At 39.5% G+C, this 144,179-nt stretch overlaps 3 protein-coding genes and 2 long non-coding RNA genes across 7 annotated transcripts; 1 reads left to right on the forward strand and 4 right to left on the reverse strand.

Annotated features, from left to right (window-relative positions):
- Positions 1–17,358: 17,358 nt before the first annotated feature.
- Positions 17,359–22,723, forward strand: LOC110878331 (cysteine-rich receptor-like protein kinase 42). Of its 2 annotated transcripts, XM_022126616.2 has the most exons (6): positions 17,371–18,294; positions 20,139–20,252; positions 20,331–20,681; positions 21,547–21,781; positions 21,871–22,015; positions 22,099–22,723. In XM_022126616.2, exons 1-6 carry the CDS (start codon positions 17,496–17,498, stop codon positions 22,477–22,479), a joined length of 2,025 nt encoding a protein of 674 aa, XP_021982308.1. In that variant the 5' UTR covers positions 17,371–17,495; the 3' UTR covers positions 22,480–22,723. The 2 variants fall into 2 exon arrangements, with proteins under 2 accessions (XP_021982309.1, XP_021982308.1); XM_022126617.2 differs by lacking the exons at positions 21,871–22,015; positions 22,099–22,723 and having other exon boundaries at positions 17,359–18,294; positions 21,547–21,785.
- Positions 22,724–55,548: 32,825 nt separating this feature from the next.
- On the reverse strand, positions 55,549–66,660 carry LOC110878330 (DExH-box ATP-dependent RNA helicase DExH17). 2 transcript variants are annotated; one of them, XM_022126614.2, is made up of 27 exons: positions 66,445–66,660; positions 66,076–66,166; positions 65,422–65,605; positions 64,903–65,064; positions 64,587–64,824; positions 64,455–64,491; positions 64,334–64,380; positions 64,113–64,150; positions 63,940–63,961; positions 63,643–63,855; positions 63,379–63,535; positions 63,229–63,280; positions 62,504–62,575; positions 62,262–62,311; positions 62,032–62,149; positions 61,890–61,953; positions 61,722–61,805; positions 61,519–61,644; positions 61,249–61,445; positions 60,167–60,355; positions 59,804–60,052; positions 59,352–59,401; positions 57,377–57,394; positions 57,148–57,230; positions 56,867–57,068; positions 56,477–56,514; positions 55,549–56,355 (listed from the first exon to the last, which is right to left on the reverse strand). In XM_022126614.2, exons 2-27 carry the CDS (start codon positions 66,141–66,143, stop codon positions 55,733–55,735), a joined length of 3,381 nt encoding a protein of 1,126 aa, XP_021982306.1. In that variant the 5' UTR covers positions 66,144–66,166; positions 66,445–66,660; the 3' UTR covers positions 55,549–55,732. The 2 variants fall into 2 exon arrangements, with proteins under 2 accessions (XP_021982306.1, XP_021982305.1); XM_022126613.2 differs by having other exon boundaries at positions 66,076–66,169.
- Positions 66,661–69,894: 3,234 nt separating this feature from the next.
- LOC110878329 lies at positions 69,895–72,710 on the reverse strand. Its single transcript, XM_022126612.2, has 6 exons — positions 72,544–72,710; positions 72,293–72,430; positions 71,630–71,719; positions 70,953–71,182; positions 70,615–70,662; positions 69,895–70,231 (listed from the first exon to the last, which is right to left on the reverse strand). The coding sequence occupies exons 1-6, from the start codon at positions 72,632–72,634 to the stop codon at positions 70,028–70,030; spliced, it is 801 nt and encodes a 266-aa protein (XP_021982304.1). The 5' UTR covers positions 72,635–72,710; the 3' UTR covers positions 69,895–70,027.
- Positions 72,711–101,128: 28,418 nt separating this feature from the next.
- LOC110874575 lies at positions 101,129–102,873 on the reverse strand. Its single transcript, XR_002556062.2, has 3 exons — positions 102,722–102,873; positions 102,142–102,208; positions 101,129–101,348 (listed from the first exon to the last, which is right to left on the reverse strand). It is a non-coding gene; the product is annotated as an uncharacterized LOC110874575 (long non-coding RNA).
- Positions 102,874–107,893: 5,020 nt separating this feature from the next.
- On the reverse strand, positions 107,894–109,609 carry LOC110874574. The gene is made up of 3 exons (XR_002556061.2): positions 109,467–109,609; positions 108,887–108,953; positions 107,894–108,093 (listed from the first exon to the last, which is right to left on the reverse strand). It is a non-coding gene; the product is annotated as an uncharacterized LOC110874574 (long non-coding RNA).
- Positions 109,610–144,179: the final 34,570 nt, after the last annotated feature.

Genomic DNA, 144,179 nt, shown 5'->3' on the forward strand with positions numbered 1-144,179 from the left:
GTGACACCCTGCTAAGAACTTATCTTGCTAGAAGTACCTGACCGATCGAACGACCGTCCGATCGACCGACCTGAAAGGTAAAGATACTTCAATGTTTTCAAATGCTACAACGAAAACTTCAAAAGTCAAACCATCATACACAAACACATCCTTCTCAAAGGAAGAAACAATCCACTCGAACAGACATCCGATCGGCCTACCGACCGACCGGACAGCTATCCGAACGGACTGTCAGCCGAACGGTCAGCCGTCTGATCGGACTACCGTCCGATCGACCAGCTGTCCGACCCTCCAACACTTGTTTTCCGTTTTACGCATTGCTTATCGTTATACTATCGAACTATTCAGGCTAACCCTACTCTCAAGTGCTCCCTTCAATCCATCAATCGTTGTGAGTATACTCGAACCCTTTTTGCTTTAGCACTTTTGGGTGTTACATACGTTACTTATTCTAAATCACAATCGACACACTACTCAATTACTTTAAACGCTAACCGTTACCGCATGTATTATGTGACTAAATGAATGCTTGTTGTTATGTTTACACGTGGAATGCTGTCTACCTGCCTTAACGACGATAGTACTATAGTTTGGACTCAGCACCCGTTCACACGGGGGTTGTTAAGGACAATTACTTGCATGGATTACGGTGCTAATCATGTATTGCGAACTGCCTCGGGCAGTCAACCCGCAGTCATTGGTATCGATAGATCCATGTCGATAATTAACATGCTTCGTTTTCCTCTGTGTACGTGCTGGTAATGCGTAAACTATTTCGAACTCTATTATGCTATTATCAAACTTGTATGCTCACCTTTACATTTTATGTATTGACATTATTTTAACGTATGTGACAGGTGTTTAAGATGCTTATCTGCTAGGAAAGCGAGGCTAGAATAAAACTCTAGAGCCCAACAAATAGTTGTCTGTAGTGGTCAAATTATGGGTCTCTAGAAGCAGATAAACAATTGCTGTATTTATATTTAAATCTGAGTTGTCGGAACAGAATATTTGACTAGATTTTATCTGTAATAATTTGTTTGCTATTTGAGGTACGGTATGGGACGTATTATATAAATTGAATAGTAATGATAGTTGTTATGGAAACTTCTGGACAATCTGTTTCGCTCAGTGCCATGCCCCGATGATTCCGCCATCGGTTGGGGTGTGACAGATTGGTATCAGAGCCATAACTATAGGGAATTAGGCAAGACTCGACCTAGTCCAGGTCGATGTCTTAGAGACCTAGACTATAGTTAGGAACCAACAGACCAAGCTTAAGTGCCATATATCCTGCTATTTCTCGCCTACACTACACCATCACCGCACTTGAATTTTCAATAATGAGAAGGCGATTTAGTCAGATTAGGTGTGGAAACCGCAAACTCTCGACTAAATTGCTGGATCAATGCTATTTTTATCAACTTATCAATGATTTCTTCATTCTTTTCAATAACGAACGCTTGTTCAACGGGAGAATTATACCAAATCAGGAGTGAAATCCATATTTTGATGAATAATCTCCTCAATTTTACTAAGAACAAGGAAGAAGTTGCTAAGCTAGGGGTGAAACCCTAACCTTGACAATTTATTCCGACTTTTGCTTATCTCACCAAGGCCTCGACGGACTCCAACGACCTGAACTCACGAGTATGACCTAGGTGTGCTGAATGCCCAAGAATCGAGGCAGAAACACGATCCCGAAAGTCGAAATGTGACGACAAGTCTATTGAGAATAGTCGAATCGCTTTGGGTAGTCGATGTCTAATAGCCGCAGACAATCTATTTCTCGATTTTTATGTGTTTCGATTCTGAGCCCGCAACTGCTGACTCTGATAATTCGTCGATTTTATGTGTGTTATGTGTATTTATCTGTTTACATGTTTAAATTTTTGGAAAATTATTCGATTTTGCTATCACTTCGATCGACACACACACGACCCGCATTGCTCTCCTATCTCAAAACGCTAACAAGTCGCTACAATCTAAACGACATTATGCTGTACGCTATACTATACTATTCGATATTTATACACAATCGACTCGCGAGCTTTGAATGATAGGTTTCTGTATTCTGACGGCCTCTGTGTTTCTGTGCTTCTGTGCCCTACGTGCTTACATGCTTATGTGCTTCTGTGATTACGTGAAACTGTGGTTATGTATCTATGTGTTTATGTGATACATGTTTCGACGTGTTCCTAAGCTTTAGTAAGTAGTAGACGTGTGAGGTGAGATTCGATTTTGATGTGTCTGAGACCTACGACGATGTCTGTTGGAGACCATGTCGTCATCCGGACACCGAACCCCACTTACTCGCCAAGAAAAGAGAGACAGACGTCTTGCTGCTATCATCGCCAAACAAGTAGCAAAAGCTGTGAGCGATGTCTACGAAAATGTCAGCAATCATCTGAGGAGTCGAGAACTAAAGCTCCGAAAGATGCTACCAAGACTGTTTTTAGCTTCAAACAGTTAAAGGCATGCGGACCAAAGGAATTCACCGGAGAAGATGGCCCAACAGCTATGTTTCAATGGTTTAATTCCATCGAAGTAACTCTGCGCCAAAGCGGCTGTACGGAAAATCTCCGTACCCTAAACGCAACCGGCGTCTTCCAGTCCCGAGCTCTAGACTGGTGGACGGCCGAGCGAAACAAACACGGAAATGATGCAGCTTATGAGCTGACTTGGAAAGAGATGAAAGCCATAATGATGGACGAATTCTGCCCTCCCCATGAACGCCAAAAGCTGGAGGACGAGTTTTGGAACATCAAGCAGAAGGATGGAGATAACGCAGCCTTGACTGCTCGCTTTAAACAGCTCAGCATCAGCTGTCCCGATCAAGTCAAGACGTCAGACATAGCCATCAAGAAGTACATTCGAGCTCTACCCGATTGTGTTGCCGATTTTGTTCATGCCGCAAAGACATCATCAATCGAAGAGACTTACTTGCTTGCCGCCGAGATTAACAACAAGCGAGTAAAAGCTGGTTTCTGGGATAAGCCCTCACGGTCTCTGCATCAAGCCACCATTGCATCGACCGCCGAAACCGCCACTTCTCAACCATCCAAGTCATCACGCCACAAGAAGAAGCACAACAACAACAGCAACTCCAGCAACAAAAACTGTGCTGTCACTACCACTGCTGCTCCCCTGCAAGCCGTACCGGCTCAGCAGCAGCCTCACCATCGACCAGCACCAGTTACTTAAGCGCCGCCAGCGAAGCGTGCTTACACAGGTCCCCACCCGCTCTGCCCGACATGCTCATATCATCATCCGGTGGGTCTTGCCTGTCGTTTCTGCGCTCATTGCAACTTATACGGTCACTTCACTGCCAACTGTCACTATGGTCCCCGTAACACCGCAGCTCCTGCCACTGCTCATCAAGCTCTACTCCCAGCCCCGCAAGGCCAACAAGCGGCTCAGGCACCCGCAATCAATGCTCGAGTCTGCTTTGCATGTGGTGATCCCAACCATTTTGCAAACATGTGCCCGAACAGGGTTGTGAAGCAAGAGCCCCAGCAGTAGCAGCAGCAGCAACAAGCAGCACGCGCCAGAACCTTCAACATCAATGCTCGTCAAGCCCAGGCTGACAACAACATGGTTAATGGTACGTTCCTTGTGAATGGTATTTTTGCATCGTGTTTGTTTGATACTGGAGCCGATAACTGCTTTGTGTCGTTTGAATTCGAGAAGCTCCTTAGTCGTAAACGCTCTTATCTCCCCTCGTCATTCGAAGTTGAAGTCGCTACTGGAAGAACTGTCGCTGTTAATTCTGTTCTTCGTGATTGTACTCTCGAGCTCAACAATCACATCTTCCCAATCGACCTCATTCCGATGCAGCTCGAAAGTTTTGACGTCATAGTAGGCATGGACTTTCTTCGCGAAAACCATGCTGAAGTTATGTGCTTCGACAAGATGATTCGATTCTCCCTTGTAAATGGTGATTTACTATGTGTCTATGGCGAAACTGCTTCGAAAGGTCTCAAGCTCATGTCGTGTGTCCAAGCTAGCAAGTATCTCCTCAAGGAATACAGAGCTTTCTTAGCCAACATTGTAGTAGCGGAGAAGGAAAAGAAGAGGGAGGCAGAAGTTAAAGACGTTCCCATGGTCCGTGAATTTCCTCAGGTGTTCCCTGATGATCTTCCTGGACTACCGCCAAGTCGTGATATTGACTTCCGTATCGACCTCATTCCTGGAGCTAACCCCGTAGCCAAAGCCCCTTATCGACTCGCGCCATCCAAAATGCGGGAACTCTCGAACCAACTCCAGGAATTACTTGAGAAAGGTTTTATTCGCCCGAGCACCTCTCCTTGGGGCGCACCAGTCCTCTTCGTTAAAAAGAAGGATGGGTCATTCAGGATGTGTATCGACCACCGGGAATTGAATAAGTTAACCATCAAGAACCGTTACCCCTACCTCGGATCGATGATTTATTTGATCAACTGCAAGGTGCCACGTGTTTCTCGAAGATCGATCTACGCTCAGGCTATCATCAGTTACACATTCAGGAAGAAGATATACCTAAAACCGCTTTTCGCACTCGTTACGGCCACTATGAGTTCGTTGTTATGCCTTTTGGTTTAACCAACGCACCCGCGGTTTTCATGGATCTAATGAATCGCGTGTGTAAGCCGTATCTTGACCATTTCGTCATCGTGTTCATCGACGATGTCTTGATCTATTCCAAATCGAAAGCCGAACACGCGCAACATCTACGTTTGGTTCTCGAGTTACTCTAGGGGAACCAGCTCTATGCCAAGTTCTCCAAGTGCGAATTCTGGTTAGAAGATGTTCAGTTTCTGGGTCACATTGTGAATAGTCAAGGTATCCATGTCGATCCTGCGAAGATTGAAGCAGTTAAGAGCTGGGTTACGCCAAAGAACCCGTCTGAAGTCCGTTCTTTTCTCGGATTGGCGGGCTATTATCGACGATTTATCGAAGGATTATCAAAGATCGCTGTGTCGCTTACCGCCCTTACTCATAAAGACAGGTCTTTTGTTTGGGGGACTGAACAAGAGTCTGCTTTCCAAACCCTCAAGCATAAGCTCTGCAATGCTCCTGTTCTCACACTGCCCAATGGGAACGGTGGTTTCATTGTCTATTGTGATGCTTCCAACCTTGGTCTTGGTTGTGTTCTCATGCAACGGGACAAGGTTATAGCTTACGCTTCTCGACAGCTCAAAATCCATGAGAAGAACTATACAACCCATGATCTCGAGCTAGGCGCGGTTGTTTTTGCATTAAAGATTTGGCGACACTACCTGTATGGTACCAAGTGTACGATCTTCACTAATCACAGGAGTTTACAACACATCTTTGATCAGAAAGAACTCAATATGCGTCAACGCCGATGGGTAGAACTCCTCAACGATTACGACTGAGAGATTCGTTATCACCCAGGCAAGTCAAATGTCGTTGGCGACGCGCTCAGCAGACGGAGTTATTTGCTCAGCATTCGTAATACCCAAGCCCTACACGATCTTGAAACCCTCATCCGCGAAGCTCAACATGCTTGCTTTAATGAACACACCTTGAAGAAGGAGAGAATCTATTACGATGGAGCCCAGCTTGTCAGTAAATCGAATGGGATCTTCTATTTTCTGGACCGAATTTGGATCCCTAAGCGGACCGAATTGCGAAAGATTTTAATGGACGAAGCCCACAAATCCCGGTATTCTATTCATCCCGGTGCCGATAAAATGTACCAAGATCTTCGCTACAAGTACTGGTGGCCGGGCATGAAAAGGGATATCGTTCTCTATGTCGGAAGATGTCTGACTTGTGCAAGGGTCAAGGCTGAACATCAAAGGCCCTCTGGCTTACTCGAACAACCCCCAATTCCTATATGGAAGTGGGAGAGTATAGCTATGGATTTCATAACCAAGCTTCCACCCACGTCATCAGGTCATGACAACATTCGGGTTGTCGTTGATCGTTTGACCAAATCAGCCCACTTTTTGCCAATACGGGAAGATTACAAGGTAGAACGATTAGCCCGGATCTACACCGACGAGATAATTTGTAATCGTGGTACGCCTCTTGACATTATCTCTGACCGTGATGCTCGGTTTACCTCGCGATTGTGGGAAACGTTTCAAGCAGCTCTCGGTACGTCGCTTAACTTAAGTACCGCATTCCATCCTCAAACCGATGGACAGACTGAAAGAACGATCCGTACTCTTGAAGACATACTCCGTGCGTGTGTCATAGACTTCGGTGGCAATTGGAATAAATACCTGCCGCTAGTCGAATTCTCGTATAATAACAGTTATCATACCAGCATCCAGATGGCACCATTCGAGGCCCTATATGGAAGAAGATGTCGATCGCCTATTGTATGGCACGAGATCGGTCACTCGCAATTAACCGGTCCTGAGCTATTGCAAGAAACGACTGACAAAGTCTTCCAAATTCGAGACAACTTGTTGAAAGCTCGAAGGAGACAGAAAAGTTACGCCGATAGAAGACACAAGCCCCTGGAATTTGACGTTGGCGACTAGGTACTCCTAAAGGTATCACCTTGGAAGGGTGTGGTTAGATTCGGCAAGAAAGGGAAACTAGCGCCTCGATATGTTGGACCTTTTAAGATTCTGGAAAGGATCGGAAAAGTCACCTACAGACTCGAACTACCGGAGGAACTTAGTAACGTCCACCCGACTTTCCATGTGCCAAACCTCCGAAAATGCCTGGCGGAGCATGATCTGATTGTACCTCTCGACGACCTTCAAATAAACGAAACGCTACACTTCGTGGAGAAGCCTATCGAAATCATGGATCGCCAAACCAAGAAACTCAGACGCTCGCGCATTCCTATTGTGAAAGTCCTATGGGAAGGCAAACGAGGCGCAGAGTTCACTTGGGAACTCGAAAGCGACATGAAGGCGAAGTACCCGCAGTTGTTTAAGTGAAAGTCTAGAGAGAGAAAGTAGCAAAAGGTGATTCACGGTGTTGTGCAGCTTTCAGCCTAATTTCAGGACGAAATTCCCTAAAACAAGGGGAGGCTGTAACACCCCGTGTTTTCGAAAGTCAAAGCCAAAGTCAAGATTGACTTCTCAGACGGTAGTTAGTCTATTTTGTGTTTTCACGTTAGTTGTATTATATGGAGTAATTAATTATAATCGAATTAATCGAAGTTTATTTATCGATGCGAACCGCTTTACGACTGTGAATGATAGGAAGTAACAATGCGATAAAGTCAATTAATCAATAATCGAGCTAATCTAATCATCAACGAACTCGAGACTCGAATTACGCGAATTTTGCTGTTAATATACGTGTGTGTGTGTGCCTTATGTGTTACTTGTGCGTGTCTACTTTATGTTGTGTGTGGTAATCAATCGAAACTCGCCTCGAAATCGAAACTCGCCTCGAAATCGAAACTCAATCAAACTCAATCGAAATCGAAGCATGATAATTGGTGGAGAAGAGATAGCGTGAGATATAGATGATTGTATGTTAGATATAGTGGTTGGGATTAAAAGTAATTTGAATAGGAAACTCTATCGTACTCGCATCGTCCTCAATCGAAATAGAAATATCAAAAATCGTCGCACCGAACACCAGAATCAGGCGACTGATCGATCAGGCTACCAGCCGATCGAACAGCCAGCCGATCGGACTGTTGTCCGATCGGACAGGCTGTCCGATCAAGCTGCCTGGCCGATCGGCCAGCCCTTTCCTCTTATGGCATCCTATAAATACCCATTGTCACTCTCAAACTTTCTACTTTTGGAAACCTCTGTCCGACCAGCTCGTGCTCCCCTCTTTTTCTCAGATTCCTTCCGATTCCGGTAAGATTTCATCCTAAATCTTGTACTTTCTTGATCTACATGCACTCCTACACCTTTCTATCTTTCAAATCTTAACTTTTAACCGTGAAATCATCAAGATTCAAGTGTTCTAGGATGATGTCATCATGGTGTTCTTGAAGAACTTCATGTTTTGGCCTCAATCCACCAAGAATAACTTGGATCTAGCCGATTTCCACATAAACAAACAAAGATCTTTCATGGATCTAAACATTTGCACGGTGAAAAGGATTGAAAGATGGTTTTTCCAACTTTCTTTCAACTCTTTTACACTCAATGCCTTCAAAACCGATAGAAACGGAGCTTGTGCCGACTTACAAATCACTCCGGTGGTTGCATGACTCAAGATCTGGATTCTATCCACGAGGTTCACGGATTTCGGGTTAAACGTTAAACTCCGTTCCGAACAGTTCACCGGCCGGGTTTGGGTGATTCCTGTCCGATCAGGAGGAATAAGTAAGAACGAGGGTTCTATGGTTCGACTCGTTGTCAGAACACCTCGATATAACGATAAAGCAATCAGAACAGCCAAGTGTTGACGAACAGGCTGATCAGGTCAGGATGACTGACCGATCGGACTGCTGTCCGAACGAATTGCCAGCCGAACATACATACAGCCATCCGATCGACTGGCCAACCGATCGGCTAACACATGGCCCCACACTTAATTAATTATTTTGAAGACTAGTATTGAATGAACAACTGTTCGATCGGACTACCATCCGATCGGATTACTCTTCGGATCATGAGATACTATACTTCAACACTTAGTCGATTTTCAACGTGTTCAATGCACTTGGAGTGTCACCCGATTGAACAGCCGTCTGATCAGGTGACACCCTGCTAAGAACTTGTCTTGCTAGAAGTACCTAACCGATCGGGCTGCCGGCCGATCGAACGATCGTCCGATCGACCGACCTGAAGGGTAAAGATACTTCAATGTTTTCAAATGCTACAACGAAAACTTCAAAAGTCAAACCATCATACACAAACACATCCTTCTCAAAGGAAGAAACAATCCACTCGAACAGCCATCCGATCGGCCTACCGACTGACCGGACAGCTGTCCAAACGGACTGTCAGCCGAACGGTCAGCCGTCTGATCGGACTACCGTCCGATCGAACAGCTGTCCGACCCTCCAACACTTGTTTTCAGTTTAACGCGTTGCTTATCGTTATACTATTGAACTATTCAGGCTAACCCTACTCTCAAGTGCTCCCTTCAATCCATCAATCGCTGTGAGTATACTCGAACCCTTTTTGCTTTAGCACTTTTGGGTGTTACATACGTTACTTATTCTAAATCACAATCGACACACTACTCAATTACTTTAAACGCTTCGCGCTTTGTGAGCAGACATAGATATATAATAGGACTTTAAAGGAAATGGTTAATACCATGTTGTCCTATTCGGGCCTAAGTGAGGGCTTTTGGGGTGAGGATATGTTGACAACCTGCTATTTGCTAAATAGGGTTCCAAATAAAAGGAACAAGAACACCCCTTTTGAGCTTTGGTATAAAAAACCACCCGAGCTGCATAAGTTGAGAGTTTGGGGTTGTAGAGCCGTGGTGAGGCTCACTGATCCTAAAATAAGGAACATAGGGGAAAGAGGTATTGACTGCATTTTCATTGGGTATGCGGAGCATTCATTTGCTCACATGTTCTATGTTATAGAACCAAATGACTATGTGTCAGTGCATACGGTTATTAACTAAATGAATGCTTGTTGTTATGTTTACACGTGGAATGCTGTTTACCTGCCTTAACGACGATAGTACAATAGTTTGGACTCAGCACCCGTTCACACGGGGGTTGTTAAGGACAATTACTTGCATGGATTACGGTGGTAATCATGCATTGCGAACTGCCTCGGGCAGTCAACCCGTAGTCATTGGTATCGATAGATCCATGTCGATAATTAACATGCTTCGTTTTCCTCTGTGTACGTGCTGGTTATGCGTAAACTATTTCGAACTCTATTATGCTATTATCAAACTTGTATGCTCACCTTTACATTTTATGTATTGACATTATTTTAACGTATGTGATAGGTGTTTAAGATGCTTATCTGCTAGGAAAGCGAGGCTAGAATAAAGCTCTAGAGCCTAACAAATAGTTGTCTGTAGTAGTCAAATTATGGGTCTCTAGAAGCAGATAAACAATTGTTGTATTTATATAAATCTGAGTTGTCGGAACAGAATATTTGACTAGATTTTCTATAATAATTTGTTTGCTATTTGAGGTACGGTATGGGACGTATTATATAAATTGAATAGTAATGATAGTTGTTATGGAATCTTCTGGACAATCTGTTTTGCTCAGTGCCATGCCCCGATGATTCCGCCATCGGTTGGGGTGTGATATAACACATGACAACACGTGTTGAACCTATACCGTGACCCGGATCACCTATGGCCTAGACCCCCTACTAAGCGGGCCGCGTAGCCCCTTGCTACATCTTACGCGGGCCGCGTAAGACCCAAAATCAGCCCCTATAAAGCTGGAGCTCGGGCCTTCAGTCGAAACTCGTTCAAAACTCTCTCTCTCGAAATTTTCTTACAGTAGACATAATCTCTGGGCATAATACCCCCTAATTAACGAAGTTCTGCTCCGTTGTCTGTATCATAACCCCTGGATACGTATTAGATACGCTGTCCGATTGATCTAGGGTTCCGTAACGGCTGTCGTGGTTCTGCCCGACGTAGTCGTTGGAATGCCATCTCGGGGAGGGTATTACTAATGTTAAAATGGGTTATTATACTAACACGTGTGCATTTGTGTAAATTATAGATAATCTCCAGGAAACCCTTACAGAAAATCTAAGACAGCAATGTGAGTAATCTTCTTTTCGCAAATTGTTTTTTCAAAACCTCACACAATTAATTATATATTAAGTAGTTATTGAGTATTTGTAAGGATACAATTATCGTCGGTATGTTGGGGTTTTGTATACAAAATTTGTTACTGCCTTGCGAGGGGTAACAATTCCACAAGTCAGGTTGACAGTATCGTAGGTGGTAATTGATATGACTTGGAAACAAATGTAATTGCGAGACCGCCCTCAATACTGTACAATGGTTTTTATTTAAACTTGATTAAACTGGGATTCACTCACCAGTATTTACCACTGATAAAATGTTTTTAAACACGTTTCAGGTAACAATATGTGAAAGCCAAATAGAACCCAGTTGGACAACACTGAAGGCTTGGAAAAGTGGCAATAAAGTTACCTAAAATAAATAGATGTTTATATTAAAAAAAAATTATTCCTATGAAAATATGTGTACTTTAAACTTGGGTTTTATCCCATGTGTTTGATATTATAAAAGTGTGGTATTTTACTCTGATAACATATTTCCTAACTACGATCCTGATGTAATTTCCACTGCCAAAATGGACAAACACCAAATACCACCGAAACTAGCCGCGGCCGCCCGTACCCGGGTTTGTAAAGGGGATGGGGGTTGCGACAGAAGGTGGTATCAGAGCTAAGCCACTGATTCAGCCACACAAGTGTTCTACTGACACCAAAATTCAATCTGTTAGGAAATAAATCACGGAAATACGTGCATAATTGTATTTTATTGTTATGTGTTATTTGACTATTTGTTAGTTTACAGCATGAGCGACCAAGGACCATCTGACGCGTACCGTCAATTGTCTAGTTCGCCTAGAAGCGAAGGTGCCTCTTCTCAGCCTGCCCTCTCGGGGTACTCTGCTGATACTGAAGAAGGAATATTCGTGTTTAAGGCTCAGTCTGAAGAGCCATTCCCTCAGAAAAAGAGAGGATGGTTCAGTAGGGGAGCACATGAGCGTAGGAAGCGAATGAAAAGGTTACAAGAACAGAGAGCACTAGCAGCAGCCAAAAGAGAAACCGATGCCCATGCCCAGGACATGATTAATAGGGATTTAGCTAATTTCCATATCTTAGCAACCACTGCAGCCGACCCTAACCTGGAACAAATGATAGCACCCCAACCACAACCACCATTTCCCAACCAACCAATGGAAATAGAGAACCCTGAAAATCAAGTAGAAATGCATGATTTTAACCTAGAGTAGATACCTAGGGTACCAACACCTAATCCTTTAGACCCAAATTACGACCCATGGTGGGACGACAATAGGGACTATGTGCAACGTTACCCAATACATGAATACATTCCCATGCCGAACATAGGAGCCTACCCAGGTTTGGACCCTCTAAATCCCTATTACGATAACGATGTATACATTAGGGAGATTTTAGAGAATCCTTACCCGTTTCAGGCACCCACACCCCCATACCAGGAACCCGCACCCTAGATTCCAAACCCAGTCCTAGAACATGCACCACCAATGAGTGTAGAAAATGTATAAGAACTCAGGACATTTGGTGAGGAAATCTTAGAGAGTAGTGAAATGATGAGACAGGTGGGAGAGCGACTCGTCTGGAAGTACGACGAACGTAATATGGAATTCTGGATGAATCCATATCCATGAATGTGATGGTAGAAATGGTGATAATAATAGTAATAATAATAATAGTATAATAATAAAATATGTGTGTATGTGAATGAAAAAAAAAAACTACGGATGCCTACTATTAGTAGTGTAATTTTTATTTCGGTTGTATTGTAAATTTAATTTTCAGTTCTGGCTTGTACTAGATGCATATTATATAAAAATAGAGTAAGTCGCAATGATCGACGCTTTTGACCAAAATGTGTGTCATGTGATTCGCTATATTAAATATTATTTTGTGATATTAATATGTGGTAAATGTTTAAAAATTCAGATGGACAACGAAGTGAATCAAGAAAACCAGAATGACAATAACCCGAATAATGAGAATCCAAACAACAATAACAATGGCAACCAAGTGGATAATAGTGCCATCCAACACATTGTGGCACAAGTAATCATAGATGCAATGCCATTTATTATCCAAACTGTTAAAGAAGCAGATAATAAAAGTAAACATAGCAGTAAGCGACCAACTGAACCTGAACATAGCGTAAACAATGGACCTGTAGTTCAAGCGCCCATTCCCAAAAGAAGAAGAACCATGCCTTATTGTTGTTCTTATAAAGAATTCTGGTCCTGCAAACCAATAGAATTCTCGGGCAATGAAGGACCCATTGCAACTCTACGCTGGATAGAAAAGACTGAGCCTGTTCTGAAAATAAGCAAGTGTGCGGAGGAAGACAAGATAATGTTTGCTTTTAATCTGTTTAAAAACTCAGCGTTAGAGTGGTGGAACACTATCCTCCAGTCTAGAGAAAGTGACAGGGTTTACAACATGGAATGGGAGGAATTTAAGAATATAGTAGAAAGGAAATTCTGCCCTCCCAATGAAAAGGAACAGATAGCGAATAAGTTTCTGAACCTTAGGATAACCGGGGTGGATAGTAAGGGTTATACTACCACATTCTATGAATATGCTAGAATAGTACCAACCCTTGCATCACCTGAACCGATGTTAATCTCCCGTTACATCTGGGGATTAGTTGGGGAAATTAGGCATGTAGTCAAGGCAGCTAGACCTCAAACCATATAAGAAGCTGTAGAACTAGCAAACACCTTGACTGATGAATTAATTCGTACACGAGAAGAAGACCAGAGAAGGAACCTAGCCCAAAGGCTTACCCAAGAATTTCGTTATGGAATTTCCAACCGTAGGAATATAGGTTCTACTTCTGCACCATACTGCAAAACTTGCAAGAAGAAGCATTCGGGAAAATGCTCCACTTATTGCAATTTCTACAATCTACCAGGGCACAAGGAAGAAGATTGCAGGAGGAAATCTAGTAATGGACTGTGCTTCAACTATGGCGAAAAAGGTCACATCAAGCCCAACTGTCCGAAACTACTTCCAGCCATGGGCAACAAGAACACTAAAAATGCTAGAGTATTTGTTCTGACGGCAGATGAAGCCAAAATGATTCCGGACGTGATAGCCGGTACGTGTTTAGTTAATGACGTTTTTTGCTAAAGTATTATTTGACTCTAGTGCAAACCAAAGTTTTATTAATAATTCATTTTGCAAACTTCTAAATCAACCATTAACTAAACTCTCACAAGTTTTATTAATAATTCAACCATTAACTAAACTTCTAAATCAACCATTAACTAAACTTCTAAATCAACCATTAACTAAACTCTCACAAGTTTTATTAATAATTCATTTTGCAAACCAAAGTTTTATTAATAATTCATTTTGCTAAAGTATTATTTGACTCAGTGGCAACAAGTGTTGAACCTATATCGTAACCCGTGGCCTAGACCCCCTATTACGATAATTCATTTTGCTAAAGTATTATCTGACTCAGTGGCCTAGACCCCCTACTACGCGGGCCGCGTAGCCCATTGCTACATCTTACGCGGGCCGCGTAAGACCCAAAATCAGCCCCTATAAAGCTGGAGCTCGGGCCTTCAGTCGAAATTCGTTCAAAACTCTTTCTCTCTCGAAATTTTCTTATAGTAGGCATAATCTTCGGGCATAATACCCTCTAATTAACGAAGTTCTGCTACGTTGTAAGTATCAAAACCCCTGGATGCGTATTAGATACGCTGCCCGATTGATCTAGTGTTCCGTAACGGCTGTTATAGTTCTGCCCGACGTAGTCGTTGGAATGCCGTCTCGGGGAGGGTATTACTAATGTTAAAATGGGTTATTATAGTAACACGTGTGCATTTTGTAAATTATAGATAATCTCCTGGAAACCCCTACAGAAAATCTAAGACAGCAATGTGAGTAATCTCCTTTTTGCAAGTTGTTTTTACAAAACCTCACACAATTAATTATATATTAAGTAGTTATTGAGTATTTGTAAGGATACAATTATCGTCGGTATGTTGGGGTTTTGTATACAAAATTTGTTACTGCCTTGCAAGGGGTAACATTTCCACAAGTCGGGTTGACAGTAGTACCGTGGGTGGTAATTGATATGACTTGGAAACAAATGTAATTGCGAGACCGCCCTCAATACTGTACAATGATTTTTATTTAAACTTGATTAAACTGGGATTAACTCACCAGTATTTACCACTGACAAAATGTTTTGAAACGCGTTTCAGGTAACAATATATGAAAGCCAAATAGAAGCCAGCTGGACAGCACTGAAGGCTTGAAAAAGTGGCAATAAAGTTACCTAAAATAAATAGATGTTTATATTAAAAAAAAATTATTCCTATGAAAATGTGTGTACTTAAAACTTGGGTTTTATCCCATGTGTTTGATATTATAAAAGTGTGGTATTTTACTCTGATAACATTTTTCCTAACTACGATCCTGATGTAATTTCCGCTGCCAAAATGGACAAACACCTGATACCACCGAAACTGGCCGCGGCCGCCCATACCCGGGTTTGTAAAGGGGATGGGGGTTGCGACACCCCCCCCCCAAGCTAAAATGCTAAAAACTAAACCCCCAAAAATTACATAATTTTCTGGTTAGTTAGTTATCCTAATAAAATAATCCATTTTTAAATTTTTTTTTTTTGCTACTAAAAGTAGCGATTTTAACATAAAAAATATTAAAATTTTTTTTTTGAGGGTTTAGTTTTTAGCATTTCAGCATTTTAGCTTGGGGGTGGGGGAGGGGGGTTTAGGTTTTTTTTTTGGGGGGGGGGGGGGGTGGGGTGGGGGGGGGGTTAGGTTTTTTGGGGGTTTTAGTTTTTAGCATTTAGCTTGGGGGGGGTTAGGTTTTTTTTAGCTATTTTAGTTTGTGTTTACATTGGTTCTCGCATGAACCTTACCCTATATATATATATATATATATATATATATATATATATATATATATATATATATATATATATATATATATATATATATATATATATATATATATCACAAAACCCCCCAAAAAACCTAACCCACCCCCCCCCCTCCCCAAAAAAAAAAAAAAAAAAAAAACTAAACACCCACCACCACCCAAAAACCTAACCCCCTTCTCGGTAAAAAAAAAAAAAGAGTAAACTTCCGTTTTGCTCTATGTGATTTGATCACTTTAACGTTTTTGCTCCAAACCTTTAAAAATAGTCATTTTGCTCTCTGATGTTTCGGTTTTTTGCCTGTTTGCTCCCCGCCTCTAACTCCATCCAAATTGTTTGTGTTTCCATTTTGCTCCCCGCAGGGAGCAAACTGGCAACAAAACCAAAACATCAGGGAGTAAAATGGCTATTTTTAAAGGTTTGGGGCAAAACCGTTAAAGTGACCAAACCACAGGGAGCAAAACGGAAGTTTACTAAAAAAAAAATTGAGGGTTGAGGGGTTTAGGAGCCTTTGTATTTGATCATAAATCATACTTAGTGATTAATTGATTATAAGATTTTAGTGATTATGAAACATACAATCTAAAGAAGCCCTCAAATTTGTTTACAAGAATTTTATGCTATAATTCTCTGTGTGCAAAAGAACTCAATATTGTTTTGCTTATTGCAACAACCAAAAAAAATTAGTACAAAGTTTGAAGTCGTGTGGTTTCAATGAGGGGTAATAATACCCATTGCACCATATATATTTTGTTATTTGTATTAAGTAAATTATTTATATGGGTTATCATGCAAAAATTTACGAGGTCATTCGACTTTTGGTACCATAAATGACATAAATAAAATCTAGTGTTACCAGAACTCGATGTTCATATACACTGGACCCGCCTTGCCATCCAAATTAAATGTAAAAAACACATGCTTTTGGCTTATGCCATTTGTTGTAGTACTATCGTCCAGTCGATGTCATTACATTTAAGTGTGATGTTTACCTCAACTAAAATTTCCATAAATAGTATCATGAATTACCCATGTAAAACTCACTCTAAATTAACAAACTAAACAATCAAATTGTATTTGGATCGAACATGTCGATAACCAATCATGTTTGATCTCCCTCACTTAAAAAAAATATAACTTTTTTTTTCCTTCCTTAGAACACTTCTATCCACTTCAAAACTAGAAAGTTGGATTTCTTTATCAAATTGGAATAATGTCGTGTTAGGTGTATTTAAGTGCGTACTTGTTTTAATTCGATTTTCCATTCTCTCATGGTTTAGCGATCTCGGTCCGTCTTTAATTCAATTAAACATTTAAACCACATGTATTCCAATCTAACGAACACTAAGAAAGAGGGATATGGTCCCCTTTCCCTCACCTTCTCATCACCTCCACCTCACCACCTTCCTTTTTCCCTTCCTCTTCCCTATCAAGAAGAAATGATCACCCCATCCATCCCTTCCAATAATATTAATAGAGAGAGAGGGGGGTTGATCGGGACATACGGGGGCGAGTGGTGTTCCTCGACAGGAAAACCATCATTATCAGCTCCCCGATTACTCTCCCAATACCACACCCACTCGTCTAATCCATTTATTTGTTTCTTTCTTTTTCTTACAACTAAACAACATTCAATTAATCACTCAAAAACAATTTGAAAAAAAAGGCAACACAAGTTAACAAAGGTATGAAAACACACACAAAAAAAGCCGCCCATTTCAAAGGAGTAAACTTAAATCAATCTTCCCTATGCGTTGGCATCACTCATCACTCAGCAGTCATCAAGAGAGAGAAAACGAGCGTGAAACCCCCCACAAAAAAACCGTGTGAAACCGGCTCTTAACCTTTGACTCCACCTACACATTCTTCACTCCATTTAAACCCCCACCCCACCCACATAATCACATGATCACCACCCCCACAAACAAAACATGTTCACCGGAAAATCAAGATCCAACAATCTCTCAACAACATGGGTAAAAATCTCAATCTTATTCCTCCTAACTCTTTCAACCCCCACCGTTAACTCCGACTCACGTGCCACTCCCGCCGGCAACCTCACGTGCGGGACCGGTCGAGCAACAACCGTAGGATTCATCCCAACATTCGTACGAGCAATGGAACGACTCTCCAGCAACCTCAACAACTCCAACAACAACTTCGCCGTAACAAACGTAACCGAACCCAACTCACCCCCGTTTTTCGCCTTAATCCAATGCCACCGTGATCTTTCCCGCACCGACTGTCTCGTCTGCTACGCCGTCAGCCGTACCGCCGTCCCCGCCTGCCTTCCTCGTACCTCCGGCAGAATCTTCCTCGACGGATGCTTCGTTCGGTACGATAATTACAGTTTCTTTCAAGAAGCTGTGGACCCAGTTACAGATGCCAGAAATTGTAGTAGTTCCAGTTTGGTGGGTGATAATAATAACAATAATAATAATTGGGGTGATTTTAATAGGAGTGTGGGGGAATTGGTGGAGAATGTGACGAAATTAGCGGTGAATAATAGTGGGTTTGGGGTTTTAGGGGTGAATGGGGTGTATGGGTTGGCACAGTGTTGGGAGAGTTTGAGTAAGGAGGAGTGTAGGGAGTGTTTGGATAAGGGGAAAAGGGAGGTGGTGGGGTGTTTGCCAAGTAGAGAAGGGAGGAGTATGAATGCTGGGTGCTTTTTGAGGTATTCTACACATAAGTTTTACAATGATGGTGAAGATGCTGGTGGGGGTACTTCTGGTAATTCACTTGTTCCTTTTTTTTCTTCTTACAATCATCTGTTTTTTTTTAACCAAAAAAAGTGGTTTTGTTTATGGGTTTTGTTTTGTGAATCAAGATCATCTGGTTTTTCTGCAAAAAGTAGTTGTGGTTTTTGTTTTTTTGTTTTTCTTTTTAATCAAGGGTGGGTTTTTAGATTCTGTTTATGGGTTTCTATGTTTCTTGAATTTTGATGAGTTTTCTGTGTTTTTTTTTTTTTTTTTTAATTTTGTTGCAAATGGATTAGGTTTTTGGATCAGTTTGGCAACATTGTTATATCTTTTTTGAATTCAACTGTGATCCCAATGCCCAGAAGATTCTATTTTAGTTTAATATGATTGTGTTTTATGATCTCATGCTTGTTCATCATTTTGCACTTTTGACATCATAATAAATTAATAATATTGGATGTTAGGAAAAGCAGGTAAACGGACATGTTTATACTTTACTTGTAATTGGTGGCTGGCAAATGAGATCTCGGGTTTGAATCCAGTTTTCAATGGTTACATTATCGATTGATCTCATTTCCATTGGTTAACACTTAGGGGCTGTTTCTTTCAGCTTTTAGTGGTTCAGACCTGTTACTAGTTCAACACTTATTGGTTTAAAGTTTTTGTTTCACAAGTAGATGTCTGAATGGTTTAGACATTTGCCTCTGAATGGTTAAGCATTATACTGAGTCTGAATGGTTAAGACCTCTTATCTGAATATATCAGACATTTGCCTCTGAATGGTTAAGCATTATACTGGTTCTTAATGGTTCAGACCTTTTACTGGTTCAACACTTACCCATTCAGAATTTGCCAAACAACCCCTTAGCAGGATATCAGTGGGGCCGCATGAGTTTTTCGGTGACGGTTTCTCATGGTAACAAGAAAAAAATCTTTTAAAATTGATTTTGGAACAACAAAGGGCAAACTAGAAGTGAACATAAAATATTTTGCTGTTTGTGTGATTTGTTCTGGATTGTGATATGTTTTCGTTTGATTTCTTTTTAATATTTTATGAACATTTTGTATTTCAAGTCTTTTATTACCTTTTTTTTTTGTTTTCGTGGCAAGTTGTGCTCAAGATTCTCAAGATTGGCCAATTTTCAAATATAATTGCCTCTGTTTCTTTTTTGACTTTTTCCAAGTTCAAACTTCAAACATTGTAGATTTCAAACTCATAATCAATATGGGTATCTTCAATATTCAGTTCCAATATTTTTTTCATTATTATTATTATTGTAACATGTTATAGTTTTAACATGATAACCCTTTTTATAAATCTAAACTATAACATGTCCTTACAAATAATTGAACTCAAATGATTTGATACTCAAAAGTCAAAAGTCAAACGTTTTTTGGGCTTATGAACCTCCATGTGCGTGGTTGTTTGGTTTTGTTTAAATTATTAGACTCAGATCAATTGAAATATTGGTGTTTGTTCTAGTTAACCTACCTGGAGAATTTCCAAATTTATTTTGTTGACTTTTGGTCTTTGACCATATCTTTATTCTCTTTTTGTTAGGTTGTTTGATATTCCATAAAAATTTAAACAGGATTTTATTCTCAATCAATTATATTAACTGTATATTTTTTTTAATTTAAAAATCGTTTTCGATGGTTTAACCTTGAGAGTGATCAAAATAACATAATGTTTTTTTTACCATAAGACGAATCTTCTATATCATGGCTCCTCGTGTTTGAACGGGTCAGGAAGTCTTAGAACATCGTTTTTGTTAACTTTTTAAGAACGGTTTCGTGACCAGGAACATTGACTTTTTTGGTCTTTGGTTAGAGGGTATAATGGTAAATTTAACTCCTAATTATCCATGTTTTCAGGGCTTTCTAGTCCAGGAGCCAAAGTAGCTGTTGTATTGGCTGCGGTTGCTTTCCTCATGATCACATCTTTTGCTGGTTATGCAGCGTATATAAGAATATCAAAGATTAGAGAAGGTAAACTTCAATCTTATTTCTCAACCGAAATTAACAGAAAATCAACCGGATAATTAAAATCTTGACTTGCATTTACAGAGCGGAAAAACATGGGAATGCTATCGAATTCGTTTAACAAGTCCGGATTGAAGTACAAATACGAAACGCTCGAGAAAGCGACAAATTACTTTGATAATTCAAATAAGTTAGGTCAAGGGGGAGCGGGTTCAGTCTACAAAGGAACTCTTCCGAATGGAGATGTTGTCGCGGTGAAACGATTGTTTTTCAATACGCGACAATGGGTGGACGAGTTCTTTAATGAAGTCAATTTGATCAGTGCAATTGAACACAAGAATCTTGTCAAGCTTTTGGCGTGTAGTATCGAAGGCCCCGAGAGTCTTTTGGTTTATGAATATGTTCCAAATAAGAGCCTTGATCATTTCCTTTTCGGTAATTTCTTTATCTTTTAACTTTGTTAATTAGTTTTTTTACCAGCATTTTTATAACCGGACCGGTCATCGAGCCTGATGCCTTATCGGTCCACTTGCGGGACATGTTTCACAAATTGGATTACATTATAAATGATCTAAAGTTTAAAAAATATATGCATATATACACCTAGTTTAAAACAAAACATGAAATAATTTAGAGTAAACTGCCATTTTGGTCCCTGTGGTTTGGTCAATTTTGCCACTTTAGTCCCAAACTCAAACTTTTTGCATCTGGGTCCCTGTGGTTTCAGTTTTATTGCCATTTTGCTCCAAAAATGAAATCAGGTCATATTTGTCTTATAAGATCCTGTTATTTTGTCATTTTCCGCAGGGGCAAAATGATCATTTCTTAAATACCATATTTTATAAGACAAATATGACCTGATTTGCCCCTGAGGAAAATGACAAAATTGCAGGATTTTATAAGACAATTATGACCTGATTTCATTTTTTGACCAAAATGGCAATAAAACTGAAACCACAGGGACCCAGATGCAAAATGTTTGAGTTTTGGACTAAAATGGCAAAAGTAAGCAAACCACAGGGACCAAAATGGCAGTTTACTCAATAATTTATTTTGGTGTGGATTTGCAATGTTAACCGAAATAAACAAAATATGGTGCTACGATAGTAAATTAATCGGTAAATGAATCGGTTTTTAACCACCTTGAATGCCACATGTCCAGCGAAAGCTACGTTTTCCCTGATCCAATTGGTTAGCAGGGTATTGGTGGGGGTTCTGTGAGTTTTCCGGTAATGGGTTCTCACGGTTTACTGTAAAACATATGGGACGTCTTCAATATGATTGAATTCTTTCATTGCAGACAAGGATAAAGTACAGATTTTAAGCTGGAAGCAGAGGATGGCGGTGATTCTAGGAACAGCCGAAGGGTTAGTTTATCTTCATGGAGGGTGTCATGTAAGAATTATCCATCGGGACATTAAAAGCAGCAACATTCTTCTTGACAAAGATTTTTCTCCTAAGATCGCGGATTTTGGTCTCGTGAGAACTTTCGGGGCTGATAGGAGTCATCTTACCACCGGAATCGCTGGAACTTTGTAAGGAAACCTGTCTAAATTTTCTCATTAACATGTTTTTTTTTGCAGATTAATGACCTTTTTTTTCGTGAACATGTCAATAATTTCAGAGGTTATATGGCACCTGAATACATAGTCCGAGGACAACTTACCGAAAAAGCCGATGTTTTTAGTTTTGGAGTCGTGGTTCTTGAAATCGCGTGTGGTAAAAGAAACAATGCCTTTGTAGAAGATACCGGCTCGCTTTTGCAAACCGTACGTCTTAAAAACCGAAAAAGTTTTCAATCTTTTTAACTCATTGCATTGTTTTAATCTCGTTTCGACTGATCACCAAACAGGTTTGGAAGCTATACAAAGAAGGCGTTGTGTCGGAAGCCATCGATCCGTTACTAAAAGGTGAATTTCCCGAGCACGAAGCGTTGGAAGTGATGCAGATCGGGCTTCTGTGCACACAAGCGTCTGCGGCCTTACGGCCATCAATGCCCGAAGTGGTCGAGTTTTTGACGACAAAACCCGAAGACCGGCAGACCCCAATCCCGATCCCGCATCAACCGCCATTTTTAAATGCTCGGTCTCTCATGTCTCAAGGGCTAACCAACTCGACTTCTGGCCCGTTGACCAAGGTCGGTTTGTCGTTTACAAACACCAACACATCACGGTCGTCTACTACGCCAAGCTCAGAATGGCCGTTACGAATCGATGAATTGAGCTCGAGTTAGCTCTTTTTTTCGGCCCATAAGTTTATATTGAAAAAAAAAAGAGAGGATTTTTTTTTATTGGATTTGAGGGTAAATCTTGTGAGGGGTTTGGGGGGAACTTGTGCATATTCTATGACAAAGTCTAGGTTCACATTTTCTTGTTTTTTGATTATTTTTTCTTATGCAAATATTTAGCATATCTTTGTAAGGGAGTTTTGTGAATTTTATTAAGAAATTAATCTAATAAAAAGTTTGGTTATGTTTATATTTCTTTGGTTGTCTATATAAAATTTAAAGGAACATGTTTTTAGCCTCTAATCTCTTGACATCCAAAGCATTAATAAAGTCGTATATGTATTTTCCAATGATATTATTTTAGTTATGAAATTATTAATTTCTTTGACAAATGTTTTAGAAAAATTAAAACAAAAGTATACATCTACACATACTTCACATTTGCACTCTATGTAATACTTTTGACGTAAGTCAAAGGATCATCCAATTAATTCATTTATCCTTTTGTTCATATTTCCCTAATACTCTATGTCCGTCGCCCCATTACGGGTGAATATATGTTCGATTTTCTGGTCGGTTGTAAATGAGGCGATCGGCTTGGCTCGGTGAGAAAACGAGGCATGCATGAGCAAAGGTTCGCTCAAATCGGCTCAGTTAATGGACATCCCTAGTTTATCCTTGTTTGAAACAAAATTATAAATAAAGGAGACTAAAATCAAAATTATACATGAATTAATATTATTAAATGATCACCCCTTAAAAAAAGTATCCTTTTTGACTAAATAAAAATCTTTTTTGTAAAGTGGCTATGTGCATGTGTAATCATGCGCACGTTAACTTCTCTTTCAATCTTTTAAAGATATGGATTTAATGGGTCAAGTTATTCTACAAAGGCTTCTAATTGTAAGAAGTGTAAGAAGGATTTATAGAGTGACAAGTGTCCAATAACCTAAAACTAAACCCACTACATCACCACCAAAAACCTAAACACCCACCCCCACCCCACCCCACCACCACCCAAAAACCTAACCCCCCCCCCCCCCCACCAAAAAACCTAAACCCCCCACATCCCCCCCCCCCCCCCCCCCCGGCAAAAAAAAAAAACAAAAAAAAAAAAAACTATACCTCACCAAAAAACCCCCAAAAAACCTAAACCCCCCCCCACCCCCCAAAAACCTAAAAAAAACCTAACCCCCCCCCCCCACCCCCACCCAAAAACCTAAACCCCCACCCCCCACGTACCCCCTCGGCAAAAAAAAAAATATTTTTTTTAGGATAGGTGATGTGTGTGTGGGGGGGGGGGGGTGGGGGTTTAGGTTTTTGGTGGTGGTGGATGTTTAAGGTTTTTTTTTTTTTTTAGTAGGGTTTTTTTGTGTAGTGGGTGTTTTTAGGTTATTGGACACTTGTCACTCTATAAATCCTTCTTACACTTCTTACAATTAGAATCTTTTGTATTTGATCCTAATCCTGGATTTAGTTATTAGTTATATTTTAATTTAACCTTATCAATTGAGTAATGACTTATGGCCATAAGGTACCATGTTACTATTTGGGAAAATGTAGTTCTAGTATTTATGCAATGATTTTTTATTTAGAAGATGATCTTCTAAGTTTAAGTTAAGTATTAGGTTTATCTTTTAATAATATCAATAGTTCCTTTTTTTTTTCTGCGAATAAGATTTAGAAATCTGCCAATATTGAGAGGCAATATGTTCATATTGTTTTAGAACACTTTGAAGTTGATGAAAATTTCTGATTTATTTACTATGTGACTTTAGATGTGGTTCATGACTGTTTGCCATGTTTACACCTAAAATCACGATAACGAAGATAATATTACTTATATAAATAAAATATAAGGAAAAAACCCTTGTATCATATTATATAAACACCTATTGTTATAACACCCTTAGCATGTACTTCTATTCTCTAATCTTTACCTTTTTCAATTACTTCACTTGTTTTGTTTGGTCCATATTTTAACTGTTTGGTTTTTTAATGTTTAATTAATGTTGATGTTTTAGAATGCAAGACATGAACATACGAGTTTTTGTATTTAGTAACTGGAACAAATTTTTATACTTTATTGTTAATAAAAAAAGTGTGTAGTTTATAGTGTGTGACCAGATAGACAGATATGCATATTATATCATCTTCACCACCATCCTTACCATCAGAAACACCCACCTCACCTTCATTTTTTTTTTATTAAAATTGAATATTAATCCCCTAAATCATGATCAAAAAACAATACCAAGTTGTTCAAAACCACACAAAATCATAAATTTATAATCACAAATGGAACACTGATTGAGATGTAAAGCAAGAAACCTGCAAAGTGTGTTTTCATCGTTCAAAATTACAAGTTTGAAACGACTTCAGCAGTGAAAAGATTGTTTGGGAAATTTAGTGAAAAAGAGTTCTTTTCACAAAGTATGAAAGTGTATTTTCGCCGGACAAACATATTGATATTATACTTTATGTAAATATATATAAGTACTTTTTACTAGGTTTGTGTTCCATGCTGTGAGTTTTTCATAACGAACCAAACCACGTTCAAATCAGATCTAAGATGAACGAGATATTCATGTTTGAAGTTGAGACATGAAAGCCGTGAAAGCTGCAAAAAAAGAAAAGTTGGAAAGGAGTGAAAATTTAGAATCTTGTGCCTCATAGATGGAGATAATAACACGGAGTGGATTATATATGTGAGCCCTTCTTTCTTATTTTTTTTCCTAGAGCCATACACCAATTGGTTCGCGAAGGGTGCTACCCCTTAACTCGCAAACGCAAGCGTGCGCCTGGGCGAAATGTGGCGTACTTTGCACTCATTAGTTGTTCTAGCCATGAATGGTTCACTAATCAGTTTTTTCTGGTCAGTAGTTCCACGGATCAGGCGGTTCAGATTAGTTGTTTCTCGATCAGTTATTTTTGCACAGTCTAGTATTTTAAGCTGAAAAAGAATTCAATCTGTAATCAAACATTTAAACCGAGTAAAATACATTGAAGACGTTCAGTCACATTTAATTTTTGTTCAAATCTTGACAGAACTGTTTCAACTCAACTCACCTATGTTTTTGTCACATCCCTAATTTCCACGTGTCACCGGTGGGCCCGGTGGGGGATTAACGTGACGTAGTTGATATCATTATAGTCAAACAACACAAATTATAATGCACAGCGGAAGCAAAGATAGATTCATTTCAACTTAATTTATTGTAATATTCGAGTATCACAAAATGTCGAAATAGAATCCACAGGCAGAATCAAATAAAAAGGAAACTTCATTTCAACAGACTTCATGCATCCTAAGCTTGCGAGACTTCTATGGATGCTTAAGGAGTGACCAGCCTATTACGCGTAGTACCTGCACTTAGTCTTTTTGGAAAATACGTCAGTTTACACTGGTAAATACAATTCAACTGACTCATTTTGAAAATGTTTAAAATTGATTTAAATGCCCGTGGCATAAAACTTTTTATAACTTGGGATAATTATTTGCTTAATAATCTTGTAAAAGAATTACATGTTCGTTCTGCGTTCGGTAGCCTGGGTCATGTCGGGTTAAAGATTAATAGACACACCACTTAATATAATTCCGCCGCGAGACTTCTCTCGTACCGATGATTATACATGTTGTACAACACTACGGGTGTACGCCTACACCCGAGTGCTAAGGTCGTGGCCATTCTTTGAATGATGCCAAGGATATCCGGGACATGGTCATTAAGCCCCCAAAGGCGTTAAACAAACAAAACAGCATTTTCAAACGGGTTAATTTGACTGCACATAACCAAGTCCGGTTAAGGTCAATTCCCCGACCAAGCGGTATTTTATATACCGTACCCCAAGCCCGTATAGGGAAAATAAGTTAAACGTATTTACCTGAGCAAAGTATAAACCAAATATAACGAGTGCACGTAGCTTTTACTGGGCTCCTAGATCTGGAAATTAAGGTTTTAATAACCTATTAGAATCCTAACAGGTCTTAAGCTTAGACCGGTTAGTTTTATATAAAGATTACGGTTTTAAACGCACAATAAGGCGAAGACCGTTTTAGAATGTAGTTTAGGCTCAAAATAATTTATTTATCATAATAAATCAGTAGAAATTGGTTTGAGGTCAAAAGGATTTGTAAAACTCATTTTATGGCTAAAAAGGGCAAAACCGGCATAAACCGAATAAATCTTAGAACCCTAAGTTATGCTCAGCCTAAAAATAAATAAAAATCTCCAAAAATCCCAAAATATTATTTTATAACAGTGGGTAAAAAGTTTGGTATAAAAATTTGGGTTTTGATAGGCTATACGTAATTTACGCCATTTAATTAGTAAAGAAGCTCTTAATTACGCTATTGAGCATAACTTTTAATCTAGACCTCAAACTGACTTCAAATTTTGGGTGCAAGTTTATAATTCAGTAGCTAAAGTGCCTACCCTTTTACATTTTCAAAAACCACGTTTTAAGGTCAAATGGGCATAATGGTCAACATATAAGCGATTAACGGAAACATGCATGTGAAAAGGATATCTCATGAACCAAGTTGTATAATCTCAGAGAGTTATACTAACATGTAAATAGGTTCAAAAGAAGCTCTAAGGAAATCCTAATCTTGGCTTAAACGGGTCAGAACTGAAAGTCAAAGCAGAAGTCAAACTTTGCGACTTTCGGTTCCAAACCGAGCCTAAACTGAAAATTGTCGAGTTAAACATGTTGGAACATGTTCTTACATTAATTACCAAGTCATTTTAATGATTAAACAGGTTGCATGCATCCTACATTGCTAATTATGTATTAATTCGCAAATAACCTTTCTGTTGACTTTTTATAATAAGCTTTGACTCGACAATTAACATAGTTAGAGTGGGAATCTGGAAATACCCTTTTAAGGGTTTGTTACCCACATAATTACCTACTTAAAGGTACTTTTAATTCGTGATTTGACAGAGCACATTTTAATTAATCACGAAGTCAAACCTTAATTACGACGGTTTGACTTTTAGCTAATTAACTAAGCTAAAACGAATTAGGAAGGGTTAAGGACACTTACAAGAGTCCTAATTGAGATTAGAGAGCCTAAGGATGAGTGCTTGCTGACCAGAGAGCTCCAGAGAGTATATTTGTGAACTTTGCAAATGAATGCCCAAATGTTCACAACATTCATCTCTTTATATAGCATTCTTGATCTCATAAGATGATGCCACAAGAGCCTATGCATGCTCCTTGATCATCACAACTGTCCCTAGTGCATGAAAACCCATTTGTTCAGCCCCTGGTATCAGTTTACAGGCCACAAAGTCGGTTAACAGGTCTGACTGGCAGTTGTGCATGGAATTCTGTTACTGGGAGTCTGATGCGGCCCGCTTGGGGTTACCAGGGATTCTCACGCGGGCCGCCTGACCTGTCTGATCAGTCAACAAGTTTTCAAACTTTGCACTTTCAGTCCCTGGTCCTTTGTAACGTGGTTTTAAGTCCTTAAATTGCATTTTTGACCTCTTAACCTTATTTTTAAGGGCCTTGGGACTTTTACTAACTTGGTTAAGTCCTTGACCAACCTTGTAACCACTCATAAGGCCATAGAATTCAATGTTGACGCTTTTAACCCCTCGAACACGAATTTGATCATAACTTTCTCATACGATGACGAAACTTTATGAAATTTTAACCACATAATCTAGTGAGTATATTTTACCGTTACAAAGCTTCGGGTCTGCCAAAAGGTCACTCAGAGGTATACTTTGCACATGTTGACACTTTTAGCCCCTGTAGTTTGTAATTCCTCACTTTCTTTCATTTTTGCTTCGTATGATCCATGATTTATTCGTTGGGAGGTATAAACATTATGTAGGGCTATTTAGAATATATTTATCCATTGTTGACACTTTGGACCCTTATATTCACATAGTTTCCCCGTTTGTCAACTTTAGTCCCTCCAAAGTATTCTTTCTCACGTTTAGAGCTTATGACACGTGTTTATACTTTATTGGACACAAATTTTCAAGGTGTTACATCCTAACCCCCTTAAAAGAAATCTCGTCCTCGAGATTTAAGGAAACAGATGAGGGTATTTCTCTTTCATTGAGGATTCTAGCTCCCACGTGTATTCAGGACCTCTGCGGGCGTCCTACTTCACCTTGACAATAGGCACAAGCTTTCTCCGAAGCTTCTTTACCTGTCGATCCTCAATCGACACAGGTTTTTCCACAAATTTTAAGCTCTCGTCTATATGCACATCTGTGTGTGGTATGACTAGCGACTCATCGGCTAGACATTTCTTCAGATTGCAGACGTGAAATACATTATGAATACCATCGAGCTCTTCAGGTAAGTTTAACTTGTAAGCCACTGATCCTACACATTTGATGATTTCGAATGGTCCTATATACCTTGGGCTTAACTTACCTTTCTTGCCAAATCGCATCACCCCTTTCCAAGGTGATACTTTGAGCAAAACTTTATCGCCGACCTCAAACTTGAGAGGTTTTCGCCTTTCATCCGCATAGCTCTTCTGCCTGTCTCGAGCAGCTTTCAGGCGGTCGCGAATTTGGAAAATCTTGTCCGTTGTCTCGAAGACTAAGTCAGGACCTGATAATTGCGTATCTCCCACTTCTGCCTAGCAAATGGGCGTTCTGCACTTTCTACCATATAGTGCCTCAAAAGGCGCAGCCTTAATGCTAGTATGGTAGCTATTATTGTAGGAGAATTCGACCAACGGTAAATGCCTGTCCCAACTACCTCCTAGATCAATCACACATGCACGCAACATGTCTTCCAACGTTTGAATAGTACGCTCACTCTGCCCATCCGTCTGAGGATGGTAAGCCGTACTGAAATTCAATTGAGTGCCCAGAGACTGTTGGAAACTCTTCCAGAAATGAGATGTGTATCCAGTATCCCGATCTGAGATAATAGATACTGGCACGCCATGCAAGGCCACAATTTTATCCACGTACAGTTGGGCTAGCATGTCAGAGCTGAAGGTTTCTTTAATGGGCAGGAAGTGTGCTGACTTAGTCAGTCTATCAACTATGACCCATATAGTATCATTTCCCTTCGGCGTCTTAGGCAATTTGGTGATGAAATCCATCGTCACCATTTCCCATTTCCAAGTGGGAATTTCAGGCTGTTGCAGCAAACCTGACGGCTTCTGATGTTCAGCTTTGACTTTAGCACACGTCAAGCATTTAGCTACATAAGCAGCTATAGACTTTTTCAAGCCTATCCACCAATAATTTGCCTTTAAATCCTGGTACATCTTATCAGCTCCAGGATGGACGGAATACTTGGAACTGTGGGCTTCCTTGAGGATAATATCACGAAGTCCTCCATATACAGGAACCCATATTCGTCCATTTAGCCTCAACATTCCGTCTTTGTCGTAGGACAACTGTTCTTCAGTTACTCCTAATTTCTCCTCAGGATAGTTAGCTTCCAACACAGCTTCCTTCTGTGCAGCTAATAACCTTTCATTCAAACTGCTCTTAATTTCAATGCTCTTGGCATTGATCCTTATCGGCTTCACTCTTTCCTTCCTGCTCAAAGCATCTGCGACTACATTGGCCTTGCCTGGATGGTATCTTATTTCACAATCATAATCGTTCAAGGTTTCCATCCATCGTCGCTGCCTCATGTTCAAATCCTTCTGATTGAACAAGTGTTGAAGGCTCTTTTGGTCGGAATAGATCACACACTTCGTCCCATACAGGTAATGCCTCCAAAGCTTAAGTGCAAATACAACGGCACCCAATTCCAAGTCATGGGTGGTGTAATTCTTTTCGTGCACCTTTAATTGACGTGAAGCATAGGCTATGACCTTCCCTTTTTGCATTAACACACAACCCATTCCGGTGTGTGATGCATCACAATACACCACAAATTCTTCAATGCCTTCAGGTAGAGTCAGCACTGGTGCGTTACTTAACTTCTGCTTCAAGATATCAAAAGATTCTTGCTGCTTGGGCCCCCAATTAAACTTAATGTTCTTACGTGTTAACGACGTTAAGGGTGCAGCAATCCTTGAGAAGTTTTCAATAAAACGCCTATAGTACCCAGCCAAACCTAGGAAGCTACGAATCTCTGAAGGTGTCTTTGGCTTCTGCCAGTTCATAATAGCTTCTATCTTTGCGGGATCCACTTGAATTCCACGTTCACTCACAACATGTCCAAGGAACTGGACTTCGCGAAGCCAAAATTCACACTTTGAAAACTTGGCATAGAGCTTCTCTTGATGGAGCAGCTTAAGAATGCACCGAAGATGTTTCTCATGGTCAGCTTGGTTCTTTGAATAGATGAGGATGTCGTCGATGAAGACGATGACAAATTTATCCAGATAAGGCTTGCATACGCGATTCATGAGATCCATGAATGCGGCAGGTGCGTTAGTGAGCCCAAAAGGCATCACTAGGAACTCGTAATGACCATAACGAGTCCTAAACGCGATCTTATGTACGTCCTCCTCCTTGACTTTCAGTTGATGATAGCCTGACCTGAGATCTATCTTAGAAAAGTAACTCGCTCCCTGAAGCTGGTCGAATAGATCATCGATTCTAGGCAAAGGATATCTATTCTTGATAGTAACCTTGTTTAGCTCACGGTAATCAATGCATAGACGCATTGATCCATCCTTCTTCTTGACAAACAGAATTGGCGCTCCCCATGGAGATGAACTAGGTCTAATGAAACCTTTAGCTTGTAAATCATCTAGCTGTGTCCTTAATTCCTTCATCTCCGTTGGTGCTAATCTATATGGTGCTCTGGCCACTGGTGCAGCTCCGGGGATGATGTCAATCCTAAATTCCACCTGTCTATCTGGTGGCAAACCAGGTAGTTCCTCTGGAAAAACCTCGGGATAGTCAGAGATGACCGGTATGTCTTCGATCCTGGGCTTCTTCTCGTCAATGGTTACTTGTGCCATATAAATGACACAACCCTTACTCGTGCATCCGGATGCCTTAAGCATGGCCATATGCTCTGGTATTCCGTGTTGAGTATCTCCCTGAATAGTGAGTGGCTCACCAGATGGGGTCTTGATTAGGGATGAGCATATCGGTATCCGATACCGAACCGATACCGATACCGCCTAATACCGATCCCGAATTTCACCCAAACTAGGTACCGATACCGATACCGAAACATGTCGGTTAGGTATCGGATGGTACGGTATCGGTATTATACCGTATTTTGAGGGTCGGTATCGGTATAATACCGATACCGTACCGTACCGATACCGAAAACGCCAAAAAGTGGATACTGATCGGGATACCGATCGGGATCGGGATCGGTACAGGATCGGTATGGGATCGGTATTCGGTGGCATATGCTCATCCCTAGTCTTGATTACTACCTGCTTCTTGTTGCACATTATCTGGGCTTGGTTACGCGATAACTAATCCATTCCTATTACTACATCAAAGCCTGCTAGCTTAAAGGGTAACAAGGATAAAGGAAAAGAGTGGTTCCTAATGGATAGGACACATCCATCTAATACAGTCGAAACTGTTTCTATTGTTCCATCAGCTAATTCCACTTCATATTTCATACTTAAAACTTTAACAGGTAATTTCAACAGTTCACAGAACTTATTATCTACAAAGGATCTATCCGCCCCAGAGTCAAACAATACCCTTGCGTAGATATCATTAATGAGAAAAGTACCTGTTATGACATTATCATCCTGAATAGCTTCCTTTGCATCCATGCGGAAGACCCTTGCATTAGTCTTCTTTCCCTCTTCTGTTTTCTTGGCAAGCTTCGGGCAGTTGGGTCTAATATGTCCCTTCTCATTACAATTGTAGCAGGTGGCATCCTTAAGTTTCTTGCAATCTAATGCCTTATGATCCGGGGACTTGCAAATCCCACATAATTTCTGCTGAGATTGGGATCTATGCTCCTGCCTGCATTTCCCGAAATGGTGCTTCTTACAAACTTTGCACCTGGGTTTTTCACCTGACTGTTGATCCCCCTTCCTGGATCCCGACCCTTTCTTGTGGTCGTCATTGCCCTTACGCTTCTTATCTGAGCGTCGCGAACCATGCTCTTCGCGTTTTCGTTTTCCGGCATCTGCAGCTCTCAGGGATCTCTGTCTAACTGCGTCTTGCGTAAGGGACAGAGATATCTCAGCTACTGATCGAAACGTAGTGGGCCGAGAGGCCTTGACGCTCGCTTTAATTTCTGGGGCCAGACCCCCAATGAAACGGGCTATCCTCTTCGGTTCAGGTGTTACAAGATAGGGAACTAGCCTTGACAAGGTATTGAAGGTTGTGAGGTACGCCTGGCAGTCCATGTTCCTCATGACTAAGGACAGAAAATCAGATTCTATCCTTTCAACCTCGTGTTGGGGACAGTAATTCTCCTTGATCAGGGCAACAAATTGTTCCCAAGACATGTTGTATAGAGGTATCTTCCCGGTGGCTTGAATCAGCGACTTCCACCATTGTAGGGCATCACCTTTGAAAGATTGCGTCACAAACTTCACAATATCTCTTTCAGCACAGCCACTTATATCCACTACTGTCTCCATCTCATCAAGCCAAGTCATACAGTCCATTGCCCCCTTCTCCCCAGTGAAATCCCGGGGTTTACAAGACACAAAGTATTTGTATGTGCAACCCTTGGCACGTGGGGCATCATAAAGCACGATCTTCTTAGAATGATTATCATTTTCATTCGAAGAATGTCTATCGTCATCCTTCTTAGATTCTTCCTTTTTAGACTTGGGTTGGACAGAAGGTGGCTTGCTGTGAGACTCCGAATGAGTCTTGGTTTTGATATGCGGTGTAGACAAGGTCCTACTATGGGTCCCACTGTACTCACTGTACTGTCCTTCTAATGCCATTGTAACCGCATCATCTACCAGCGCTTTCAACTCTGCGCCAGTTAACTGTATCTTTGCGTTATCGTGGTTTTCCACCGGACGACTATTTACTTCATCCGACCCCGCCATGTAGCTTCAATTGCTACATATAAACAATAATGGGCAAGATTTTATTTAACAGCTAGTTACAGTATTTTATATATTTTATATATTTTATTAACCATGGTTTTTAATAGCCATTACTGGTTAATTTGTTAATTAGTTATTTATGCAGGACCTTTATTATAATCCTATATTATAACTTTAATGTTGGCACCTAAAGGCCTAGTTATGCAAACAAGTTTTAATTTATAACCAGGATTTTCACATAATCGAGGTATTAGGGTTTGAAGCACAGTTCATTTCCCCTTCAGACAGTGAGTTGCAGACTCTAACTGTCTCTTAGTCCCTAGGACATTAATTATTACCCGTAGGTACTTCATTCCCAAGGAATGGATATTTACTTACAGGGAATTTTTAAATTAACCCAATTTTCAATAATAGCTTATGTGACTTTTACTGTGTCACAATTTGCCCAGTATGTTAACATATCTACAGATGTTAACAGAATTTGGAATCTTCTAGACAGGTTCTACCATCTTGGCCATGTCTGCGACGACACGTGGCTAGGCTTTACCCCTTAGATTCTCTTTATAACGCAGATCAATCCTAAGTTGAGACGTTAATTATGGACCTGAATCTAATTATGGAGATACCATCTTGGCCTTGTCCTAAAATGACATGTGGCTAAGTCTTGTCACTTTTTAGATTTTGCCATTTTATATTAATGGTAGGTCTTCTTTAATTTAGGAAATGTTGTTTTCATTTTTACCTTTTTATTTTAAGTTTATTCATATACTTATTTATAACAATAATCATGAAAATTTAAATGCAACATTTCACTAATAAAGATTCAACAGTACAATACTTGCCCTAAACGGGACTTCTACAAACAACATGCCCACGCAGGGGCGAAATACAACAAACAAATAAATACACTAACAAACAACTAACCCACGCAGGGGTCAACTGAAAGACATACCCACGCAGGGGCAGAATACAAAAAGACAAGCTCGCGCAGGAGCTGAATACAGAAACAACAAGTCCACGCAGGGACTGACTACAACTAAGCAACAAACAACAAGTTCTTGAGTGACCCCTCCCCTTGGACTTCCCCTTTAGCAAGTCCGACAGACCCTTGAAGAAGTCTTGCCGCTCTCTGCGGTCTTCTCGAACTTCTCGTTCGACCTGGTTCAACGTATCAAGAACCTCCTGCTGACGCTTCGGCGGGATAAGCTGCTGCTGCGGCGGTTGATACATAGGTGGATGCTGGTACACATATGGAGGGTACCCGGTAGTCCAAGGACCACCATAGGGCCCTTCAGGGTGTCGAGCGTTGTAATCCCAAGCCTCCTGATATGGGTCCACGTTGGCATAGTTAAAGCTGTTGTGGCCCGGCATTTCAAATGGGTTGTATGCCGCGGAACCGGCATAAGCAGGGATTGGGTTGTCAAAACCCAACGGAGGCGCCCCAGGCACTGAGTTAACATCTGGAATGGGGTTTGATGGAACCCCCATCTGTGGTTCTTCTTCTTCCTCCTGGAGTGGCGGATAATGGCTGCCACTTGATGGTTGGGGAGTGCTGATGCGGACACCCCCTCGCACGGACATCCGTGCGTTTGACCTCCTCCGCCTCGGTGGCTCCGGAGGCGGCTGCTGTTCCACTGGTGGTGGTGGTGGCGGAGTGACTGCCACAAAACGAGAATCCTGAGAAGGATCCTATTGCTGTTGCTGCTGCTGCTGCTGCGAATATGCTGGATGGAATTACTTAGTGACTATGATGTGTGAGGGGGTAAAATACCAGTCGATGTTCCAGAACCTCTCCTCGTAGCTGTCTGGACCGCGATAAGGCGATCCGTGAAAAGATGACCCGTCAGAGATCTCTATCGGGTGGTTGGGTGTTCCAGACGCGGGCTCCACGGGGTCCGTGTCTTCATCCATGTCATCAGCGTGGTCACCTGGGAAATGATCCTCAGGCCCTAGTGGGTTATGACCCACGAGTTCTGGAAAGATATTAGCCGGGTTGAACCGGCTCTGGAAGGTTGGGGTTGGGTCACCAAAGGAGTGGTGAGAGTTGGATCTCTGCAAAGGTATGAAAGAGGGTGGTTGCTCGTTGGGCTCATTTTCCGATTGAGGCCCAAAGGAATGCTGGTAAGAGGGTGAAGAGCTGAGGGAAACTGACCGTCTCCCGGGTTCAACATAGAGCCTCCACGGCTCTTGTGGACTAGTGCTCATGGTAATGGATGGGGTACGCCGGTGCGAAGGCCCGACTTCGTGATCGTGACCCGTGACTGGTCCTTTGCCTCGACCGCGAAGAAATCTTAGTGGCATGTTGACCTACATACAAGTTTTAGATAACAACAACAACATATAATAATAAGACCCAAAAATAAAACAAAACAGAATTTGTCCTATGTTCTTTGTCTAAACTCGGAACTCGAAGAATTTGCAATTCGTGCACTGAGACTAAACACAAAAAGGCTAGTGTTTAATTCACTCAGTGTTGGCTCTGATACCAACCTGTCACACCCCTAATTTCCACGTGTCACCGGTGGGGGATTAACGTGACGTAGTTGATATCATCATAGTCAAACAACACAAATTATAATGCACAGCGGAAGCAAAGATAGATTCATTTCAACTTAATTTATTGTAATATTCGAGTATCACAAAATGTCGAAATAGAATCCACAGGAAGAATCAAATTAAAAGGAAACTTCATTTCAACAGACTTCATGCATCCTAAGCTTGTGAGACTTCTATGGATGCTTAAGGAGTGACCAGCCTATTACGCGTAGTACCTGCACTTAGTCTTTTTGGAAAATACGTCAGTTTACACTGGTAAATACAATTCAACTGACTCATTTTGAAAATGTTTAAAATTGATTTAAATGCCCGTGGCATAAAACTTTTTATAACTTGGGATAATTATTTGCTTAATAATCTTGTAAAAGAATTACATGTTCGTTCTGCGTTCGGTAGCCCGGGTCATGTCGGGTTAAAGATTAATAGACACACCACTTAATATAATTTCACCGCGAGACTTCTCTCGTACCGACGATTATACATGTTGTACAACACTATGGGTGTACGCCTACACCCGAGTGCTAAGGTCGTGGCCATTCTTTGAATGATGCCAAGGATATCCGGGACATGGTCATTAAGCCCCCAAAGGCGTTAAACAAACAAAACAGCATTTTCAAACGGGTTAATTTGACTGCACATAACCAAGTCCGGTTAAGGTCAATTCCCCGACCAAGCGGTATTTTATATACCGTACCCCAAGCCCGTATAGGGAAAATAAGTTAAACGTATTTACCTGAGCAAAGTATAAACCAAATATAACGAGTGCACGTATCTTTTACTGGGCTCCTAGATCTGGAAATTAAGGTTTTAATAACCTATTAGAATCCTAACGGGTCTTAAGCTTAGACCGGTTAGTTTTATATAAAGATTACGGTTTTAAACGCACAATAAGGCGAAGACCGTTTTAGAATGTAGTTTTGTCCCAACAAGCTTGCACACTTGTTTTATATGGGTAACATAATCACATTCTGGATTTTGAGACCAAAAAGATATGGTTTGACCCGTTTCGGCTAAAATGGCCAAACTAGTCACAAAAGCCGATCCGAACGCGTATAATGCGTAACGAGTAACCATAAGAGTCAAATACAAGTTTCTGAAGTCAATAGGCTTAAAATATGTTGTGATATCAGAATGATACCTTCCATTATGACCCAAATGATTATAAACCAAAACTATGCCTCAAAAGGGCGTTTTGGTCATTTTATAAGGTGTAAAAGGGTTAAAATGATAACCTGAGTTACAGGTCTGATTTAATTAGTAAATATATTTAATTTACTAAGTTATAACAGTAGGGTATCAAATTTATGTGAAACTTATTATCTTTAACCTTACTATGCACCGTAGGGGCATTTTGGTAATTTCACATGTGCCTAAAAGGTCAATTCTGGAATTCTGAGTTCAAAACATTTGCCTACTGTTTAAAATATAAAAATATACTAATTACATCAGTAGGTTCAACCCCTTAAGCTTAATAAGGTTCTAGTGCACACTTATGTGTTAAAAATGCCTAAAAAGGCGATTTGGAGCCATTTCCGGGTTTTCTGTAAAAAGCTGATATTTTTAATATTCCAGAAAGCTCAAAATAATTTATTTATCATAACAAATCAGTAGAAATTGGTTTGAGGTCAAAAGGATTTGTAAAACTCATTTTATGGCTAAAAAGGGCAAAACCGGCATAAACCGAATAAATCTTAGAACCCTAAGTTATGCTCAGCCTAAAAATAAATAAAAATCTCCAAAAATCCCAAAATATTATTTTATAACAGTGGGTAAAAAGTTTGGTATAAAAATTTGGGTTTTGATAGGCTATACGTAATTTACGCCATTTAATTAGTAAAGAAGCTCTTAATTACGCTATTGAGCATAACTTTTAATCTAGACCTCAAACTGACATCAAATTTTGGCTGCAAGTTTATAATTCAGTAGCTAAAGTGCCTACCCTTTTACATTTTCAAAAATCACGTTTTAAAGTCAAATGGGCATAATGGTCAACATATAAGCGATTAACGGAAACATGCATGTGAAAAGGATATCTCATGAACCAAGTTGTATAATCTCAGAGAGTTATACTAACATGTAAATAGGTTCAAAAGAAGCTCTAAAGAAATCCTAATCTTGGCTTAAACGGGTCAGAACTGAAAGTCAAAGCAGAAGTCAAACTTTGCGACTTTCGGTTCCAAACCGAGCCTAAACTGAAAATTGTCGAGTTGAACATGTTGGAACATGTTCTTACATTAATTACCAAGTCATTTTAATGATTAAACAGGTTGCATGCATCCTACATTGCTAATTATGTATTAATTCGCAAATAACCTTTCTGTTGACTTTTTATAATAAGCTTTGACTCGACAATTAACATAGTTAGAGTGGGAATCTGGAAATACCCTTTTAAGGGTTTGTTACCCACATAATTACCTACTTAAAGGTACTTTTAATTCATGATTTGACAGAGCACATTTTAATTAATCACGAAGTCAAACCTTAATTACGACGGTTTGACTTTTAGCTAATTAACTAAGCTAAAACGAATTAGGAAGGGTTAAGGACACTTACAAGAGTCCTAATTGAGATTAGAGAGCCTAAGGATGAGTGCTTGCTGACCAGAGAGCTCCAGAGAGTATATTTGTGAACTTTGCAAATGAATGCCCAAATGTTCACAACATTCATCTCTTTATATAGCATTCTTGATCTCATAAGATGATGCCACAAGAGCCTATGCATGCTCCTTGATCATCACAACTGTCCCTAGTGCATGAAAACCCATTTGTTCAGCCCCTGGTATCAGTTTACAGGCCACAAAGTCGGTTAACAGGTCTGACTGGCAGTTGTGCATGGAATTCTGTTACTGGGAGTCTGATGCGGCCCGCCTGGGGTTACCAGGGATTCTCATGCGGGCCGCCTGACCTGTCTGATCAGTAAACAAGTTTTCAAACTTTGCACTTTCAGTCCCTGGTCCTTTGTAACGTGGTTTTAAGTCCTTAAATTGCATTTTTGACCTCTTAACCTTATTTTTAAGGGCCTTGGGACTTTACTAACTTGGTTAAGTCCTTGACCAAACTTGTAACCACTCATAAGGCCATAGAATTCAATGTTGACGCTTTTAACCCCTCGAACACGAATTTGATCATAACTTTCTCATACGATGACGAAACTTTATGAAATTTTAACCACATAATCTAGTGAGTATATTTTACCGTTACAAAGCTTCGGGTCTGCCAAAAGGTCACTCAGAGGTATACTTTGCACATGTTGACACTTTTAGCCCCTGTAGGTTGTAATTCCTCACTTTCTTTCATTTTTAGCTTCGTATGATCCATGATTTATTCGTTGGGAGGTATAAACATTATGTAGGGCTATTTTAGAATATATTTATCCATTGTTGACACTTTGGACCCTTATATTCACATAGTTTCCCCGTTTGTCAACTTTAGTCCCTCCAAAGTATTCTTTCTCACGTTCAGAGCTTATGACACGTGTTTATACTTTATTGGACACAAATTTTCAAGGTGTTACAGTTTTTCAAGTGTATTTTGCTACTAATGGTGAAAAACTGTAACGCCCCAAAATCCGAATCTTTATATTCGCTAACATGTTTTCCATGTTATAGCAGGAAATAAAAATAACTAGGTTATTTAACCTAGTTATTTACTTAATTAAACAAGGATAGATTTTTAACCTTACAACACAATATCCATATTAGAGGGACCAAAGTTGTACAAACTGAAAGAGTTTTTATAAAAATAAAGCAAAAACCCAAACACACTGTGTGTTGGTGTCGACAGAAACAATAGAGGGAGAAGGGAAACCCTCTAACATAACAAAATCATTAAGATTAAAAGGGAATTTAAGCTTGTTTGTATGCATGGATCGAGATTTATGATCATCTAAGTGTTCTTATCACCAAGTAAGTTAAAGTTTATGTTTTGGTGAATGTTGATGAAGTGGGTTATGTGCAATCCGTAAATGTTTTATGAAATTGAACATGAATGTTAGATAATATCAATTGTAGAAGTTGTATTGTCCTTAGTTTTAATCATATTGATGATTTGTGATAAAAAAATGTGGTGGGCGTCAATGAAAAAACACTAAATATCACAGAACTATTTAGCCGGGCCGTCTCGTATAAGATGGTTCAACCTCCTTTCTTCACTCGACGAATAACTGACTCCTCCAAAGTTTCCTGCAAAACGAACAACACCGGTGACTCGTTTCAAGGAGTAAAAGATGGGGGCTCTCCTTGTAACCACCATCCGGCGTGAGAATAAGAAATCGCTTTGAGGATAAGTGTGTGTATAGAGTGAGAGAGTGAGAAATCGAATCCTTAAATTTGGAGGTTGAGTCTTCTACTTATAGACGGAGAATTGTGAAGGGGGAGGTCTGCCAGCTAGTCGTTGCTCGCCAGCTGTCCGACCAGGAGGAATATCCATTATGTCCCCTCTGATGCGATCAGGCCTGGAGGTGAAGATCTTGCGTCCTTTTGTACCGGTTGTCGGTCTGTCCCATGAAGATCTTGCGATTGGCACTGGCGTCTCGCCATTTGTGCCACATGTCGTCCTTTCTGTCTATTGAGAGAATCTTTTTATCACCAGGTGTTTCCTTCCAGAACCTTCTGGATGCTTTTGCATGGCGAGGTCGCAAGCTTAGAACGGTGTGGTTCCATTGACACGTGTCCATACGTGATTTAGGACCATACCTCTTCAAGATTCAAATTTGAATCCGAATTTGGGCTGATCTGAAAAATACAATCTGTGAATAAGTATAATGAAATCACTATACATACACATATAGCTAAAGTAAATAAATATAGGAAAAATGAAAAATAAAACCTTCTGGATGCATGTTTAAAATATGAACTATTTTATTTTTATAATAATAATAATAATAATAATAATAATATAATGGGAATTATATTAAGTTAATCCAAAATAATGTTACAAACTTATAATGAACAAATAAATATAGATTTAAAATGGTTTTAGAAAAAGAGCATTTGAATGTATGGAAGTAGTAAATTTCCCGTAAAAACATAAAGTAACTTGAATTTATACACTCTAATGAAAACGTATCATATTTGACATGACTCGTTTCCTAATAAAACTTACGTTAAAACGTAAAACAACTGAAAACATAAATAAAAATAAGCACGAAAACATATTATATTTGACCCGATTTATTTGCGAATGAAATTTACTTCAAAACGTGTACCGACTTGAATTTATAACGACGCGTACATAAAAATAAGCACGTAAGAAATTATGTCTTTTAAGTTAAAAAATGGTACGGCGCATTGCGGCGACATCGAAACGTAAAGTAACTCAAATTTATACCGTCTAATGAAAACATATTATATCTGAGCCGACTCGTTTTTAAATAAAATTTATTTCAAAACATAAACCAACTTAAAACGTAAATCAATTTTAGTTTATACAACACATGACTTCATTACAAATTGTTTAAAGAGTTGAGTGATTGTAAATATCAATATTAAAAATTAAGTGACAATCGTACACAAAAAGAAAAAGAAAAAGAAAAAAAAGAAAGAGAGAAAGAAATTCATCCAATCAATGTAAATTAATATACACCAAACTTCTTTATCAAAGTGTCTATTTCTACTCGGGACTGGCTCGATGTATCAAATTTTTACTTGGTACATACATATAGAACCTAGGTGGAGTTTGGTTCGTAGGAATTCAATGAAATTTAAAGGAATTGAAATCTGAATTCCATATCTTAAGATGTTTGGTTCACATATTTGAATCTAAAATCTTCATGTGTTGGTTGACAATGAAATTGGAATTGATCATGAAATCCTTCAAATCTCTTGAACTAAGGTAGCGTTCGTTTCATGGAATGGAATGGAATGGAATTAGGAAGTTTTTCTTTGTAAAATTGATCTTGGTTGGGAGAGAGAGGAATTTGAAATCCCATGAATTTCTTTAATCAATGAAATTTGTGACTATTTCAACATTCCATTCCATTCCTTCATTAGAGTGAAGGATTTCTAAGGAATGTTGAAATAGTCACAAATTTCATTGATTAAAGAAATTCATGGGATTTCAAATTCCTCCCTCCCCCAACCAAGATCAATTTTACAAAGAAAAACTTCCTAATTCCATTCCATTCCATTCCATGAAACGAACGCTACCTAAAAGAATTCAAAACCCTTCCTGTATATGAAGGAATTAAAGTAAATTCATTGGAATCTTTGACCGTTTCGACCCGAACGGTTTCGACCCGCATGGTTTCAACTCGTATCGTTTCGACCTAAACCGTTTCGGCGCGAACCGTTTCAAATCGAACCGTTTTGATGCGAACCATTTCGACCCGTACTGTTTCGAATCGAACCGTTTCGACGCGAACCGTTTCGACCGTACCGTTTCGAATCGAACCGTTTCGACCCATACCATTTCGACGCGAACTATTTCGAATCGAACCGTTTTGACGCGAAGATTTCGACCCGTACTGTTTCCACTCGTACCGTTTCGACCCGAACAGGGGTTGTAGGTGCCGGGGTTATGCATTCCAATTCATTTGACAACCAAACATAACAAAAAATGGAATTGAGATTTCAATTCCAACTGGAATGTTTAAATTCCAAAACCAATTCCTTTGAATTCTAATTACTATACAAACTCAATTCCAATTACAAAACATTTCGCGAACCAAACGCCCCCTAGGGTATAGGAATTGAATACATAAATGTCAAATATGGTGGGGAACAAACAATACCATGTTGCTAACCATTCTTTATTTCAGCGCACCCTAGATGATCATCGAATCAATTTTCGAATTATTTTGAATCATTTTTCGGGTTATACAAATCAGTTTCCCCTAATTTAGAATTAATTTAAAATGTAAAAAGTAATAAAAAATTCACCAATTTTAATTCAGAATTTGAAATTGGTTCCAATTCGGTTAATTCACGGAAACCAAACTAGAACAAAAAAAAAAAATATAAACTTGTAACTCAAGTTGTTTAAATGCTATATTTTTATATACAAATTCATATCCTGGATGGTTCATTTCACAACTCACAAACTTATAACTTCCGATTTGAACACCGAATTCCTACTTCAAAAAGGTCTCTAATCTGACTATAAAAAGACAAATTTCATTTTGAAATATAGATTCGAGTTTCAGTTTGTTTGAGTTTGATTTGAGTAGTAAACACACGGATTCAAGTTCAGTTTGTTTTAGCTTGATTTGAGAAGTTATATTCATACGGTCGACATAAGACAAATTTCATTTTGAAATACAGATACGAGTTTCAGTTTGTTTGAGTAGTAAACACACAGATTCAAGTAAGTAAACACTTTAGAGAAGTTATATTCATACGGTTGAGATAAGAGCATCTCCATCAATCTGTCCGCTACCCAAGTCCACTGAGAGGACCACCTTTCAACGGACCACCCTTGTTGTGGGAGTTTGACGCATGCATGTTCCACCAGATTAACTTAGTCTGAAATGGTGGGGATCATACAATCACACAGTGTTGAATCCAAAATTTTATTCTAATCGGTTCCTTTTGGTAAATTCTCTTTAATTCTCACTATTTTTTTTAAATTCTATAAGGTTCTCACTAATTTCTTTCCATTTTTTTAAACGCACTGGATTCCTGTGTTGTATCAGTTCTGTTTAAATGTAATGGAAAACATGAATAATACCTGTTACAGCAGACAGGCCAGCAGAGAATCCAGTCAGAGATGCAGACACTGAGTTCGACATGATTGTCAGGATGATCTGGTTCCTCCTTAGGGTGTAAGTTATGATGGTGATGAAACCGAAAGTAGGGTGATTTCGGTTTTTGGGGAGAGAGCCGATTTCTTGATGTTATGAGGGTTGTGATTGTGTAATGTGTGTAACCCTATAACTCTCTAATAAGCCCCTTATTTATACACCCAAGAGGAAACCCAATTAGTTAATAAGGGTAATATGGTCCATCAACAATTACCAACTAATTATTAATAGGTTAATAAATATATTTTGATCTAATATAATATAAATGATTATATAGGCTACAAGATTAAATATTACATTTTATATATTTAATCTCACATTCTCCCACTTAGCCAAGTAATCATTTATCATGAGTATTAGGTAAGCCTGGCCAGGAGTTAACACTCATTTTAGCTTTAAACCAAGAACTATAGCAGAGAAATACAGCCGTTGAATCATCATTCGACTCAGGACCCCCATTAGTCATACTATAGCCTCAATTTAAAACCTAATAGTTACGATCAAAATATGTATAAGCCCTTTAGCGTCTGATTTGTATTTATATTTGTCTATATGTCATTACACCGGCAGAACATATGTTAGAGACATACAAAATCAAACTGAGGAAATTTTATTAATTAAAACATAAGCTAGTACAATATGCCATTAAACAAGGTCTTTAGTGAGTCCCATATTCGATACATGTTCTTCGAAAACTTTAGGTGGGAGACCTTTAGTCATCGGATCCGCTAGCATATCTTTAGTACTAATATACTCTATACAAAGATTATTTTCCTCAACACGTTCACGTACGAACAAGTACTTTGTATCGAGATATAAACCAGCTCCAGTCGAACTGTTACTGTTCGAGAAACTAACGGCAGCTGAGTTATCACAGTAAAGCTTCAATGGTCTAGAAATGGAATTAACAATTTTGAGTCCAGTGATCAGATTTCTAAGCAACATTCCATGACAGGTTGCGTTGTAAACAGCAATGTATTCTGCCATCATTGTGGAAGTTGTAGTTAACTGTTGTTTATGACTCTTCCATGAGATAGGTCCGCCTGCTAACATAAAGATGTAGCCCGAAGTGGATTTCTTGTCATCTTTGCATTTGGCAAAGTCAGAATCAGAATAACCTACCACTTCTAAGTGATCACTTCTTCTATAAGTCAGTTTATAGTCTTTCGTCCCTTGCAGATATCTGAGGACCTTCTTAGCTGCTTTCCAGTGATCTAGGCCAGGATTAGTCTGATAACGGCCTAGCATTCCAGCAATATAAGCGATATCTGGGCGAGTACAGACTTGAGCATACATCAGGCTCCCGACTACTGACGCGTAAGGTATCTGGCTCATTTGCTCCTTTTCAACCTCTGTTGTCGGACACTGGAATGAACCGAAAACATCTCCCTTAACTACTGGAGCGACGGAGGGTTTGCACTGTTGCATGTTGTAACGTGTAAGGACACGATCTATGTAAGTCTTTTGAGACAATCCTAAGATCCCTTTGTGTCTATCTCGGTAAATTTCGATGCCAATGACGTAAGAAGCATCTCCGAGATCCTTCATGTCGAAGTTATGCGAGAGTAACCGCTTCGACTCATGCAACATGTCTAAACTATTACTTGCCAATAGAATGTCATCTACGTAAAGGACAAGTATAGTAAAGTTACTCCCACTCATCTTGAGGTAGGTGCATTGATCCACTTGATTCTTCATAAAACCTTGCCTCTTCATGACTTCATCAAACTTGAGATACCATTGACGTGATGCTTGTTTTAACCCATAAATGGATTTCTTCAACTTACAGACTAGATGCTCCTGACCTTCAGGTTTAAAGCCTTCAGGTTGTTTCATGTAAACATCTTCGTCTAAGTCTCCGTTAAGGAAAGCAGTTTTGACGTCCATCTGATGCAGCTCTAAATCAAAATGAGCTACTAGGGCCATAACGATCCTTAATGAATCTTTACGAGAGACAGGTGAAAACGTCTCTTGATAATCAATTCCCTCTTTCTGAGTGTAGCCCTTTGCAACCAATCTCGCTTTATAGCGTTCAACGTTCCCATTCGGATCCAGTTTTGTTTTGAACACCCATTTACAACCTACAGGTTTGACACCGTTGGGTAATTCTACCAAATCCCAAACGTCATTTTTCTTCATGGATTCAAGCTCATCAATCATTGCTTTGTTCCATTCAGAAGACTGATCACTGCTAATGGCTTCATTATAAGAGATAGGATCATTGAGCTTTCCAGCATCCATTTCAGTCAGGTAGGTAATATAATCATCCCAATTAGTAGGCCGTTTTTGCCTAGATGACCTCCTGAGCTGATTTTCGGGTTGAGCGTTGTCTTGGTTTTGAGCGTTTGATGTGCCTTCGTTATGAGGCATGATGGATTCTGGTTGTGGAGATGGAGTTTGTGCAGTGGCTTCAGTTGCAGTTGCATGGGGTACAAGAGGAGTAAACGGAGTAATGGTAAGCGACGAGTCTCTCCCCCCCGCGTCTTGTACTTCTTGCAATTCTTCATAAGGGTTAGTACTGCTCCCACTGACCTTGAAATCCTCCAGGAACGCGGCACGCTTGGTTTCAACAATACGGGTGACATGGGAAGGACAATAGAAACGATAACCTTTTGAATGATCAGGATACCCGATAAAGAAGCAGGTAACTGTTTTAGGGTCAAGTTTCCTTAGGAAAGGATTATATAATTTTGCTTCAGCAATACAGCCCCATACTTTCATATATTTAAGACTCGGTTTCCTTCCTGTCCAAAGTTCATAAGGAGTTTTAGGGACAGACTTAGAAGGAACTCTATTGAGTATATGAACAGCTGCTTTTAACGCTTCAGTCCAGAGGAATAATGGTAAATTAGTGTTGGCTAACATACTGCGCACCATGTTCATAAGGGTACGATTTCTTCGTTCAGCGACACCATTCTGCTGAGGTGTACCAGGCATGGTGTATTGGTTCACAATCCCCTGGCCCTTACAAAACTCATAAAATGGACCAGGAGCTTGACCCACATCAGTATGTCTTCCATAATATTCACCGCCTCTGTCTGATCTCACAACTTTAATCTGACGATCTAATTGTTTTTCAACTTCAGCTTTATAATCTTTAAAAGTTGTAAGAGATTCAGACTTTTCCTTTATAAGATACAAGTACATGTAACGAGAATAATCATCAATGAAAGTGATAAATGAAGTATGTCCTGTGATGCCAGCGATTTGATAGGGACCACTAATGTCAGTGTGAATGAGTTCTAATAAATTAGAGCTCCTAGTGGCACCTTTCTTATTCGCTGATGTCATTTTGCCTTTAAGACATTTGACACATGTTCCAAAATCGGTGAAATCGAGAGGAGGTAAGACTTCATCCTTTACGAGACGATTTAATCGTTCTCTTGAGATGTGGCCTAAACGTTGATGCCACAACATAGATGAAGTCTCTAAGTCTCGAATTTGTTTCTTTTCCATCTTTGTGAGTGATTCATTAATATTATATGACAACAAAGATTTGGAAAAATTATCATCGAGTTCTAATCTATAGAGACCACCATCCAGAATGCCAGTACCATAAACAACGGAATCATAGAGAATAGAGAGTTTGCGATGACCATGAGAAACGACAAAACCGTCCATGTCTAACTTTGGTCCTGATACAAGGTTCCGAGTTACCTCAGGAACATATAAGGTATCATAAAGTTTAATACATAAACCAGTTTTCAAAAATAATTGTAATGTTCCTATGGCCTTCACTTCTAATTCCCGATCATCCCCAACTTTAAGTGTTCTTTGGTTTCTTCCCAGCTTCCGGATTGTAAGGAATCCCTGAAGTGAATTGGTTACATGAACCATAGAACCAGAATCAAACCACCAAGAATTAGCAGGAACATTTAAATTAAAGGACTCAAGTATCATGAAAAAATCGTTACCTTTCTTAGCCAGCCACTCCTTAAAGTCAGGGCATTCCTTTTGCTTATGTCCTGTTTTCTTACAGAACTTGCAATAGGGTTTGCCTAAGGAGTTCTTAGAGCTGGAAGGTGCACCTGTATTAGGATTTGGATTTGGCTTTTGAACCTTAGAAGCATCCTTTCTATGATAAGAGTTCTTCCTCTTCTTTGAGCTGGAAGTGGTGAAGTTAGCAACATCAGTAGTGCGATCCATCTTCATACGCTCTTCCTCCTGCACGCACATAGCGATCAGCTCACTCATCGTCCATTTGTCCTTCTGAGTGTTGTAATTGATCTTGAAAGCTTCATAGGACGAAGGAAGCGAAGTGATGATGAAGTGAACGAGAAAACCATCACTGATTTCCATCTCTAGGCCCTTCAGCTTATTGGCCATATCATGCATCATCATGATGTGTTCGCGAATGCCGCTCCTCCCATCATATTTAGTTGTCACCAGCTTGAGGATAAGAGTGCTAGCGTGTGCTTTTGATGTTCCCTTGAATTGATCCTCCACAGAAGCCAGATAGGTTTTAGCATTTTCAGAATCAGGAATGGCCCCTCTGATTGAGTTATGAATGGATTGCTTCATGAACATGAGAGACATGCGGTTACACCTAGTCCATTTATCATGGACTATCTGCTCAGCAGCAGTACTGGTGGCGGTAAGGTCCGTTGGCTTATTCTCTCTTAGGGCATAATCAAAGTCTAGCAATCCTAGAGTAAGCATGAGGGCATCCTTCCATTCAGCAAAGTTATCACCAGTCAAAGGTGGAATCCCGCAATTGGGTGCTGGTAGTGGAAATAAGATGAGCAAGTTATGATACAAAAGAAGAAATCCTAATGTGATCTAATGGGCTTGTTACACTAAGGCAGGCATAAATAATGACCATTTTAATTATGAAGCTGTGATAATGTCTATTACTAACATCAAAATAATAGACTTAGTAAAAATTCTACTTAAACGAAGACAAATCAGCTTTGGCCAGAAGTGTAATCATTTAAGTATGTGTGCAAAGCAATCGTGACAAATCAGCTTTGGCCAGAAATGAGACAATCACTTTAGTTATGCACTTGTCAAGCATGCTAAACATAAATGAATTAAATCAGCTTTGGCCAGAATTAAGACATTTCAGGTTTGTAATGCATACTTAACATAGCCTTTTATAATACTTGAACAATAAATAGATGTATTAAATCAGCTTTGGCCAGAATTAATACATCAGAAGCTCATCCAAGTTAAGCTATTTTGGTTTTGTAAAAAGTTATCTGATTCTGATTAATGAATTAAGTATTAACAAAACCAAGTATTTAATAGCAAACCACCTGTTAGCGCGGATCGAACTTAAGTTCATGGTCTCGAGTCGCAACCTTAGTCTCGAGTCGCAACCTTAGTCTCGAGTCGCAACCTTAGTCTCGAGTTGTGCTGTTATGGTTGCGAGTCGCAACCTTAGTCTCGAGTCGCAACCTTAGTCTCGAGTTGTGCTGTTATGGTTGCGAGTCGCAACCTTAGTCTCGACTAATCACGTTATGGTTGCGAGTCGCAACCTTAGTTTCGACTAATCACGTTATGGTTGCGAGTCGCAATCTCATGGTTGCGAGTAGCAACCTCATGGTTGCGATAAATCACGTTATGGTTGCGAGTCGCAACCTTATGGTTGCGAGTAGCAACCTCATGGTTGCGAGTAGCAACCTCATTAACAGCTGTTTTGTGATAATAACTGAAAACTCGAAATTTAAGGGATTGTGGGATAATGTTTCCTGTTTTAATGCTGATCTAAACTTATCAAAATATTTCGAAAATAATAACTGATATCTCTTTAACAGTTTTCGGAATTTTATTAGATAAAAATAAGATCAAAACAGTAAAAAACACCCACTAATCCAAATTATATTCCAAATCTTAGGGAATTTTCGAGTTTTCTTAGAACATTATGATGAACCCTAACAAAATAAGAACATAATCTGGAAATCCGAAACCTGATTTTAATGGTTTTGTAAGGGATTTCGTGATAATAAGTTTAATCTTTATAATTTCGAGTCGGTTTATCAATTAACAGTTTCCGAAAACAGGGATTTCGGTCACAAACAACCCGAAAACAGTTTTTGATTTTAAGGCTTAAAAAAAACTTCCGTTTTCCAGATTTTGATCCAAGAATAATGGATACGAAAACAGAACTGGTTTATCAACATATGCTCTGATACCACATGTTGTATCAGTTCTGTTTAAATGTAATGGAAAACATGAATAATACCTGTTACAGCAGACAGGCCAGCAGAGAATCCAGTCAGAGATGCAGACACTGAGTTCGACATGATTGTCAGGATGATCTGGTTCCTCCTTAGGGTGTAAGTTATGATGGTGATGAAACCGAAAGTAGGGTGATTTCGGTTTTTGGGGAGAGAGCCGATTTCTTGATGTTATGAGGGTTGTGATTGTGTAATGTGTGTAACCCTATAACTCTCTAATAAGCCCCTTATTTATACACCCAAGAGGAAACCCAATTAGTTAATAAGGGTAATATGGTCCATCAACAATTACCAACTAATTATTAATAGGTTAATAAATATATTTTGATCTAATATAATATAAATGATTATATAGGCTACAAGATTAAATATTACATTTTATATATTTAATCTCACATCCTGAGAACCTACAATTGTGGACTGGATCCGCCCCAACTCACAAACCTTGTTTTTGTTTCTTAGTGTAATAGTGGGGTGTGATGTGGATGTTTAGAATGATTTATTGTTGTATGAAAAAGTAGGGTTTGAAATAATGTGCCATGCTGACTAGATAGTGTGGATTATGGACTTTGACCACTGTTTGATATGCTCTAAGTTTTAAAATTTTGGATTCGAATAATTTAAGGAAAGTGTCTTACTAAATGTAAAAGTGTGTATATTTTTAGCACCTTTCAACAAAAAATCAGAATTGATAACGTGTGCATGGTTGTTGGGTTTCTAGATGGTTTGTTAGGTTTCTAGAAAGTCTAGGTCACGGGTTTGGATTGTCATTGTCAGTATAAAATATAAATATAAATATTAGTAATAGGTTTAGGCTTCTTGGGAGAGTAAATCGTTTTGTTTGTATATAACTATTTATTAATTGTGAATGGTCTCTAGATTAAGTGGTGGAGGGCTTGTATTTCTCTTGAGAGATGCAGGTTCGACTCTCATTTGGTGCAGAGTGAGGCATTGGTGGGCAATGATAGGAGACCCAGGGAAACCTGGGTTGGATCCTTGAGCCAAACCGGTTTTACCGGTAATTTCACCGTCGTGCCTACGAACGGGTGGGTTACCGGGTTTTCCCCGGAATTGCTGGTGGACTCGGGTTACTCTCGGAGTACTCCGTTTGTCCAGTGGGTGCCCCGAGAGTACCCGGGATTGAGTTTGTTGGCCGTTCAAAAAAAAAAAAACTATTTATTAATTATTGATATAGATTGATTGATATTGAAGTTAACTACATTTGGCTTTAATTGTAATTAAAAAATAATGTTATAATTTAATAAAAAACGTATTAAAAGTGAGTCGCTTCATATTTATAGTTTTGATGTGCTAGTTCCTAAATGGCTAAATAGATAAAACTAGAAAGAATGTATATTTTAGAGATAATGTATATAAAGAGGTCTCTTAACTAATTAACCTTTTTATAACTTTAGTAAACTATCGAAACTACTTTTAAATTGGATGAATATAAATAAGCTAGAAGTTGTTACAACCTAAAGTATTTTTTATTACCATTCTATATATGGTTGTATAATTTTTTTGATTAGTAATGATGAAATATAGTCATTCAGAATATCTTCAAGCAAATTTGATATAAACTAAACCGATAAAACACGATACATACTTGCGTGACCTATGAATAGTTCGTAATAATTAGTAGATATTGAATGGGCATCGTATGTACTCATCATTGAGGTTTATTTGGGACGTATAGGGTTACCTATTGTGAAATATATAAAGTTGGAAAGCACAAAGTGTAAACAGTTTAGGCCCAAATTGCTACAACTTTTGATGAAGGTTGTGATGTATAATTTTCTTGATTATTTATCTTCTTCCTGTTGTTCTTATTCTTATTGTTATTATTATTCTTATTGTTATTATTATTCTTGTTATTATTATTATTATTATTATTATTATTATTATTATATTCTAAATGCTTGATGTGAATTATTACGAGCAAGATTTTACAGTAACACAAACGTTACGTTGGTGATTTTTAATTGATAAAAATGATATCAATAATGTCACCTATTAATAACTTTAAGACGCACAAATTTATAAATATCTTATCAAACACAAAAATAAATGGTTTTCTAGAAAAAAAAAATCCTTTTCGTGTAAAACAAAACAAAGAACTCAAAATGATTATCATTTTCTACTATTAATGTAGAAAATTTCGAAACTATTAGGGCGGGGTGATTGCATCTTTCAACTCATCTCATCTTTCCTCACCAACAATCAATTAGAGCATGCCAACTCAGAATTTTAATATCCTCGTATGGTAGTTGTTGGCTCGAAGTACACTTTTGTAACAAGGTGAAACTTTTTTTTTCTCTAACGAGCGTCATAACCTTCTTGAAAAAAAAAATCAAAGTGTGCTTCCATGTCACTGACTATTCGTAAGAAAAGTTGTTTGGACATTCGAAATCGCCTTACTAAATGCATCAGGTCCATAGGTTGAACTTTTAACGAAGTAGTTTCATAGGAGACGTTCTCGATCATGACCTAAAAATCTTCTTGTGTTGTGGAACACCCAAATTGGCTTGAGCAACACTGAAGGCAAATTGCAAGTTACGAGTGTTAGTATCATCAGATGATGGATCAAAACTTGATGAAGATGACGAACTAAAATATTAAAAAGATCTATGTCATAAATAGAATGGGTTTTGAAAGTATATTACGATTTTGAGGAGAGTGGATTGTATATAAAAATAAGTATCTTTACAAGTATTTTTTTACCTTTTAAAGTCGTATAAGAGTATACTCAATATCAGTAAGATCGGGTTACATTTGACATCTTTACATGTAATTTGTTTGCCTTTGGCCTAATGACATTAGTGAATTCCTCTCAACGAAGCGGTGATGGTTTAAACTTTAAACCCTATCATAAGTATTTGGGTAGATCTTAAGTGAAGTAGAATTATGGGGTGTGTATCGTCACCACTCTAAAAAAAAAATCAATAAGAATATCCTTAAACCTAAGTGATTATAAGTAACACATACATTATGTAGACCGGTATAGTTCATGTAGTCAATAAAGACTATATTTTACCAAAATCCTATTCCTTGTGTTGTGTCCCTACAAAAGACACATTTTTGTGATGAAAGGGAAACCGGCCCGACAAAAGTTATTGTGGACGGATAAATATTGGTGTGGGTCATTATCTATCAAATATTAACTTTTTGAATTAATTCTAGAAATCAATTCTACCGTTGGGGTGCCTATCTTTATATGCGATTATTCAACAAAAATCACTTTTCATATGACCCGCTACTCACGTGATGTGATGTTAAACTTTCAATGAACCGTTCAATAAGAGGGTGTTTAATGTTTGGTTGCAAACTGAGTAAAGCAAAGACCAAACTGATTCCAAACCATTTTAAACAGAACAAAATTAATTAATCTGTCTTCGGTTTTAAGGCATTCAATTTGGTTGAACTCAGGAAACCAAATTCATAAGGAAATACCCGAATCAATGAATACCCATCTTGTTATTATTTGTTTTTTTTTTTTTTTTCTGTTTGAAACCGAAACCGTACTAAATTCAAATTTGCTTTTCAGTTCAGATTTGACCATTTTGAATTCAGTTTGGCTTGATTTTCGGTTTAACATAAAAAATAATCAAAACTAAGGAAATTGAATCATTGAACACCACTATCATTTGGTGCTAAATGAAAATGAATACATCTTTTTTCATTCATTTATGTTCATGAATATTCGGTTTTTTTATGAATACATCTTTTTTCGTTCATTTATGTTTCGGTTTTTTTTATGAACACATCTTTTTTTTTCGTTCATTTATGTTCGTGAATATTCGAGGTAATTTTTTTCTCTACATCCTCCTTTAAATTTAGTTTTGGTTATAAGTACTAATTGACCCACCTTACATTAGCTCATCAACCCCACCCAAATCTTAGAATCAACCCCTTGGTTATCCATATGAAAATTATAGATTTTGTGTTACATTAGGGTGATTGATATTATTGAATTATATGATGTCATTTAGACTTTAATTTGGATATTGGTATTTACTTTTATCGAGCCGGGGGTCTCACTAGAAGCAGCCTCTCTATTCCTACGAGGTAGAGGTAATGTTGCCTACATCTTACCTTCCTAAGACCCTACCTTAACTTTGCTATTGGTGGGATTTACTGAGTATGATGATGATGACTTTTCATTAGTGTTTAAATGTGTTTGCTTAGTCATGTGTGTTTATTTATATTTGTTTGTGTTCGTTTAAAATATTATCGGACAAACATAAACAAACACAACCACATTTATTGTTGCACTAAACGAATACAAACATAATATATAACTGTCTGAGTGTTCATGACCGTTCGACTGTTCGGTTAAGTTAAACAAATGACCACGAAATTTGTTAATGTTGTTATACGTAAATTCAAGTGAAAGAACAAACAGAAAAGACTAGTAAATTGACATAAATCATACCTGAAGCGTTTTAGGACTATTAGGTGAAAATGCTGTCATCTTTACCTCTTAGTCAATGAATTTTTATATTTTTTTGTTGACGACTTCATTGAACCATTGACCGGATAAAGTATATTACTGCGGTTGGGTTTTTAAGGTCTTTGTGGTGGACTCAAGTTCATAATTAGGTGTTAAAAGCATGAGTATCTCTTTACCTTCTTATCTTAGTGGGTTTGTATAATTGTATTCACGCTTTTGTTCTCAATTTTCAACTTTGTTGAAATTTGAATAAATCAACATATACTATTGTTTGTTACATATAAATATACAACAATTGGGCGGCTGTTTGGTGCTTATGGGTGGCTCGGAACAAGGCTATTTTTTCGGGCGTCGAAGCTAAGGTGGAGAACATTTTCAGTGAGTTAAAGTCCCTTGGTTTTCTTTGGTTTAAGTATAGAACTAGAAACACCCACATCTCGTGGGCGGATTGGTGTAATTTTGTGATTGTGTAATGTTCTGGTTGTTGTTTTGCCTGGCTCGGGTTTCGAGTTCGGGTTTGTTTTAATGAAGTTCTCCTTTCAAAAAAAAAAATATACAACAATTGAAAAGACCCAATATTTTTAAACCAAACATATTTACTTAATGATGCACCCACATCTAGCTCAGTATTAGATTATCAAAATGTAACTTAAATATCGTCGGACCTAACCTAGGCAGGCAAGCGTTATAGCGCTACGTTTAATATGTAAGGACATGATTCCCATAACATGGACATTGGCTTCACTTAGGAAGTCCCATAGATCTCTACTCTGATGACATTGTGTTGCTTAGTGATATATAATTAACGCCTAAGTAATAATTTAGCCCATAATACGCTAGCCGACATATCCTAACTGAAAAAAAAAATCTTAAGGGGTAACACTAAAGAAATCTTAGAGGCAATTATTACAATTATATGTTGCATGTTGGTTAATTAGACCCCTTACGCTAGTCACTCGTCGCCTTTTCTTACGAAGATTTTTCTCAAACTATATGCTTTTGATACATGTACTTTCTTTTCATCAACGAGTGACTTGAATGTCGGAGTGACGTGGCTGGTCCCCCCCCCCCCCCCATTAAGTCTTTAGAAACATTTTTCAATATTGCATATCCCATAAATAGTGATCAACTTTGGATTAATTTCCAAGCACTCATTTTTAATTAAGTTAAGAGCATTTGAATGGTACACTTGGTCATTAGCTTGAACCATGTTGGAAAATGACACCTGCTTTATAACACCTTTCAAATGGCTTTTAATCAACTTCGCATACTAGCCGGTGATGGTGTTTACAGGAAAGAAAAAATAGCAGTTGAAGTATGCACCAGAAATCACCATGTATGAATGCAGATTTTTAGTCTAAGGCATGCAGCTACGTTTTTATAGTGTCGAAGTAGTTACAGAAACGAAAATACACTCTTGAACCCACGAAATGGATCTGTGCCTTCCCTTGTTTCAGCTGTTGTTGCCAATGAGCAGCATTGCCTGTTTCCTAAACTTGGAGACTTTTGTGATTTCTCTTTGCATTGCGGTTTCACAGGCTCTGGATCTAAAATGATTAAATTTGACTTTGCATCTGCAAATAAGTCAAAGTTAGTATTGGATGGCTTGGAGCTTATACTCCTAATTTCATCAATTCGAGGGAAGCTCTTTGCTTTCTTTCTTATATGTTCAAATATATTCTCTCCAGTTGGTATTTTGGACCGAATGTGTTTGTCTGGCTCACTTGATTCTTCACATGGATTAAAACCATCAGTCAGGTCTAAAAATTCTTCAGTGTCATTGAGTGCAAGCTGCCTATCGCGTGTACGCTTTCTTATAAGACTTAATGTCTCTTCAGATGGAGGATATTCAGTGGTTGGTTTGGCTGCCAATGAAGGTAAGCTTTTGGCTTTTTCACGTATGTGGTCGAAAATGGTTCTTTCAGTAACGATTTTGCAATCATCATCATCAGCAACAGCAACAGCAGCAGCATCATCATCATCATGATCATCATTGTTGTTCTCAACAACAGGCTCGCCTGTATAAACAGATTGAAAATGATGCTAAACTTGAAATATAAGCATATAACTGATGTTTATAAAGTCTGCCTTGAATGCTTATGTGTCTTTGTGGTTTGTATAGATAGTCACAGACTTTACCTTCATCTGAATCTTCATCCAAGAGTTTGAAACTAGGCCTGATCACCAAAAGAAAAATTAATCAACAGGTGTAGGTGTGGTCAAACTGAAAATACACACTCTTTTTTTTCAATATAGCTATTGTATTAAACATGTTTACAAAAATATCATATATTTTCAAGAAACATATAGTATTTAAATAAAACGTTCTAGGAGGGTTTACGCATTAAAAACTTAGTTTGGACGACACTCGACCCATTTTTTAAAGTTTGTCATTATTACCCATTTGACCATTAAAAATCAAACACAACCAGAATCGACCCATTTATTAGTAATGGGTCAAACTACGTGATACCAACAAGCTTTATAGGTAAAGGACGAGAATGAGGTTGTTGAAAGTTAAAAGCATACATGAAAGCTTCTTCATTTTTGGAATTTGTTGACTTGTCAGGCCTGTCAGCTGAGACGTTAGGTGCATAATCGCATTCAGGGTCAATTATGCAAACATCGGTTGGCTGGGACAAGGAGAATTTCTTTGTTGCATTTATATGGCGGATATCATAGTTAATAATATTCTTCATCAGTATAGCTTTCTGGTGTACATCAATACCAACTGCATGAACAGAAAAAGTAGAATTATTGAAATTACACAAAAACAATGATTAAGAAGTGAAATGAACTATAAAACTTACTGAATTCTTCAAAAATCAGATCTGCTTTAACAGTCAGCTTTCCTTGCAGAGGGCTTGTAACAAGTATTGTTGCACTATATGGGCTGCACTTAGATGAGCAAACAACGAATTTGTAAACAAATATAATTAATAACAATAACTGTTAATAAAAGCTGAAAATCAGCCAATATAATAGTTAAGACATAACTTTTTTATTTGGTGCTTTGGTTGAAAAGAAACATCTACTTACCTTGTGAATTCTTCCACTCTGCAGAAACAAATTGGAAAATGTTAAGTCACTATTGTAATATAATGTCGAGTGAATTGCAAATTTTGTCCTTTATCTTTATACCTGATTGCAGGTGGTGTCCTTTATCTTTAGAATTGACGAGTTTTGTACTTTATGTTTTCAAATCATACACGTTTTGTCCTTTAGACCTAACCCAGTTAGTTTTTACAGTTAAATTTGATCATGTGCAAATTTTTGTCAATTCATATTTATAGGGACTGACTGTGTAAATAATATAAATCATAGTTGTTAAAAGCCATCGCCTCTTGCGCCTAGGCCCATTTTTCAGGCGAGGCGAGGTAGTTGCGCTTTAAGTCGAGGAAATTGCGCTTTAATTCTCTAGGTGATGGTTCAGGCGCAGATTCCGGCGAGATTCCTAGATTCCGGAGAGTTTCCGGCCAAAGTATCTAAATTCCGACAAGATTCTAGCCAGATTTCTACTTTTATCCAAGGAAAACTACGTTTCTCCACTAATACACTAATATTTTTAGAACTTTTGGTTCTTAATAGATGATATATAGTTTTATATAATAGATTTTGTTTATTTTATTTGAAGAATAGTATTCTTTTTGTAATACATAATATAGTTTAACTTTTTTCATTATGCGCTTAATTTTTCTCAGGCCCTCGCTTTTTTTGCGCTTTGCGCCTAGGCCCCAGGCGAGGCCTATGCGCCTTAAGTGCGCTTAGCGCATTTAATAACTATGATATAAATGTTTTTACTTCACTAAATCCTTGAAATGCCCTAACCTCACTCTCCAGACCTCAGACTTGGTGAATGTTGAAAACCCACAAACACTCCTCTCAAATTCTTCATGGCTAGCACAATCATATTCATTATCTTATCATTTTCACCATCCAAATAGTGAAGAAACACGACGATTGTCTGACTGGCGCCGGAAGTGAGGATTTTTGTGGTTGAATTTTAGATCTTAAATGTTGTAATGTTGATGTGTTAATTAAGATTGCAACGGTGGTGGGTGGGTGGTTATGGTGTGGTTGCAGCGTTCGTAGGTGGGTGGGTGGTGATGGTGGGGTTGCAACGATGGTGGCGACAGGTGGTGGCGGGTGGAGGAGTGGTGGTGGGTGGAGATGTGTGAGTGGTGGCGCTGATAGAGAGAGGGGAGGAGTGGTGGTGGCGTAATAATGTGTCGTTGAACACCGATGGGTTGTTCCGATGAACCGGGTGTTGAAAATCGGCGGCGCCGGTGCCGGAAAATATGATTTGGAAGTGGTAAATAGGAAATCTTCTTTTTGGGAAAATGGCCAAAGAAAGAGATGGTATAGGGTAAACTGCAATTGTAAGAGATAGATTGAAACTATGAGTCTATGAAATAAGAGTCTTTATGTGTGTATATGTGTTTAGTGAGTGAATGGGTATTGAGGAGATTGAATGGTCAGAAGCCTGAATGATGAAATGAGATCGTATGTAAGAAATTACAAGAAGATATCTTGCAATCATGGCAGAAATCCATCTCTTTCTGTCTCTAAGAACGATCTCTGCAACTATGTGTGTGTTTTGTAGTGAAGATGGAAACAGAGGAAGAGACAAAGGCCGGTGTTGGTGGTGGCCGGAGTTGGCGATGGCAGGTGTTGGTGGTGGTGTTTAATGAAGAAGGTGGGCCATCTTTTTCTTAAGTATTTTTTTATTTTTTAAAAAAGGTTGGTTATTTATATTATCTACAATAGTCCCTGTAAATATCAATTGATAAAAATTTTCTCATGTGTTTGCACATGATCAGATTTAACAGAAAAAATTAACTGAATTAGGCCTAAAGGACATAACATGCAAAATTTTAAAACATAAAGTACAAAACTCGTCAATTCTATAGATAAAGGACACCGCCTGCAATCAGGTATAAAGATAAAGGACAAATTTTGCAATTCACTCTATAATGTCTCAAAGCACCTTAAACGTTAACCATTGTAGTATTACCTTATTTTCTCATGGAAAACTATCAAGTTATCTTCCTCTACAGCAACAACCTGTGGAAAATAGAAGTTCTCTAAAAGGTAGTGTTTAACAAGTATTGTCTTATAAAAATATTCGAGGTGGCAAAATGGGTGAATTAGGTAACGGGTCAAAACAAATATTTTTTGGACAATTTTGCTCATATATTCATTTGTTAAATATGATTATAAAAATATATTGTTACACTATTAATTTAACTTATAAATAAAGCGATTTAGTAGGTTATATGCCTTATATGTCAACTTTGAACTTTCAACTCGTTTGACCCATTTCCTTTCTAGCTAACCTTTTGTTGACTTTACTCACTTGACCCATTAGAAATAAAACATAACCTGAATCCACCTGTTCATTAGTCAACAGGTCGAGATTTCCACCTCTAAAAAAGTAAAAAAAATATATATGTTCATATCACATACCATATCAGCGTAATGTCTTTTAGTTTGTGGCGACTGTGACAGTCTTGTTAATGTCACAACCAGCTTCGACTTCCCATAATTTGGACACGTGATCTCTTCAACCTTCATATCAACTTTTGGTGGAAGTGAAAGCAATGATTCCTTAATGTGGTTGCCAAACGGGAACTTTCGACCAGTAACCATCTCAATTTTCCTTGGGTCTGCTTCAGAAAGGGATTCAAATGACTTTACTCCCATAGATTGTAAAGCCTGAACATAACCAATAGGTAGTTGGATTATTAGCCTATTATTTTGTTCATACACAGGATAAATATTATTAAACTAGTTGTGCAGATGTTGAGAGTTTTAGAGAGCATAAAAGACCTTTGCTGTCACCATACCAATCCCGGGCAATTGTTTCAGCAGATATGGACTGTCATCCCAGAGTTTTTGATGTAAAGATTTTGCTAGAAGGATTGAATTCAAAGCTCCCTTGTAATTCTTTTTATATATAAAATACTCTTTCATGCATTTTGCGATTCGACACCCATTTGAACAAACAGAGTTCATGTCCTGTAATGTGACTAATTGTTATATGAAGTCTTGATATGAGAGCCAACATAACTTTATAACTTTATAGAGGTGGAAACTTCAACCGGTTTATCTGTAAGCGAGTCAGATCGGGCTATAACTTGTTTCTGACGGGTTAAATAACTTATTTTATCACAAATTAGCTAAAATGGGTTGAGCAGGTCAAATGTGTCAAACAGGTCAAACGTCACCTGTAGTGCATTCTTAGTGTAAAAAGCCTCCTAAACTGTTTTATTTCCAATCTGACTTTTATTGTAATATATATATTTTGAAGAGTAAAATGCCATTTTCATTCATGAGGTTTGGCCAGTTTTGCGACTTTCGTCCAAAGGTTTGTTTTTCCGCATCTGGATCCAAAAGGTTTGGAATTTTGCCATTTTCATCTGGCTCATTAACTCCATCCAGTTTTATCCGTTAAGTCAGGAGTATTTTCGTGTTTTTGTTAACTTAAAGGCAATTTGGTCTTTTTCACTTTATGTACAAGCATTTAAAATACCCCTGACCGAATTGCCTTTTAGTTAACAAAAAAGACTGAAATACCCCCGACTTAACGGAGAAAAATGGATGGAGTTACGAGCTGGATGAAAATGGCAAAATTCCAAACCTTTGGGATCCAGATTCGGAAAAACAAACCTTTGGACGAAAATCGCAAAACTGATGAAACCTCAGGGACGAAAATCGCATTTTACTCTATTTTTTAAAGTCATATTCAGCTACTTCGATATTTATGAATGTCAAGGAGAGATCAGAAAAAAGTGTTTGGGGGTTGACTAGACACATTTTCACATGGAATAAAAGGTTACTGTTTTGACCCGTTATCGAGCCTGACATGTCCATTGTTCCACCTCTGTAACATTATAACAAGGAATTCTGACCTGTGTTAGAGACAAATCATGGGCTAAAGGATCTCCAGTCAAGCAATCGTTTGCCAAAATAAATAGTTTCTCTTCTCTGGATTGTATGCGCTTCTTAATCTTCCCTTTATCTCCAAGTATGTGAAACCGAAGCCTGCCATCTTTATCACTATTTATGTCATTTAAAAGCTTCTTCTCGTTCCTTCTCAGCTGTATCCCTTCATTCCAGGAAACAAAGTCAGCTGCGTGATATTATTTTTCATTACATAAACCGTAGTTAAACAAACATACAGGAAGTTTCCTCAGCACGACAAACAATATGAAGAGCGTCTTCTATGCTGCAATTTAATGGAGCTTTCATAATGTGTTTCATTGTGTCAAATTTCAGATAATACTTTGTCATCAACCTTCCAGGTTCTGTGGCACAAGAAGGTGGGTATTTGTTAATACATGGAAATTGTACGACTATAAAATTCTTTTTGGCTAGAGGATACCGAGAGGCTTCAAGACAAAACCATCTTCGTCAGTCCAGATCATTTGGTAGTCAGATAATTCCTTAACTTTTTGAACACAGACCTCTGCAGCATGTACGTAAAATGAATAAATAAAATTGGTATGTGCATCAGTGCATGAAAGGAAAGCTAATCTTTGTATTGGAATACCTTGTATATGCTTCTCTATATGAGTACCAGATAGTCCTTTCTTTATTGCATAGTTTTGAGGGTTCTGATGTCAAAGAAGTCTCAGAAATATCTATTGACAAAAAATAACTTGATAGTTTCTGTGTATATTAGATTAACAAACCTTTTTCATTCTCACATACAGATATGAGCATTTCATCCATTCTATTGCCCTTGTTATATCTGGTACGGTCAACTGAACTATCTCTGCGGCTAGATGCTCAGTAACACATGGAAGCAGTCTGAACAGAAATTTGACCATATCAACTAGTCAACTGGCATGCACTAAAGCAACAAAAGTTTCAAAGACTGGAAAGAACTTGAAGATTAGCTAAAAAGAATTTGCAGACTTACTGAGATTCCACCAATTCGCATCCACCTAGCAGATTCTCATACAAATGGGCCTATCATGTTAAGAGAATATATAATCTATCAGAAGAAATGAACTAGATCATCCTTTTTAATAACGATCATTGTCTGATGCTGAGATTCATGTCTCTATCTCATTCTCTTTATCTCTCACTCTCTCTATGTATACATACCTATAAATATATGTTATATGAACACACATATGCACACAAAGAGAGGGACAGTACCGTTTCTCTTCTTGTCATTATTATGACCGTTCCAGTATCATCAAATGGTGGACGCCCTGCCCTCCCACACATCTGCACAGCCAAAAATAGCTTATTATATTCTCATTGGGAAGTCTATCTGCAAATTAGAACGATTTGGAGATAAATGCTGCAAGCAAACAGTATAACAGAGAACGGGTATCTTATTGACCCACCATATGTAAAAATGTTTACGGTCTTGAGTAAAATGCCATTTTCGTCCCTGAGGTTTGGCCAGTTTTGCCACTTTCATCCAAAGGTTTGTTTTTTCGCATTTGAATCCAAAAGATTTGAAATCTTGCCATTTTCATCCGGCTCGTTAACTCCATCCATTTTTCTCCGTTAAGTGGGGTATTTCCGTCTTTTTTGTTAACTTAAAGGGCAAGTCGTTGTTTTCCTCTTTATGCACAGCTCACAAGCATTTAGCATAATGTACATAAAGTGAAAAGACCGAATTGCGTATTAAGTTAACAAAAAAGACGAAAATACCCCTGACTTAATGAAGAAAAATGAATGGAATTAACAAGCCGGATGAAAATGGCAAGATTTCAAACCTTTTGGACCCCCAGATGGGGAAAAACAAACCTTTGGACAAAAGTCGCAAAATTGGTCAAACCTCAGGGACGATAATAGTATTTTACTCTATAGCAATTTTATTCTAGTTCCCACTTCCAAAGGTATAAGAAGTCCATAAATAATCGTCAAACCTGCAGTATCATCGATCTATCATATTCTGTGTAAATCCCTTTCTCCTTGTTGCTGAAGAAAAAAGGAAGGTACCGTGAACAGAAGCAGTCAGCCAGTCAGGTGATAAGAACGTTGACCAAAAAGCTAAGTAAAAAAAGGTCTAGACATACTAGTATTGTGTGGATTTGATTATAACAGTATGTGCTGGTAGGTTAATTCCATGAGCAAGAGTGTTTGTGGTGCATAGAACTTGAAGATCACCATTGAGAAATAGACCTTCAATCAGGCTGCGATCCTTAGGGGACAGTCCACCATTGTGATAACCAACTGAACAATGACAATGATGAAGGAAATCTCAGACCGAATGGACATTGTGCAAACTGATTTGAAGGAAGATTTTATAGTTCTGTAATTGTAAATAAATGAACACTTGCCACCATAAAGGATGTAAGACTGCATCTGTTTGTCACCGCATGAGAGTGAAGCTTCCCTTAACCTTTCCTGCTGGTCCCTGCTTTTGATGAAAGGGTTTGAATAACCATGAGTCATAGCAGTCTGGGACAGAACTTGTGCTGCTTCTTGTGCCCCCTTTCTGGTTGAGCAAAATACTAGTGCAGATTTGCGACTAGAATATTGCATAAGGAGATCTGCATTTCATAAGTTGGAAATCAAGAGATTTCTGTGTATTCCTTATTCTGACCAAACGGAGTCAAAAGTATACATACACTCACCAAATAGGTAGTTTTGAAGCCTCTGAAGCATAGAAAAAGGAAAATGAAAAGGGTCATTAACTTTTCAGTATTCAAGTTAATTCTAGTAAAAGATAGATTGATCCTTCAAAGAAGATTGAATATTTAAAACCTTGACAAGGAAACTAAAAAATAGAAAAGCAAGAAGCACTTACCTTCTCAAAAAGAAAGTCATTTTTGGCTGGGGTGTAACCTGCAAGTGAAAACTTCAGCATTAAGTAAAATGCCAAACAAAAGGACAGTTAGGAACTACGTGTATGTTAAAATTTGGCATGGCTCAACCAATTAACATACCCTAATTTGTATTTTCAGATTTTAAATTAACTAAAGGCGCTTAAAAGAACAATCGCGAAGATATTAGGATGATTGCAATTACCGAAAACCTTGGTAGTCAACTTTACAGGTCTCATTTCCTCACCAAACCTACACAACCCGATAAAAGAGTGGGTTTCAATAACAAAATTTGACATCCACCCATCAAGTAACATCACATATACCTTTTAATCCCTTGGGTAGGAACCATAAGCCATTCAGCTGCAAGAGACAAACATGATCAATAATTATCTTATGGCCTTAATTACCAGAAAGGCTCCACTAATTTAAAGTCACAGTGGAACAATTAACATTACCAAGGTCATCCGTATTGGGGATTGTTGCAGAAACAGCAAGGAAACGCACATGCGCAAGTGGACTTGTTTTCATTTGAGGGCTGCGGCCAATCATTTTGATTCTACTAACTATTGCCTCCAAAGCAGCTCCGCGAGGATCATTTAACAAGTGGACTTCATCGATAAGGACTAGTGATATATCACTAAAAAAGCTTAGGCCACCATCTTTGATGCCAAACCTAGTCACTGAGTCGAACTTCTGCGGATAAACAACTTTAAGTATAATTCTAATGTTGAAAAAGGAAAATATGAAAGTACTTTATGTAGCATATACGACCTCAGGAGTAGTCAGGACAATGTCTGCTTCTTGTATATTTCTTATATTGTAAGATTCATTATCCCCAGTCAACTCCAAGCAATATATTCCCCATGACCCGAGCTTCTGGTTCCAACTCCTGAGCTTCTCTTGTACCAAAGCCTTCGATGGGGATATATATATCTTCACAACAAAAGAAGATAAAGCTACATAAAGTAAAGCCGTCACTCCTTACAGCCATAAACTATAAAGTCTTACACAATATGGACAATAATCACATAGGGTAGAGTTTCACTAGTGTAAGGGGTGATGACAATAGATTTTCAATATATAAATCAATAAATCATAGCAGAGTTTGAATCAGTGTGAGTAAGCAATATACTTGTTAACTACTATCGGTGATACAATGATGCCAGAATGAAAACTTGAAACTAAACATCTCAACAATTTTCTAGCCCTAGGCTGAGAAATGTTTTGATGATTATTGTGAAAAGAATTCATTTCTCAAAGCAGAAAGGCAAAAGTTGGTATGTAGCCTACTGTTTTCAGAGTTCCCTTTGTATGAACAAACTTTCCTTCCTGGGACATGAACTTTGATAGAAGTCTCAAGATGCATAACTCAAAGAGCACCGTCTTGCCACTGCCGGTTGGTGCGGAGATAACCATGTTGATGTCCGAGTGAAAACAAGCAGAAAAACATTCGCTCTGCAGCGAGTTAAAATACCTGTATTTCAAAGGATACGGCAGATCAAAAAACATCACTACTGCATAAAAGAGATATTTGCGCCAAAACAAGTAGTAAAGCATCATGAAAAGACCATAAACCACTTATATGAGGCTTGGTAATGTAGAAACAGTAATTAAATTCTGTTCTTGGAGGTAGATTTGGCATGAAGTCTATCCTCAAAACTAAATTATCTCACTGCTACTTGTGATAATTAGTTAAACCAGTATTTAGGTTATCAAAGTTGTACAAAAACAAAAGGTAGAATTAAGGTTCTATATAGCTCAAAATGTCAAAATGAAGCACAATATGAAGCACAAACGATCAACTTAATAGCTATCAGAAATTGTGCATATATTCATTTCTCTATGTGATAATGTCAGGTACCAATCAAGCATGAAATTACAGTTTGTGGCTAAAATATCACAAATCTCTAAACGACTAATATTAAGTAGTAAATTCAGCATTACCTGAAACTAAAAGTTGAACGGAAAGGATCTGGTAGATCCGAGACAGATTTAAGCGAGTATGAATCCATAGACGAGTGCAATTGTAACTGAACTGCTGAACAAACATCAGATTGCAATCAGAACTATAAACGAGTTGAAATTTCACGTTACAACAAACAATAGCTATTAAATTGGTTAATAATCGAAGTTATATCTCTGTTGAAGGCATAAATATCAATGAAAACTCCTAAATTCGGTATATCATTCTACAACATAAGCAACAACTACGTTCTCCTGAACATCTATCGTATATTGATCGATAGGAATACACAAAAACGAGTAAGATTTGTGGAATTCAAAAGCAAATCAGAGCATGTGAGAGGAATTTACCTGAACCGAACACGAAGTTTTACTAGCTCGTTAAGGATCTATGGCGTGATTCAGATCTAGACGATTCGATCATGAAGATTGTGTGTGTGTGTGTGAGATAGAGAGAGAGAGAGAGAGAGAGAGAGAGAGAGAGAGAGAGAACGGTGAGGAAGAAAGTTGAAATGGGGAGTAGGGGAGATGAGGAAGGAAGACGTTTGGGGATATATTAATTTAGTTGTCTTGGCGGGTGACACTCTGCATCCATTTTGGCTCGTTTGAAAAAAAAAGCCAGTTCAACTCTTGCTAAACCGAGTTTAGCTTTGTTTGTAGACGAGTCGAGCTTGAGCTAAGCTAAGGATGGCTGGTCCGTAACCTCACATAAATTAATGTCAACTTTTAGTATATTATATTATATTTTAAATAAAAAGTATTTAAACTTTTAATCGCAATTTTGTTCTAACTCTAAGTTCTAACAATTCAACCCCTAGTTGAAATCGAGCCTAAATGAGTTAACTTTTTTAACTGAGCCAAACAAGCAGAGTCGGGCCGAGGTGGTTTGGTTTAAAAGCAAGCCGGGCTTGAGCTTAAGTTTCAAAGTCAGATTCAATTTTAAGTTGAGTTTGAGCTGACCCTGAATTGGTGACTTGTAAACAAACTTAGATAAAAGAGAGCCTCGTTTTCGAAATATCACTTTTTATGTGTAAATTTATCTCAATTATTATCATATTTGAATTTGGATGTGTTTCTAGTTTACTCCTCACCTAAACTAGTATTGATTTTTATACTGGATAACAATGTTTACTATGGGTATTTAATTTACTAAGATCCTTGAGCACCAAGTTTTTTAGTAGCCGGCCTAAAAGGTCCCAAAGGTTGTGTTCTTCTAAGTTTGCATGGTCCTAAGAGCAATAACAGCAGATGGTCCGCTCATCGGATCGGATGAGCACAATTCCGGACGAGGCTTGTTGGAGGCGTTTGACTATGACCGGTTTGGAGGAGCTGGTCCGCTCAAGAGGACGGGTGTTGTTTGGATTGATTGGGGACCACCCACTTACAATACTTTTTTTAAGAAAAAAAATAGAATTTGAAATGATGTGGCATGCTAATTAGGCAGTCTATTGGATGGACTTGGTCCATTGTTGTGGGTGCTCTAATGTATAAGATTTTTGACTCTTATCTAGATTAGATAGACTTGGTCCATTGTTGTGTGTGCTCTAAGAGTTCCGATCTAGGTATATGACGAACAATCACGTGTAATATCATTGACTGAAATGAAGAGATTTGAGATTATTTTGTGATACGAAAAGATTTTGAAATATCTATTTTCAGATCACTTATACTAGCTTATCAAAAGTAGGGGTGAGCAAGAAAACCGAAATAACCGAACCGTAACCGAATAACCGAAATAACTGAACCGAAATAACCGAACCGAAAAAACCGAACCGAAACAAAAACCGACGGTTCGGTTTTCGGATTTTTAATAACCGAAAATTTCGGTTCGGTTTTCGGATAAACTTTTTCAATAACTGAAAAAAACCGAACCGAACCGATATGTTACAATCCATATATTTTTATGTTTAAGTTTAAATTGTTTAAGTGTTTAACCCAATGCTAGTAGAAAATGTTAAGTTTAGTCTTGAATGTTAAATGTTTATAATCAAAACGTTATAACTGAAATGATTTATTATTACTTATAAAATATAACAAAATTTAATAAAAACTTTGAAGAAACATAAAAAAAGATTAGAAGGTTAGGTTTATGTAAACAATATTAATTAAAGAGGTTAACTATAATAATTTAAATGTAAACATATAAAAAGATTGTTATAATATAAATTATACTTTTTATTTTTTGAATCGTACATAATTTTGTTCCAAAAACCGAAATAACAAAAAAACCGAACCGAACCGACGTAAAAACCGAAAAACCAAAACTGAAAAAAACCAAAACCGAAAAAAACCAAAACCGAACGGTTTTTAAAACCCGAAAACCGACATTTCGGTTTCGGTTTTGATTTTACCCAAAAACCGAACCGAACCGAACCGAACCGTGCACACCCCCTAATCAAAAGTCATACTAAAAAGCTTATACTAGCTTATATAAAGTCATACTAAAAAGCTAACGATACTGATGAAACAGACAAACAGTGATTAACTGATAGGTTAGCCTACGGGTCGAGTCTCGTCAAGTAGGGTGAATCCCTCCTTTCCTCAATCGATGGCTTGGTCGTCTTCTAACCTGTCACCTACACAGTGAAACACACCGTGACTCACAACAAGGAGAATGAGGTGGGGGTTGCTCCTTGTTACCACCATTCGGAGAATAAGTATTTGCTTTGGAAGCAAGATAAGTATTAAGTAGTAATTGTGAGAGAGCAGATTAGCCTTTTTCTCAAACCTCGTTCGAGATGAGTATTTATAGCCGAAGAGTGAAGGAAAAGAGCCAATGGACTGCTTGATGGGCCTAGGGCCCGACCGACAATTTGCAGCTTTTTGTAGACGTGACAGGAGCGCAAGTATAATAGAAACGTTACAATAGTTGAGGATATGTTGAACATTGATTTTGACACAAAATAGTTTGCAACATACGTCACATGAAAAGAACCCATAAATATTTTTTAATTTAGTTGGTACAATTCCATTGGTAAATAGAATTAGTATTTATAAATATTGTTTATGATAGAAAAGTTTGCACACATGCCCATCCATCGTCCTCTCTGATCTCGCATTCTCGCATCTATGACCCAATCAAGTTTCATAGATAGTTTAACTAGGTTCTGTGTTCAGTTACCTCAAAAAGTTGAGTAGATCAAAGCGGAGCGGATGAACCTAGCAGTATAACGGTGGCTTGGCGGTGATTCACGGTAGGTGATCGGGGCGGCGGTGGTAGAGTACCACAGTGGCGACGTTGACTTCTGTCACGATCACGGTGCTGATTGTGTGCACCGAAAGTGACGAGCAGCAACTTCGTTAAGAATAGGGATGAGAATTGCTATGGCAGTTCGAATGGTTGTAGGTTGGTGGCGGTGTTCTGTTCCAAGTCGGTAGCGATGGAATTGGGTGTGTGGTGTGGTGTGGTGTGGGAAGCTTCTGAAAACTTGCTTTGCTTTGCTTATAAACATCAATGTGTTTTTCCGTTAAACAAATAAAAATCAATTTAGATCAACTTAGTTTCCGGTCACAATACAGAGAGAGACAAACAAAATGTCTGATTACATTAATTCAACCTTTAGATCCCACCCCTAGGTTTTATGAATTTTACATAATTAACCTTCTAGTTTAGTTTTAATTTTTAATTAGCCCTAAACTACTACAACTCAAATAAATATAACAAAACCAACACAGCCAGTTTGGTTTGGTTTGCCAGTTTTCAAAACCGCACTAGTAGTTCGGCCTAGAATTTCGATCAAATAGCCGAACAAGACAACAAACACCTAGATCAGAATCATGTATTAAATTGATTACTCGTTCTGAGAAAACACGTCTGTATAAGCTATTTTTAATCCAACTATTTCACAGTTTCATCCCAATAATCAAAAAGTCAAAACTAATAATCTATGATTTGAAAAGTAATTACGATGACATTAGCAAACGAGTAGAACAACTACACTTCACTACTTACAGCAGTTTCTAGTATTTGTAGAGTTCTGCTTCTAAATCCAGAAAGAGCAGTTCGCAAAGATGTAATTTCAAAAACCCACCAGCCACCCAGAACTCCCAGTAGAGTGTACTTCTGATCTAATATTTCAACCTTAGCAATGCACAGTACTGTGTAATCGTCAACTTCAACCTTTGTCGCGTACAATGACTGCATAATGATTGCCACATTAGACGGATCGTGTTCGGGTTAACCTATTTAACTCGATTAATTAAACAGGTAGACCCGCTAACCTTTTTAACCCATTATTACAACCCACATTAACACGTTTATAACTTGATTATTAGCCGCCAACCCATTTGACACGTCTAAATAAACGGGTTAAACGGGCCGTGTTCAGATTACACGATTTTAAGTGTGTGTGGGTTAGGGTTGATGTTTTTGACACGAATAAAAATATGGGTTCGGCTCATGTTGAATTCAACCCGCCAACCTGACACGATTGATAGATTCAACTTTCAAACACCACAACAGACAGTTTTCAGTTACAGTATATAAAATCTGTAGAAAACCAAGTGCTGGAAAACACTGACCTTGAATTTGTGTAAGATGGGGTGTCGGCCTCTGTATTGTTGCTGCAACTGAAATATTGAAAAAAGAAGTTAAACCAACATTGCTAAATAATAACACAAGTAAACTGTTGATTTACACCTAAGAATACATAAACGGATTCAATGTTTCTTAGTCAACAAAATTAACTAATGTATATTAATATAAATCATGTCTTAAAGTCAGCACAAGTTTACAGTATTGAAACTTATATTGGAGTATTGGAATTTGGACTATATACTGACGAGCAACCATTTTAATTCACACCGTTAACCGAATGGTATGTAACAATGTAACAGAGAAAGTTGGGGTTCGTCCTGACCTGTTTAATGAATACATAAACTGAGAAAGGGCTGGGTTTTGTACTGAGAAGAGTAAGTATCACTTTAACTCCAAGAACAACAGGATGGTTCCAGTTCATCCACACGATTAAGAGTAGAGCAATAGGTACCATCAGTTTCTTTGCAAAAATCATGAAATTGTGTGGATTGTCATCAGTCTCTGAGTCGCCCAACATCCCCATGTTATGATGATCTGCTGAGCTGGCATATCCTTCAAAATCAAGTATCATAGATTTAGAAGTACAAACATAGAGGATTGTGACACGTCGGGATGGATTTGGGTTGAGCAAACAAGAAACACTTTTTGTCCAAACGTTTTGTTTTTTTTAATATTAATCAGTGTTCCAGATATAATCAGAGAAATCAAAGAATTTCAATAATCTATTTTTTGAAAAAAAGAAAAATATTTATGAGGTTTTATACTTTTATGTGTTAAGAGTACACTTTAATAGACTTGTAATCTGCTCTATCCATTTCGAAGCTATTTTTATTCAGCCCATTTGATCCTTTTAAAGTAAAACAAGAACCGAATTGATCCATACAATGACTGAATTTCCACCTGTATAAACATCTATTCCGGTCTGCTAATTTCAGAGAACTCAAAACTGGTAAATGAGTTGTTCATTAAGCATTAACAAGCCGAATAATAGCTGCTTACCATCCATACAATGTGCATAGCGCGGCCGGAGTAAGAAAGATCCTAGTACAGCTGACACACCTAACAATCTCCCCATGTTAAATTCATGCCCTGGTTATCCGACATATGTAGCAGCTCATTAAAATAGATCAACCCCTTTGATTCCAAAAAGAAACAAAATTCGCCTAATAAATATGAGATAAGTAGACAAATAAATTATATAGCGTTAATCCACATGTGCAATATAATCACACGGCATAGTAGAATTTTTCATTCTGGCAAAAATTCTTGCAGAAAGAACAAGCAATTCCAATAAACAAGTAACTAAAAAATGCATTTCGGTTTTCGATAATCTTAAAGCATCAACTAGCAGCCCTTGCAGACAAATTAAAGTTGCTACATCCTCCTGCTTCTCTCAAACAGCAATCAACTCCATCTATGCTAAGTTTTCAGTTCAAACTACAAAAGGGTTCATCTACTGACAGGCCACTCACGTATCTCACTCAATGGTTAATACAGATCAAAACTTAGTAGTGCACTGCAGTAGAAAATACAGAACATAAATGCCAACTAAATTCAAATTCAAATTCAAATCTAGTAGTGCAGTAGAAATGACATAAATCTAAATAAACTTTACAGCTCAGAACCTCTATGAACTACTCAATTCAATGCGCCAAAACTAACCTAAAGTGTAAGATTTCGTCATATGAAGATATCTCTGCGCGTGTAATTTCCAACTAATGATCAAGGGACGAGTGCATCGTCCAGATGGTGATTCAAAAACCCTTACAAAACTCTTTAACGCTTCAGTTGTTCCTGATACTGCAACAAATAGAAAATCAGATTGTATTGGAATCATTAAATAGCTGCAAACCGATTCAGATTTAAGGTTTAATAACATATTGCAAGTATACAGATTAGATATTGATGCTTACGAGGAGTTTTTGGAGGATGAATAACCGATGCGAGAGATGATGTGGTGGTTCGAGCCCTAATTAGACGAAAAAATCCCATTGCGTTCGCCATTGCTTAGCAGGAGTACAATTAAGAAATTGCTGGATTCTATGTATCATGATTTCATCTTCAATGGATGCTAAAATGAATTATTAAAAAATATTGATTTTAGCTGTATTTATTTTAGACTAAGATTAGAAAGTTGTGGTAAATATGAAATACAGTAGTTTTTTTAATGGCAATGATTATTCTACTCATTTCATCAATTATTCTAAATTTTTTATCCTGTTCCTTAGACTATGGGGTATGGGGCGGGGTTGGGGCGGGGATTGGCTGAAAACGTCCAAGCCATCACCCCGGGTGGGCTTGGGTTTGGGCGTGGCCCAAGGGGCAGGAGTTTAAAGTTGGGCGTGGGGCGGGCTAGCGATCCTATGTGGCCGGCTCCTATTCGCTTGTTGGCTAGGTCATAGCGGGGGGCTTTAAATTTCAAATTCTAACCGTTTGGCCAAGCCAAGTTGTTCACCCACCCAACAGTCAACATCGCTATATATATCCCCAACCCCACCGGCTACCCCAACCCAAACACACTTGTTGGCTGTCCACCGCTACCCCAACCCAAACACACTTGATCGAACCCGCTACCCACACACACTTGATCGATGGCCTCTTGGACACACGAGGAAGAGCTAGCTCTTGTCACGAGCATCGTTGACGCAATGAAGGGCCGCCAACCCGGTGATACACGTTATTGGCCGGAAGCTTTTGCTAGCTACCGGCATAACGTGGGAAACGACCAGCACAATTTAAACGCGTGCCAACACAAATGGCGCGAGCTACGACCGAAGCTCGATCGTTTCAAAGCCTATTACGACAGCGTCCCGGCCGGTGAGATAAGCCACGAAGACTGAGTGGCGGTGGCGAACATCGAGTTCCGGGGCAAGGAGCGCAAGTCGTTCGACAAGCTTGCCCTTTTCGAAATCTATCTAACACTCTAGGTTTATTTTTTTATTTTTTTTGTTTTGTAATCCTTTTTAGGCTTTTTTTTTATTTTGTAATTTTTTTTTTGTAGAATTTTGTAATAATGTTTAGGAAATTTTAATTAAAATTGTAAGCTTTTTTTTAAATGTTGTGTGTATTTTTTTATTTTAGATTTTTTTTTATTTTTATACATATGGCCATGCAACGCCGGGCTAGTCACGTCCCGCCATACCTCACGGACACATCACTCGGGAGCGAAGAGCTCGAACTCCACGTGTCAACTCATGCCCCAAACCCCCGCCCCATCATACCCCACAATCTTAATAGCTTAGCTCTACATTGGCTTGGATATGATGTATTAACAATTATAGGGGCGAGAATGGGCTTGATAATGTCTAACACTATCTCTCTAGGTGTTATGGCATAAAGAGAGATGGGCGTTTCTAGTATTATGCCCAATGGAGAGAAAAACAAAGTGGAAATTAATGATTGAAAGGTCATTAAGGGACGTTAATCGTTACACATTTTATAAAAGGCCTTATGATGCTGATATGACGAAAAAATGCCCCTTAGAGGTAGTAACCATTACGAACAGTCTTATAACACGTGACACAGCCAGTTATTTATTTATCTATTATATATCAGTTATGTATTTATAGTGTTGTCGAGAGTCAAAACTAGAGAAGGGTTCAAATTAAGAATATTAGATAATGACAGAAAACCTACAAGTCAAACCTCAAATGTATTTTACAAAGAAATTTTTGGAAACTTTCTTTTATTTAGAAATGTTATATTTATCTATTATCTTACTCGGTTTATATTATTTTATACACAGACTATGACTTATGATTAATGTAATTAAAAATTTTCAGTCCATGAAGTTCACGAGTATTATTTATCTTAGAGTAAATTGTCATTTTAGTCCATGTGGTTTGGTCCATTTTGCTAGTTTAGTCCAAAGGTTTCATTTTTAACATCTGGATTCAAAAAGGTTTCATCGTTGCCATTTTGTTCCAACTGACTTAACTCCATCCATATCTGTTAAAGCTGCCTAGGGCATTGTTGTCATTTCATTTTTCCTTTTTATTAACCCTTTTTTCTTAATTGCTTTTTCTTTGGGTTTTATTAAAATGCCATTTTAGGGTTTTATTGTTTATTAAAGTGTCATTTCCCCTGTTCTATCATCGTGCAGACAAGCTTCAAAACCCTAAAACCTCTTGTGCAGACACACAATTTTGAACCACCCTCATCAAACATCGTGATCCACCGTCACCACACAACTCCGACCACCATCCCATGCCCACAAACTCCGACCAAATTCCGATCGTCTTCTCCGGCCACCATCTTTTCCTCACCACCGCCTGTAACAACTCTCACTAAAATAATTACTTATTATGTTAATTGTCCAATAAGGAAACCCTAATTGAGAAACCCAAGTAATCCTGCATAAACCCTAAAATTTTCAGAACAATCAGAATCAGGATCAGGACCCCTAAAACTCAAGGGGGGTAAACCCTAGCTTACGATTATCCATATAACTCGCTGTAGAAAATGAATTTATCAATTTCATCAACTCAGCTAAGCTTGTTAGGGACGTGGCTACCCTATGGAGTAGGGTGACCCCTCGCGTCACGCGACGCCCCCACATAGACCCCTCGCGTCACGCGATGTGACAACTCGTATTTCAGAACCCATTTTTGTGTTTAATGTAACGTATGTGCACCCTATGTGATTATGTGAACTATGATGATTAATGAGATGTTATGTCGTTACGTTATGTGCATGTATGTATGTAGTTGGATTACACAAAACAAACCGATCGCACAACAACTCGATCGCACAAGCCTTTGGGCTTTGGTCCCTTATTACTCTCGGCCTACACTCTTTTCTTTGAAACCGAAACCAATGGGCAACCCATGATGGGTTCGGCCCACTTCCTTTGCACGCATAACCTTAGGAGGAAGGGGTATACTCCTCATTAGTTGCAAAACACACAACACACACAAACCCTATTCTTTTCCTTCTCTCTAGAAGCCGACGGCGAACACCCCCATCTCTCTCGAAGCTTTTGATGCGGATCATCCTCTTCTCTAATCGGTTAGTGTTTGTGTTTACCGATTACATGTTTGATGATGTTGTGATGTGTGTGCTATAATAATCTTGCATGATGATCTAGGGTTCTTGTTAGCATGATTGATTATGATGTTAATTCTTAGTGTTCATGAAATCGGCTCGTATGTGTATATTGGAATATGTTCATATTAATCGGATTTGCATACTATAGATCCAGATCCGAGTGCTTGATAATCGGCTGTTGTGATTTAATTGTTGAGGTGGTTGTATGATGGTTAGGGTTTGCTTATTGATACAAAAGTTCATAAATTTGATGATCCGGATTGAATGGTTGAATGTTGTTCATGTCTATGATATTAGGGTTCATATGAATTAAAGGGCAATTACTTTGTTTGATCGAGATTTTGCATGATCTAAAACTGATTGGTTGTTGATTGACAATTCCCTAAATGAAAACCACGAAACTGATTGTAAGATTTTAGAAACAATTAAACTGATCGCACAAGTTACCCAGTCGCACAAGTGCAGTCGCACAAGCTAGGTACAATCACTTTAAGAATCGTATACAATCAGCTTATGCATGATCGCACAAGACCTTGTGGATCGCACAAGGCAGTGCCAATCGCACAAGGCTTGGGCCACACACAAACAACCGGACTGCTGGGCCTTAAAGCCCAATATCACACGCACAACCCAACCGGATAGCACAAGTCGTCCGGATCGTACAAGACTAATTGGATCGCACAATTTACTTTTCGGTTAACTGTTGGGTCGTGTATATGTTTGGACTGACTATATTAATTGGGTCGGGTATCTTTGGGCTTCAACGGGTGAATCGCACAAGGTTGCTGAACTTGTGCGAGCCCAATCCTTTGAATCTCACAAGCATGCATATATTATGTGTTTGACTGTAAACGTCTTACCATGATCAATACGTGTACATAACCTGTTAATTCCGTGAAAACTTATGTGCATTACTTGAAACCAAAACCTGACTTGTATGGTAACCATGTTAGGACGTGGTTGACCACTTATAACTCAAGTAACCTCTCTATGTATCTGCCGAGCAAACCAAGGTGAGTTCATACTTCCAAGGCATGGGATTCCCGATGGGTTGGGAATGGGATTGATAGTTATGATAGACTTGTACGTTCGCCACAACTAGACTACTTACCACTGTCCTCGGGTTGTGAAGGGCACTTACGTAAAACCTACGTAAACTCATGCATACTACTGTCCTCGGGTTAAGAAGGGCACTTACGTAAAACCTATGTAAATCTTACACGTACTACTGTCCTCGGGTTAAGAAGGGCACTTACGTAAAACCTACGTAAACTTCGTACACACCTCTGTTCTCGGATTGGGAAGAACAATTACGTAAAACCTACGTAAACTCATACTGGTACAACTAGTCTAGTGCATACGACATGGGAAGCCCCCACTAACGGAACATACATTCGGCTTAGTTAATAACACATAGTTATGCAACGAACTTACTATTACTGATACGAACTCATTGACTGAACAATCACTGTGAACTCGCTCAACTAGTTGTTGACTCTCTGCTACATGCCTTGCAGGTCAATAGGTGTTCTTGGAGCTTGCACTGGGAGGCGTAGTCGTTGTGGACATGGATCATGGATGCCATGATAAACATTTATGACATTTCAAACTTATAACTTATGTTGGGTTTTACATTATTGCTTCCGCTACACACTTGATTATGTTTTGGTTTTTGAACACCTTTCGTAATGATGAATTATTTTTACTTATTACCTATAATGTTCAATATGATTGGTGGCTTGATCCTGGTCATGTCACGCCTCCATGCGGTGATACTCCGCGTGTGGATTTTGGGGGTGTGACAGATTGGTATCAGAGCCATTGGTTATAGAGAACTTGGTTTTAATAAGGGGAAAATGTTTTTGTTAAAACCAGACTATGACCAGAACTGTGCTCAACGATCCACAACGACGCTTCGCTCCACGTGCAAGACTCAACATTCTAGGTGATATGGTATATGTTTTATTGTCTACTTACTAGATTACATAGAACTTTGCTCATGGTATACTTAGATACACATAACCACTATTGCTTGAGAACACTTGTGTGCTTACTCTCTTCTGCCATCGCACTTTTCGCGAACCTCTCTCACTTATGTTCCCTTTGATATGAAGATCATGAGTGGACGCGTTAACATGACTCAAGCCCAGTTGACGGCTCTGATTAACGAACAAGTTGCTGCGGCACTTGCAGCCGCACAAGCAGGAGGTCAACACGCTCAGCTACCTGTTTGTACTTTCAAGAATTTCATGGACTGTCGTCCTAGCACTTTCAGTGGCACAGAAGGAGCAGTTGGACTCCTCCATTGGTTTGAAAAGCTCGAGTCCGTATTTGAGATGTGTGAATGCCCTGAGGCTCGCAGGGTGAAGTACGCCACTGGTACTCTCGAAGGCATTGCGCTGACATGGTGGAATGCGCAAGTTCAGATTTTAGGATTGGCAGCTGCTAACGCCACCCCTTGGAACGATTTCAAGGAACTGATCAAGCGGGAATACTGCACTCGTGATGACATCCACAAGTTGGAGGTGGAATTCTTTAATCTGAAAATGGCAGGGTCGGAGATTGAAGCATATACAAAGAGGTCAAACGAGCTGGCCATCTTGTGTCCAACTATGGTGGACCCTCCTATCAAGCGTATTGAGTTGTATCTCAAAGGGCTAGCACCAGAAATCCAAAGTCATGTGACATCGGCCAACCTTGATAATATCCAGGATATTACACGCCTTGCTCATCGCCTCACAGATCAGGCAGTGGAACAGAACAAGCTGCCCAAACGTATCAGTGCTATTAATACTACTACTTCCGCTACTCCCAGTGACAACAAGCGGAAATGGGATGGGGATTCCAGCAAGGATTCAGCTACAGCTCAGTCTCAGGTACAGCAGCGAAAGACTGATAACTACCAGAGCCCTGGTCAGCAATCTTCTGGTAGCCAAAGGCAGGGTAGATATCGAGGAAATCACCCAAGATGCAACAATTGTAACAGACACCATAGTGGCCAGTGCAACAAGGGTCGTTGTCAGAGGTGTCTCAAGATGGGTCATGATGCCAAGGATTGCAGGAGCCCACGGCCTGCAACTCAGGATCGCCAACAGCAGCAGCAAACACCGCAGAATCAGCAACAGGGCAACAAGGGATGTTTTCATTGTGGTGCTGAAGGTCACTTTAAGAGACACTACCCCCAGTTAAACCGAAACCAGAACAACAACAATGAGCAGGGCAATGTGAACAACAACGGGGGAAATAACAATGATAACAACGGCGCTAGGGGTCGAGCATTTATACTGGGTCAGGGTGATGCAAGGAATGATCCTAACGTAGTGATGGGTAAGTTCCTTCTCGATTACTTTTATGTTTCCGTATTATTTGATTCGGGTGCGGATACCAGTTATGTGTCTTTAAAAGTTAGTCAAATGCTTAAACGACACCAACACCTTTAAACACCAAGTATGTTGTAGAGTTAGCTAATGGTAAGAGTTTAGAAGCCACGCACATAGTCAAGGGTTGTAACATCGTTTTAGCTGGTCAGACCTTTTCTATCGATCTTATCCCTATAGTTCTGGGTAGTTTCGACATCGTTATCGGGATGGATTGGTTATCCCAACAACAAGCAGAAATCCTATGCAAGGAGAAGATTGTTCGTATTCCTCGTTCGGGTAAAGAACCTCTTGAGGTTCAAGGCGACAAGAGTGGTGCTGTGGTAGGCATCATCTCCTTTCTTAAGGCTCAGAAGTGTTTGCGAAAGGGCCACACCGCTATTCTAGCGCTTGTTACTGACGCATCAACGAAGGAGAAGAGATTGGAGGACATTCCAGTAGTACACGATTTTCCTCAGGTGTTTCCTGAAGACTTACCTGGGCTACCGCCTCATCGCCAGGTCGAATTCCAGATCGAGCTAGCTCCAGGAGCAGCACCAATAGCTCGTGCACCGTATCGTTTAGCTCCATCAGAACTGGAAGAACTATCCAAACAACTACAAGAACTCTTGGATAAGGGTTTCATTCGTCCTAGCTCTTCACCCTGGGGAGCTCCAGTACTATTTGTGAAAAAGAAAGACGGTACCTTCCGTATGTGCATAGACTACCGTGAACTCAACAAGGTGACCGTGAAGAATCGCTATCCTCTTCCACGCATCGACGACCTGTTTGACCAATTGCAAGGGTCGAGCTATTATTCGAAGATAGATCTGAGGTCAGGCTACCATCAACTGAGAGTCCGCGATGAGGACGTCTCTAGAACAGCATTTAGAACTCGCTACGGCCACTACGAGTTTCTAGTTATGCCATTCGGGTTAATAAACGCGCCTACAGTTTTCATGGACCTTATGAACAGAGTATGCAAACCCTATCTAGACAAATTTGTTATTGTCTTCATCGACGACATCCTGATCTATTCCAAGAGTCAGGAGGAGCATGAGCAGCATTTACGACTCATTTTGAAACTCCTTCGTACAGAGCAACTATATGCTAAGTTCTCAAAATGCGACTTCTGGCTTCGTGAAGTTCATTTTCTAGGCCACGTGGTAAACAAGGATGGGATTCATGTTGATCCATCCAAGGTAGACTCGATTAAGAACTGGCCTGCACCTCGCACACCAACGGAAATACGCCAATTCTTGGGTTTGGCAGGTTACTACAGAAGGTTTATTAAAGACTTCTCGAAGATTGTGCAGCCGCTTACACTACTGACACAGAAGGGTGTCACCTACCGTTGGGGTAGTACACAGGAAACTGCTTTTCAGCACTTAAAAGATAGGCTCTACAGCGCACCTATTCTTTCATTGCCAGAGGGCACCGACGATTTTGTGGTTTATTGCGATGCATCCATTCAGGGTCTTGGATGTGTGTTAATGCAGTGTGACAAGGTCATTGCTTATGCTTCGCGCCAACTCAAAGTTCACGAACGGAACTATACTACGCACGATTTAGAGCTGGGAGCTGTTGTTTTCGCGCTTAAGATATGGCGACACTACCTGTACGGTACCAAGTGCCTTATCTACACCGATCACAGGAGTCTCGAGCATATCTTCAAGCAGAAGGAATTGAACATGCGTCAACGTGGATGGGTTGAACTACTGAATGATTACGAATGTGCCATCAAGTACCATCCAGGCAAAGCCAATGTTGTGGCTGACGCCCTAAGCCGAAAAGACACTACGCCTAGACGCGTACGAGCATTACAACTTACTATCCAGTCTAGTCTTCCTTCCCAGATACGAGATGCTCAGGTGGAAGCATTGAAACCAGAAAACGTCAGGGCTGAAGCCCTACGCGGCTCAAGGCAACGGTTAGAACAAAGGGAAGACGGCGCCTACTATGTAACGGGACGCATTTGGGCCCCACATTATGGAAACTTACGCGAGCTGGTAATGGATGAAGCACATAAGTCTCACTACTCAGTACATCCTGGTTCAGATAAGATGTACCACGATCTCAGAACTACGTATTGGTGGCCTAGCATGAAGGCCCACATAGCAACCTACGTCGGCAAATGTTTGACTTGTGCAAGAGTCAAGACGGAATATCAGAAACCATTGGGCTTACTTCAGCAACCAAGGATACCACAATGGAAATGGGAAGAAATTTCCATGGATTTTGTTACTGGCCTGCCTAGATCCCAGCATGGAAACGATACTATTTGGGTGATCGTCGATCGACTCACAAAGTCTGCACACTTCTTGGCTATCAAAGAAACGGATAAGTTCTCCACTCTAGCAGACATCTACTTAAAGGAAGTGGTTTCGAGGCATGGGGTGCCAACCTCCATTATTTCCGATCGTGATACACGATTCACTTCAGAACTGTGGCAAGCAATGCACAAATCCTTTGGCTCACGTCTGGACATGAGCACCGCTTATCACCCTCAGACGGATGGGCAGTCTGAGCGCACTATTCAAACTCTAGAAGACATGCTTCGGGCATGTGTTATCGATTTCAGCAACAGTTGGGAAAAACATCTCCCTTTGGTGGAGTTTTCGTATAATAACAGTTACCACACCAGCATTCAAGCCGCTCCATTCGAGGAATTGTACGGGCGTAAATGCCGATCGCCTCTTTGTTGGGCAGAGGTGGGTGATAGTCAGATCACGGGTCCAGAAATGGTAGTAGACGCAACGGAAAGAATTGCTCAGATACGGCAACGCATGGCGGCAGCTCGTGACCGTCAGAAAAGCTACGCTGATAAGCGCAGGAAACCACTCGAGTTCCAGGTTGGGGATCGAGTGCTACTCAAAGTTTCACCTTGGAAAGGTGTAGTTCGTTTTGGCAAACGAGGCAGGCTCAATCCGCGGTATGTCGGACCGTTCGAAATCATAGAAAGAATAGGCAAAGTGGCCTACAAACTAAACCTACCAGCAGAACTCGGTGCAGTTCACAACGTTTTCCACGTGTCGAATCTGAAGAAGTGTCTATCAGATGAGACCCTTATAGTTCCTTTGAAGGAGCTCACTATGGACGAACAGTTGCGATTCGTCGAGGAACCTGTTGAAATCACGGACCGGGATGTTAAGGTCCCCAAGCACACCAGAATACCTCTTGTTCGAGTTCGTTGGAACTCCCGTCGTGGCCCAGAGTTCACCTGGGAACGCGAAGACCAAATGAAACAGAAGTATCCCCAATTGTTCGCAAATAGTACAACCACTACTGAGGCTGAAGCTACTGCGGAATTTCGGGACGAAATTCCAAACCAACGGGGGGAGGATGTGACACCCCTGGAAAACCAGGAAAACCATGCAACTTAACTAGCTTCCTCAGTGAGTACGTATTCTTTCAACTTGGGGATAATGTGACAACTCGTATTTCAGAACCCATTTTTGTGTTTAATGTAACGTATGTGGACCCTATGTGATTATGTGAACTATGATGATTAATGAGATGTTATGTCATTACGTTATGTGCATGTATGTATGTAGTTGGATTACACAAAACAAACTGATCGCACAACAACTAGATCGCACAAGCCTTTGGGCTTTGGTCCCTTATTACTCTCGGCCTACACTCTTTTCTTTGAAACCGAAACCAATGGGCAACCCATGATGGGTTCGGCCCACTTCCTTTGCACGCATAACCTTAGGAGGAGGGGGTATACTCCTCATTAGTTGCAAAACACACAACACACACAAACCCTATTCTTTTCCTTCTCTCTAAAAGCCGACGGCTGTCACACCCCCAAAATCCACACGCGGAGTACCACCGCATGGAGGCGTGACATGACCAGGATCAAGCCACCAATCATATTGAACATATAAGTAAATAGTAAAAGTTATTCGTCAATACGAAAGGTGTTTTCAAAACCAAACATAAACAAGTGTGTAGCGGAAACAATGATGTAAAATCCCAGCATACCCACAGCGACCGCGCCTCCCAGTGCAAGCTCCATTAGTACCTATGGTCCTGCAAGGCATGTAACAAAGAGTCAACAACTAGTTGAGCGAGTTCACAGTAGGGTGTTCAGTTAATGAGTTCGTTATTCACAGATAGTAAGTTCATTGCATCATCACGCGTAATTAACTAAGCCTGTTGTATCTTCAATTAGTGGGGGCTTCCCATGTCATATGCACTAGACTAGTTGTACCAGTATGAGTTTACGTAGGTTTTACGTAAGTGTTCTTCTCAATCCGAGAACAGAGGTACGTACGAGTTTTACGTAGGTTTTACGTAAGTGTCCTTCTTATCCCGTGGACAGTGGTACGCGTGAGATTTACGTAGGCTTTACGTAAGTGCCCTTCTCAACCCGAGGACAGTAGTATGCATAAGTTTACGTAGGTTTTACGTAAGTGCCCTTCATAACCCGAGGACAGTGGTAAGTAGTCTAGTTGTGGCGAACGTACAAGTCTAACTTAACCATCAATACCATTCCATCATTTCCATTCCCAACCCACCGGGAATCCCATGCCTTGGAAGTGTGAACTCACCTTGGTTTGCTCGGCAGATACACAGGAAGGTTACTTGAGTTATAAGTGGTCAACCACGTCCTAACATGGTTACCATACGAGTCAGGTTTTGGTTCAAGTATTGCACATAAGTTTACACATAGCCTAACAGGTTTCCAACACGTATTGATCATGGTAAACAGTTAACAATCACAAGCATAACACATTCATACTTGCCAATAGGACCCGGCCCAACATGTTGTGCGTTCAGCACAGCCCTGTGCGATCCACAACATGTTGTGCGATCCAAATGAAAATCCGGCCCAACAGTTAAGAGTCTAACAGCATACTCGACCCAAAATAATAACAAACAAGGATCTTATGTGATCCGGGTGACTTGTGCGATCCGGACGTCTTGTGCGATCTAGTTGGGTTGTGCGATTGTGGTTTGGGCTGTTCGGCCCAACAGCGTATCAAAGTTCAACATGTCTGTGTGTGGCCCAACATCTTGTGCGATCGGCACCAGCTTGTGCGACCCACAATATGTTGTGCGATCATGCATAACTAAATAGTAACCCAAGCTTTAAATGTTGCACCTAGCTTATGCGACTCTATTGTGCGATTACCCTTGTGCGATCCAAGAGCTTGTGCATTCGGCTCTTGTGCGACTAGGGGGCTTGTGTGATCAGTTTAATTGTTCCTAAAATCTTGCAATCAGTTTCGTGGTTTCCATTTAGGTAGTTATCAATCAACAATCAATCAGCTTTAGATCATGCACATTCTCGATCAAACAAAGGTTTTTATCATCAAATTCATAAGAACCCTATTCATATTCAAAGTATAAACAACCACTTAACAAATCATATTACTTGGTTCGATTACATGAACACACAACCGATTACACACACTCGATACTAAATCGTCATGCAAACAATCCGAAAACAAGACATGATAGTCGATTAACATCATCATACAAATCCGAGTCATTCATATCATAAGCATCACTCGATTCGGTTCTGTTAACAATCATCTTAAACCTTAATCGATTTCCAACCCTATAGGATTCATACATACTACACATGTGAGCCGATTATTATGAACATGAATCATTAACAGTTACATTCACTATCAATCTTATATCACTCCTAAATCATCATGTAAAGCATATACGTCACAACATCAAGCAATATAACAACCCTAACGTAAACCGACACCCTTGAATATTTTTCCGACACCCTAAAATATCTTAAAATGTCTCAATATGTCTTTATATGCACCCCGTATGTGAAAACCGAGCCCAAAGTAGATTATAATATATAAAATAAATTAAAAACAATAAATATTAAGTTGAGGCGGGCCGCATAGACCCACCCCAACCATTTACGCGGGCCGTGTTAGGGTGTAACCGGACTCCGCTGAATTCTTTAGTTCATGCGGGTCGCGTATGATCCCGTTTAAGTTTGTGCGGGCCGCGAGTGTCCCAAATTGTGGCGCAGCCCTGAGCTGACACGTGTCAGCACCGTGTCAAGTCTACTCGATGAACCAACCAAGCTACGCGTTGACCCAGCTTTGACGCGGGCCGCGTAAGCTTTGTCTGTTCTTTACGCGGGTCGTGTGGAGACCAGATTACAGCCCTATATAAGAAGGCAACGGGCTTTCACTTTCCGTCGTTCATTTCTTTCTTTCAATCTAAATTTCTGAAGTAGCGTTATTATACCCGGGTATTATACCCCCTAAATAGCGAGGTTCTGTTCAGTTGTAAGTGTAACGCTCCGCGTTTCCATGACCTTCCTAATTTAGAAATCGAGACTTAAAAATCTATTTTTAGAAGCTTGCCTCTTGCAAATTATAATCCGTCGTATCGTCGGAAATCTTTTATCTTTATTTATTTATTTATTTATTTATTTAATTTGTTATAAATATGGTTAACTTTTTTTTATTGTTTAATTAATTAAATTAATTAAGTTTACGATTTAAAAGGTTTATTTTCATAATAATCTAGTTAGTCTCGTTAAATTTTAAAGTGATTAATATAAACTAACCCAGTTAGTTATTGGAATCAAACTTAAACGAAGTTAATTTAACCATTTAATTAACTCCTTAAACTTGAGGGTCTAAGTGTGTAATTACTGAAAATATAAAAGGGTTCCTAAACCCTAAATTTTTAAAACTCATCAGGCGCCCCCCTTTCTCTCCCGCTACTCCGATCGCCGGAGCAAACTCCGACCGTTTCCGGTCAAACTTCAACACCCCTCCTTCTGCTCCGACACGACACCCACCTGTACACTCTTCCTCTCTCTCGCATAAAACGGTCGCCGGAGACCAAGTCAGGCGCCGTTATGGCGGCTCTCCGACCACACACCACAGCCCCCCTCGGTTCGCCGACAACACCCCCCCCTTTTCGTCTTCTTCGTAACCTTCGACGGTTCCGGTAAGCCGACTCCTTGTTTAGATTCGGATCCCATCCTGGTTCGGGTTCCGTCACTGGGTTTTGGTTATTCGGTTCAGGTCACAGCAGTGGTGGTGGTTCAACGAGTCGGGTTTCACGAACGGGCTGTTCAGTTTCGGGTCGTACAAACCCCGGTCAACATCAGTTTCGGTTCACACAATTCAGGTCCGGCCAACCGTTGTCAGCACGAGATTCAGCTCGGGTCAAGTTGAAGCTCGAGTCAGCAAGTTAACTCGTTTCAGGTTCGGCTCAGGTCATGTTCTGTTACAGTTCGAGTTCGCAGCATGCTCGGCTCGGGTTGTTGTTCCATTACGTTTCGGGTCAGTTGTCGGGTTGGTGCGGCATGTTCGGGTCAGCCGCGGTCAACCACGGGTCAGCGGTTTGAGGGATGGTTCAGTCAAAACTGGTCAAATCTGGTCAACTTAAGTTAAACAGTCAACATGGGTTTCGAGCCCTACCTCGTTTCAGTCGCGGTTCATATTCGCGTTCGAATTCGTGTTCGGTATACCTTCTTTTCGTTAATCAATTGTTATGCATTATCTTTTACTCTCGACATTATTCTTGTTCCAACTAACAGTTTATGTGCGTAACAATTAAATCTGCGAGTTATTTACCATAACGGTTTATAAATTAGTAATCGTCAAACCCTTCAAAGGTATTCGCATATTGTATTCATCGTATTATTGAAATGTTGATAAATTGTTGAATTTTGAACATGTAAATCGACAACTTGTGTTGTCGGGATCGTCCAAAAACAGAGGAAACTCTGCCCGTTTTTCGTAAAATCCACAAACAATACGTATATAATTTCAAAACGATTTCTTTTATTCTTTTTTTTTAATTCGTTTTCTTTATAACCAAATCTCTAAATTAATAGCATGAATTCTTTTATAACAATATTTTTTTATATATATCAAGACAATATTATATACGAATTCCAAATTTTGCAAAAACATAAATATTAGGATTATTTATTTTTTTTAACCTAATAAATAATAACGAGTTCGCGATATTTTAAACATCTAGGATAACACTCTCGTTCGTTCTCTTGGACTCCCGTTTACTCATGCACCGTCGTTTGCCCATATAGGGTGACCTCGGTGTTCCATCCTCCAAATCTTTTACGCTCGTCAACACTTGGATAATCGGAAGACTTAGCAATTATGTGAGTATACTCGAACCCATTTTTACTTTTAAACACTTTGGGTGCAGCATGTATTCTATATTAAACGCACGTGACACTTGAAACTTAATTGAAACATGCTCTATCCTTTTAAACATGAAACATGAAACTTGTGATACTCGAGACTATTTTGTGCTATGTGAACGTTTAATCCCTGTGTGTAGTTCCGCCTTAACAATAGTAGCGCTATAGGGGTAATGCACCTCCCCCATTTGTAGTCGAGGGGTATTGTTAGGAGGAGACATATTAACCTCCCGTGAAACTTTGGGTTAAGTACTTTAACACATTGGAAACTTGGGCTATCACTTGGACTGCGTGAACTAGCATGGCTGAAACTATTTTATTATGTTCATGTTGGATTTGAGCCTTTTTATTCTATTATGCTATGTAAACAAACTTGTATACTCGCTCTTTGCTTTTGCATTGAACTCTATTTTAATACATGTTGCAGGTTAATTATCGAGATGATATTCAAGACGAAACAAGATTTAGAGTGGACTAGATACACACCTAGATTAATCTATCTTTTATTGTTATGTTACGTTATGAAACAATGTTGTTATTTCTTTTTGAATCTTGTATGACATTTAGTATTGCAATGAAATTTGAATTTAATTAAATATTGTCACATAGTGTTATGACGTCTCTTGCAATCTATACACACTTCGTCTCATCCCGATGTTTCCGCCATCGGTTGGGGTGTGACAGATTGGTATCAGAGCCATAACTATAGGGAATTAGGAAAAGTAGGAATGCTTTAACCTAGTCTATAGTTTTAGAGCTTTATTCGTACGTTTTACTTGAAACTACTTGCATGCTACTTTATCTGCCTTATTTATTCTCTTTTGATCTTTTAAACCTATGTGTCATTTATGTGTTAATACTTGACATGCCATCCTTATGTGTTAATATTTGTTTCGTTGTGTGTTAATGCTTGTCTATTATGTTCGATACTTGTTGTATTATGTGTTGATACTTGTTTTATTGTTCTAATCCTTATGTGTTACCCTCGACATACCTTCTTATGTGTTTATGCTTGTTCGTTTGCCCTTTTAACATACGCTCTCCCTAAGGCATTTTACTCAATTTTTCTTAAACTCGAAAACACTCATATTATACAAAAGAGACGAGTTTACCAAAATAGGCGTGAAACCCACAATTTGGTAAACAACTCTCATCCCGCTTGATTTCATTTTGTTGCACGAAATTACACCATTAAGTTAGGAGTGAAATCCACATCTTAATGTAAATTTCAAATTTCAAATTCCATTTCTAGTGGACCCTCGTCAAGGTGTCAAAATTTTATTTTGATCGACGAGTACCAACCACATTTAGGGTACGAAATCGTCAAGCTAGGGGTGAAACCCGCACCTAGTCGACTAGTCCCACTCCTTGATTTTACATAAATCTCGCCAAGTCTCGAATTTTCGATTGAATTAGGGCACGTAGTAACCGGAAGGGTGAATATCGTTAACCGACTTGTCGGCGAGAGTATACCACCTATTAGGCCAAAACATGCTTTTCAATTTCAAAAGACATTTCGACCACTTTGGTTAGTCAATGTTCCATTTTGGAACCATCCAAATTTTAATCGAACTTACACTTTATTATTTTCGATCTTTTATGATGAAATTCTCTCTTGGCAATTTTGAACCATTTTGAGATTTCACTTTCGCGCAAACATCATACTATTACTTTTCATACGGTTATACATCATTAGCATGCATAATTTCTCATAATTTTATTTACATTTTTTTTTGTAACTACAAGTGGAGATATATCAACAAGATAGGAGTGATTTCCTTACCTTGACGATTAACTTCACTTCTTTTTCTTATCTTACAACGACCTCGCCAATGGGTTAGGGGTGATTCCCTTACCTAAGTGATCGTTACCGAAACTTTCTTTTAATAGATTATATTATGTAAACACGATCATGTTTATATCTAAATCATTTATCATTAGTCAAACCTTTAATTATTTCCAAATGCATTACTTATATAAAGGAATTTCTTACCCTACCATCTATTTTCATATAGCTCACATACACAAAATTCTTAACTTTTTCGTAGATGCTTGTTCTTCAATATTCAAAATTTTTACGAAGTGCTACTCATCAACTTAGTCAGTCTAATAAATCCATTGCCCATGAAATCTCGTATTCAACGTAATTATTAAAACACGCTCACCTCACTACATTAAACTAGAGATTTTTATTTTCAATTGGTATCAATCAATCTTTTTTCGCACACACATATAAAATATTACAAATATTATTCAATCATTTACTAAAACTTCTTTCAAAATCAATAAGACATTTTATTTCAAACATTTTTTTTTCAACAGTCACTAAGTTCGTATACCAAAATCCTCTTTCAAGAACCAACGTTTTTCACGAGAACCTCTAAACTCCGAATTTCTTCGTTAATGAAAAGATTATTTAAAACGATGCAATCTTATTTACTTCTAGAACCTTTTCAACCATTATTCAATACGTTAATCGAATTTAAAACACGTGGGCAAGGAATCTTCATAAGGACCGACAATTTTCAACATATGTAAATTCTTTTAAAACAAGAGTAGCATTTCCATTCTTTTTACAAAGTGCGTTTCACATAACCAATAGATGTTTTATATCCTCTTTACAACCACAAACTAAATTCTACGTACCATGCCAACTCAACCTATTTTGATTCAATAAACTTCACGTTTTGCTCAAACCATTATACATACATAACATTTTACACGTTTTAGTCAATAACTCACAACAATCTCACGCGTGTCACTCGTTCCATTCTTCTTTCATACTCAAAACTCTTAGTCTTTTACGCGCATAAACTCGTATACTTCGATTTATACTATAAACAAAATCATTATTTCCTACATCCATACTTATACATTTTATGTCTACACTTATATTTATACTTACACATTTATGTTTACAATTCAAAATTCATACATTTGCGTTTATAACCTCACATATGCAATTTCGTTTGTATCTATATCCATACCCATATACACATTCATGCTCACTGGTACTAGTATTCATTTTCCCCCGTTTACGTTATTACCAATGTTCACATTCATATTGACACTCGTATATTTTTTTTTCTCATACTTAAACATGTTTTACACCTATAGTCATATTCACATTCATCTCATACATTTCACCTACACCAACACTTATACAATTATGGTTACACTACTATTCACAATCATGTGTTACTCATATTTACTCGATTATGCTTACACTTATCTCCATGTTCATACACTTTGTTCATGCTTATACAATTATTCCTACACTTATATTCATACTCATACATTTTATTCATACTCGAACATTCATGTTACACCCTTATATTCACATTCATATACATGCATCTTATGATCATACTTATACCTATACTCGTATTCATGCTCAAAAGTTGCGTATTCATACTTACCCTCTTATTCGCACTCGTACTCGTGTTTATACTCTCACTTATACGATTTATGTTATACTCGTGCTTACATTTATACTCTTATTTATACGATTTATGTTTAGACTCACGTTCGTTTGTTTATGCTCAAAGTTGTACTCACATATATACTCATTTTTCATACGTGTTATGCTTATACTTGTGCTCATACTCTTGTCATGCTTTTTGTGCTTATGCTCACATGCATATTCATATTTAAACATATACTGTGCTCATGCTTTCTTCATAATTTATACTTTCGCACCTATATGGGAGCGAAACCCGAGGGATTCGCTTACGTTGGTCTTATACTATTTGGAACACGAACATGCTTATATGCTACATTTCTATACACATAAAATCTTATTTTCATAATTTATGTATACCCTAATTCATACGCAACTAGTACAAGCTATGCGGATTATGCGACAATCAGTATAATCGCGGGTGCACACGGGATTATAGTAATAAGCGCATGAAAACCATAGAGTGTACTACTGCGTATGGTAGAAACACGGAACGTAACATGACACCGAATACGAGACGGGCGTAATATGGTCAAAACATGGTAGATACGCCGCTGGTACATCCTATATATATATGTTCTCACCATGTTACCAAACTCTCGTAAAACGTGCCATGAGAAATTCAGTGTTTTGCAGACCCTTTGACCTAATAAAACCTTTAAACAACTCACAAACGCATTATATCCGATTATCCACGACGAGACTTCATTCTTAACACACTACTTTTGTCTATCCGATATTTACGCTATTCTCATAATCGCATTCGTTTATTAAATCAATCATTTACTGTTATACTCCCATTATTCTCCATCTTTTATATGAACCCCGTTCGTAATCAAGTCTATTTAAACGTTCGAATCCTAATCTACGTCCTTGATTTTGAAACTACCTCGCTATTCTTTATTCTTCTGCAAACACCCGTAGTTGGTCGTTACCTCGAAAACCATTTTTGTATGCTAAATTTTCCCTTTTAAATGCGACACTTTTATATTTATACCTCTCCAAGTTGATTCAAAACTGTGTAAACTCTCACACGTGCACGCTTTTACTTATGCTGAATGTCTCGATTCTTTTAGTTAAAATGCTTTTCTCCAAGGTCTTCCTCTTGAATAAATTTCGGGACGAAATTTCCTAAAGAAGGGGAGACTGTAACGCTCCGCGTTTCCATGACCTTCCTAATTTAGAAATCGAGACTTAAAAATCTATTTTAGAAGCTTGCCTCTTGCAAATCATAATCCGTCGTATCGTCGGAAATCTTTTATCTTTATTTATTTATTTATTTATTTAATTTGTTATAAATATGGTTAACTTTTTTTTATTGTTTAATTAATTAAATTAATTAAGTTTACGATTTAAAAGGTTTATTTTCATAATAATCTAGTTAGTCTCGTTAAATTTTAAAGTGATTAATATAAACTAACCCAGTTAGTTATTGGAATCAAACTTAAACGAAGTTAATTTAACCATTTAATTAACTCCTTAAACTTGAGGGTCTAATTGTGTAATTACTGAAAGTATAAAAGGGTTCCTAAACCCTAAATTTTTAAAACTCATCAGGCGCCCCCCTTTCTCTCCCGCTACTCCGATCGCCGGAGCGAACTCCGACCGTTTCCGGTCAAACTTCAACACCCCTCCTTCTGCTCCGACACGACACCCACCTGTACACTCTTCCTCTCTCTCGCATAAAACGGTCGCCGGAGACCAAGTCAGGCGCCGTTATGGCGGCTCTCCGACCACACACCACAGCCCCCCTCGGTTCGCCGACAACACCCCCCCTCTTCGTCTTCTTCGTAACCTTCGACGGTTCTGGTAAGCCGACTCCTTGTTTAGATTCGGATCCCATCCTGGTTCGGGTTCCGTCACTGGGTTTTGGTTCTTCGGTTCAGGTCACAGCAGTGGCGGTGGTTCAACGAGTCGGGTTTCACGAACGGGCTGTTCAGTTTCGGGTCGTACAAACCCCGGTCAACATCAGTTTCGGTTCACACAATTCAGGTCCGGCCAACCGTTGTCAGCACGAGATTCAGCTCGGGTCAAGTTGAAGCTCGAGTCAGCAAGTTAACTCGTTTCAGGTTCGGCTCAGGTCATGTTCTGTTACAGTTCGAGTTCGCAGCATGCTCGGCTCGGGTTGTTGTTCCATTACGTTTCGGGTCAGTTGTCGGGTTGGTGCGGCATGTTCGGGTCAGCCGCGGTCAACCACGGGTCAGCGGTTTGAGGGATGGTTCAGTCAAAACTGGTCAAATCTGGTCAACTTAAGTTAAACAGTCAACATGGGTTTCGAGCCCTACCTCGTTTCAGTCGCGGTTTAGATTCGCGTTTGAATTCGTGTTCGGTATACCTTCTTTTCGTTAATCAATTGTTATGCATTATCTTTTACTCTCGACATTATTCTTGTTCCAACTAACAGTTTATGTGCGTAACAATTAAATCTGCGAGTTATTTACCATAACGGTTTATAAATTAGTAATCGTCAAACCCTTCAAAGGTATTCGCATATTGTTATCATCGTATTATTGAAATGTTGATAAATTGTTGAATTTTGAACATGTAAATCGACAACTTGTGTTGTCGGGATCGTCAAAAAACAGAGGAAACTCTGCCCGTTTTTCGTAAAATCCACAAACAATACGTATATAATTTCAAAACGATTTCTTTTATTCTTTTTTTGATTCGTTTTCTTTATAACCAAATCTCTAAATTAATAGCATGAATTCTTTTATAACAATATTTTTTTATATATATCAAGACAATATTATATACGAATTCCAAATTTTGCAAAAACATAAATATTAGGATTATTTATTTTTTTTTAACCTAATAAATAATAACGAGTTCGCGATATTTTAAACATCTAGGATAACACTCTCGTTCGTTCTCTTGGACTCCCATTTACTCATGCACCGTCGTTTGCCCATATAGGGTGACCTCGGTGTTCCATCCTCCAAATCTTTTACGCTCGTCAACACTTGGATAATCGGAAGACTTAGCAATTAAGTGAGTATACTCGAACCCATTTTTACTTTTAAACACTTTGGGTGCAACATGTATTCTATATTAAACGCACGTGACACTTGAAACTTAATTGAAACATGCTCTATCCTTTTAAACATGAAACATGAAACTTGTGATACTTGAGACTATTTTGTGCTATGTGAACGTTTAATCCCTGTGTGTAGTTCCGCCTTAACAATAGTAGCGCTATAGGGGCAATGCACCTCCCCCATTTGTAGTCGAGGGGTATTGTTAGGAGGAGACATATTAACCTCCCGTGAAACTTTGGGTTAAGTACTTTAACGCATTGGAAACTTGGGCTATCACTTGGACTGCGTGAACTAGCATGGCTGAAACTATTTTATTATGTTCATGTTGGATTTGAGCCTTTTTATTCTATTATGCTATGTAAACAAACTTGTATACTCGCTCTTTGCTTTTGCATTGAACTCTATTTTAATACATGTTGCAGGTTAATTATCGAGATGATATTCAAGACGAAACAAGATTTAGGGTGGACTAGATACACACCTAGATTAATCTATCTTTTATTGTTATGTTACGTTATGAAACAATGTTGTTATTTCTTTTTGAATCTTGTATGACATTTAGTATTGCAATGAAATTTGAATTTAATTAAATATTGTCACATAGTGTTATGACGTTTCTTGCAATCTATACACACTTCGTCTCATCCCGATGTTTCCGCCATCGGTTGGGGTGTGACAGTAAGTATCATAACCCCTGGATACGTATTAGATACTCTGCCCGATTGATCTAGGGTTCCGTAACGGCTGTCGTGGTTCTACCCGACGTAGTCGTTGGAATACCGTCTCCGGGGGGGGGGGGTATTACTAATGTTAAAATGGGTTACTATACTAACACACGTGCATTTGTGTAATTTATAGATTATTCCCAGGAAATCATTACTGAAAACCCTAAAACAGCAATGTGAGTAATCTCCTTTTTGTAAACATTTTTTACAAAACCTTAACTATTTTACAATGCAATTTAGCAGTGATTGAGTCTTTGTAATTCTACAATTACTGCCGGTATGTTGGGGTTTTGTATACAAAATGTGAGTAACGTTACCATTGGACGAAGAGTTAGCCAATGTGTAATATGACCCACAAGTCAGGATTGTCAGTACTGAATGAGTAATTGGGTAGATATAAACATTGTAATCGCCCTCAATACTGTTTAAATTAAATTAATATTTCTTGATTAAACTGGGATTCACTCACCAGTATTTCCCACTGACAAAATGTTTTTAAAACGCGTTTCAGGTAACACAATGTGAAAGCCAAATAGAAGCCAGCTGGACAACACTGAAGGCTTGGAAAAGTGGCTATAAAAGTTACCTAAATAAAAGAAAGCGTTTATTTCAATAAAGTGGGATTTATCCGTGTAAATCAGTTTGTAATAAAAACTTGGGTTTTACTCATGTGTTTAATATTAAAAGAAGGTGGTTTACTCTGATTTAATATTTCCTAACTACGGTCCTGATGAAAATTTCCGCTGCCAAATAAGTAATAACGTGATACCACCGAAACTGGCTCGCGACCGCCATTCCCGGGATTTAGGGATCGGGGGTTGTGACAGAAGGTGGTATCAGAGCTATGCCACTGATTCAGCCACAGAAGTGTTCTGCTGACATCAAAATTCAAAATGTTAGGAAATTACAGAAATACGTGCATAATTGTATTTTCTTGTTATGTGTTATCTGACTATCTGTTAGTTTACAGTATGAGCGACCAAGGACCATCTGACGCGTATCGTCAATTGTCTGGTTCGCCTAGAAGCGAAGGCACCCCCTCTTCTCAGCCTGCCCTCTCAGGGTACTCTGCTGATATGGAAGAAGGAATCTTTGTGTTTAAGGCTCAGTCTGAAGAGCCATTTCCTCAGAAAAAGAGGGGATGGTTCAGTAGGGGAGCACACGAGTGTAGGAAACGTATAAAAAAGTTGCAGGAACAGCGAGTGTTAGCCGCAGCTAAAAGAGAAACTGATGCCTATGCCCAGGATATGCTCAATAGGGGTATATCCAATATCCACATTTTAGCAACCACTGCAGCTGACCCAAACTTGGAACAAATGCTAGCACCCCAACCACAACTCCCAAATCCTGATCAGCCCATGGAAATAGAAAACCCTGAAAACCAAGTGGAAATGCCTGATTACAACCCGGAGGAGATACCTAGGGTACCTGCACCAAATCCCCTAGACCCAAACAATTACGACCCCTGGTGGGACGATGTTAGGGACTATATGCAACAAAACCCGATACAGGAAAATGTGTCGATACCCAACTTAGGAGCCTACCCAGGGTTAGATCCTCAAGATCCCTATTACATTAACGATGCATACATAGGGAGATCTTAGAAAACCCTTACCCATACCAAGCCCCGTACCAGGAACCCGCACCCCAGATTCCAAACCCAGTCCTAGAACCTGCACCCCCAATGAGTGCAGAAAATGTACAAGAACTTAGGACTTTCGGTGAGGAAATTTTAGAAAGCAGTGAGAGAATGAGACAGGTGGGAGAGCGTCTCGTATGGAAATACGACGAGCGCAATATGGATTTTTGGATAAATCCATATCAGTAAATGTGATGGTAGAAACGGTAGTAGTAATAATAATAATAAACTAATAATAATATATGTGTGTATGTGTTAGAAAAAAAAAACTACGGATGCATACTATTAGTATTGTAGCTTTACATTTCAGTCGGTATTGTAATTTTAATTTCTGTACTGGTGTGTAATGATGCATACTATATGAATAGAGTAAAAGTCGCAATGCTCGACGCTTTTGATTAAAAGTGCGTGTCATGTGATTGGCTATATTCAAATATTATTTGTGATATTAATATTTGGTAAATGTTTAAAATTCAGATGGCCGACGAGGGAAATCAAGATAATCTGAATAACGATAACCAGAGTAACAATAACGTGGTTAACGAGAATCCGAACAACAATAACAATGGAAACCAAATGGATAATAGTGTCGTTCAACACATAGTGGCCCAAGGAATTATAGATGCAATGCCATTTATTATTCAAACGGTTCAAGAAGCGAATAATAAAAGTAAGCATAGTAGTAAGCGACCAAGTGAACCGGAACACAGCGTGAACAATGGACTCGTACTTCAAGCGCCTATTCCCAAAAGAAGAAGAACCATGCCATATGGTTGTTCTTACAAAGAATTCTGGTCCTGCAAACCAATAGAATTCTCGGGCAATGAAGGACCCATTGCAGCTTTACGCTGGATAGAGAAAACTGAGGCTGTTCTGAAAATAAGCAAGTGTGCTGAAGAAGATAAGATAATGTTTGCTTCCAATTTGTTTAAGAATGCAGCCCTAGAATGGTGGAACACTATCCTCCAGTCAAGAGGAAGTGATAGGATTTATAACATGGAATGGGAAGAGTTCAAAAATATGGTAGAAAGGAAGTTCTGCCCTCCCAATGAAAAGGAACAGATAGCAAATAAGTTTCTGAATCTTAGAATGACCGGGGTAGACAGTAAGGGTTACACTACCACATTCTTTGAATATGCTAGAATAGTACCAACCCTTGCATCACCTGAACCGGTACTAATCTCCCGTTATATCTGGGGATTAATTGGAGAGATTAGACATGTAGTCAAGGCAGCTAGACCCCAAACCATAGAAGAAACCGTAGAAGTAGCCAATACCTTGACTGATGAACTGATACGAACTAGAGAAGAAGACCAGAAGAGAAACTTATCCCAAAGGCTTACTCAAGAATTCCGTTCTGGGAATTACAATCGTAAAAATGTAGGGTCTACATCTGCACTTTATTGCAAGTATTGCAAAAGGAAGCATTCTGGAAAATGCTCCATATATTGCAATTTTTGCAAAATGTCAGGTCACAAGGAAGAAGACTGCAGGAGGAAAGCCAACAACCGAGTATGCTTCAATTGTGGAGAAAAAGGTCACATCAAGCCAAACTGCCCAAAATTGACTCCAGCTGCAAACAACAAGAACCCTAAAAATGCTAGAGCATTTGTTCTAACTGCGGATGAAGCCAAGATGATTCCAGATGTCATTGCTGGTACGTTTTTAGTTAATGATATTTTTGCTAAAGTATTATTTGACTCTGGTGCAAACCAAAGTTTCATTAATACTTCGTTTTGCAAACTCCTAAATCAATCATTAACTAAACTACCACAAGAATGTCTCGTAGAGACCGCAAATGGATAAACCATTAGGATTTCCGAAATCTTGCAGGGAGCAAGAATAGAAATTTTTAATCAGAAGTTTATTGCAAACCTTTACCCAATGAATCTGGATGGATTCGATGTTGTGTTAGGAATGGATTGGTTAATAGCCAATAAAGCCAGTATTTTATGTGACCAAAAGTTAATTCAAGTCAATTCACCAAGGGGTGAAAAGATCACAATTAAAGGAGATAAGCCATCTAGATCCACTAAATTCATCTCTGTGATGAAAACTGCAAGTTATATAAGAAAAGGATCTATAGTGTATTTGATTTCTATAATCACTAACACTAAAGGAAAAGAATTAAAAGACATTCTAGTAGTGTCCCAATTTTCAGATGTCTTTCCAGAAGAATTGCCAGGACTACCGCCAGACAGGGAAGTTGAATTCAGAATCCATCTGCTACCAGGGACAGCCCCGATTGCCAAAGCACCTTACCGTTTGGCACCCGCCGAAATGCAGGAACTGAAGAATCAATTAGACGAATTATTGGAGAAAGGATTCATACAGTCAAGCTCATCGCCATGGGGAGCACCGATATTGTTTGTTAAAAAGAAGGACGGATCAATGCGTATGTGCATTGACTACCGTGAATTGAACAAAGTCACAATTAAGAATCGGTATCCATTGCCGAGAATCGATGATCTATTCGATCAACTTCAAGGAGCTCGATTTTTCTCTAAAATCGATTTAAGATCAGGATATCATCAATTAAAGGTACAGGAAGAGGACATCCTAAAACCGCATTCAGAACGAGGTATGGTCATTATGAATTTACTGTCATGCCATTTGGTTTAACCAATGCCCCATCCGCATTTATGGACATGATGAACCGAATATGTAAACCATATTTGGATAAATTCATAATTGTCTTCCTAGATGATATTCTAATTTACTCTAAAAGCAAAGAGGAGCATGCAAAGCACTTGCACTTACTTTTAAGTTTATTAAGAAAGGAAAAGCTTTATGCTAAGTTTTCAAAGTGCGAGTTTTGGTTAGAACAGGTACAATTTCTTGGACATTTAGTGAATCATGAAGGAATTGATGTAGATCCAACAAAGATAGAGGCAATTATCAAATGGAAAACCCCTGAGTCACCAACTGAGGTTAGAAGTTTCTTAGGATTGGCCGGTTATTAAAGGAGATTTATTCGAGATTTTTCTAGAATAGCCATTCCTTTAACTAAGTTAACCTGTAAATCTATTAAGTTTGAATGGGGACCAAAACAAGAAGAAGCTTTTAGAATCCTTAAGCAAAGATTAACCCATGCACCCATACTAGCATTACCAGAAGGAACTGAAGACTTTATAGTCTATTGTGATGCTTCTAAGTTAGGTTATGGATGTGTATTGATGCAACGTCAAAAGGTTATAGCTTATGCATCTAGACAGCTTAAGAATCATGAAGAGAATTATTCAACCCATGATTTGGAATTAGGAGCTATAATTTTTGCCCTTAAAATTTGGAGACATTATCTTTATGGTAGTAAGTTTACCGTATTCACAGATCATAAGAGTTTAAGATATGTTTTCGGGCAAAAAGAGTTGAATATGAGACAAAGACGCTGGATGGAATTGCTTAGCGATTATGATTGTGATATCCAGTATCATGCAGGAAAAGCCAATGTGGTGGCTGATGCTTTAAGTCGAAAGTATCATGAAAAGCCAAAAAGGGTACGTTCTCTTAAATTAAATCTACAGGTAGATTTAAACAATCAGATTAGAAAAGCACAAGAATCAGTAATCAAGGAAGATACTGAAAAATTAAAAGGAATGATTAAGGAATTAGAACAAGGAACAGATGGAATTCGGAGGTTCCATAAAAAGAGAATTTGGATACCTAAATTAGGAAACTTACTCCACCGTATATTAGAAGAAGCCCATAAATCTAAATATACGATGCATCCAGGAAATGATAAAATGTACCAGGATTTAAGGAAAAATTTCTGGTGGATAGGAATGAAAAAGGATATAGCAGCGTATGTTTCTAAATGTTTAACTTGTTCCCAAGTCAAAGCTGAACACCAGAAACCCTCAGGATTGTTACAACAATTAGAAATGCCAGTTTGGAAATGGGAATTTATAACAATGGATTTTGTTACCAAATTACCCAAAACAAGAAAAGGTAATAATACAATCTGGGTGATTGTAGATAGGCTAACCAAGTCAGCTCATTTCTTACCAATGAAGGAAACCTTTAACATGGAACAATTAGCTAAGTTATATGTAAATGAAATTGTTTCATTACATGGAATACCTTTATCAATTATTTCTGATAGGGATAGCCGTTTTACCTCTCATTTTTGGTCAAGTTTCCAAAAAGCAATGGGAACCAAGCTGAATCTAAGCACCGCTTACCATCCTCAAACAGACGGGCAAAGTGAAAGGACAATTCAGACCATGGAAGACATGCTTAGAGCTTGTGTAATTGATCTCGGAGGTAATTGGGATGATCACTTACCTTTGATAGAATTTTCTTATAATAACAGTTATCACACAAGTATCAATGCTGCACCATTCGAAGCACTTTATGGACGAAAGTGCAGAACCCCAGTTTGTTGGGCAGAAATTGGGGAAAAGTAACTATCTGGACCCGAGATAGTACAAGAAACTACTAACAAAATTATTCAAGTCAAGGAACGACTGAAAGCAGCACGTGATCGACAGAAGAGCTACGCTGACAACAGACGTAAACCATTAGAATTTCAGGTAGGTGACAAAGTATTGTTAAAAGTTTCACCTTGGAAAGGAGTGGTAAGATTCATCAAAAGAGGAAAGCTAAGTCCCAGGTATATTGGACCCTTTGAAATTATTAGAAGAATAGGACCTGTAGCCTATCAGCTACAACTGCCAGAGGAAATGGCAGGAATACATGATGTATTTCATGTATCTAATCTCAAAAAGTGTTTAGCTAACGAATCACTCGTAATACCTCTCAAGGATATAAAGGTAAATGAACAACTCAAGTTTGTAGAAAGGCCTCTACAGATTGAAGATAGAAAAATTAAGAATCGGAAGCACAAGAGACTAGTTTTGGTCAAAGTAAAGTGGGACTCCAGAAGAGGACCTGAGTACACATGGGAGATTGAATCAGAAATGCAAAAGAAATATCCGCACTTGTTCCAGTAGATCTCGAGGACGAGCTCTAAAACAAGGTGGGGAGGATATAACAACCCTAACGTAAACTGACACTGTAAGACCCAGTTTATATTACCAGAATTAACAACATAAAAACCATGCATTTAACGCCAAAATGACGACTTAACAAAAACTTTCATCATTTAAACCCAAAACTAAACACAACATACATGTATTGTTGTTACAAACCACATTCAAGACGGTAACTACCATTAGTTGACATAGTTTTTAAAACAAAAGTTCGGATGCGGAAGCGTTCTAAAAATGTGTGTTCGGTTCGACTCGCTTGCTTGATCTTCATCCTTTACTTGGGTACCTGAGAACTAACATTTTAAACAAGCATTAGCACTATCACTCTTGGAAATTTACGTATTCGAATCAGGTCCGAACACTGGTTCGAGAAAATGATCAAAACAAATTTTATCAAACAGGGCTCCACCGTAATTTACGGTGTCACCGTAAATTACGGTGGTTTCTGGGCATTTGGGGCCTACCGTAACTCAGTAGGAATCCACCGTAAAAGAATTGCAGGCCACCGTAAATTACGGTACTATCGTAATTTACGGTAGACCCTGCACGAAACTCCCTTGTTTAAAATGCAGTTTTCTTGCTGATTCATTATGAGTCGAAACAACATAATTTCACATAAATCGCTAAGCGGCTAGGCTAATACTTCATACTTGTGTTTTGTTTATAACATTACTCAACTATTTCTTAATCGAGCTTGTTTACGGGAACTAACTTACACGCTAAATTACAAGACTTCTAGTTAATTGTTTGTTCTATTATCATGCATCCAATCCAAACCTTAACTCCTATAATAAGAACAAGGCTTTTAAATTTGTCTATGGTGTTCGCTACACGGCCTACACCTCATGTAATATTCGCACAATATAATAAAGTCATGCTTCGTGTTTATTACCAAAACTTGTTTGACCCGTTTAGGTGCTGAGATTAAACACCTTACGGACGCTCAATTTCATGTTTATAACTTGTTTAAGGCAATAGCCAAATTCATGACATAATGGAAATTCTTGGTCATCATGCTTTCTTTCCTTTTAAGCAACACATAAAGCTAATAATATGTATAATGTAATGAAACGATAAATTTCATACCTTTAGAGCGCGCCTTTTCCTCGTGAATCCCCTCCGGCTTGCCCGCTAGAGGAACCGGACTCTTTGCCTAGAAAATTCAGTTTTTAACATGTTTAGAATCATTTTCATGACCATTTTCACATCAATTATGGACCATTATCAAATCTGTGTTTTTATCCAAATTTCACATTTAATCCTCACTTAGGCATTTCAACAAACACCTAGTGGGTCAGATTTTTCTACATTAAAAAACAAGTTCGTGACTTGCGATTCAACATCTAATTTCACTATAATAGTAATTTTTTGCATGCATCTTGACATCATCTTTTCAGAACTTATTTCCTAATTTTCAGATTATGCAAAACAAGAGTTATAATTTCAGCATTAAACAAGCTTCTTAAAGTTCTCTAATCACCTACAATGGTGATTATGTAACCCTACAAGTATCATACAAGGTTATGTCAAGAAATCATCTAGGGTTTGATCCTAAACCTCATACTCCTTCTAATTTCAGCCATGCATCAACAATCAAGCTGAATTTCTCATGCTTCACAATTAACCTAGAATTTGTGATGTAACAAAATTACTGAATTTCACATACCTTTTGATCCTTACAACGAGGTGTTTACTAATATGTGATTAGAGCTCGATTTGGAACTGATTTGGGGCTTCAATTGAAGGGATTTTGCTTGAGTTAGGGTTTGGAAATGGGGATGTCGCCCCCCTGCTTGTTTCTTGATCGACCAGACTCCCAATTTGGGAGGTTTGGTTTATTTTGTTACTATTAGTAACATAACTTTGAGTTTTGACAAGTTTAGTCCCTTTAACTATGATTTTCTCTAGTTTTAATTGTTTTAACCATAACATGCATTAATTCAAGACTTTGAATTTAACTAGGTTAAATTCCTAGTTGGTAAACTCTTGTTTATCTATTCTTTGAACTTTATAATATACGGGTTTATGTTTTTGGGGTGTTACAAGTCCACCCCCCTTAAAAGGGTTTCGTCCCCGAAACCGAATTACGTACCAAATAATGTAGGGTAGAGACGCCGCATCTCCTCTTCGGGTTCCCAAGTAGTGTCTGACCCTTTTCTGTGGTCCCATTTGACCTTGACTTGATTTATCACTTTGTTCCTCAAGCTTTTCTCTTTACGATCTAAAATCGCAATCGGTTTTACTGCATAGTTGAGACTGTTATCTACCTCGATATCATCGTAGTGGACATGAGCGGTCTCGTCGGCCAAACATTTTCGGAGATGTGATACGTGGAATGTGTTATGAATCCCACTCATCTCTTCGGGTAATTCAAGTCGATAAGCTACCTTACCAACCCGTTCAATGATTCTAAATGGCCCAATGAATCTCGGGCTTAACTTTCCCCTTTTTCTGAATCTAATAATACCCTTCCATGGGGAAACCTTTAGCATGACCATATCGCCAACCTGAAACTCAATTGGCCTATTTCTTTTATCTGCGTATGCCTTTTGCCGGTCTTGAGCCGCTTTCAAGTGTGCCCGAACTATGTCGATTTTCGCATTTGTAGCTCGGATTATATCAGTTGGTGCTAGCCCTCGCGGACCCACTTCTCCCCAACATACCGGAGTCCGACACTTTCTGCCATATAATAGCTCATACGGGGCCATTTTAATGCTCGCGTGATAGCTATTGTTATATGCGAATTCGACCAAGGGTAAATGGACATCCCAACTACCCCCAAAATCAATAATGCAAGCCCGCAGCATATCACCCAATGTTTGTATTGTTCTTTCACTCTGCCCATCCGTTTGTGGATGATAAGCAGTGCTAAGGAACAATTTAGTTCCCATCTGTTCTTGGAATTCACGCCAGAATTTCGAAGTAAACCGGGTATCTCTGTCTGACACAATGGATATCGGTACCCCATGCCTTGCTATGATTTCATTGGTGTAAACCTCTGACATTTTCTCAGATGTATAAGTCTCACGAATGGGAATAAAGTGAGCGCTTTTAGTTAACCTATCCACGACTACCCAAATAACATCAAAACCACGACTTGTTTTAGGCAGTTTGGTCAATAGGTCCATCGTGATTTGCTCCCATTTCCAAACCGGAATTTCTAACGGTTGGAGTTTTCCATACGGCTTTTGGTGTTCCGCCTTGACTTGTAGGCATGTCAAACACTTTTCCACGTATTTCACAGTGTCCCGCTTCATTCCGGGCCACCAATAGTTTTGCTTTAAGTCATGATACATTTTGGTCGCTCCCGGGTGAATAGAATAACGAGATTTATGAGCTTCATCAAGTAGAAGCTTCTTAACCCCACATGTGTTAGGAACCCAGATTCTATTAAAACGAGTTTTTAGGCCGTGACTGTCCACCTCAAGGTCCTTAATTTGGCCGATAATTCTTTCCTTTTTCCAGTTTTCCGCCTTTACAGCTTCATTCTGTGCTTCTCGAATTCGTTCTAGTAAACTTGAAGTCACAACCAGTTGCATTGATCGTACCCGTATCGGGGTATAATCTGTTTTGCGACTCAGCGCATCGGCAACTACATTGGCCTTACCGGGGTGGTAATGTATTTCGCAATCAAAGTCCTTGACGGTTTCTAACCACCGCCTTTGCCGCATGTTTAATTCCTTCTGGTCGAAGAAATATTTCAAGCTTTTATGGTCGGTAAAGATTGTAAACTTTACTCCGTACAAGTAATGTCTCCATATCTTTAAGGCAAACACCACCGCTGCCAATTCTAAGTCGTGAACCAGATATTTATTTTCATGAATCTTCAATTGCCTCGAGGCGTAGGCGATGACCTTGCCTCGTTGCATTAACACGCATCCGAGCCCCAATTGAGAAGCGTCCGAGTAAACCACCATGTCTTCGGTCCCTTCCGGTAATGTCGGTACCGGAGCGTGGGTCAATTTTTCCTTGAGTGTTTGGAAAGCTTCTTCTTGCTTAATGCCCCACACGAACTTTTCCTCCTTACGAGTTAATTTGGTCAATGGTAAGGCAATTTTGGAGAAATCCTGTATGAATCTCCGATAATATCCTGCAAGCCCTAAAAAGCTTCGGATTTCCGAGGGATTTCTTGGAGGGCTCCATTTCGACACAGCTTCTATCTTGGACGGGTCTACTAGTACTCCATCAGCACTAATAAGATGCCCAAGAAACTGTACCTCCCGTAGCCAGAAGGCACACTTCGTGAATTTTGCATACAACTTTTCTCGTTTGAGGGTGTCTAATATTTCCCGCAAATGACACATGTGCTCGGCCTCGCTCTTTGAGTATATCAAAATGTCGTCGATAAATACAATTACCGACTTATCTAGCATGGGTTTGCAAACCCGGTTCATGAGGTCCATGAAAGCCGCGGGCGCGTTGGTCAATCCGAAAGGCATTACGAGGAATTCATAATGCCCGTACCTCGTATGGAAAGCCGTCTTGGGTACGTCCTCCTCCTTGACTTTCAATTGGTGATAACCGGATCGGAGATCAATTTTGGAAAACCAACTTGCTCCTTGTAGTTGGTCAAATAAATCATCAATTCTTGGGAGCGGGTATCGATTCTTCACCGTGAGTTTGTTTAACTCTCGATAATCGATACACATGCGCATACTGCCGTCCTTCTTCTTCACGAATAAGACTGGTGCGCCCCACGGAGACACACTCGGTCGGATAAACCCCTTGTCAAGAAATTCCTGAATTTGAGACATCAATTCTTGTAACTCCGACGGTGCAAGCCGGTATGGCGCCTTGGCCACGGGTTTTGCGCCCGGAATCAATTCGATTCCGAACTCTACCTCCCGTTCTGGCGGTATCCCCGGTAGTTCTTCCAGGAACACGTCCTCATAATCTCGCACGACTGGTACATCCCCAATTTTGAGGAGTTCTTTTTCCGTTTCGCTTGCATATACCATAAAGGCCTTGCATCCATGTTTCATGAGCTTATGAGCTTCTAGCATTGTGCATATCACTGGGTTACCTCCTTTTTCTCCATATATCGTAACTTGTTTTCCGCTAGGAGACGTTAGCTTTATTTCCTTTCGGAAACAAACCACCTTTGCGTGGTAACGAGATAGCCAATCCATTCCCACTACCACTTGAAATTCTCCCATCGACATCAGGATCAAGTCTATTGTGTATTCCTCGTCATCAATATTCATCGTGCAGTTTTCACATACATCACAGACAATAAAGCTTTTATTATTACCTATCTCTACCTCTAAAGGCATAGGTAATTTTGTTAGAACAAATGAAGGGTGTCGAATAAACCCATATGAAACAAAGGATTTATTCGCACCAGTATCAAATAACACACGTGCGAGAATTGAATTTATAGTGAATGTACCTGAGACCACGTCAGGTTCGACCTTTGCTTCAGTAGCGGTCAATTGAAAAGATCTTGCTTTGGCTTTTGTGGCTTCACCTTTTGAGTCTTGCCCTTCTTTCTTTCCTGCCAATTCTGGGCACTCCGATCTTTTGTGACCCGTTCGGTAACAGTTGTAACAAACGGTCACTTTTTCCGGGCATGATATAGCCATATGTCCCATTTTTCGACATATAGGACAAGGCTTATCTTTGAAGCGACATTCACCCTTATGATTCTTGCCGCAGATTTTGCAACTTGGTGTACCGCCCTTTGCATCTGATTTCTTCGTCGTTTCACTCGTTCTTGCTTTCTTGGTAGGGCTTGGATTTATGTCCTGTGCCCTTCGTTCACCCCGTTCTATACTCTTTTTCAACTCAATCTCCCTTTCCCGAGCGGCATTGACAATCTCGGTAAGGGTCTCATACTTTGAAGGGGTTATGAACTCCCTATATTCTGCGCTTAGCATGTTATGGTAGTAATAAACTTTTTGCTCTTCGTTCGTTATCAGATCGTCACAGAACTTCATTTTGTCCATAAACATCCTCGTGATCTTGTCTATGGATTCACCCTTGTGTCTGAGTTGCATGAACTCTTCCTTGATCTTGTTTATAACCGCTTTGGGGCTATGGTGTTTAAGAAACGACGTCTTAAACTCCTCCCACGTCATGGCCTTGGCCGCTTCGTTTCCAATCTCCTTCTTTTTATTATCCCACCAGTCTTTCCCTCGATATCGCCTATCCATCGCTGACACACGATTGGATCAACCTCCCCATTATATATAGGTGGTTTACAAGCTATGAATTCCTTGTATGAACAAGGTTTTCGTTCCCCAGATTTTTCCTTTGCTAGATTTGAATTATCTTCTAGCTTCTTGATTCTCTCTTCTAGCACTGATAAAACCGTATTTTGGATTTTATCAATGAAGTTCGACAAACTGTTTTCGATCGCCTTTCCAACCTCTTCGGCAATCACTATTCTCATTTGTTCGGTGACTCTTGGCACCACATCACCATCACCTCCGCTTGCCATCTTTGATACTGAAATGTTTACATACATTGTTAAACATTTCATTTGTAATACATGTTTTACTTGTTTTGATTTGATCAAGTTCGTAACTTGACTCAATCATTCTTGTTTCATGCCTTTCTTGTGTTTGAGTGTGCTTACACACTCTTGATTCTATTATTCTTGTTTCATGCTTTTCTTGTGTTTGAGTGTGTTTACACACTCTTTTCCATGCATATTTGTTCGTGAATTATTTTATACTCCTTAAATTTTACTTAAGCAATTACTCTTACCGGATGTTGATCAAGCTTGAACCGAACACTTATTGGCAACCTTAAGCTCTGATTACCAACTTGTAAGACCCAGTTTATATTACCAGAATTAACAACATAAAAACCATGCATTTAATGCCAAAATGACGACTTAACAAAAACTTTCATCGTTTAAACCCAAAACTAAACACAACATACATGTATTGTTGTTACAAACCACATTCAAGACGGTAACTACCATTAGTTGACATAGTTTTTAAAACAAAAGTTCGGATGCGGAAGCGTTCTAAAAATGTGTGTTCGGTTCGACTCGCTTGCTTGATCTTCATCCTTTACTTGGGTACCTGAGAACTAACATTTTAAACAAGCATTAGCACTATCACTCTTGGAAATTTACGTATTCGAATCAGGTCCGAACACTGGTTCGAGAAAATGATCAAAACAAATTTTATCAAACAGGGCTCCACCGTAATTTACGGTGTCACCGTAAATTACGGTGATTTCTGGGCATTTGGGGCCTACCGTAACTCAGTAGGAATCCACCGTAAAAGAATTGCAGGCCACCGTAAATTACGGTACTACCGTAATTTACGGTAGACCCTGCACGAAACTCCCTTGTTTAAAATGCAGTTTTCTTGCTGATTCATTATGAGTCGAAACAGCATAATTTCGCATAAATCGCTAAGCGGCTAGGCTAATACTTCATACTTGTGTTTTGTTTATAACATTACTCAACTATTTCTTAATCGAGCTTGTTTACGGGAACTAACTTACACGCTAAATCACAAGACTTCTAGTTAATTGTTTGTTCTATTATCATGCATCCAATCCAAACCTTAACTCCTATAATAAGAACAAGGCTTTTAAATTTGTCTATGGTGTTCGCTACACGGCCTACACCTCATGTAATATTCGCACAATATAATAAAGTCATGCTTCGTGTTTATTACCAAAACTTGTTTGACCCGTTTAGGTGCTGAGATTAAACACCTTACGGACGCTCAATTTCATGTTTATAACTTGTTTAAGGCAATAGCCAAATTCATGACATAATGGAAATTCTTGGTCATCATGCTTTCTTTCCTTTTAAGCAACGCATAAAGCTAATAATATGTATAATGTAATGAAACGATAAATTTCATACCTTTAGAGCGCGCCTTTTCCTCGTGAATCCCCTCCGGCTTGCCCGCTAGAGGAACCGGACTCTTTGCCTAGAAAATTCAGTTTTTAACATGTTTAGAATCATTTTCATGACCATTTTCACATCAATTATGGACCATTATCAAATCTGCATTTTTATCCAAATTTCACATTTAATCCTCACTTAGGCATTTCAACAAACACCTAGTGGGTCAGATTTTTCTACATTCAAAAACAAGTTCGTGACTTGCGATTCAACATCTAATTTCACTATAATAGTAATTTTTTGCATGCATCTTGACATCATCTTTTCAGAACTTATTTCCTAATTTTCAGATTATGCAAAACAAGAGTTATAATTTCAGCATTAAACAAGCTTCTTAAAGTTCTCTAATCACCTACAATGGTGATTATGTAACCCTACAAGTATCATACAAGGTTATGTCAAGAAATCATCTAGGGTTTGATCCTAAACCTTATACTCCTTCTAATTTCAGCCATGCATCAACAATCAAGCTGAATTTCTCATGCTTCACAATTAACCTAGAATTTGTGATGTAACAAAATTACTGAATTTCACATACCTTTTGATCCTTACAACGAGGTGTTTACTAATATGTGATTAGAGCTCGATTTGGAACTGATTTGGGGCTTCAATTGAAGGGATTTTGCTTGAGTTAGGGTTTGGAAATGGGGATGTCGCCCCCCTGCTTGTTTCTTGATCGACTAGACTCCCAATTTGGGAGGTTTGGTTTATTTTGTTACTATTAGTAACATAACTTTGAGTTTTGACAAGTTTAGTCCCTTTAACTATGATTTTCTCTAGTTTTAATTGTTTTAACCATAACATGCATTAATTCAAGACTTTGAATTTAACTAGGTTAAATTCCTAGTTGGTAAACTCTTGTTTATCTATTCTTTGAACTTTATAATATACGGGTTTATGTTTTTGGGGTGTTACAAGTCCACCCCCCTTAAAAGGGTTTCATCCCCGAAACCGAATTACGTACCAAATAATGTAGGGTAGAGACGCCGCATCTCCTCTTCGGGTTCCCAAGTAGTGTCTGACCCTTTTCTGTGGTCCCATTTGACCTTGACTTGATTTATCACTTTGTTCCTCAAGCTTTTCTCTTTACGATCTAAAATCGCAATCGGTTTTACTGCATAGTTGAGACTGTTATCTACCTCGATATCATCGTAGTGGACATGAGCGGTCTCGTCGGCCAAACATTTTCGGAGATGTGATACGTGGAATGTGTTATGAATCCCACTCATCTCTTCGGGTAATTCAAGTCGATAAGCTACCTTACCAACCCGTTCAATGATTCTAAATGGCCCAATGAATCTCAGGCTTAACTTTCCCCTTTTTCTGAATCTAATAATACCCTTCCATGGGGAAACCTTTAGCATGACCATATCGCCAACCTGAAACTCAATTGTCCTATTTATTTTATCTGCGTATGCCTTTTGCCGGTCTTGAGCCGCTTTCAAGTGTGCCCGAACTATGTCGATTTTCGCATTTGTAGCTCGGATTATATCAGTTGGTGCTAGCCCTCGTGGACCCACTTCTCCCCAACATACCGGAGTCCGACACTTTCTGCCATATAATAGCTCATACGGGGCCATTTTAATGCTCGCGTGATAGCTATTGTTATATGCGAATTCGACCAAGGGTAAATGGACATCCCAACTACCCCCAAAATCAATAATGCAAGCCCGCAGCATATCACCCGATGTTTGTATTGTTCTTTCGCTCTGCCCATCCGTTTGTGGATGATAAGCAGTGCTAAGGAACAATTTAGTTCCCATCTGTTCTTGGAATTCACGCCAGAATTTCGAAGTAAACCGGGTATCTCTGTCTGACACAATGGATATCGGTACCCCATGCCTTGCTATGATTTCATTGGTGTAAACCTCCGACGCTTTCACTTTCCGTCGTTCATTTCTTTCTTTCAATCTAAATTTCTGAAGTAGCGTTATTATACCCGGGTATTATACCCCCTAAATAGCGAGGTTCTGCTCAGTTGTAAGTGTCATAACCCCTGGATACGTATTAGATACTCTGCCCGATTGATCTAGGGTTCCGTAATGGCTGTCGTGGTTCTGCCCGACGTAGTCGTTGGAATACCGTCTCGGGGGGGGGGGGGTATTACTAATGTTAAAATGGGTTATTATACTAACACACGTGCATTTGTGTAATTTATAGATTATTCCCAGGAAATCATTACTGAAAACCCTAAAACAACAATGTGAGTAATCTCCTTTTTGTAAACAGTTTTTACAAAACCTTAACTATTTTACAATGCAATTTAGCAGTGATTGAGTCTTTGTAATTTTACAAATACTGCCGGTATGTTGGGGTATTGTATACAAAATGTGAGTAACGTTACCATTGGACGAAGAGTTAGCCAATATGTAATATGACCCACAAGTCAGGATTGACAGTACTGAATGAGTAATTGGGTAGATATAAACATTGTAATCACCCTCAATACTGTTTAAATTAAATTAATATTTCTTGATTAAACTGGGATTCACTCACCAGTATTTCCCACTGACAAAATGTTTTTAAAACGCGTTTCAGGTAACACAATGTGAAAGCCAAATAGAAGCCAGCTGGACAACACTGAAGGCTTGGAAAAGTGGTTATAAAAGTTACCTAAATAAAAGAAAGCGTTTATTTCAATAAAGTGGGATTTATCCCTGTAAATCAGTTTGTAATAAAAACTTGGGTTTTACCCATGTGTTTAATATTAAAAGAAGGTGGTTTACTCTGATTTAATATTTCCTAACTACGGTCCTGATGAAAATTTCCGCTGCCAAATAAGTAATAACGTGATACCACCGAAACTGGCTCGCGACCGCCGTTCCCGGGATTTAGGGATCGGGGGTTGTGACAAGCAACATACAATCAAATAGTTAAACACTAACCGGTTATAGATGAGAACAAGGATTGATCCGAACACAAAGGCTTCGGTAGGAATGGGGGATGTTGCCATCGGCTTCCAGAGAGAAAAGAGAGCTAGGGTTTGTGTGTGTGTTCTTGTTTAGCAAGTTATGAGAAAACAACCCCAATGGTGGGTGTTTGTTTGCGTATAAGAGGAGTGGGCCGAACCCTTCCCTTGGGTTGCCCTTGATTGGATTTCAAGTACAAAAAGGTAGAGCCTAACTGGACTTGTGCGATCGGGTTGAGTGTTGTGCGATCGGTTCAAATGCACAATATCAAAAGACATAACATACATTCAATCAATTAATAAAGTTCACGTAATCACATAGGGTCCACATACGTTACATTAAACACAAAGATGGGTTCTGAAATACGAGTTGTCACATTATCCCCAAGTTGAAAGAAATTTCGTCCCGAAATTTGGTACGTACTCACTGAGGAAGCTAGTTAAGTTGCATGGTTTTCCTGGGGTGTCACATCCTCCCCCCGTTGGTTTGGAATTTGTCCCGAAATTCCGTAGTAGCTTCAGCCTCAGTAGTGGTTGTACTGTTTGCAAACAATTGGGGATACTTTTGCTTCATTTGGTCTTCGCGTTCCCAGGTGAACTCTGGGCCACGGCGGGAGTTCCAACGAACTCGAACAAGAGGTATTCTGGTGTGCTTGAGGACCTTAACATCTCGGTCCGTGATTTCAACAGGTTCCTCGATGAATCGCAACTGTTCGTCGATACTGAGCTCCTTCAAAGGAACTATGAGGGTCTCATCTGACAGACACTTCTTCAGATTCGACACGTGAAATACGTTGTGAACTGCACCGAGTTCTGCTGGTAGGTTTAGGTTGTAGGCCACTTTGCCTATTCTTTCTATGATTTCGAGCAGTCCGACATACCGCGGATTGAGCTTGCCTCGTTTGCCAAAGTGAACTATACCTTTCCAAGGTGAAACTTTGAGTAGCACTCGATCCCCAACCTGGAACTCGAGTGGTTTCCTGCGCTTATCAGCGTAGCTTTTCTGACGGTCACGAGTTGCCGCCATGCGTTGCCGTGTCTGAGCAATTCTTTCCGTTGCGTCTACTACCATTTCTGGACCCGTGATCTGACTATCACCCACCTCTGCCCAACAAAGAGATAATCGGCATTTACGTCCGTACAATGCCTTGAACGGAGCAGCTTGAATGCTGGTGTGGTAGCTGTTATTATACGAAAATTCTACTAATGGCAGATGCTTTTCCCAGCTGGTGCCAAAGTCAATAACACATGCCCGAAGCATGTCTTCTAGAGTCTGGATAGTGCGCTCAGACTGCCCATCCGTCTAAGGGTGGTAAGCTGTGCTCATGTCTAATCGAGAGCCAAAAGATTTGTGCATTGCTTGCCACAGTTCTGAAGTAAATTGTGCATCTCGATCAGAGATAATAGAGGTCGGCACTCCGTGCCTTGAGACAACTTCCTTAAGATATACGTCTGCTGGAGTGGAGAACTTATCCGTTTCCTTAATAGCCAGGAAGTGTGCAGACTTTGTGAGTCGATCCACGATCACCCAAATGGTATCGTTCCCACGTTGAGATCTAGGCAGGCCAGTAACAAAGTCCATGGAAATTTCTTCCCATTTCCATTGTGGTATCTTTGGTTGCTGAAGTAGGCCTGATGGTTTCTGATATTCCGCCTTGACTCTCGCACAAGTCAAGCACTTGCTAACGTAAGTTGCTATGTGGGCTTTCATGCTAGGCCACCAATACGTAGTTCTGAGATCGTGGTACATCTTATCTGAACCAGGATGTACTGAGTAGCGAGACTTATGTGCTTCATTCATTACAAGCTCGCGTAAGTTGCCATAAAGTGGGACCCAGATGCGTCCTGTTATGTAGTAGGCGCCGTCTTCCTTATGTTCTAATCGTTTCCTTGAACCGCGTAAGGCTTCAGCCCTGACGTTTTCTGGTTTCAATGCTTCCACCTGAGCATCTCGTATCTGGGAAGGAAGACTAGACTGAATAGTGATGTGTAATGCTCGTACGCGTCTAGGCGTATTGTCTTTTCGACTGAGGGCGTCAGCCACAACATTGGCTTTGCCTGGATGGTACTTGATGGCACATTCATAACCGTTCAGTAACTCGACCCATCGTCGTTGACGCATGTTCAATTCCTTTTGCTTGAAGATATGCTCGAGACTCCTGTGATCGGTGTAGATGGTGCACTTGGTGCACTTGGTACCGTACAGGTAATGTCGCCATATCTTAAGCGCGAAAACAACAGCTCCCAGCTCTAAATCGTGCGTAGTATAGTTTCGTTCGTGAACCTTAAGTTGGCGCGAAGCGTAAGCAATGACCTTGTCGCGCTGCATTAACACACATCCAAGACCCTGAATGGATGCATCACGATAAACCACAAAATCGTCCGTGCCCTCTGGCAATGAAAGAATAGGTGCGCTGCATAGTCTATCCTTTAAGTGCTGAAAAGCTGTTTCCTGTGTAGTGCCCCAGCGATAAGTGACACCTTTCTGTGTCAGTAGTGTAAGCGGCTGTGCAATCTTTGAGAAGTCTTTGATGAACCGTCTGTAATAACCCGCCAAACCCAAGAATTGGCATATTTCCGTTGGTGTACGAGGTGCAGGCCAGTTCCTGATCAAGTCTACCTTGGATGGATCCACATGAATCCCGTCCTTGTTTACCACGTGGCCTAGAAAGTGGACTTCACGAAGCCATAAGTCGCATTTTGAAAACTTGGCGTACAACTGTTCTATTCGAAGGGGCTTCAAAATAAGTCGCAAATGCTGCTCGTTTTCCTCCTGACTCTTGGAGTAGATCAGGATGTCGTCGATGAAGACAATCACAAACTTGTCTAAATAAGGCTTGCACACTCTGTTCATAAGATCCATGAAGACTACCAATGCGTTCGTTAGCCCGAATGGCATGACAAGAAACTCGTAGTGGCCGTAGTGAGTTCTAAATGCTGTTTTGGAGACGTCCTTATCCCGGACTCTCAGCTGATGGTAGCCTGACCTCAGATCTATCTTTGAGTAGTAGCTCGATCCTTGCAACTGATCGAACAAATCATCAATACGTGGAAGAGGATAGCGATTCTTCTCTGTCGCCTTGTTGAGCTCGCGATAATCAATGCACATCCTGAAGGTACCGTCCTTCTTTTTCACGAATAATACTGGAGCTCCCCAAGGCGAAGAGCTAGGACGAACAAAACCCTTATCCAAGAGTTCTTGCAGTTGCTTAGACAGTTCTTCCAGCTCAGTTGGAGCTAAGCGATATGGTGCACGAGCTATGGGTGCTGCTCCTGGAGCTAGTTCAATCTGGAATTCGACCTGGCGATGAGGCGGTAGACCAGGTAAGTCTTCAGGAAACACTTGAGGAAAATCACGTACAACTGGGATATCCTCTAATCTCTTCTCTTTCGTTGTTGCGTCTGTAACAAGTGCCAAAATGGCAGTGTGACCCTTTCGCAAACACTTCTGGGCCTTCAGGAAGGAGATGATGCCAACCACGGCACCACTCTTGTCGCCTTGAACTTCGAGAGGTTCTTTACCAGAACGGGGAATACGAGCTATCTTCTCCTTGCATACGATCTCTGCTCGTTGTTGGGATAACCAATCCATACCAATGACGATGTTAAAACTACCCAGAGCTATAGGAATGAGATCGATCGAAAAAGTCTGACCAGCGAGGATAAGATTACAACCCTGAACTATGTGTGTGGCCTCTAGACTTTTACCGTTAGCTAACTCTACGACATGTTTAGTGCTCAGAAGTGTGGGTGTGCGCTTGAGCATTTGACTAACTTTCAGTGACATATAACTGGTATCCGCACCCGAATCAAACAAAACAGTAACATAAAAGTCGTCGAGAAGAAACTTACCCATAACCACGTTAGGATCGTTCCTTGTGTCACCCTGCCCCAACACAAATGCACGACCCCTAGCGTCGTTGTTCCCATCATTGTTATTTCCCCCGTTGTTGTTCCCATTGCCTTGATTATTGTTGTTATTGTTGTTGTTCTGGTTTCGGTTTAGCTGGGGGCAGTGTCTCTTGAAGTGACCTTCAGCGCCACAATGAAAACATCCCTTGTTGCCCTGTTGCTGATTCTGCGGCGTTTGCTGCTGCTGGAGATCCTGAGTTACAGGCCGTGGGCCCCTACAATCCTTGGCCTCATGACCCATCTTGAGACACCTCTGACAACGACCCTTGTTGCACTGGCCACTGTGGTGTCTGTTACAATTGTTGCACCTTGGGTGATTTCCTCGATACACACCCCTTCCCTGATTGCCTGAAGATTGTTGACCAGGGCTCTGATAGTTGTCAGTCTTTCGCTGCTGCACCTGAGACTGAACTGTAGCTGAACCCTTGCTGGAATCCCCATCTCATTTCCTCTTGTTGTCACTAGGAGTAGCAGGAGTAGCAGAAGTGGTAGCGGTAGTAGTTGCACTGATACGTTTTGGCAGCCTGTTCTGTTCCACTGCCTGATCCGTGAGGCGATGAGCAAGACGTTGAACATCCTGGATATTATCAAGTTGGCCGATGTCACATGGCTATGAATTTCTGGTGCTAGCCCTTTGAGATACAACTCTATACGCTTGATAGGAGGGTCCACCATAGTTGGACACAAGATGGCCAGCTCGTTCGACCGTTTAGTATAAGCCTCAATTTCCGACCCCGTCATTTTCAAATGAAAGAACTCACTTCTAACTTGTGGATGTCATCACGTGTGCAGTATTCCCGCTTGATAAGTTCCTTGAAATCATTCCAAGGAGTGGCATTAGCAGCTGCCGGCCCTAAAATCTGAACTTGCGCATTCCACCAAGTCAGCGCAATGCCTTCTAGAGTACCAGTGGCGTACTTCACCCTACGAGCCTCAGGGCATTCACACATCTCAAATACGGACTCGAGCTTTTCAAACCAATGGAGGAGTCCAACTGCACACCAGCCCTAAAATCTGAACTTGCGCATTCCACCAAGTCAGCGCAATGCCTTCTAGAGTACCAGTGGCGTACTTCACCCTGCGAGCCTAAGGGCATTCACACATCTCAAATACGGACTCGAGCTTTTCAAACCAATGGAGGAGTCCAACTGCTCCTTCAGTGCCACTGAACGTGCTAGGACGACAGTCCATGAAATTCTTGAAAGTGCAAACAGGTTGCTGAACGTGTTGACCTCCTGCTTGGGCGGCTGCAAGTGCCGCAACAACTTGTTCGTTAATGAGAGCCATCAACTGGGCTTGAGTCATGTTAATGCGTCCACTCATGATCTTCATATCAAAGGGAACATAAGTGAGGGAGGTTCGCGAAAAGTGAGATGACAGAAGAGAGTAAGCACACAAGTGTTCTCAGGAAATAGTGGTTATGTGTATCTGAGCATACCATGAGCAAAGTTCTATGTAATCTAGCAAGTAGGCAATAAAACATATACCATATTACCTAGAATGTTGAGTCTTGCACATGGAGCGAGGCGTCGTTATGGATCGTTGAGCACTGTACAGGTTATAGTCTGGTTTTAACAAAAACGTTTTCCCCTTATTAAAACCAAGTTCTCTATAACCAATGGCTCTGATACCAATCTGTCACACCCCCAAAATCCACACGCGGAGTACCACCGCATGGAGGCGTGACATGACCAGGATCAAGCCACCAATCATATTGAACATATAAGTAAATAGTAAAAGTCATTCATCAATACGAAAGGTGTTTTCAAAACCAAACATAAACAAGTGTGTAGCGGAAGCAATGATGTAAAATCCCCGCATAAGTATCAAGTTTTGAGATATCATAAAAGAGTTTAGCATAAAATCCATGATCCTTACCCACAGCGACCACGCCTCCCAGTGCAAGCTCCATTAGTACCTATGGTCCTGCAAGGCTTGTAACAAAGAGTCAACAACTAGTTGAGCGAGTTCATAGTAGGGTGTTCAGTTAATGAGTTCGTTATTCACAGATAGTAAGTTCGTTGCATCATCACGCGTAATTAACTAAGCCTGTTGTATGTTCAATTAGTGGGGGCTTCCCATGTCATATGCACTAGAGTAGTTGTACCAGTATGAGTTTACGTAGGTTTTACGTAAGTGTTCTTCTCAATCCGAGAATAGAGGTACGTACGAGTTTTACGTAGGTTTTACGTAAGTGTCCTTCTTATCCCGAGGACAGTGGTACGCGTGAGATTTACGGAGCCTTTACGTAAGTGCCCTTCTCAACCGGAGGACAGTAGTATGCATAAGTTTACGTAGGTTTTACGTAAGTGCCCTTCACAACCCGAGGACAGTGGTAAGTAGTCTAGTTGTGGCGAACGTACAAGTCTAACTTAACCATCAATACCATTCCATCATTGCCATTCCCAACCCACCGGGAATCCCATGCCTTGGAAGTGTGAACTCACCTTGGTTTGCTCGGCAGATACACAGGAAGGTTACTTGAGTTATTAGTGGTCAACCACGTCCTAACATGGTTACCATACGAGTCAGGTTTTGGTTCAAGTATTGCACATAAGTTTACACATAGCCTAACAGGTTTTCAACACGTATTGATCATGGTAAACAGTTAACAGTCACAAGCATAACACATTCATACTTGTGCGATTCAAATATAAGCCCAATAGGACCTGACCCAACATGTTGTGCGTTCAGCACAGCCTTGTGCGATCCACAACATGTTGTGCGATCCAAATGAAAACCCGGCCCAACGGTTAAGAGTCTAACAGCATACTTGGCCCAAAATAATAACAAACAAGGATCTTGTGTGATCCAGGTGACTTGTGCGATCCGGACGTCTTGTGCGATCGAGTTGAGTTGTGCGATTGTGGTTTGGGCTGTTCGGCCCAACAGCGTATCAAAGTTCAACATGTCTGTGTGTGGCCCAACATCTTGTGCGATCGGCACCAGCTTGTGCGATCCACAATATGTTGTGCGATCATGCATAACTAAATAGTACCCCAAGCTTTAAATGTTGCACCTAGCTTGTGCGACTCTATTGTGCAATTGCCCTTGTGCGATCCAAGAGCTTGTGCATTCGGCTCTTGTGCGACTAGGGGGCTTGTGTGATCAGTTTAATTGTTCCTAAAATCTTGCAATCAGTTTCGTGGTTTCCATTTAGGTAGTTATCAATCAACAATCAATCAGCTTTAGATCATGCACATTCTCGATCAAACAAAGGTTTTTATCATCAAATTCATAAGAACCCTATTCATATTCAAAGCATAAACAACCAATTAACAAATCATATTACTTGGTTCGATTACATGAACACACAACCGATTACACACACTCGATACTAAATCGTCATGCAAACAATCCGAAAACAAGACATGATAGTCGATTAACATCATCATACAAATCCGAGTCATTCATATGATAAGCATCACTCGATTCGGTTCTGTTAACAATCATCTTTAACCTTAATCGATTTCCAACCCTATAGGATTCATACACACTACACATGTGAGCCGATTATTATGAACATGAATCATTAACAGTTACATTCACTATCAATCTTATATCACTCCTAAATCATCATGTAAAGCATATACGTCATAACATCAAGCAACATACAATCAAATAGTTAAACACTAACCGGTTATAGATGAGAACAAGGATTGATCCGAACACAAAGGCTTCGGTAGGAATGGGGGATGTTGCCGTCGGCTTCCAGAGAGAAAAGAGAGCTAGGGTTTGTGTGTGTGTTTTTGTTTAGCAAGTTATGAGAAAACAGCCCCAATGGTGGGTGTTTGTTTGCGTATAAGAGGAGTGGGCCGAACCCTTCCCTTGGGTTGCCCTTGATTGGATTTCAAGTACAAAAAGGTAGAGCCCAAATGGACTTGTGCGATCGGGTTGAGTGTTGTGCGATCGGTTCAAATGCACAATATCACAAGACATAACATACATTCATTCAATTAATAAAGTTCACGTAATCACATAGGGTCCACATACATTACATTAAACACAAAGATGGGTTCTGAAGTACGAGTTGTCACAACGGCGAACACCCCCATCTCTCTCGAAGCTTTTGATTCGGATCATCCTCTTCTCTAATCGGTTAGTGTTTGTGTTTACCGATTACATGTTTGATGATGTTGTGATGTGTGTGCTATAATAATCTTGCATGATGATCTAGGGTTCTTGTTAGCATGATTGATTAGATGTTAATTCTTATTGTTCATGAAATCGGCTCGTATGTGTATATTGGAATATGTTCATATTAATCGGATTTGCATACTATAGATCCAAATCCGAGTGCTTGATAATCAGCTGTTGTGATTTAATTGTCGAGGTGGTTGTATGATGGTTACGGTTTGCTTATTGATACAAAAGTTCATAAATTTGATGATCTGGATTGAATGGTTGAATGTTGTTCATGTCTATGATATTAGGGTTCATATGAATTAAAGGGCAATTACTTTGTTTGATCGAGATTTTGCATGATCTAAAACTGAATTGTTGTTGATTGACAATTCCCTAAATGGAAACCACGAAACTGATTGCAAGATTTTAGAAACAATTAAACTAATCGCACAAGTTACCCAGTCGCACAAGTGCCAGACGCACAAGCGCAGTCGCACAAGCTGGGTACAGTCACTTTAAGCATCGTATACAATCAGCTTATGCATGATGGCACAAGACCTTGTGGATCGCACAAGGCAGTGCCAATCGCACAAGGCTTGGGCCACACACAAACAATCGGACTGCTGGGCCTTAAAGCCCAATATCCACTCGCACAACCCAACCGGATCCCACAAGTCGTCCGGATCGTACAAGACTAACTGGATCGCACAATTTACTTTTCGGTTAACTGTTGGGCCGTGTATGTTTGGACTGTCTATATTAATTGGGTCGGGTATCTTTGGGCTTCAACAGGTGAATCGCACAAGGTTGCTGGACTTGTGCGAGCCCAATCCTTTGAATCGCACAAGCATGCATATATTATGTGTTTGACTGTAAACGTGTTACCATGATCAATACATGTACATAACCTGTTAATTCCGTGAAAACTTATGTGCATTACTTGATGCCAAAACCTGACTTGTATGGTAACCATGTTAGGACGTGGTTGACCACTTATAACTCAAGTAACCTCTCTGTGTATCTGCCGAGCAAACCAAGGTGAGTTCACACTTCCAAGGCATGGGATTCCTGGTGGGTTGGGAATGGGATTGATAGCTATGATAGACTTGTACGTTCGCCACAACTAGACTACTTACCACTGTCCTCGGGTTGTTAAGGGCACTTACGTAAAACCTACGTAAACTCATGCATATTACTGTCCTCGGGTTAAGAAGGGCACTTACATAAAACCTACGTGAATCTTACACGTACTACTGTCCTCGGGTTAAGAAGGGCACTTACGTAAAACCTACGTAAACTTCGTACACACCTCTATTCTCGGATTGGGAAGAACACTTACGTAAAACCTACGTAAACTCATACTGGTACAACTAGTCTAGTGCATATGACATGGGAAGCCCCCACTAACGGAACATACATTCGGCTTAGTTAATAACACATAGTTATGCAACGAACTTACTATTACTGATACGAACTCATTGACTGAACAATCACTGTGAACTCGCTCAACTAGTTGTTGACTCTCTGCTACATGCCTTGCAGGTCAATAGGTGTTCTGGGAGCTTGCACTGGGAGGCGTAGTCGTTGTGGACATGGATCGTGGATGCCATGATAAACATTTATGACATTTCAAACTTATAACTTATGTTGGGTTTTACATTATTGCTTCCGCTACACACTTGATTATGTTTTGGTTTTTGAACACCTTTCGTAATGATGAATGATTTTTACTTATTACCTATAATGTTCAATATGATTGGTGGCTTGATCCTGGTCATGTCACGCCTCCATGCGATGATACTCCGCGTGTGGATTTTGGGGGTGTGACACGCGAGGGGGGTCAAATTTTCAGTATAAATAGAGGGCTTTGGGACTTGATTTCTGGAGTTGGAACGACGTAAAAATTCGATTCATGCGCCGAGTTATAGTCCGAATACTTCACAATACACACAAATCACGAAACGCTGCCGCGATAACAGGGTAATAACTCGATCGCTATTACGATTCAACGTCCGATCGATTGAAACTATCGAACGAATGTTTAAGTGCTGCTCAAATTGGGTTTATACTTTGTCATTCGTCGTTAATTCGATGGATGTTTAAGTATCGCACTTTGTCATTTGTTGTGAGGGTTTAATCTCGTGAATTGTCGTAAATGCTGAATTAGTTACTAACCCAGTTTGTGTGCGTTGTTATTTAAATTAGGTTACAAGGCTAATCAGTAGGCTTAAGCTTTGCCCATTAAATCTGCAAAGTGAGTCATTCTCTTTTTATCAAATTACTTTCAAAACCCTATTTGCTTTCCAGTTATAATTACAGGGATTAAGTCTTTGCAAATCTTAAAGTTACTGGCGGTAAGTGAGGTATTGTGCACATTACTGTTGTTTTTATCATTTTAGGTGGGCGCGCCTAAATCATGATACACGTCACTTTTAGGTGAACGGACCTAAATAGTGATACACGACACTTTTGGGTGACAGGACCCAATTGTGATATGACCACAGTCATAGATCCGGTCGAATGACAACTGGACCAGATAATTATAAGATAGGGACAATTGTAATCGCTCTTAATACTGTAAATCGTAACAAATGCGTCGTTTTAAGTAAAATGAATGATTCACTCAGTATTTCCCGCTGACAAAACCTTTTTCAAACATGTTTCAGGTGATCTGTTGTGATCCAGGAAAAGTGCCGTGAAGCACTACAAGCTTAAGGAAGTGGCTCAATATGAATAAATAAAGAAACATGTTTTGTAAAATAAAGATTTCCCAGTGAAATCACTTTATTGTAAATTACAGGGTTTTATCCCTAAATTATGTAATAAAGTAAACGGGCATTTCAAGTTTTAAAAGATCCTGTATTAAAGACTTCCGCTGTCGCCTAATTAAATACCACGGGGTTCCTGTCCTGCGGCTCTGGACAACCAGGGCTAGGGCCGTGACAGGAAAAGGTGGTATCAGAGCCACTAATTTAAGCTAATTAAGTATTCAGCAAAATACTTAATTTTACTGATTGCCATTCTGTGATTATGTGTTTATTAACTGACTATTTGTTAGTTACAGTATGGGTAAACAAAGACTTTCGGCTATCTATCATAAATTAGATACTTCACCTAAAGAAAAAGGAACTTCCTCAAAATACCCAGCAGATATGGATGAAGGAATATTTGTCCGTAAAGCCCAGTTTGAAAAGCCACTTTCTCCCAATAGAAGAAGTTTGATTATTAGGAAAAGTCAGGGAAAAGGAAAGAAATCACAACCAAAGAAAGTGAGGTTTAATCCGGAAACCCAGGAAATAGGCAATAATCCACCTTGTGAAGACAAATTAGATGAAAAATGGGCAGATCTTTATATGTTAGCAACGGTAGCAGTAAATACCAACCTTTAAAACTATCAGGACCCTGAATCAGTATTAGCACCTATATTACCTACAAGCCAGAAGCTCTAAAGAAAAGTTATTCCGTAAATCAATAAATTACGATAAACCCTAGTGTGTTTCAAATTTCAGTTGTCCTTTGTATTAAACTGATCATACGATATGCAATAATACTTAAATGTTTATTTGTGAAATTTTGTTATAAAAAATTTTAACTTAGCATTTTGTGTGCATTTTGCATATATGCTAAACAGCATGAATGAGTTATCTGAAGCCCTTCAGAATCTCAATCTCTATCCTGTACCAATAGAAGTTTCCAACGACTTCACTGGTTACATTGCTGATTTGGAGGAACCTATGGAATTCCAAGCTCCACCTCCGGAGAAAGCAAAGCCTAAGAAAAGAAGAAGATATGTAGGATGGAGGAAAGTACGCAGGAGGAAACCAACAACTAGGAAAGTCCCCAAAATAGAAAATCCTATGGATAAAGGAAAAGGGATCGAGAACGGAGAAATTTCTAAGCCAGCAGAGATAGAAATCGGGGAAAATGTTAGGCAAACAAGAATAGAAATCGGGGAAAGTTCTAAGCAAACTGAAGAATTTACATTCCAGGAGGAATTAGATCATCTACTGGCAAGCTGTGATATCATTAGGCCTATCACCAACAATCTCTACCCTTATCCTGCTGAAACCCAACTTCCAATAAATTTAGAACCAGCTATTCCAGACCCTCTAATCCACACCCGACCTTTAGGAGAAATGGAGGAGTGGTGGACTAACGACTGTGAGTTTCAAAACCTTCTTAAATCCTTATACCTTTTTCCCTCAGTTCGATCCAGAACCTATACCAAACCCACCAATGAGTAATGAAAACCTAGCCGAACTCCGCCATTTTGGCGAGGAGTTGATTGATACAGGGAATAGGATCGGGGAGATGGGAGAACAAATCTCCCGGAAATACGACGAGAGGGAACGTCGCTACTAAAAAAATGCCAGTTGACAAAGGAATAGTGGGGTTGGGAGGTTGTGTTTGTATAATAACAATCTTATAAAATAAGAAATAAAACGTTGTAAGATAAACAGTGTGTACGGATGCTAATATAATCTATAAAAATGGAAGTTGAGAAATCGACAATTTTGGCTATACATGTGTTGTAAAAGTTTGTGTGATTATGTGCAATTGATTTGTATATTTGATTATCGATTATTTGACACTAATAATTTATACCTATAATAATTATCAGATGGAAAACGCTGGTAATGAACATGTTAATGAAGTGAATCAATCTGAGCAAAATCAGGAAAATCAATTTATGACTAGACAAGATATCGAGAATATCGTTGCTTAAGGGATAGCCAATGCTATTCCAGCAATCCTGGCTGTTGCCCAAAAACCTGCTGAACCTCAACAAACCATTCCTAGTAAACGTACTCAAGAAGATAACTTCAGTAATAGCGTAAATGGAGGCGGTAATCATGATAATCACAACAATGATCCACGGCAGGCTCCACTCCCTAAAAAAATAAAAGCTGTAATGCCTGGTAGCACTTACAAAGAATTTCTTGCTTGTAAACCAGCTGAATTTGCAGGCAATGAATGGGCAACTGCGACACTGCGTTGGTTGGAGAAGACCGAAGCAGTAATTATGATAAGTAAATGTGCTGAAGACGACAAGGTTATGTATGCGTCACTTCTTTTCAAAGAAGGGGCATTAGAATGGTGGAATACGGTACTTCAAGCAAAAGGAAGAAATATGGCCTATGCCATGAATTGGGAAGAATTTAAGCAGTTAATGGAAAGAAAATTCTATCCCGAGTATGAAAAGGAACAAATGGCAAATAAGTTCCTGTGCCATCGTATGGTGGGTGTAGACTGTCGAGGATATACTTTAACATTCTTCGAATATGTGAGAGTGGTACCAACCCTGGCTTCGCCAGAACCGGTACTTATTTCCCGTTATATTTGGGGATTGATTGGCGAAATCCGTAATATCATTAAAGCTGCGAGACCACGCACTATTGATGATGCTGTGGAATTACCTAATACCCTAACTGATGAACTGGTGCACACAAGAGAAGAAGATCGAAAGAAGGAATTGGCTCAAAAGATTACCCAAGGATTTCGTGTGGGTAATTTCAAGAAAAGAGGAACTGGGCAATCCTCATTTCCTTCTTTTTGCAGAAATTGCAGGAAGAAACACTTTGGAAGGTGCAATGTGACCTGCAACTTTTGCAAAGTTATAGGACATCGGGAAGAAGACTGTAGAAAGAAAACAATAATCTGCTACAACTGTGGAGAAACTGGACATTTTAAAACAAAATGCCCTAAGCTAGTTAAACTAGCAGACAACAAAGCCAAACTGACCGACGGAACTACCAAGAAAAATGCACGAGCATTCCAGTTAACTACTCAAGAAGCAGAACTCATTCCTGATGTGATAGCTGGTACGTTCTTAGTTCACAACGTATATGCAGAAGTATTATTTGACTCTGGTGCAAACCAAAGTTTTATTAATACTTCATTCTGCCAAGCTCTTAATTTACCTTTGATCAACCTTAGGCAGATTTTTACAGTCAAAATGGCAGAGGGAAATTCTGTTAACATAGATAAGGTTTTGCAAGAAGGAAAGATAGAACTCTTAGGTCATAAATTTTCTGCAAACCTATTACCTATGAAATTAGCCGGATTCGATGTAGTATTAGGAATAGATTGGTTAGTGGCCAACCATGCTCAAATTCTCTGTGATAAAAATTCCGTAGAAATTCGTACTCCCACAGGAGAAGTAATTTTAATTAAAGGAGATAAACCTCGAAAGCCACTAAAATTCATTTCTGTAATGAAATTGGCTAGTTATTCAAGGAAACAAGAAATGGTGTATATGATTTCCGTAATCATTAACACTGAGAGTAAGGAACTTCAGGAAATCCCAGTAGTCTCAGAATAGTCTGATGTATTCCCAGAAGAACTACCTGGATTACCACCTGACAGGGAAGTAGAATTTAGAATTCATCTAATTCCCGGAACTACACCGATAGCTAAAGCACCTTATCGGTTAGCACCCACAGAAATGCTAGAACTTAAGAAACAAATAGATGAGTTGCTTGGTAAAGGATTCATACAACCTAGTTCGTCCCCTTGGGGAGCACCAGTGTTGTTTGTAAAAAAGAAAGATGGATCGATGAGAATGTGTATCGATTATAGAGAACTGAATAAAGTTACAATTAAGAATCGATACCCATTACCTAGGATTGATGATCTTTTTGATCAACTACAAGGAGCTAGAAACTTTTCTAAGATAGATTTGCGCTCCGGATATCATCAATTGAAAGTACAAGAAGAAGACATACCTAAAACTGCTTTCAGAACTAGGTATGGTCATTACGAGTTTACAGTCATGCCCTTCGGATTAACGAATGCACCTGCAGCATTCATGGACATGATGAATCGGATCTGTAAACCGTATTTGGATAAATTTGTAATTGTCTTCATCGAAAAATATACTTATTTATTCCAGAAGTCAGGAGGAACATTGTGAGCATCTACATGCACTCTTAACTTTATTAAGAAAGGAAAAGCTTTACGCCAAATTCTCGAAGTGTGAATTCTGGCTACAAGAAGTGCAATATTTAGGACATATGGTGAATCACGAAGGTATTCACGTAGATCCTTCTAAAATAGAAGCAATCACCAAATGGAAGGTTCCGCAAACGGCTATGGAAATTAGAAGCTTTTTAGGCTTAGCTGGATACTACAGACGATTTATTAAGGATTTTTCTAAGATAGTTGTACCCTTGACTAAGCTAACCTGTAAAGCAGTTAAGTTTGAATGGGGACCTAGACAAGAAGAAGCTTTTAAGATTTTAAAGCAAAAGTTGACAAATGCTCCAATTCTAGCCTTGCCAGAAGGAACAGAAGATTTTGAAGTATATTATTGCGTATGCCTCAAGACAATTAAAGATGCACGAGGAGAATTATACGACTCATGATTTAGAATTAGGATCAATAATTTTTGCCCTTAAGATCTGGAGACACTATCTGTATGGAAGTAAGTTTACTGTTTATGCAGATCATAAAAGTCTAAGATACATATTTGGGCAGAAGGAATTGAACATGAGGCATAGAAGATGGATGGAAATCCTAGGTGACTACGACTGTGATATCCAATATCACGAAGGAAAAGCAAATGTAGTCGCAGATGCTTTAAGTCGTAAGTATCATGAAAGCAAAAGCAAGTTCGTGCTCTTAGATTAAATCTACAGTTAGATTTAATGGAACAACTAAAGAAAGTTCAAGAAACAACAATTGAAGACGATGCTGAAGGAATGAAAGGACGAATAAAAGAGTTAGAGCAAGGAAATGATGGAATTTGGAGATTCCATAAGAAACGAATTTGGGTACCTAGACAAGGAGAATTAAGAAATAAAATTTTAGAAGAAGCTCATAAATCTAGGTATACCATACATCCAGGAAACAATAAGATGTACCAAGATTTAAGGAATAATTTCTGGTGGATAGGAATGAAAAAGGATATAGCTGAATATGTATCTAAGTGTCTTACTTGTCGCAAGTAAAGGCAGAACATCAGAAACCTTCGGGACTACTACAACAATTAGAAATGCCGGTATGGAAATGGGAACTCATAACAATGGACTTTGTTACTAAGTTACCTAAAACCAGAAAAGGTAATGATGCGATTTGGGTAATTGTGGATCGATTAACCAAATCGCTCATTTTCTACCTATGAAGGAAACCTTTAGCATGGAAAGGTTAGCTAAGCTGTACGTAGATGAAGTAGTATCCTTACATGGAGTTCCGCTCTCCATTGTATCGGATAGGGATAGTCGTTTCACTTCCCATTTCTGGACTAGTTTTTAGGAAGCAATGGGAACCTGACTAAATTTAAGTACTGCATATCATCCACAAACCGACGGACAAAGTGAAAGGACGATACAAACCCTGGAAGACATGCTCCGAGCATGTGTAATTGATTTTGGTGGTAACTGGGATAACCACTTACCCTTAATTGAATTCTCCTATAACAATAGTTATCATTCAAGCATTGAAGCTGCCCCATTTGAAGCACTATATGGACGTAAGTGTAGAACTCCAGTTTGTTGGGCAGAAATAGGAGAAAGTCAATTATCAGGTCCTGAAATTGTGCAAGAAACCACTGACAAGATAACTCAAATCAAGGAAAGACTGAAAACGGCTCGAGATCGCCAGAAAAGCTATGCAGACAATCGCCGCAAGCCACTAGAGTTTCAAGTCGGAGACAAGGTACTCTTAAAAGTTTCTCCTTGGAAAGGAGTAGTACGGTTCGGTAAGAAAGGAAAGCTGAGTCCAAGATATGTAGGACCATTTCCAGTAATCCAACGAATAGGACCAGTTGCCTATCGTTTACAACTACCAGAAGAATTAGCTGGAATACATGACGTATTTCATGTATCCAACCTCAAGAAATGTCTATCTGACGAATCCCTGGTAGTACCTCTTAGGGGTGAGCAAGAAAACCGAAATAACCGAACCGTAACCGAACCACCGAAATAACCGAACCGAAAAAACCGAACCGAAACAAAAACCGACGGTTCGGTTTTCGGATTTTTAATAACCGAAAATTTCGGTTCAGTTTTCGGATAAACTTTTTCAATAACCGAAAAAAACCGAACCGAACCGATTAGTTACAATCCATATATTTTTATGTTTAAGTTTAAATTGTTTAAGTGTTTAACCCAATGCTAGTAGAAAATGTTAATTTTATTCTTGAATGCTAAGTGTTTATAATAGAAACATTATAACTAAAATGATTTATTATTACCTAGAAGGTATAACAAAATTTAATAAAATTTTTGAAGAAACATAAAAATAGATTAGAAGGTTAGGTGTATGTAAACAACATTAACTAAAGAGGTTAACTATAAGAGCTTAAATGTAAACATATAAAAAGATTGTTATAATATAAATTATACTTTTTATTTTTTGAATCTTACATAATTTTGTTCCAAAAACCGAAATAACCGAAAAACCGAACCGACGTAAAAACCGAAAAACCGAAACCGAACAGTTTTTAAAACCCGAAAACCGACATTTCGGTTTCGGTTTTGATTTTACCCAAAAACCGAACCGAACCGAACCGAACCGTGCACACCCCTAGTACCTCTTCAAGATATAGAGGTAAATGAATAGTTGAAATTTGTGGAAAAAACCTTGCAGATAGAGGATAGAAAGATCAAGTTTCTTAAACACAAACGACTAGTGTTAGTCAAAGTCAAGTGGGATTCAAAGAGAGGACCGGAGTATACTTGGGAGCTAGAATCAGAAATGAAGCGAAAATATCCTCATCTATTCCAGTAAATATCGAGGACGAGATTTTTATTAAGGTGGGGAGTGTTATGGGTGAAATTCTGAGCCCATATCCTGGAAAATATCTTGATATATATCTTGTTTATATTGTATCTGTTTACATCCGGGATACTGACTCAGGATATTGGTAACATCCTGAATGGTATCCTCAGGATCACTAACGGATTGAGTGCAGGTACGTGGGTTAGAAGCTAGCAACGTTCATGAAGACCTTTTCTACTAAAGACTCAGTCCAAGTCGTTCACAAGAAGCCGTTGAAGCCGCATTACTCGGTCTACAACGTTCACATTGGAATATTTGGAGCATCCCATGTTTATAGGAATTCTAGTTTGTAATTCGTTACTATAAATAGTGGGTATATCAGATCAACTAGGACATCACAATCACACTCTCTACACTCTCAACACTTGCTCTCTCGCAACTTTCACAAATTCATTGTAACACTTAGCGATCTGATCTATATCCTGCATTGTATCCTGAAGTTTAAAGCAATAAGAAGAACTAGGCAGCTGCGATTGTCAGCTCCCGAGGTTTTATGCCGGCGATCTAGATTGATCAAGGGCTTTCCTCGTACATCTCGTGTCAGTTACTTTACCTTTTTGCTCATTGTTTGATCGTAGATACAGCTCAATATCCTGAGCCGTATCCTGAACACTGTTTTCCCAAAGAACATAACTAGCATATTTTCAACACACTTTTTAGCACACTACCTCACTTAACTAATTTGATCACTTAATTGCTTCGGTAATTTTTGACCAAAACAATTTGGCGCCCACCGTGGGGCAAGTGGTGCTCTCTTTCCTAAAAATCTCGGTGAAATCGTTAATTGGTTTTCTGTTTTCAAAACTTTTTGCCACATTGTTTACAATGGCCTCAAGATCAAACATGAGCTCTTCTACTGTGTCTGCTACAACTTCTGCAACAGTTGGTTCGGTGCTTCCACCGCCTCCTCCAAGGATGCCAGCCTCTACACAATCTCAAGATGTTATCCCTACTCGGAGTGTCCAGGGATCTGCTCCTGTTTTAGCTTCTAACGATGAAATTCTAACCTTGTTTGGAAGTGTGCAGGAACAAATGAGGCAGCAACAGGAAACAAACCAAATGCTTTTGAGGGAAATACAACTCCTGAAGTCTGGCTCGAGCAGATCTGCTGAGGATAATGTCACTCCATTACACCCCAGAGTGTTGAACTTTAGTTCAGCTGTGTATACTGAGGATAACAGGGGGAATATCGTGCCCAGCCTTCCTCAGAATCATACTCCTGAAATACCCTCCTCGGTCAGGATATCGACTGTGAGGAGCTCAGGATATGCTTCAGGATATGGGCAAAATCCTCTAACGGGTAACGTATCAAACAATAATAATGCTATTGCCACTAACAGTGTTGGATCTCTGTAGGATACAACTGTAACGTCGGAATTATCCAGGGAGCTTCAGAAATTAAAGGATATGATATCCAGTGTACCTGGGGTGGTGCAGCCAATTCCTGAAGTATCCCAGGATAGCCACAGGATATCTCGGTTCGTGCATCCCATATGTGATGCTGAAATCCCAAAAAGATTCCAGACTCCAAACATGAAGCTTTACGACGGAACCACGGATCCTGAAGAGCATATTGCCCAGTATAGGGAAAGGATGGAGATCAACCCTATCCCTCCGGAGCTCAAGGAAGCGTGCCTGTGCAAGGGTTTTGGTTCAACCTTGACAGGATCGGCTTTGAAATGGCTCTTGAATGTTCCTCCACATTCGATTACATCTTTTGCTCACTTAGTAAATTTATTTAATAGTCAATTTTCTTGTAGTAGAAGCTTTGAAAAATTAACAAGTGATCTCTACAGGATAACACAAGGGCCTCAGGAATCCCTTAGGGATTATGTGAACAAGTTCAGCCGGGAATCACTAGACATTCCCCATCTTGATGTTGCAACAGGTGTGCAAGCTTTCAAGATGGGGCTGCAAAAGGATTCTCAATTCTATCAAGACCTTGTAATGAACCCATGCAGGAACCTGGATGAAGCCCGGAACAGGGCTCTAAGATATATTCGGTTGGAGGATGACAGAAAAATGCAAGAAAAGATGAATGCATCCTCAACATATGAATCGACCAACAGGAAATCGGAATCCTCATATAGACCATATCGCTCTAAGCCATATGGCAGAAATGATAACAAGAGAGTGAATGCTGTTGAAGACGAGGATCCTGAAGAATATCCTGAATTATCTGAATATTGTTTTTCTGTTAATATACATGAACTAATGTATGCTATGCAGGGTTTGGGAGATAAAGCCAGGTGGCCTCGAAAGAATCAACAAAAAGCAGATTGGAAAGACAAGTCGAAATGGTGTGCATTCCACGAAGATTTTGGACATATGACTGAGGATTGCATCGCTCTGAGGAAAGAAATCAGCTACCTTCTAAGCAAGGGATATTTGAAAGATCTCTTAGGTAGAAAGAAGAATAAGGGTCAGGATACTGAGAAGGATCCTGAGCGAGCGGCATCACCTCCCGCCGATGCCAAGATAATCAACTTCATTTCAGGAGGATCCGACATTTGCGGAACTTCGTATTCGGCGGCCAAGAGACATGCAAAGGAAGCTAAGGCCGAGAGGGGAGACAGACCTATCAGGATGACCACGCTCACAACTGACAAAGTGATCACTTTTGATGCAGATGATAGGGATACTGTCCAGGATCCTCACCATGATGCTCTGGTAATAACATTATATGTGGCTAACCATTTTGTACGCAGGATATTGGTTGATAATGGCAGCTCCGTCAACATAATACAACTGGAGACTCTGAAGAGAATGAATGTGTCTCCGATGGATATCACTTCGAAGTCTACTGTGCTCGTTGGTTTCAGTGGAGAAGCTAGGAACACAGTGGGAGAGATAAGGCTACCCGTATATGTTGAAGGAGTCAACAAGATGCAACGTTTCTGTGTGATGGATTCTCTATCCTGCTATAACATCATCCTAGGAAGACCATGGATCCACGATATGAAGGCCGTTCCATCAACGTATCATCAATGCATCAAGATCCCTACCCCTTGGGGGGTTGTCAAGATCGACAGTGATCAGCAGGAGGCGAAAGAATGCTACTCATCCTCGATGAAATCCTCAACCAAACCTAGTGCAGCATAGCAATTAAAGACGCGGGCCCAGGATATCGTGGAGGATCCGGAGCAGGATGTGAAGAAAATTATCCTAGACCAGGATAATCCCGATATTTCGGTGCTCGTGGGAACCAATATCCCTCAGGATATTGAAGAACAATTAATTAACTTTTTGAAATGCAGGATGTCAACGTTTGCAAGGAAGCATGAGGATATGACAGGTATATCTAAAGACATTATTACTCACAAGCTTGGAATTGACAGGTCGTTCAAGCCTATACAACAAAAGAGAAGGAAATTCACCCCTGAGCGGAATGCAATTATCCAAGAGGAAGTTGAAAGATTACTGAAGTCCAGGATGATTAGAGAAGTCAAATTCCCTAGATGGCTAGCAAATGTGGTGGTGGTTCAAAAGAAGAATGGGAAGTGGAGAGTCTGTGTAGACTACACAGACCTGAACAAAGCTTGTCCAAAAGACCCATTCCCTCTGCCTCATATAGACTCGATGGTGGATGCCACTGCCGGTCATGAAATGTTGACCTTCATGGATGCATCCTCAGGATTCCAGCAGATTCAAATGGAACCTTCGGACCAGGAGGATACTGCTTTCATGACACCAACATGTATTTATTGTTATACTGCTATGCCTTTCGGTTTAAAAAATGCAGGTGCAACGTACCAGAGATTGGTGAATATGATGTTTAAAGACAAACTGGGGGACACCATGGAAGTGTACATTGATGATATGGTGGTCAAATCCAAGAAAGCTGAGGATCATCTTCAGGATATTAAAGGAGCATTCGATATCCTGGACCAGTATAATATGAAACTTAATCCTGCAAAGTGTCATTTTGGAGTGGGGGCAGGAAAGTTTTTAGGATACATGGTGACAAAAAGAGGGATAGAGGCAAGCCCGGAGCAGATCAAAGCTATCTTGAATATAAAGTCTCCCTCAAATATGAAGGATGTTCAACGGTTAACAGGACGAGTGGCAGCCTTAAATAGATTCATATCAAGATCCTCGGAAAAGTGTAAAGAATTCTATGATATCCTGAAAAAGAATAAAAAGTTTGAGTGGGGTGAGAAGCATGAAGCAGCCCTGCAGGATTTGAAGCAGTATCTCTCAACCGCACCTCTATTGATGAAGCCTGAGGATGGTGAACCATTATCCTTGTGTTAGGGCTGGATTTTTATCATACATGATCCTTATACGTGATCCTAACCAGTGATCCTTGTTTCTTTGGCAGACAGTGATCCTCAGCAGGACTTCAGGATCAGGATCATGGACCATTGAAAGGATCCTCATGCTAACAGTTACCTTCGCGTAATACAACATTATTTTGCAGGAACATCTAGCAGGATACGCTCTTAGCATCATAATCAAGGGACGCGTCTTCATAATTATAGCACGAGCTTAATCAAAGATAGACGTTGCAAAGGATATGGAAACTTAGCTTGATTTAAGGGCGGCAGTTTAGGCTAGATTGTCTTTTATTTCTAAAGGGGTAATGAGCTGATTATTAGTCTTTTTACCTAAAATAGGTCACCTACACTTGTATATATAACACTCTTCCTCATTCAGAAGAACACACAACACAACTCTCACACGCTTAGACACTCGAAACTATAGTGATCCTTATACTCAGCTCATTATCATCCGAAGTTGTAACTATATTTTTCTTATATTGAAGTTGGTGATCGGTAGTTGCCATCACCCGAGGTTTTTTATGCCGGAGATCATACATTGATCAAGGGCTTTTTCCTCGTATAAATCATTGTGTCTTTGCATATTTCTCATAGAAGTGATCCTTTACTTTTATAATTAACCAAGCATCATACCCCGTTTACATAAAGTTTGGTTACATTATCCTTGTGTGATTTTTGACCAAAACAGTTTGGCGCCCACCGTGGGGCAATTGGTGCTTCATTCATAAGAAAGCCTTTTGTTCGAAGTCATTTCATAGAATAACATGGCTTCATCATTGAAAAACATGTCCACGGCAATGTCTGCAGTCACCTCGTCCCAGAACATTCTGCCTCCACCACCGGCAGGATCCCAGAAGAATGCTGAGAAGAGACAAACTCCTACTAACTCTAAACCTCCATCTTCTTCTGCTATGAATTCTTATATTCCCAGTACTAGTGATGTATTTACTTTGATTTTGCAGATGAAGGATCGTATGCAGCGGCAGGATGAAACTAATGAAAGGATCCTCAGGGAAATTGGAGATCTCAAAAGACAAAGGAGAACGGCAGAGGATCATTCCCCACTGATGCCCAAATCCTTGAGCTTTGATACTCCAATGATCACTTCTCAGCCGTCGGAAATTCCAGACGTGCAAATTATGGGAGAATCAAGAGGATTGCACCTCGGATCGACAGCAATGACTCAGGCATCTGGCTCACACTTTCAACCGGCAGGATCCTATCCCCAGCATATGGGATCCCTCATGAATTCGGGAACCTATCCGGGAGCACAGCAGTTTCAAGGATCCTACTTTGTTCCAGGATCATCCCAGGGTCAAGGATCCTCCTTCGTTTCAGGATCATCCCAGATACCAGGATCCTTCCAGATACCAGGATCCTTCCAGGTGTCAGGATCCCTAAAAAGTTTGCAAACAGGAAGTCTAGATGTCCATCAAGGGGACTTCATTCCAATGCAGACCATTGCTTCCACTGGTCCCTCCGTTGTTCCAGAATCCCAGCAATATGGATTCCCTAACTTGAACCCAATGGGAGGTAACACTTTAAATAATTATCCTACCACTAACCATGGATTCGTGCAGGATACAGGTGTCAATCATGCTATGGCCAGGGAATTACAGAAACTAAAAGATATGATCTCAAGCGTTCCAGGGGTAGTCAAGCCTATCCCAGAGATTGCAGATGGAAGCCACAAGGTATCTCGCTTTGCACCACCAATTTGTGATGCAGAGGTACCCAAAAGGTTCCATATCCCTACTATGAAGCTGTATGATGGTACAACGGATCCAGAAGAGCACATAGCACAATACAGGGAGAGGATGGAGATCAATCCTATTCCAGAAAAACTGAAAGAAGCATGCCTATGTAAAGGATTTGGATCCACTCTTACTGGATCAGCTCTTAAGTGGCTGCTAAGTCTTCCCCCCTACTCTATTACTTCATTTGCTAATTTAGTTAATTTATTCAATAACCAATTCTCTTGTAGTAGAAAATTTGAAAGATTAACTAGTGATTTGTACAGGATAACTCAAAATCATAATGAATCATTAAGGGATTATATAACTAAATTTAGTAAAGAATCCTTGGACATTCCCAACTTGGATATGGCTACGGCTGTTGAAGCCTTCAAAATGGGAATGCTTAAGGATTCATTATTCTATGATGATCTTGTTATGACACCATGCAGGAATCTAGATGAAGTAAGAACTCGAGCACTCAGGTTCATCCGGCTAGAGGATGACAAGAGGATCCAGGAGAGACAAGTAGGATCCTCAAAACAGGAGAAGCAAGGATCCTCCTTCAAGAACAACAAATTCAAATCCTACAATAGAAACGAGAACCAGAATGTGCATGCTGTTGACCAAGAAGAGGATGATGAAGATTATCCTCCAATCTCAGAATATTGTTTTTTCGTTGATAATCATGAACTGATCCTTGCAATGCAGAATCTAGGTGAAAAAGCTAGGTGGCCCAGGAAGAATGATAAACCATCCGGGACTAAAGACAAGTCAAAATGGTGTGCATACCATGAGGATTTCGGGCATCTGACTGAAGAATGCATAGCTTTAAGAAAAGAGATTGGATATCTATTAAGCAAGGGGCACCTGAAAGAATTGTTGGGAAGAAAAAAGCAAAGGACTCAGGATCCTGAAAGGATCCCTGAAAAGGCTCCAGCACCTCCGGCAAATGCACAAGTGATCAACTTTATTTCCGGAGGATCAGACATCTGTGGTACATCCTTCTCGGCGGCCAAAAGACATGCAAAGGAGTCAAAAATGGATAATGGAGAAAGGCCTATTAGAACATCAAGTGTCTCAGAAGGGAAGATGATAACGTTTGATGAGGATGATCGCATTAACATTCAGGATCCTCATCATGATAGTTTAGTTATCACTCTCTTTATCTCTAACCATTTTGTCCGCAGGATCCTTATCGATGGAGGAAGCTCAGTGAACATTATCCAGCTTGATGTTCTGAAGAAGATGGGAATCCCAGAATCAGACATCACACCAAGATCCTCCGTGCTTGTAGGATTCAGTGGAGAAACGAAGAAAACTCTGGGGGACATCAAACTCCCAATCTACGTGGAAGGATTACATAATTACCAGAAATTTTGCGTTATTGACTGTTTGTCTTGTTGCAACGTTATCCTTGGCAGGCCTTGGATACATGATATGAAAGCAGTCCCATCCACCTACCATCAATGTGTGAAGCTCCCTAGCCCATGGGGAATAATCAAGATCGACAGTGATCAGCAGGAGGCTAAGGATTGTTATACCTCATCCATGAAGCCAACCTCGAAGCCAAGGGAGCAATAGCAATTACAGTATCCTCCGAGGAATGTCTTGGAGGCAAGGGAACAAGATGTGGACGAAATCCTCTTGGATCCTAGTGATCCTGAATCAAAAATCTATATCGGATCAGGGATCCTTGGCAAAATGAAAGAAGACATGATATCCTTCCTCAAGAGAAGAAAGTCTGCCTTTGCATGGAAGCACGAAGATATGACAGGTATATCTAAGGATATCATAACTCATAAACTCGGCATTGACAGGTCTATCAAACCAATCCATCAAAAAAGGAGGAAGTTTGCACCAGAAAGGAATGCCATTATCCAAGAAGAAGTAGAGAGACTACTTCGAGCAGGTATGATCAGAGAGGTAAAATATCCAAAATGGTTAGCCAATGTGGTCGTTGTCCAAAAGAAAAATGGAAAGTGGAGGGTATGTGTCGATTTCACTGATCTGAATAAGGCATGTCCCAAGGATCCTTTCCCATTACCCCACATTGACTCCATGGTGGATGCAACAGCGGGGCATGAACTGTTGACCTTTATGGATGCATCATCTGGATTTCAACAAATTCAGATGGAACCATCTGACCAAGAGGATACAGCCTTTATGACCCCAACAGGTTTGTATTGTTATATTGCCATGCCTTTTGGATTAAGAAATGCAGGTGCAACATATCAAAGGCTGGTGAATATGATGTTCAAAGATCAAATTGGACAAACTATGGAAGTATACATAGATGATATGGTAGTCAAATCAAAGAAAGCTGAGGATCACCTAAGGGATTTGGAAGAAGCATTTGATATCCTTGATAAATATAACATGAAGCTTAATCCTTCAAAGTGCCACTTTGGTGTTAAGGCAGGTAAATTCCTAGGATATATGGTAACTCAGAGAGGCATTGAAGCAAGTCCGGAGCAAATTAAAGCACTAGTAAACATCAAGTCCCCCGCCAATGCTAAGGATGTGCAAAGACTAACAGGCAGGATAGCAGCTCTGAACAGGTTCATATCAAAATCCTCCGAAAAATGTAAAGAATTTTACGATATCCTAAGGAAGAACAAGAAGTTTGAATGGACCGAGAAACATGAGAATGCTTTACAAGCCCTTAAAGAATATATGTCCTCAGCACCAGCATTATCAAAACCCGAAAAAGGAGATGTGTTATCCTTATATTTGGCGGTATCCTCAACCGCTGTAAGTGTTGTCCTTGTGAAGGATCACGAAGGTACACAATATCCTATCTACTATGTAAGTAAGAGTTTACTTGATGCCGAATGCAGGTACTCACACCTCGAAAAACTTATTCTTGCATTAATCATGGCATCAACTAAGTTAAGGCATTATTTTGAAACCCATACTATTGTTGTTAGAACCAACTTTCCAATTAAGAATGTCCTCAGGAAACCAGAGATGTCAGGAAGAATGGCTAAGTGGGCAGTAAAGCTTAGTGCCCATGATATAAGATATGAGCCAAGAACAGCCATTAAATCCCAAGCACTAGCTGACTTTGTGGCTGATTTCAGTAGTGATCTACAAAAAGAAGCAGAATTGGAAGTCCAACAGCTGGATGAGACCAAGGATCCTTGGATACTACACACTGATGGATCCTCAAATGTCAAGAGCACAGGGCTAGGGATACTACTAAAATCGCCACAGGGGGACATAATACCCCACTCCATAGCCTGTGAGTTCCAAGCAACTAACAATGAGGCTGAATATGAAGCCCTAATTGCTGGCTTGCAAATTGCTAAGGATATGGGGGTAAAATATCTTAAAGTATATGTAGACTCTTTATTGATCACCAATCACTTTAATGGATCCTATGCTGTTAAAGGTGAAAAACTAACCAAATATTTAGAGATAGTCAAAGAATTGGCACTCTCTTTTGTTTCTTTCAGCTTAACACAGGTACCAAGGGAGGATAACACGGAAGCTGATGCATTGGCCAACTTAGGATCATCCTTAAAAATTCCAGAAGACATAAGTATCCCTATCATCCATATCCTGGCTCCTGCCATTGAAAATCAAGTGGCCATGGAAATAGAAGAGGATACTGCAGTAATCCCTAGTGAAGAAGCTCAATCTTATGCAGGATCATGGGTCTCACCAATCATGAAATACTTGCAAGACGGAGAGATTCCAATGGGAGAAAATCCTAGAGCTTTCAGGATCAAGGTATCTCAATTTACAATCTTAAATAATGTGCTATATAAACGATCCCTTGCAGGACCATATTTAAGATGTATTGAGGATCCTGAAATTGAAGAAGTGTTGAGAGACTTCCATGAAGGAGATTGTGGAAACCACACTGGGGGCAGGGCATTGTTCTCAAGGATCCTTAGAACAGGATACTACTGGCCAACCATGAAAAGGGATGCTATAGAATATGCTAGGAAATGTGATCCTTGTCAAAGACACAGCAATATCCTTCATCAACCAGCTGAATTGCTACACCCCATACCATCCTCTTGGCCATTCATGAGATGGGGGATGGATATAGTTGGCAAGCTCCCTAAAGCACCTGGTGGAAAAGTATTTATGCTTGCCATGACTGACTACTTCTCTAAATGGATAGAAGCTGAAGCTTTTGCTCAAGTCAGAGAAAAAGAAGTTATATCCTTTATCAAAAGAAACATTATAACTAGATTTGGCATTCCCTCTGAAATTGTATGTGATAATGGTTCCCAATTCATTGGAAGCAGAACTACTAACTTTTGTGACAGTTGGGGAATCAAGATGATAACATCAACACCAGTTCATCCACAAGCCAATGGCCAAGCAGAATCATCCAACAAGATCATCATCAACAATCTGAAGAAGAAGCTGGGATCCAAGAAAGGAAAATGGGCAGAGGAATTACCTTATGTGCTATGGGCTGATAGAACAACTCCCAAGAATGCCACTGGTCAAACACCCTTTTCTTTGGTATTTGGGGCAGAAGCAGTGATCCCAACAGAAATGGTGATCCCAACTGCTAGAACAAGTGCACGTGATCCTGAAGAAAATACTACAATCCTGGCTCAGGATTTGGATACTATTGAGGAAATCAGGGATCTGGCTAGGATAAGGATGGCAAGCTACCAACAAAGAATGGCTGGTGCTTACAACAAAAATGTTAGGATAAGGAAGTTCCAAGTCGGAGATATGGTGTTGAGAAAAACATTCCAAAACACCATCAATCCTGCTGATGGGAAATTAGCACCAAAATGGGAAGGCCCTTACTTGATTGAAGCTGAAGCAGGAAAGGGGGCATACAGATTGCTAACTATGGAAGGAAACTTATTACCAAGAGCCTGGAATGCTGTTCACTTAAAGAGATATTTCATGTGAACATGATCCTTCAAACATGTGATCCTTATATTAAAGTATCCTTGAAGGATCCCGATGATATCAGTGATCCTTACTCTGGTAATGTGCTTGTCCTAAAACTATTACATTTCCTTACTTTTTACTAAAGGATAAGGATCCTGTATCCTTCATCCTCTTCTCACGAACCATTTGAGTTATGATAGTTCAGGTATCTACGGCATATCGTCAGGAATCTTCAAAAGCAACGCAGATCCTTGGGCTTGTCCCCAGTTATCCTTGGGATTATCCCTAGTTTCCGCCAGCAGCGCACGATGATCCTGATATAGTTCACGTCTTTGGGACCAGTACCCACTTCCGGGGCTGACAACCTCATCGTACTGGCTATACCCAGGATCCTCCGTATAATGGTAGACGTACCATACATCCGTTCCTAAGGTTTCTAACGTTTTCACGTTAGCTAAGGTTTTGACATTTTCATGTCACTAAGTTTGGATAGTCGCCAGTAAGGGCCATACTCCAGTTTACATACGATCCTTTGGGCTTGTCCCCAGTTATCCTTTGGGCTTGTCCCCAGTGATCCTCCGGGATCATCCTCAGTTATCCTTTGGGCATGTCCCCAGCTACTAATTTATCTTTTACAATGGCTTAGTCCCAAGATATGTTCCATTTTTCAGGATTTCGAAGATTAAACAATTAAGGATCCTTAATCCTTATTATCCATTAAAGTCTTACTTATGATTATCCCGAGTAAAGGTTAGGATCCTAACTTGGATCCTCAGGTATGATCCTTAACTATTTTTTAATTTCATTATTCATTTGAATAACCTTTAGACCTTGACAACTGAACCTATGATCCTTAAAATAAACTACCTTGAAAATTTTCGATTATAGGATATTTGATCCAGGATCATATCCTAAATTTCTTGAACATGGTTTGCTCAACTCTCGTTACTCTAACAAATATGTTTCTAAAACAAACTGGAAAATAAAAAGATAAATAAAGGATAATAACACAAGATAAGCGACAAAAGTTTAAGATTTTATTTATTAACGAAAGGATTAACCCTTCAAAAGTTGTCAAAATTGCCAACCCACGTTTCTACCAGCAAAACGTGGCCCGTCCACATGGGTTGGCAAAGGGTGTCCATTGTCTATGCGGTCTTAGCAGGTACAGGAAAGTAAAAGCGGCAGGATCACAAAGGCTTCATCCCCCAAATAGAGGATCCCTCCACCTTTTGTAATCCTACCTATTGTTCGAAGGATCCAGGATCCTTTACCCTAAAAACTATTGTTCAAAGATTACAGACCATAAATCGTTCACAAACCATCAACAACCACAAAAAACCACTACCAATCCTAAAAAATTGGGCTCCAGCCTAGTCTCGAAATATCCATCATCGCCCAATCCAGCAGCTCACACCTTTGCTGCTCCATCACCACCAGCTTCTCCACCCTGGTCCTTGTCAGCATCACCGCCCTCCAGCATTGGGATCTCCTCTGCTTCGTCCTCATCCTCCAGCTCTGCCAATCTTGCCTTCCAACCCTCCACGTCCCATGAGCTCTTGTCAAAGGCAGGATCCTGAGCCTCCGCAGCCATTTGTAGTTGTATCTTGTACATAGCAGTTGCGGCAGAGACCTTGGCATCCTGGATGATCTCCTGCTTCTCGCCATCCATGTCATTTAGCCTTTGAGCAGCCTCATCCTTTGTAGCCCGGAGTTCCTTCTCAAGATCGGCTATCTTGAGATCCTTTAACACGCCCATTTGTTGGAGGTCGGCGATTTGGCTCTCCTGATCCTCGACGTGGCCAAGGTAGGTCTCAATCTCAGCAAGTTTCTGCAAAAGAGAAAAAAGGTAAGTTCAGGATCAAGTGATCCTCAAAAAAAAAAAAAAACAGGATATGCAAGCAGGATATTCAATAAAGATAACCAACAGGGGCAGTGATCCTTACCTCATTGACATAGTCGAGAAACTGTTGGCGAAGCAGAGGAAATCCATGGAGATCTTCAGAAGTCTTCCTCTTCTTTCCCTTACCCCTAATGGGTGCTTTAGGGGCTGAAGCGGAGGGACTGGCAGCAGAAGTCTTTCTCCTCGAAGACTTGACGTTGGTAAGATCATCTATCCCAAACTTGGAGGCAGACTTGGCAGATTTGGCAGACTTCCCAACACCTACACAATCAAAACAAGATAAGTTCCCTTACTAATTAAACAATCTAGCATATAACTTATTTTTAACAAGGATACTTACTTGACATAGTGGCAGATGCGGAGGATACTTCCTGTGAATCTTGGACGGTGACTTGGAAACTTCTGACCTCAGGATTAAGCTTTTTAAAAGCTAAGACTCTTTCTCTTGCAGCAGGGGTTAACTTAAGATAAGCAATGGATATAGCTGCACAAAAAATAAAAAAGACGTTAGTGATCCTCATCGTATGAGACAAGTCTGATAGTGATCCTTCCAGGATCCTCTACCCTACCATGAGTGGCCCATTCCTTGGGCAGATCCTTCCCATCTAGGATGGTATCCCTTCTAACAAAGAAAAAGCGACGCTTCCAGTTTGTGTCATTCTTAGTAACCTTGAAGACAGGGTGATCCTCCCCAGCTTTCCGTTTTAGCAGATATCGGCAAGAACCGAACGTGTTAAGATCATAAAGTGCGGCCAACTCTGCCATCCCCAAATCAATTCCCTTCTGCTCGATGATCCTCTCGAAGGTATACAGGACCCTCCAGATCATCGGCATAGCTTGGATATAAGATATGCCGGTTAAAGAAAAGAAGGATTAGGTGAAGGCTGGAAAAGGATACGAATACCCTATGGTGAACGGAGTAGCAGGAAAGGCCACCCAGACGTCTGAAACAAAGTCGCTCAAAGCAGTAGGTGTGAAGGATTTGAAAACAGCATTCGCCGGAAAGCAATGACGAATCCTGTCTACATGAGCATCAGTGAAGCAACATCTCTCCGTAGGAGAGTCCTTGATGATCCCTTGGCTTTTTAGGGGACTGCTCTTCTTGGAATCCTTATGTGGAGAATTCCGAAGCAACATACTCGTGGTGGAACAGAAACAGAGTAAAAGCAGAAAAAACAGAGCAAAAGAAGGAAGAAAGGAAAGAGAGAAGAAGAGAATACCTGGTCAATCTTCGGTAGCGATTATAAAGGGAAGATATCTCGAATTTAAATGCAGAGTGATCCTAACCCTATCTCCTATTTATAATCATGATTTGCAGGGATTGTCACATCTATGACGTAAGGGTTGCAACGGCTAGTTCGATATTAACGGCTAGTTATCCAAGTCATTCGTTGCAGATAAGATCAAAGCAAAATATAACTCATATATTTACAATAAACTCCTTATATTTTGGGGGCAATTGTTAGGGCTGGATTTTTATCATACGTGATCCTTATACGTGATCCTAACCAGTGATCCTTGTTTCTTTGGCAGACAGTGATCCTCAGCAGGACTTCAGGATCAGGATCATGGACCATTGAAAGGATCCTCATGCTAACAGTTACCTTCGCGTAATACAACATTATTTTGCAGGAACATCTAGCAGGATACGCTCTTAGCATCATAATCAAGGGACGCGTCTTCATAATTATAGCACGAGCTTAATCAAAGATAGACGTTGCAAAGGATATGGAAACTT

Source organism: Helianthus annuus, chromosome 9 (assembly GCF_002127325.2).
Source record: "Helianthus annuus cultivar XRQ/B chromosome 9, HanXRQr2.0-SUNRISE, whole genome shotgun sequence".
Lineage (NCBI taxonomy): Eukaryota > Viridiplantae > Streptophyta > Magnoliopsida > Asterales > Asteraceae > Helianthus > Helianthus annuus.

Excerpts from the sequence above, each read along its gene's own strand:
- LOC110878331 (XM_022126616.2), top strand. The coding sequence starts at position 17,496 with ATGTTCACCGGAAAATCAAGATCCAACAATCTCTCAACAACATGGGTA. Across the intron at positions 18,295-20,138 it reads TGCTGGTGGGGGTACTTCTG|GGCTTTCTAGTCCAGGAGCC; the intron begins GTAATTCACTTG and ends CCATGTTTTCAG. Across the intron at positions 22,016-22,098 it reads CCGGCTCGCTTTTGCAAACC|GTTTGGAAGCTATACAAAGA; the intron begins GTACGTCTTAAA and ends ATCACCAAACAG.
- LOC110878329 (XM_022126612.2), bottom strand. The coding sequence starts at position 72,634 with ATGGCGAACGCAATGGGATTTTTTCGTCTAATTAGGGCTCGAACCACC. Across the intron at positions 71,720-72,292 it reads GACGAAATCTTACACTTTAG|GGCATGAATTTAACATGGGG; the intron begins GTTAGTTTTGGC and ends TCGGATAACCAG. Across the intron at positions 71,183-71,629 it reads CTATGCACATTGTATGGATG|GATATGCCAGCTCAGCAGAT; the intron begins GTAAGCAGCTAT and ends TTGATTTTGAAG.
- LOC110878330 (XM_022126614.2), bottom strand. The coding sequence starts at position 66,143 with ATGGATTCATACTCGCTTAAATCTGTCTCGGATCTACCAGATCCTTTC. Across the intron at positions 64,381-64,454 it reads CCTACCCAAGGGATTAAAAG|GTTTGGTGAGGAAATGAGAC; the intron begins GTATATGTGATG and ends CGGGTTGTGTAG. Across the intron at positions 59,402-59,803 it reads AAAGACATTACGCTGATATG|GTTGTTGCTGTAGAGGAAGA; the intron begins GTATGTGATATG and ends TATTTTCCACAG.